Here is a 110,860-nt window from a genome sequence, read left to right as displayed (position 1 = left end):
AAGCAATATCGTACAAAATTCAGCTATTGTTACACCTCTTATGACCTAGCATATTTACGTCCCACCTCTGTTCACTCACGATTGGACAGTTGCAAAACCAGGGCAGATCTTTGATTTGTCACGGCGCGGATTCATTTCAAGACCTTTATCCAAATATGTAAACTCTTGCAATCTGATGTCTTGATGCAGGCAGAACATACACAGACGACAAACAGCACACTGTAGTACTATGCAGCTCCATCGGGAATGTTTAAGAATGACATCCAGTTTTCAGCCTCTACCCCCCTCATCATCAACCTTTATCATTCGCTAGACAGCACTGAAAGTGGATATGATTTATGGAATTGTTTTGTTAGTTACAGTCACTTTATAAACTCCCCTGGTCATCTTTTATCCCAAAAGAGCTCTGATCAAGAACATTCACTTTATTTCCTAATTTTGCATGTGTTTTGGTCTGGTGCAAAGTTAGATTTTTGTTGTTTAATGTTTATGGCCTTCCCAGGTCTTTTTTTGCACATTTCATTAGGATTGATATTGTGTCTCAACAGTCACCAGATGGTATTGTTTGTACAGTGGGAGGTATCATGAATGATGCACATCGCTGTATATAGAAATTGCTTTTGTACGAGTGTATAAATACTCCAGGCTTTTTCTAGCAAGATCCAATTTTAACAGGATTCATCAGAGTTTTAATAAGCTGTATTAACTGTTGTTAACATTTAGCAACATGCGAGAACCTTATTAGCAGCCATAGAGATAGTATTTTGCCTATATGACCTTGTAAGGTGTCTGCAGTGGATTTAGCAAACCTTTTCTCAATACTGTTGAATGTTGTCTTAAAGTGTTATAGAACACCCTGCAGTGTTTACAAGACATCAGTTCACTTTTGCTTTCTCCCATGTTTATCAGATTGCAGAATTTTATATGTATTTATTATGTTAATGATTTAGGTTAAGTTAATCAACCCTTGTTGTTGTCCTTAATTCTGGACTATCTTGATTGTATGAGTGGTCAGCACACCATGTGCCTTGTGTCTTTATCAGGTGGGCCACTCAATGATCTGCACAGTGATATCTTTTTTAACTATAATTCCCATTGTTTTGGTATACAGTATTAGTATCCAGTTCATACCCCTTCCTAGGCAGAATAAATGTGTAGTGTGGTAAGATAAACTGTGTTGTAGTATCTGATACACTAATATCGTTATCCTGGCTCTGCAGTAATAGCGTTGTATTCCCCTGGTGAATTATAAATAAAATATCAAACCAATCTGGACTATGTTTAAAAAAACAATACAGACAACATAGGACACATCAAAGCAAGTAATGTGTTTCTGTACCCAAAGTTTCCTGTAACACTGTAGAAAGCTTGACTTGACCTAAGCAAAAAACGTAAACTATAATTAGCAACAAGTATAATCTAGATTCAGGGAGACTCCTGGATTCTGGCATAGAGCCAGATTTATTTTATTTTTGCTGAAGACCCAAGACTGATCAATTCCATTGCAAAGTACAACTGTTACATATTAACCTGGCTGTTTGTCACAGTTGTCCTTGATTACTTCAGTCCGGTCAGATAATGATAGATACAGAGAACGCTCTGTACTCTAGAGGTCTGGTACAGTAAAGCAGAGCACAGTACAATCTGGAGGATTCATATAGGGGTAACTTGTACTGTACGCTGACATTCTGTAGGCAGCATGCACTTTAAACAGCTAGCATATACTGTAAGAAAGGCTAGACAATAAACATCTGGATAGATTTCTTACAAAAAACAGACTTTCTCCAGTAACAATTTCTTAAAAATTGCACATTAATTTAGCAAAATATATGCAGATTATTTTTAAATTCATTTAAGTCATTTAGCTAACAAAATGGTTCTGTACATTTTCTTCCCCAAAAGGTCTAAAATGTGGAGTTTTGAAAGAAACACATGTTTAAGCAAACATATTTTCAATTTTAAACACGATGGTACTACTCCAGGCTAAAGAAATATCTGTTTGCTATAACGTGTTTCTTTATAAGCTGCACATTTGAGACCTACCATATTCCTTCAAAAATAGTGTTTTCAAGTACAGTACAGTGATGCATGTATTAAAATCGCCAACTAAAGACGTAACTATCCGATTACACAAACAACAACGTGACTTACTGCTGAGAAAACATGAACCAAAACATTACTGCCCGATTTCTAATCATCCATGTTATACAGGCAGCCATTTAGAAAGAAGCCTCATTAGCATCCTGAGGAATACCAAGAGAAGCTTTTACAATTTCAGCATTTCTAATAAACATTACCAGTTTGGACAGATCAGAAATGCTGACCAGACCCCCGTATTTTTTGACATGCCAAGCAATACTAGAGTTCACAGATTGGGAGAAAAACAGGTTCTGACTGTTTACAATGCTGTTGTGGTTGCTTGGTTACATGTTCTGTGATGTCATGCTTGCTGTTGCCGGGATGCGTGAGGCCGTAAGTGAGTGGTGGTATGTGTACAAACAGACACCATCTTAATTATCATACAGTAGGCAGCACAATAAATGAGCTCTGTGCTTAATCTACAACAACACTGCTTCGTATCAGATTTGTTCTATGCAATGGCGTACATAAATACATATCTACTTGATTTATTTTGATTTATTTATTCCTCAAATTGAGGCTGGTAAATTTGAGCTGCATCTTAAATTCGAGGCTGTCTTAAATTCTAAGGAATACGATAATGTTAGCTATAATTACTTTAAGTTGTATTATTATTAAATAGATTATTTAAATAATAATTCAAAACAATGTGCATAACTTTTTGCCTCGGTATGGATTCTGCAATATATTCTGCATCTCTCTATTTCAAGTTTTAGTCACAGTAGATCTGATAGACAGCGAGCTGATAGTAAGCATAGACTTTTATCAATGGAGGCTGACTTTGAAGGAATGAGACACAGCCTGCAAAACATTGACTGGAATAAGACCCTGGGAGGCAAATATTTCTGTCTGGCTGATATACAGAACTAGAACAGACTAGTATTAGAAAGTCCTTGGTGTTGGATAGATATCGCTGCTGATAGCAACCATGTGGAAGCAACTTAAAAAGGCAAACAGAACGTTGGTTATATAATAATAATAATAATAATAATAATAATAATAATAATAATAATAATAATAATAACATTCTTTATTTAGTAAGACCGTATGAGCGTCAGGTAGCTCGTTTTCAAAGGTGTCCCAGTACAGCAGCAGGTTAAGTTTTCAAAAAGAAAAATAATCAAAACACATAACGACAAGACAATACACAAAGTACACAAAGTCTGTAGCAGCAGAAAAAAAAATTCTTCCTACAGCACATTTTACACATGGTATATTGAAGTATTGCCACAGACATTACAATAGGCTGATTAACAGGTAAACACGCTGTTTAAATAAGCTGGTAATTTGTTATGTACCCCTTTTTAAAATAACCAGATTCCAATGATAACCTTCTGTTAGCAGGTGATAGCAAATTTAATCTAGAATACAAGATGTTCTAGTGGAGCACATGGAAATACAAACCTACAAATCCTATTATACATTGTATCGATCTTCAGTGATTCCTTACTAGCAGTCCTATAATCTAGAGTAGGGAACAAAAGTTGTTGGGCTAATTTAAACTTTACCGTAAAGCTTAAACAGAGGCGCTGTCCATACAATACTCCAAGCTTCCTACCAATTTTACTGCATACATCTTTAATGTGTTTTTCAAATTTGTCAATGTAAATCCTTAGAAATTTAAGTGTCAACTCGCACCAATGTTGTAGTATTATCAGCATACATATGTAAAGAATTTTTTTTGCAGTTATTAGGTATTTCCATATATAAAGACAACAGCTTGAGAATGTTCTGATAAATCAGATCTAAACCACGACAATGTAATATCCGTAAAGCCACTTAATTTGTTGAGAAGTATTGTATGGTCAGCCAGATCAAAAGCTTTAGAAAAGCCAATAAAAAATGGCTCCAGTGAGGTTCTTTTTCCCTATAGCCTGATGTATATATCATTTGTTAGTTTTAGTAATGCAGTTGTGGTTGAATGAGCTTTTCGAAAACCTGATTGATAATCAGTAAATAAATTATTTGTTGTTAGATAATTAGTCAATCGGGTTTGCACAATTTTTTCAACAGTCTTTGATAATACTGGTAAAACAGATACAGACCTGTAATTATCAGTGTCCGTGGCATCACCACTTTTAAAGATGGGAGATACTATAGTTTGATTTAACTGGTGAGGCATTTCACGGGACATAAGAGACATATTAATTAATATAGTGAGTGGTCTTTTCAAGGGGAAGGCAGCAGCTTTAAGGAGTTCTATCTCACCCGCACCTTCTTTTTTGGAAACATCAATTTGCATTAAGTGTTTATACACTTCACCTTCATTTACCATTTTAAATTTAAAGCAAGATTCAGATTTGAACTTTGAAGATGATGGCATTTGCTGGGACACTATTGGGACAACATAAATCTGGCTTCCAGGAATCCTAATCATCAAATAATTCACTGGAAAGTTTCTCATATAATATCTTTAGCCCCTCGCAGACACTTTCAAGAAACTTCTCCCCAACCCTTTGTGCATGGTCTAACTTCTGGGTCTGAGTATCCTCATCCTTGTCCACTACTCTTAATACGAATATTCTGGGTTCTCATCAGGTCCTTCTGCTGAACGATGACTCTACTCTTGACCTCTCACAGAGGCAGAAGTGGCTGGCCTCACCGCAGCTAAAAAGATACTGGGGGTCCACTGGGAGCCTCCCCATTCCCTCCCCTGGCAGCATTGGATCCTCAATAGTAATCATATGGACCTCTCTACTGCTCGGATGCATGGTGCTGGGTGGGGCTGTGGAGATATAGGGTGCACCTGCAACCACTGTCAGGTTATTATTGTAAGGTCCTGTCGGGTGAAGTACAAAGGGGAAAGGGGATACCAACAGGGGGTTGTTTGGGTTGGTTTGTTTTGAGGTTTTATGTTACTGTGTGTTATGTACTTCTGTACTTTTCTTTTTTTCTAAATAAATAAATTAAAAAATTGTTAAAAAAAAAAAAGTAATAATAATCTGGGGCCTTACTCATTAATAATCTCTTATATCAGTGTATGAATTCCTCAGCGCCAAGATCTGTAACTGTGATTTTTTTATTACAGCTTTATGAGTGCGAAGCTCCAGCATGCCAGTGGTCACACTGATGCATGTTCACAGCATGCAAGCACACAAGGGCAAGTTACAACACTTCCTGCAACACTCTGCCCCTAGGGGATGCAAGAAATACATCAGTAAGAAATACCACACGGAACAAATGTAATATTTCTTAAATCCACTGGGGGCAGAATGTTTCAGAGTGACAGTTAATAGCTGCAGTCTGGTGTACCGCCTATGACAGAAGACATGTAGACAGCTCTTTATCACTGAAACACTATACAAAGAAATGCATTTAACATGCCTTCCTTAAGATAACTGAGATTGATTTTATGATGAATTATTTCATTTATTTTAATTATCACTTATTTAAATTATTTTTACTAGGTGCGAAAATGGTTTTACTTTAAATCTCTATGGATTTTTAAATAAAGCTAAATATTACACATGACATATTCCTAGGAGTGTCTCTTATAAAAGTTTACCATAGTAAAAGCATGGTAAAGCATAGGTAAGCATTGTAAAGAATGGCTGGGTGTGGTGAAACACATTAATAAACATGGCATGCCAGGGTGAACTATGGTAAATGTATAGTATAGTAAAATACTGTACAAAAATACCATGGTAAACTTTTATAAGTTTCAGTTTGTATTTTGTTTGTTAATTGTATGTAGGCAATATTGATTTTTGTTTATTAGTTTCATAATTATATTGGTACAAATGAAAACACTGTATTTGCTGCAGATAATTATCATTCTTGAATCTTACTGTTTATAAATGTTTACTGTGGTATACTTAGTAAAAGCATAGCAAAGGGAACCCCCCTAAATAAAAATGGTATTTGCCAACAACTAGGCTATGTAAATGGGAAAATAATATCAACAGAGAGATATTTGGGGGTTTTTTTTATTATTATTTTAAAAAAGTCCTTCTAAATACTTGTACAAAATGTTGCAAATTCCAATAGGGAATCTATCCTAGAGTATGAGGTGTATTTGTTAACTGATTATGGGGATCTGAAGATGGTTTAAAGCACAGAAGAAACTAGATCTTGAGAATGTGCTTGTGTTGCCATCTTGGACTCCAAATGCTGCATATTTAATACACAATTCTGACTTTCAATTGGAGCCACAAAGGTGCTGAACAAACCAATTTCACATTCTCCTCACGGAATGGCTTTCCCCAGGTCAAATACAGTGTTGGTATCGTATAAGATGCATTATAAATGATAAGAACTAAAAAAAAAAAAAAAAAAAAAACTGAATTAAACATCCAGAAAAGATTACAAGAGCATATTAAAATGGTTAATAAAGCAAATACCTTTACTTACAAGAAAGTATATTTTATTAAACAGATATAAAATGTGAATTATATAGAAGCTATTCAACAGTTAACAAGAGGGTAAACAAACAGCACTGATGCTCAGCTGAACTTGTCCAACTCAACCACCCCCAGACACAAGAACAAGGAATTGATAAGCTGGGGTACATTTGACTTTGTTTATGTTCTGTGTCTGGAACAACATAAGTATATGTAGAATACAAATACAGTATACAACTTTACAACTGTAAAAAGAGGAGGAATGTATGAATCAAAGTAAAACAAAGGCAGCAAAACAAATTGTACCACGTCAACCAATACAAACTATATGTATCCAACGAACAGTAATTACCCTATATACTACTTTTTTGGCACCATGTGGGTCCTGTTCGTCTAGCTGGGGCTCCTGGTAAAATGGGACCTGAAAACGGACTGTTACTGAATAAGATATCTAAGACTTGCAAACTCTGAACGTTTCATCTTGGGACCTTACTGAGGATAAGCAAGGCGGTAAGACTACAGCAGCCACATTTATCACACTGCAGCTGTATGACATGTTTATGCAGTATCATGCATAAATTTACTTGACTATAAAGACAAAATAGACTTAAAGCATGATCCGTTTAAACATCGTTTGTCGGGAAAACAAAGAAACAGAAGGTTTTTTTTGGAGATGGAGCTGGCCTGTTCGGGTCAGGTATGTCAATATGGAATGATTATGTTATAAGTAGAATTCAAAGTAGCCAAGCAAGGACACAGACCATGCTTGGTAAGGTTGAGGGTTCCACATAGGCAATGATAGGTGCTTTAGCTAAAAAGGAATTGCAAGCTTTGGACAAACTGTTAGGTCAAATTGTGAATTTAACTGCAAAAGTAAATAGAGACGCGGTGTGTGCAATTTATAGTGCAGCAATTGCAGGCATTAATTGATAGGAGAATGCCGAACTGAAACTTAGGAAATATCCCCCCTAAATCTAACTCTTACTCCATCAGAATGTAAGATATTATAAGAATGATAGGGAGTAGCTATATAACATAAAATGTGAATTCTATAAACGTACAACTGGTTTCATATGCCCTGATTAGTACTAATCTTGGATTACCTTATCAAAAATGACATTAGGTACTCCAAGATGAGGGCTAATTTACAGTAGGCCTGTGAAAGAAGTCATAACTCTCGGTACATTCAATAGTTAAGTAGTAGAGGTTGCAGTCCAGGTGTTATTAGTAATTTATGAGGCTATCGAATCAACACAGGTTTGATTTGTTAGCCAATTGTATGACTGGTTTATTTTTTTGCCCAATCCTCAAGTTCCTAAAATCTTTTAATGAGTCACAAGCATGATAACTTACTAGCTTATAATAAACGAATAAACCCTGTCCCCACCGCAGATTTGTTCACATATGCAGTTTGCAGTTGATTAACCTCTTCAAAGCCGTTGTAGCTGAAGGGAGGCAGGTGTGGCGCACACACCTCTTTATTATAGCATGCCATGCGGTTGTTCTCACAGCTGTCAGTGGGCAGTTCAGGGTGAAGGTAGACCGAGTCAGGGGAGTCAATGGAAGGGTCCTCAGAGAAGTAGTTGTGTGGTCTGAGGAAGAAGCCTCCCCCATTGCCGACCGTGACCGTGTTGGGGATGTCCTCGGCGTGTGGGATGTGGAGGAAACCAGTCGTTACCCAGGCAACAAGATCCTGTGGAGAAGTGCCCATAAAAAAACATATGAAATTGAACCTTTATATCAGAAAAATAATTAAATGAGTGCTAATCAAAGCTTTCAGCTCCATCTATTGTTTCCATCAGAAATATTCTCAGTGGTCCCCCCTTTTCTTCTTCTTTTGAAAATATCACTACTGTTGAAACGTTGCTGCTACTGATAAGGTGCACAGTGACACCTAATCTCTGCTTGTGTTGTAGTTCAAACTCACTGCAATGGTCTTGCTGCAATCAGACCATATGACCTACAGTACAGGTACCAGGATGCAGTAGTTATCTATGGCATGCACTAGCAATAATTGCATATTCTTAAGTTAAACAGGAGCACCTGTAATAATGTTAACAAGTAATAATGTGAAAAAAAAACAAATGTAAAATGTAAGCATGCAAGTTTGACAGACAATCTCTATACCGCACACCAACCCTGGTCTAAGGAAACCAACCTCATACAGTACTAAGGCGATGAGAAAGCGGTTCAGTGCTAAAGCCCATCAAATCCTGTGTTTTACAAATTTCAATAACGCAGTATTTTAAGGCAGCCTCCTAAGCATGCTTTTAATCAACAAACCTCATTTTCAATGGATTCATCATCTTCAATATATTCACTGAAATTGACTACTGGGGACCATATATCATTCTGGCTGTACAGGCTACTGCTCGTTTCTTCTTCTTCTTTATGTTTGGTAATTGCCACCTTGTACCTAAAAATAAAACCCTTTGTTAGTCAAGTAGTTGAAACACTTGCCTTGGTTTATTAGAAACAAGGAATTAGGTACTTTAGTTGAGGTTTTTACAACTTTTTTTTTTTAAATCCTCTATTTTCTAAAGATATTTTTTACCTGAAATTAGTCCCACTCAGGCATCTAAAAAAACAATGACTTTACATATGTAGATAACGAATACGTTTTAGTGATGAATTAGTAATTAATTAATTCCTTAAGAAATACATATGCATAGTAACAATATAGCAACAGTAGAAAACGTTAGGTTACTTACCGTAACCCTGTTTCCCTGAAAGAGAAGATGACCACCAATGACATTACGTATGGAATACAACCGCATCTGATAGCCCTAGGGCTAACCAGCGGTTCCTTTCAGGGGCCAGACCGATAATCGGAACCTGCCCAGTTCCGGGTGCCAAAGAGATTCTTTCGCCTGACTGACAAGATCCATGCGCTGTGGGATCTCCCAGGGCTGGCCTTGCAACAGCTGGCACAGGGTCGAAAACCAGGTTCTCCTGGGCCACTTGGGGGCCACTAGGAGAACTGACACTTCCTCTAACCTGACCTTTTCGAGAAAGGCCAGGAGCTGCGGTACAGACAGGAAAGCGTACAAAAACGCTTTGGGCCATTCGTGTGCTAGGGCATCTACGCCAAGTGGACCGCCTAAGCGGTGGAGGAAGTACCTTAGGGGGGGAATGCATCATCGTTGCCAAGGCGAAGAGATCGGCCTGCGCCTTCCCGAACCGTTCCCAAATGCGCTCCACTATCTGAGGGTGGAGTCGTCACTCTGATGGATGCGGACACTTCCTGGAGAGGAGGTCTGCTGCCCAGTTCACCACTCCAGGATTGTGCATGGCCCGTAGGGACAACAAGTTCCTCTGAGCCCATGTCAATAGCCTGAAGGCTGTGCGATGCAACCCTGGGGACCGTAGTGCAGGGATGTCCAGCGGTCCGGCCAGGATCTGTATACTCCTCTGCCTTCCAAGACCTCCTCCCAACCCAAGTTGGAGGTGACTGTCGTCACCACTTCACGGTTCAACACTATCCCATTCGCATATCTTCGCGCAGGTGATCAGCGTAGGGCTGTCGAGCATGCATGAGACACAGTCAGCTGACGGTGTTTGTCCCGTTTGGTGTTGAGGTGGAACACATTGAGCCATGCTTGTAGCGGGCGCATGCAAAGCAGACCCAGCTGAATGGCCAATATGGCTACGGCCATCAGACCCTATAGTTTCTGGCATAATAGGTGGGTGACTCTGTTGTCAGGCAGGTATGCGCGCACAGTACTGGAGTCCAACTGGAGCTCCAAGTACGTTGTGAACTGCACCAGTGTAAGCCAACTCTTTGCATCCTTGATGGTGAGGCCAGCCTTGCCAGATGCTCTTTCACGAATGCTGTGTAGGCCACTGCTCCCTCTTGCGAATGGGAACAGATAAACTGTTATTAACTAAGCACGTTACAAAAATGTAATTATTAATCGATTATCCAGTATTTATATCGATGTATATAATGAGGAACGGAATCAACTGAAAAATCGATTTTCAATTTAAAGGTAGCAGCCCTACATAGTCATATTAACCTACTGTAGTTTTTCAAGTATTAAAAAAAAAAAAAAACTTGAGCAAGCTCACCTCGCCCATGACATGGCTTTCTCTTCAGGGATGTCTTCAGGGAGGGGGTCTCCATTGAAGCTGACTACCTGAATCCTGTAGGAGCGATGGTGCCCCCACTTGTTGGTTTCGTTACTGGCGACATGGAGATATCGGGGAATCTTCTCGTCAAATCGGAGCGCTGCTTGTTTTTCAGTCTTCAGCTGTTTCTCAACAAGTTTGGGGATTTTGACCCTTTCCTCAGGTTTCCAGGGGACTTGTTGAGTATCAAATGTCATGTCTTTCGTCAAAAATATATTTTTTACTCCTTGAAAAAAGAAAGGGTGACATAGTTACATTTCATATGAATTACAACAAATGCAGTTTTGTTAGGTTAGGTTAGCTCTCATTTGCAATGTTTTGCTGTTGGCCTTTTTGCTTTTAGATTTGTATTTGGGTGAATCAAATACATTCACATTCCCCTTCTGTGCTGGGAGAGGAAATATAATTTGTGGCAGTGAAAATCTGAGTCAAAGTAAAAACTGCATCGCAACTGAAAAATGTATATTCGGAAAACACCCCCGGGGGCGGGACGGCATCTTTCACGTCAAATTGATGCAACCACGACGTAGACTTTTTTTATACTGTAGTAGGCCGAATGCCAGTGTTAAATATGAAGAGACTGCAAGGTGCAGCTGAGCAGAAACAAAAAGAAAAACACGCAAACGATAAAGGTTTGCTTAGTAAAATACCCAAATTATCGAAATTCTGGTTTACGTCATTGCAGGATGAAGACGATGCAGCAAAGACAGCAACAGTGGATCTAGCCAGTTTGACTGTCTGCACTGACAACGACGTTGCTAAAAAAGAACTAGGCCTGGGTGCAGAAAGTAAACAAGACTCATCTCCAAGACCACCATCTAGTCCCGCTCATGACCCTGATCCTGCTGTGCGGAGAGAAAATGCGAGCACAGTCAAACTCGACACATTTCAAAAAGCATTTTTAAACTAATGCTGCAGAATGGGGGGATTGCTGCTCGTTAGTGGTTGCTGTATTCACTGTCAAAAGGGTGTGTATTTTGCTTTGTGTGCAACTTATTTTCATCAAAGAAAAGTTCTGATTCAGTATTTGATGATTGGACACACGCTGCTATGCGTGTTTATCCTTAGTTATAAATATTGCAAGAGAGCAGGTCGGTTGTTACTGAGGATTACAAGATGTCAGAAAGTAATGGCTGAAGGGTGGTTTTATGGTTAGCAGTGGTGTAGTTCACCTTAATGGTAATGCGGGCGGGCGGCTTTTTTATTATTGTTTTTTTTTTTGCTGTGTCTGGCTTGTAATGTTGTTTTCGTTTAAATATTTTATTTAATAAAGGAACGAGCACATTTGAAATCATTCTCATCTATTTATCATACTGACTACCTGTTCTTAATGGACTTCACTCATCTAAGCAAATATTTACTGTAAGTTTTAACTGCTCTGAGTCAAACTCGCTCTTACTTATACCTTGCTGTGTTCTTTATTTTGCTCTTACTTGAATTTAATCTTATTGTACTTTCATAACTACTCTTATCTGTATTATGATATTCTGTAATGTGATATTTTGTAGCAATTGTAAGTCATCCTGGATAAGGGTGTCTGCTAAGAAAGAAAGAAAGAAAGAAAGAAAGAAAGAAAGAAAGAAATAATAAATATAAGGGTTAACAGTTATCTGTATAAGTTTAAGTGCCTGCATCTATCTTTATTTATAACACAAGAACTAGCACAACGAATTACATTTGTTAACATGCAGAATAGAAAATGTAATGTAATCTACAATTGTTAACATGTGACAAACTTGAATCTATAAACACGCAAGGGATATATATAATATAAATATATCATATATATATATATATATATATCTATATATATATATATATTATATATATTATATTTACACTGTCTGAACTTTAAGTGTTGGTACCTGACTGCTCCACAGTTAAAATGAAAAAGCATACGGTAGAGAGGATGTTATTCCATACTTACCCAAGATATCCAAATCTACCTTGAAGTTTAAGAAATGGGTGTGGATGGCTCCCAGTGTTTTCTCTGCTACCTGGTGCCCATACTGCAGCCCACCTTCAGTCATGTATGCAGTTAAGATGTAACCTGTAGCATAGACCTTAGTCTCCACCGCCCCGTTCTGATAAAACATAAAGTCCCACACATAGTCATAGTTAACAATGGCTGTTATGGTTCTGAGGACTAACGCACTGTTTGCCATGCCTCCATAGCTGTTCTCTGTGAAGTCTGTGAAGTGGCGTCTTAGTGGACGCCCTGTGTTATGCTCAAAAATACAGATGGAGTTCCGGAACCTTTGGGTTGAGTTGGTGTCGATGTAACGGTACGTGTCCACAAAAGTAGCCAGGTAAGGGCAGTCCACCCCCCGGACTAGCTCGTGAGCAAACCTCCCGATTCCAAAGCTTGAGTCCAGAAATTTAGTGAGCATGGCAGTAGCGGTGTTGCAACCATAGACAGACGTGGCCTCTTGGACACTGAGCTCATAAATAATCCTTTCTCCTTTGAATCGCACGTCGAAAACCCGCAATCCAGTGAGAGAGCTGAGACCAAACGCGAAGCTCCAATCTAAATACAGGACTTGGTTATTTTGAATGCTGTACCTTTTGCCGTGCACTTCGTACTGTAAAGGAGCAATGCCTGAAGGCTTTTTCCGAGGTTTCAAAGAAGCATAATCTAGGTTCTCTTTATAAATAGATTTTTTTATTTTGTCTTTCTCATATTCGTCATTGAGATGCTCCATGCTGTCAAAGTACTGTCCATTATACAGCACCTTTTTGACACTCCAGTTTGAACTGTTGCTACTGCTGTGATCAACCAGGACCTCTAACCCCACTGGGTGGAGATAATAACCACTCACGCTGCGGAAAAAGGCAATCCAACTTTGCCTATCCCCAGATTTGAAACCTCTGGGCATTCCTTCAAAGGGTGTTAATGTTTTCCCATCAGAGCCAAAACTTTCTTCTAGAACCTTGGTTGCCTTTTTGAATTCATGGTTGTAAATGAAATTGAAAAGTAATACATATTCGCCAAGAGTGACAGGGCGGGCAGTAATCAGAGGATATTTCTTATATTTTTTCAAAGTAACGTCTTCATGGTGATTCGGATTTGGAAGCAGTCCAACCAAAAACTCCTTTATTTTGCCCTCTGATCCAAAGAAGACAACCACCTTAGCCTGTCTTTCTGGCTTTTTACCTTTGCCGCTTAGGTACTGTAGCACATCCTTCTTTTTAGGCAACTGCAGCTCTATCAAGAAAATGAAGTTCTCCGAAGGAGTTGCATATTCAGAATGGGAAAGATTCATTGAAGTTTGTTTTCTCATGTACTCCTGGACTTGGAAATATTCTTCTTTGGTAAGATCAGCAAAAACCAGGCTTGTATTATCATGCCTCTTGTCTTCCATTTTTTGGTGGGATTCTTCTGCACAGTTGGGCATCTCTGGAGTCCTGCGCACCATCATACATATGGAGATGATGTTGAACAACACAGAGGCAAAGATAAAAAGACCCAACACAAATGTTGCTATAAAATTCATTTTAAGATCCCAGCTCAGACAACGGGAAAACAAATTGCTGCAGCTGTGGAGCTGATTGAAGCTGAAATGAAACCTTAAAAAAAATCCTCAGGCTTCTCAGGAAGCCAATAGCATGCAAGAGGGGGAGGGGGGTGGTAAACTGATGCCTTTTCTAGACGTCAGGCTGATTTTCAGAAGTTGACTCTCAGAAGTTTGGATTGTGTAAAAGGCTTTTTAAAGATTGTAGACTAGTACTTGTAAATCGCTTACGACAGTTTTAATCATGTGGTAATTCATTAATCTCTTGGAGGCCTAGTTTCTGTTTCCATTTCCTCTTGTTGTGCCTGCTAGGACAATGCCTGGTTGTACAAATGCCATTGATATTTTTAGAATATGGACTTATAAGTTCTTATATAATTATGAAAAAATATGTTTTTATCGAGAAGCACTACTGTGGTAAAAAGTCAGATTCCCAAGGAAGTGGCCGACACTTTAGAACATCTGGAAATCATATAACATTTGAGCCAGAGGCCCCTGAGTTCAGAAAGGGGGAAGATCTCATGTCATTCTTGTACTGAAAAACTGCCTCGGTACTGGAATGTTAGTTTCATCTTAGAAAGGGGAACGAAACAAAAGACAAATGCAGGCACAGAAAATATTGGTAATCTTACCGAATGGATTTGTCTTGTACAGAATTTTAGTTTTGATCATGACATAGTGGTGACTTTGTAAAACTCGAAAGTTTGAAGTACCCTGCCCCTTTGTATAAACGTGCACTATATTATTTGTATTGTTTTTCATTCTAATTATGGCTGTTATGTTTTGATAATATAACTGTATTGGCTTTATTATTGTGATTTGTTGTTATTATTGTTATGATTTATTATTGTCTGGTTTGCAATTGTGTACTTTTAAAATATGCATTATTGCTTCTAATGATTTGTATTTGTGTGTGCAGACGAGTGAAAGTCATCTCTCATTTTATGTTTCTTTCGGCAAGGAGAGGGTTAACTCCCTACATGTGTGGAATGCAGATGGGTGGGAGATAAAAGATTTCCAATTGGGTAATTAACTCCTCGCTACCTGCTATATAAGAACCCAGCTCCACATGGGTAAGGGAGAAGCCGGAAGAGTAGGTTCTCATATCATTTTATTTATTTGTTCATGTGTTATGTTTTGAAACCCTTTTGTTTGGCCCTTGTGCCATTTTGTTTTGTATTTGAAAAGTATTTTGTTTGTGTTAATTTGATTAATTTAATAAATACATTAATTTAAGGTATACTTCTGATTATTAGTTTTTTCTGGCTCTTACACTTTATAAAGACACTTTGAAGCCCATGTTACATTTGTCTGTGGCAGGCAACTAGAACTGAAGACCAGCCCCTGAACTCCTGAGGAAAAAACACACACACAATATACTTGACATTACTTAAGTGTCCCCAGGCAATGCCCCTGCACAGTTCTCAGTACCATGGAACCAGGTTTGAGTACAACTGCATTAAAATGCAAATGTAAATACAAATACACTTGCACTTGAACCCAGCGCTGACTGGACATTCCCCCTTGAAGTGGGGAAAGGGGGGGGGGGGGGGGGGGGGGGGGGGGGGGGGGGGGGGGGGGGGGGGGGGAGGCATCTTCAGATCATGACTACTCTAGGAAGGGCTTTGGACAAGTGATTTGTTTCTGAATAAAAAAATTAAAAAAAACATCAAAATGTTTAAAACAAACAACGTTAGTATACAATGTTGTCACATTTTATTTAAAATATACTAATATATCAAGTATGTTTACTGTATAGTACAGTGGAGGCTCCCTAAGGAGGAAAATAGATAAAGAAGTCTCTCTACACTACTTTTAATAGTGTTTTATGCAAAATATGTTTGCGAAGTGGTCTTGAAATTGAAATGCTATATTCATGTTGTATACAGTGCATTTTTAAACTAATAATAATAATAATAATAATAATAATAATATAATAATAATAATAATAATAATAATAATAATAATAATAAATAATATGAAAAGTGTTGTCAGTCACAATATTGTAATAATAATATGATTCTACTGCTGTCCAGTGCTTAAGGGGACTCCAATCCCTCTACCTTTTTTGGACACCAGCCGGCAATGGTATAGTTAAAATTGTTACAGTATGGGATCATTTATCACATTTACATAATCGCCCAAGGCTCAAAATAAAAGTAAAGGAAAACAAAACTGAGGCTAAGTTTCGCAGAGGACAAAGGAAATTTGCAAAGGATTGCAGGAAATGGCTCTCTAGAGATGAAGAAGCTGTACTGTGCTTTTACTTGCAAGTAAAAATTGAAACGATAAGATACTAGCAGCGAGTTTACATGGTTACTGTGTTATTATCACTTATCATCCAAATAAAATCCAATGTACAAATCGACTATAAAAAACTTTGTACTAAAATGATGAATCCACTACCAATGCTGAACGGAAGGAGGAAGTCAGTTCGGTCCAGACACAGTAAGGGTCTTCAGAAAAGCTCAAGCAAACTCAAACCCAGGTAACAGGAGATCTGTAGAAACTCACAGTTGAAGCAATATAATCTAGAGACACTCATAACGACTTGCTTCCCTTCCCACAGAGTAAGCTTCATAAATCTAGCCTGTAGAATTCCAAAAGAGAACACTGATATAAAACATATTCCACAGATCCTGCTTGTATATCACAGGAATCACAGTCATGGTTCGGACAGTTACTTCGCTACCTGCCAAATAATGATAATAGTCCTGTGTTGATTATTCCTTTATGTGAGAAATTGGTTTGCTTAAAATACTTGTTTCAGCTCTCAATGCTCTTCAATGGGTTGGTTGTGAGGGCATGTTGGTGTATGTAATTTACATCGCCCCTGAAACACTGTTGCAGATCCCAGAACCTACCATTTACAATACACATAAATACGATATTTAATTTGCACTATAACTCTGATTCCCATTTAATAAGTGCCAAACTTATCCCACGTGAAAAAAAACGTTACAGATTTCCTAAATTCTGAAAAAGGTTTGCAGAGATATTCATGTACTGCATAATCCTTTACATTATTTTCACTGACTCGGTTTTCTTTCCACTACAGGACGTGGTAAAGCAAAATTGTGCCAGTAGACAGAGTTATAGTGTATGTTAATACTGTAGCGATTTGGTCCATCTGTGTTATGTGTTACATTCTTTTGTGTTGTTGTTCTGTAAATTTCCTGAGTGCCTATGCATGTGAGCGAGTGCACAGGGGATGGGGAGGGCGTGATCGAGCCGTGGTCCCAGTGTGATTGTAAATGTTGTTTTCTGTCTAAATGTTCCAGGTTTTGGTGTATAAAGTGCAGCTTGTGGGCTGTGTTGTGATGTGCTGACCTTCTCAGTAAAACTTGAATGAGATCTTGCTGTGGTCGTCTGCCTCACTTTGCACCCCGGAACGCTACAATATTAATGCCTCCCTGACCAACTGCAGCTCTAGTTACACAAGATTGTACTAATGTGATTAATAGTATTTGTAGTGTTGTACAGCCACTACTGCGTTAACTACTATAATAATAAATGTGTTTATTATTTTATTATTTTTCCTTCGAATCCACTTTGTTACTATTTCCAAAATATATTTCAACACATTTTAAAGAGACAGCAAACAACGGGGCTGCATTTTTTGGAACATGATTCTTGTCGTTGGTATGTACAACAAGGTTCTTGGCTCAGCAAATTGTTTTCATGGTATCACACTGACTCTGCAAATTAATTCCGTTACTTGTATTTTAACATTCAATTCTTAAACTCAGTGAACATGTTAAAACTTCAATATAAAGCCATACAGATAAATAAAATAAGGAAATGCATTAATAAGTTATAAAACAGTTTGTTTAATATTATATGCACCGTTTGTACCAGTTGCCTTCGACGACGTTTCCCTCGTGTTAGATTTGTAGCTGGACTGGGGTGTTTACGCTTCAAACTGTGCAACTTCGATTTTTTTATTTTTATAGTGATTGGCTGCAAAGACAACAAGGCTAGTCAGAGACTAGATAATGTTTGTTTTTTTTTTTGTGTGTGTGTGTGTGTACAGTTTCCTAGTAACTGAAGACATTGTATTCTGGGAGATGTAGTTGCTAGTGGAAGTTTTAGGGGGAGGCAGACAAGCTGTGTAGCAAAATTGCTGTGCGTATTTTTACGCGTTAAAGTTAAGTGTGTATTTCGATTTTGTAATGCGTAAAAACAGCAGGGTACGCAACTTATCTGGACCGCTGATCACAGTATTACAACAAATCAGGGCAGATTACTGACAGCTTCCAGCTGTTGAGAGATGGATGGCAGGCAGTGATGTCAATAACAATCTCTTTGAGACCTCTGTGAGTGTGTAATAGGCATTCAGGGTTCTCACCCGGAATCTCGATTAGACTGACTGATGTCGATTTGATGCCTTCATGGGTTCAAGCATGATGTCAAAGGACATGCTATTAAATATTTGAATAAATATGAAAATGATTGTTACTGTATTTCAGTACTTTGAATATAGGCCCAGTAGTATTAGGCTATAGGAATCTACAATGGTATTATAAGCTACTATAGAATTATATAGTATATATTATACAATACTACTGTACAAATGCAATACTATACAAATCCTATAGGTTCTTATAGGGATACTAAATAACTATGTAGTGTCTGATTTCTCTTTACAAACCAACTTGGGAATTAAAAATAAAACTATTTTGCACCCTCTTTTTTTTTGCCAAATGTTGAAGATTTTGACGCTGTAGCACTGCAGTTAGCTTACAAAATTGATGGCAAGATAAAAAAAAAAAAAAACTGCTATTTTGGAGTTACAATCAGCTTGACCTACAGCAGGTAGTATGTTGTGGTAAATAAATCTGTTTATTTGTATTATTATTATTATGATGAGGTTTTAGGCTGGGATTTCCACATTGTGTGTTTCACAGATAGTGAAGGATAAGTGGTATTTTGGTATATATAAGGTAGAATTTTGAATGCTTGAATTAGACTGAATAAATGTAATTATTTTAGGCTGTTGCATATGACATGCCTTTTAAATTCGGGATAATTCTGGTTGGTCTTCTTTACACTCTTTCTAGAGCAGCAATCTACTTTCTGTAGCGAGGTGACTAGAACTGAACACAATATTCAAGATGAGGTCTTACTAATGCATTGTAAAGTTTTAACATTACTTCCCTTGATTTGTTGTACATTATGGATTGTACCTGAATTCTGATTTTGTCTTGTGGTCATAATTCTACTGACATCTAAAATATAATTTTAGTTCCCTGCAGTTTTTTTTTTTTTTTTTTATCTTTTTCTAATAATTAGAATGCACTAAACCGCAGCATAATGTGTGCACAGTTTTGTTTTATTTGTTTCCTTTTGTTTTGTGTTCACTGATTTAGTGTCTGGGCAGGCAAATCCGATCACTTAGTCCTCTGAAGGTCATAGGAAGTATGTCCCTTGATGCGCAAAAAGGTCATGGAAATTAAAAAAAAATGATCATGGAAACCCAGGGAAAAGTCATAGAATTCCATATTCCCTAAAGTGTACGAACCCTGAAATCCCCCACTAGTATGGCTTCTCCTTTGCTACACACATTTCTAATGTCATTGTATAACAGATTATTTTGCTTGGTGTCTGGATTTGGCAGTCGATAGCATGCCCCTATTATTATGCCCTTTGAATTTTTGTCCTTTATTGTGAGCCATGTTGAGTCTGCGTTGTTTTTGTCTTCCAGATTTAACACCCGGGCTTCAAGACGCGCTACCCCTCCACCTCTTCTGTCCTGCCTGTCTTTCCTATACAGTGTATACCCACTAATATATGTTTCCATCATTCTCTGATAACCAAGTTTTTGAGATTTCTAGCATCTAGATAAACACATTTAATGGCTATCTTACCTGAGTTGTTGCCCTTATTTTGATGTAGACTCCTTTCTGTCATTTTTTGTTGATTTCAGATGCAGCAACATTACTTATAACATACTTCAGACAGACAATCTCCCTGAGGTTAAGTATGCAAAGTTTAACTTCAATTGGCAAAATGGTTTCAGAGAAGATGTTTCAATATTTTTGACAAATCCAGTAAGGCCACCAATGCAGTTGGATAGTGCCCGTATGGTTTCCTGTATATGTTCCTGTGACAAATGGTTTGCAGTGGACATGTGCAGTTGGTGCAGTACTCAGGAGTAACACCCATAAGACAGTGAAAGTTCAATAAAACAGCTCCTCTGTTTGTCTGGGTTGTGTGTCAACAACACTTAAATAATAAGCACGGGCGGTACACAGCAATGTGTATCCCTCTGTGCAAAACCAGGGTTTCAGTCCCGAAACAATAAGACACCAATAAGTAACACAGAACACAGACACAGTCACCTCTCCCGATAGTGAGTGCCCTTGTGCAGGTGTGGTGAAAGACAACCGTTCATGAAACAGTAGTGCGCAGTGGTGTAGTCCGGGTTTGGTGCTGGCTTGTAGCGACAGTTCCCGGTTAGTGTTTAGCCATCTAACAATGAAATGACAAAACAGTTAGACCAAGAAAACAAACAAAACACGAAACACTCACGATAATAAATTACTTCCGTCTCTTACACGGGTCATTTCAGTAACCCCATCCCCTCTTATAACTTCAGTCACATCTCGTATAAAAAGGTCCATTATAATATTTGATGATAAATTCGAACGCGCTGGCAAAAATAAGAGATTGAAAGATTTAACGGTAGCAGCAGCAAACACGGATCTATCAATACCTGAAAATAATTGTAATACAAGTAGCCGTTGGAAATATAGCATTAGGCTTTGGACGCACCATCGCTGGCTTATTTTGAAAACCCCATCTATCTATCAATCACTATGCAACAGTCTTAGTTATAAGTGAACTTATAACTCAGAAAGAAGACATGTAAAGCAAGGTGACAGCAAAACAATTTTACCCCATTTAAAGTTTTATTTGGTTTCCTTTTATAAAATAACCAGATGATTTTGGTTAAAGGCATTAACACACTTGAAACAATAATAGATTTGATATTTGGATGTTTCTTATAAACCAAATTAGACCATTTTTAATTTAAACTTTTTAACATTACAGAGCAATTTAAATCACAGCACTCTACATCATAAACATAAGAAAAGGAGACCGCTAAAATAAACAAACACTCAATGGGGTATTTCACATCGTTGGAATATACATTAAAAACACACTGCAGAGGACTAAATCAGCACAATCTGACCCTAAAGTGTTTGCACACCATGTACTTTCTCTCACAGCATTCTTTCAATGTTACTGCCATCTGTGTACTAAAGAATATTGCAATGTAAAAAAAAAAAAAAAAAAAAAAAAAAAACACAGTACATTTTTTTCCCCTCATATTCCTAGGTCATTTAAGCTCTTCCCTTTGGATTTCAGTATCATTTATGGGGTCATCCTCCATTTTGACAAAGTGGATATATTCTCTGAAACCAGAACCAGCTGTAGTGAAATAAATGTAACATACAACATCAGTATTAAATGATCCATAGCACTGTCAGTTTGATGGTTCCACTTTGTGTCCTTTGTTTCAGGTAATAGGACACCAGCATAAAAACAAAAGTTCTAGGCACAGGTGGGTTATTCCCTCAGTGTGGTGACAAACAAGCTTAGAGAAAAATCCTGGAACACAAAAACAGCAGCAAATGATTAAGAGACCTATTGAACAGTTAATGGGACATCCCTAAATACTTGATAGTCAGTGGTTAAGTGGAGTGTTACACTGAACTCCAAATTCCTTTGTTCAAAATCTCCAATAGAGTACAACGTTAGTTAGACCAACAGAGTTGACATCCTTGCGAACAGCTTATACAGCAATCAGCCTTGTTTGACCCAGGAACTAAATGTCTTCTTTTTAGTTTAAATCTTCTACACTAGAAAGACACACACACATAAAGTTCAAGCTTTTGAAACAAAAAGCAGGACTGCAAGAGCATAGAACTACAAACTGAACACAACAGCTAGAGCTGAAAAACAGTGGAAATATAGCCAGTATTAGATAAATTAATTTCAAAGTGAAAGTAGGTTAGGCACAAATAACTGCATGGGGGAGTTTGGAAAATTAGGCTAAAAGAATCCACTCTATACCACTGCAGACCATGGACGGGAGTTCCCAGAGGGTAGCGCACAACTGGTCAAACATTGGACATTCCAAAATTGGGAGAAATTGGAAAATGTATAAAAAAATAGTAAAAAAAAAAAAAAAAAAAAAAAAAAAAAAAAAACACAAAAAAAAACACACTTGTGAAAGCAGATCCTGCATTTATGGTCACCTGAACTAGGCACTGGTCTTGCTGGTCAGTGCAGGTCACTATGAATAAGCAGTCACAAATCTTTTCATTATATAGCAGAGTTCATAAGCCCCCAATTAAAGTTTTGTTCACTCCATTTCTTCCAAATGTAACCAATATAGCTTAATTTCAACAATAAAGAGGTCAAACTTTGAATTGCAGTCTTTAAAAAACAAAACAACTTTGTTACCAGTCATAATACTGCAATGGAAAGTGGAAGACCAAGCAATCTCAAAAAACGATAACAAATCTAAAGTAACAATCGTAGGTACATTTATAAATCCATTCTTGCAGCAAAATTAAAAGTACTGGATTGAATCACAATATCGTGTTAAAAAGTAAATAATACTATTAAAAATAAATCTTTGCTTGTCACTGGGTCATGAAATTGACGCCACATTTAAAAAAAAAAAAAAAAAAAAAAAAAAAAAAAAACACCCCATGCAAAACAAGATAGCTTCAATAGGATACTTTTTCAGTTTTACAATACATTAGAGTGGTTCAGAGTTCTGTTGCACCAAATTTAAAAGGCCCTAAAAATTAGGATGTCAAAATCTGATAAATTGAGCAAAATTAAAAACTGCAGGTGAAACCTTACATCTTCAGTTCTAAATGGAAGTGAATTTTCAGTGTTGTGGCAGGGTAAATGGATTTGACCCAAATGAACATTTTTTATTTGTATGTTTCTCTCAATACAGCGATTGAAAACTCAATATCAAAAATAGAAGAACGAACCAGATAAAAACCTAACTGAAATGTTAAAATAAAATAAAAGAACTGGGAGGGGTCAGTCAAACTTAAGTGTACAGTACTGTGTTACTTTTCTGACTGCATCTATAGACTTTCCAGCAAAAAAAAAAGAAAAAGATGCAGTTATCTGCATTGTTAGAAAACAATGTTGCCTGCAAAACTATAACAAATATTTTGATAAGTTAAAAATAATGCAAAGGGGTGGCACCCCATTTTAAATGTGCTGTACACAATTTATTAGTTACACAATACTAAAACGTTTTGTAAAACTACACAATGTAAATGCATATGTAACAAGTGTTACACAGCTAATTATTTTCCTTCGACACAAACCTTTTCTCTCTGGAACAAAGTCTTTTGAGATAAATAAAATTGCAACAGCACTAAAACCAAGTAAAGGTATTGCAATATCATTTTTCAAAATATGCTTTTTTTTTTAAAGCAGGATTTTAAAGAAATCTAAAAGTAATGAAATAATTTGAAAGAGTTTGAAAAATTGGTCCACTTCAGGACACAATTAGTCCCAATCTCTAAATTACAAGTACTATAACAAAGTGTAATTGTAACTCAAGACCTTTTACAGAGAGAGAGAGAGAGAGAGTGATAGTGAGAGAGCGAGAGACAGTCTTTACTTAACATGCAGCACACTAATGGTTCTTATCTTGTTTTGCAGAAGACATTCTTTATGAAGTAAGCACTTTCAAGAAAGCATACCTGAGGTTTAAAATTGCAACACATCACAAAAACATAACAAAAGATGTTTATTTTTTTAATACTAACATAAAAGCTTGAAGTATCGTGTGCTTTACAATTCCAGCCAGTTATTCCCATCTTGACAGTCCATTTGCTCGGACACAAACCCAAGGCAACCATGGTCTTTAGCTACGATAACAGTACTGGGATTTCTTAATAATTATTTCCTAATAAAGGGTCTCTGCGTTGCTGTTTCTGGGTCTCTTGATCTTTTCAATATTTTTGAGAATCATGTCATGCAATGTTACCTGTATAAAAAAAAAAAGCAAAAATAATAATAATAAAAAAACGTTAGACCATTTTTGCATGTTGCACAAAATCTCAAGATAGCCATGAAAATTATATTTCAAGGCAAGACTACAAAAAGAATCTGACAAAGGTTTCAGCTAATGCTTTCATTAACACTTAATCATTTGGCACTCAACAAATAGTTCTAACATACTGTTTTCTGTATGCGCAGAATAATGTTACTGATCGGACATAACAAATTTGAAGTAATATATGCCTCACCACTCCTTACATTTTATTTCTGAGGTTATATTGATGTTAAGTCTGCACCAGTAACCCACTCACCTTCAAGAAATAAATCTAGTCAACCTCTAAATTTAGCAATAAACCAATAATCCTAGTGCAAAAACTTTTAAGAATCCCATGCAGCAACAAAATCCAAATTAAAACAATGCCACTCACATATTGATTCCTCAGCTCAGACACTATAATTTTCAGGCTGATGTACTCTTTCTCATCAATTTCTGTCACTGTGCGCCGGTAGTCCTCCTGTATGGGAGATCACAGGTATTTTTCATTAAGGCTCTGTTACTGTTCATAGACAAATCAAAGCATGCCATACTTAAACAGGTGTTTAAAGTGTCTGCAGTACAATTCAATGATGATCATATTGAGCAGGTAATACAAATAATAACACTGTCAGACACACCCACTAAATACAAGCAAAGCAATGACACAGTATTTGCAGGGAGCACCATGGCAGACAGGGGTTTAGAGTCTGAACTGTGAACTTGCCAGCCACTAGTGAATTCTAGGAAGAAGTAACTGCTAACTTGGGGGAAAGGTGCAATTGAGAGCTAAACATTTAACATAAAATCAGGATCATCAGTATATTTTTTTTGCCAACAAATCGATAGTTGAAAATTGTATTATGGTACAACAGCCCCCCTAGATTCTCCGTCATTCACCAATTTACGTCTGCATTTGGCAGTTTCATGGTGTTCTTCCTGATTTATGTAGACATTTCACAGAAGAAAACCAATCTTAAATATAAACTTACCACGTGTGGATATTTAGCTATTTTGGACACTAGTTTTGCTCTTGTGATGTAGTATCTGGGGGAAAAGAAATACATATATAAATACAAATAAACAAATACATACATAATTAAAATGATGAGAAACAATGTATATTTTAATAATAAAACAAAAAAAACAATCATTATTACATGGATCGATAAACAATTCGTTTAGCATTACTGGCAGATTGCGCTGGGGCACACAGTGACAAAGCATAGCCTTCAAGTAAGCTGGACCCAAGCCATGTAAATACTGAAAAGTAAGCAGCACAATCTTGTAATCAACTGTGTATTTAACTGGTAACCAGTTTAGAGATGCTAAGACTGGTGATGTACGGTTGTGCTTTCTTGTTTTTTTTTAGCACCCGTGCAGCACTATTTTGTACATATTGCAGCCTTTGAATTGTTTTAGAAACTCCAGTAAGCAAAGAATTGCAATAGTCCGATCTAGATGAGATAAAGGCAAGTATTCGCTTCTCTGCATCAGACAATGATAAGGATGATCTCAGACGAGCAATGTTTCGCAAATGTAAAAAAGGACACTTTGCAAGTACTCCTGATGTGAGCCTCAAAAGACAGTGTTGAGTCTAACCTCACACCAAAGTTTGTCACTTCAGGGGTTGGACTGATCTCACGTCCATCAATAAACAACCTGAAATTATCAACTATACTAACCAGGTGAAAAGTACCCACTGATATGACCTCTGCCCAGCTTCAGTTTAATTGCAAGAAATTTTTCTGCATCCACATTTTTATATCTGTCAAACAAATAAAGCACAGAAACAGCAGTACATGGAAGAGATTATTAAGAAAAAGGTTTGGAGAGACACCGCAGCAAACTTTAAATCTGGGTGATCAAATACTTGGTACCAACAGGCACTGTAACATTTGTTCAAGTTTATCTTTTATGAAAAGCTGTTTTATTGAGGTTAATGTTTAACATTTGGTACGTTACACCCACATTATTTTTAACAAAGTATATTTAAAAATCTTCACAATGTCATGAAAAAAAGGTATTTGGTCACATGTACCTTAAATTAAGAAACTCCTTTGTTATTTACATTTTCAATGTGTTATTTTACAAAAAAATGAAATATGCTTTTAAAATATGTGGTTGATGGTATGTTTCTTGCATGCTGGAGCTTCAGATCATCAAAATACAGGTTTCACACATCACGTGGTGTCAACAATTACACAACCAAAAAAAATGTAATTTATTTAGAATGCAGTGCGTATTGAAATTATTTTATATAATGTGTATTATAGAGCTCTCATTAAATATATTAATATCCAAAAAAACATTTCAATTACCATAAAAATCTTTTTATTGGTTCAATATTAGACACACCGGTGCATACATCATAGCGATGTATTAGTCGCTCGCCCCTTTTAAGGGCCCCGCACGGACCTGACAAGCGCTGAATACATGGGCCGCTAAGGGTTAAAGCATCAGGAGTAAATTTAAGTTGAGCGAGAGAAAATGTTTTGCATCAGAGCCTTCGACTCTAAGGAAAGCCCAGTTCTTTTTCCACCCAGACTTGTACTGCAGGGGCCTTGATGATCCTAAAGTAAATTTCTTCTTGTTGCTCTTGACTTGCTGTGAGCAGTGCTGAAATAAAGCTCCTTCATTTCACTAATGGAGTACTCTGTCAGAAACTACAAGCAGACCACTACTAGTCTAACGCATGCAAAAATGTGCCTCTATGACATGGGTGCCCCCTATTACCTTGAATGTAGCAACACTTTCTTTCGTAAATAAACAAGAGTACCTTGAAATCTGGTCCAGGTAGGAAGCCGCCTCCCCCTCAACTGTTCGGAGCTCCGCTACAGTCTCTTCCTGTTGATTAGATTGCACTGTATATTATAAATGCTGAACTTCTGTACTGATGCTGAATTTTAACTCAGATTTAAAAAAAATAATAAAATTACCTGAATAGATACACCAAAGTTGTTGCCATCTTCTATTCTTGGAATTAACAGCTGAACCCACATTTTAACCTGAAAGAAAGTTAATTTGCTTTACAAAATTACACCAGTATCACTACAAAGTAAATCCCTACATTCAACATCCACCATCTGCATGTGAAAGTTTCTACATGTGCAGACAGAGGCCTCAATATACCCCCAGATTCTTGTGCTATAGGAAGTTTAATCGCAACTAGATAAGCGGTTCTCTAGAAAGGGGTAAGTTATTGTCATTTAAAAACACACACATTCAGTGTTCGCGCTAGGCTACGCCATTGCACCAATGCCCCCTGAAATAAAAGATGTCCCGCTGAATTTCTCTTAACGCACCCGTGTGCCCCCCTTCCCAGACCAGACGCAATACCAATAAGCAGTAAATTAATGCATGTTGTATTAACAATGCATGTCTGACGACAGGCTAATCTTTTTCACTTGTTTGTTTACACTTGTGTTTTAATAATTAAACTCTTGTGCCGCATTATTCTCCAGTCCAGTAGGATGCGCTCACAACCTCCCTGGTTACAGTCAGTTTCACAGTAAAGCCTGGACGACAACATCAGACTTGTTAACAACAAGCAAATATAACCTTGTATCCCTGTTGCACCTGACCTTTACTAATGGAAGATTAAGTAATCCGCTTCGACAGTGACTGTTGAAACATAGGCTATTATATTTGTGCTTAACCATGCTGTTAAATTCATCCACTATAAACTTATTTATTTGCTAGACTAAATATCTGATGATATGGGAGAAATGTGTACTATACAAAGTGCAGTAGATTTGTGAACGAAAACCGCATTGTTGATTTAAACCTTTGCCGTCCATTTATTCAGCGCCTGTCAGGTGCGGCAGGGGGTCCAATTTATTTTCACACGCGCTGTCCCATTTTCCCTTTCCAGTCCAATGTCTTTTAAATGTAAAAGAGGTAAAGGACAGGTCTCTAGTCGTTTTTTTCTACCGAGTGTCCTTTTGCGATTCAATGCCTTTTAAACCTCTTTTACTCAAAAAAATGTAAACAATGCGTGTAAAATAAACAGCGCGTGTGAAAATAAATTGGACCTAGCGCCTGACAAGCGCTGAATAAACGGACTGCAAAGGGTTAAAAGGCATTTATTGTAACTTAAGTACTACTGGTTCATTTTAAAATACAGAATGTATGGCCAATCAGAAACCAAAATATTGCCATGCGGTCTTATTTGACAAGCCATTATGTCTGGTATGAGAGTAAAAGTTTTTATCTTTCAATCCGGTGAAAAAAAATAGGGAGTGCTGCCTCAAAACTAGTACATTACTAGCAAAGGGCGATCAAGATGAAATACTGTCAGATGAAAAACACCAAAAATGTCACTAAACTCTGTTGGCATATTTAAAACAAACAAAAACAAGAAATGGTGGTCGGTTCTGAATCAAACATATTGACCCCCTCACTGAAGAAATTGTCCCCCTAAAATTTTGAGAGGGGGGGCCACACTGACCCTCAGTCTGTAGGAGCAAACACTGCACATTTGACAATCTTCAAAGCAATGACTTACTGTATTGCATTTTTCTATAAGGGTCCTGATCTCTGGCTTCACTTTTTCTATAAGGTCCACCAGCTGCTTGTTACTCCTCATCATCCCATTGGGCATCACAAATACCTTGGTACCTGCCACTGAGCAGAGAAAGCCATTAGTAAGATACACAACAATAGAAAAGTACACCTTTCAAAGCAGAAATCTATGTCAGCAACATCTCTCACAAAGGCTATGTTGTTGAAGCTGACACCCTGGGATCCTTCAAGAAGCTGCTTGATGAGATTTTGGGATCAATAAGCTACTAACAACCAAACGAGCAAGATGGGCCGAATGGCCTCCTCTCGTTTGTAAACTTTCTTATGTTCTTATGTTCTTATAAGTTCAGCATGCCTGAGAGTTTCACCAGTGAAGTGGTCTACATGGATAGTACATTCCCTAACTTCTTGTAACAAATGTCAATGTAAAGTGAGTTCAAATTCAAGTGTACAATACCCAAGATACTGCCTTCATTAGTGTAACCAAATCACAAGCTTTGAGTATGATGAGCTATATCTTGAAACTCTCAAGGTTTTGTGGTACATACCAACTTGCATCACAATAAGGCTTGTAAAACATTTACTACAACTCAAGTCTATTACCTAAAATCAAAAAGGAAGGAATTTCTACTACTTTCTAATTTGGCTTGATTTTATCAGATTTAACACCTTCTGAGTAAGTGGATCTGTACGGGCTATAGAAGAACGAAAGAAAGGCCTGACAAGCCCTCCGATACCAACTCCGACCTAGCATGCATCTAGTAGTGAATCACTGCTTCTAACCTGATACAACGGCATGCAGATGAGGAGGTGCAATCTTATTTCCAAGCACATTAAGCAATTAAATTCATTAGCCCAGTCCTGGTTGTGATGTGTTGACAATTTGTGAAGCCATAAGCCAGAATATTATCATTAATATTAACACAGTTGCATACTTTATTGCTTTTGCAGGTGTGCCAATCAACCTAGCACTTATTGACATTGACCAATTAGCTAGTTTCAAGTTCCTTCTATATTGAGAAGACATTAGTCAGCACATACAAATCTAATTGGGGGGGGGGCTTACCTTGACAATTTTCCTCACCTGCATCATCATTCAGCTTTCTCTTTTTTGCATTTTGCTGCAATATTAAATGACAGATGTTTAAAAATAAATCTTAATGTTCTAGAATGCAGTACTTGCTTTGAAACTATTACACAGTTTAACAGCTCTGTGGCCCTAATTAACTAGTCTAGTACATATCATCAATTCAGTGCTATATACTGTATTCCTTTGAATTTAAGACACACTTTAAAACCATTTTTTTCTACTAAAAAATTGCCTGTATTTGTAAATTCAAGTATAGTGATCAGGGTTTTCAAAATAAGCCGGAGATCGGCACAGTCCATCTCAATACTATATTTGTACCAGCTACTTTATTAAAAAAAATATGATTATTCCCGGGTATTATCAATTATTATTATTATATAAAATGTTTCTAAAAATACTCTTAAATTTGAACAAAAATGCTTCAAGCTTAGTACACATTTGTAAAACTGCATTTGTAAAATATACCAATGCTAACTTAAATCTCAGTGCACAACTACAATCTTATTCTGCTAGACAAATATTATTACTAACCTGATTAAATAAATAGTCATGTGTTTTGGCCATAAGTGTATTTAATTTAAGAATTGTTATGTTATGTATATTTTTAAAAAATATATTTATTTTCTACTGTTACACTTTCTACTTGTTACTGTGTGTGACTGAGGGTTTGTGAATTAAAAGGATATGTGTACTCTGCATATATTTTTGTTTAGATGTTTAGCGTTACGCATCCCCCCCCCATTTTCATTTTTATGTGCGAAATTTCCACAGTTTAGAGTTTTCAGGACCTTGTGTGACTGCCTAGAAATCTATGGTAGTTTTTCTAACAACAGAACATTGTGACAAAAGAAGAAAAAAAGTACTTGTCCGATGGGCAAAGCAACGGTAAAACTTGTTGTCCCTCATGCAAATCTTGTTTATTTTGCAGAAACGGCTTCTGAGATGTGTTGGGCATCTGCCCTCTTCACAGACTGCACAGTCACCAGCCCTTTCTGGCAGAATCACACATATACTAGCTCCTCTTCTATGACAGTGCTGTCGGTTGAACCATCTGACATCACTGACAGGAACGTTGCACCTTTTATTTTCTCTTGCAGCTGCCTTCTTTCTACCTCAGCAATGTAGTGCATAAATACTCTTGCTTGTTTGTCATTCCTAGATTTAGCCCAGTCTATTCAACTAGTGGATGTGTTATGCTAATTTTAAAAATAATAATAAAATCTTGTAGAACAGTAATAATAACAATGTGTTGGACCTGGGGCACTTTGCGTAACTGTAATGCTCTGTGTGAGAGCAGACAGCCGCAAATTGCCTCCATATGTGTAACCGAGATTGTAGCTTTGTAAATGCACCTTTGAGGTTTTATTTTTTCCTGAAATTGAGGGTAGGAAATTTGGTCTGCGCCTTAAATTCAAAGGAATGCGGTACCTGTTCTTATCTTATACTTTATAAACAAATGTTAATTTAAAAAACGAAGCAGGTTTCCCACCAAACTGTTTTTAGTTCCTGCAGGAGTCATGGAATATAGAATCGTGCACGAGTCATTAAATCACAGTCATAAGAAACCAAGTTATACTTTTTACTTTAGGGTCTATATGGATGTGTCATTGAGACAGATATTGTTTGTTGCTTGCAAAGGGTGCTGGGAGATGGAGTTCTTCCCCTCTGAATTAAGTGATTACAAAACTCCCATAAATTCCTGCAGACAATACTACAATCTAAAGGCAGTTCCATGTAAACAAATACTGCTGCACTCAAGAGTTTTCTTAAGAAGTGTGATTCTTTAAGATTTGAGACAAACATAACATTTCACCAGATCTAGTCTAAATGCCCCCCAATTACTTCTAGTATACAAAAGTGCATTAATTAAAACTTACAGGTTCCAATGCATCATGACTGTTTGTGAGGAAGATTGGGTCTGGCACCGTCAAGTTTATTTCTGAATGGATATCTTTTAATTCCACAATATTTAAGATAGGCTCCTACAACAGGAAGACACAGAAATATTAATAAATACTGTGAACAAATGCATGCAAACCTTAGTTAATACTCTTAGTGTGTAAAGCCTGGCAATGCAGGCCAATCCATTATAGACTGCTGCTGAACTTTAAAACTGCAAAAACAACAAGTGATTAAAGTAAATATCCTGTTTAATGCTGCTGAGGATTGAATTTAAAATACAGTACATCCTAAAGTGTTGTAAATATCTGTCAGTTATACTAAAGATCCCAATATCACAGCCTTTAAAACTACATTAATCTCACTGGCGTATTTAATGAATCATAGAAGTATACCAACAGCTTGAAACTTTCACTAGCCCCGCATCCAGTCCTGGGTTTCAGAACTTCACCTGTTAAGTATATTATTGAAATTACCAGGTGCAAGTTTGAATAAATATGCCCCAGGTAAATGTGTTCTGAACTGTTCACACTTATCACAGCATGAATAAGTCACACCTGAGTTTATAGGTCTACTAGCATGAGTTGCTGAATTGACACATTTAATATGAAATGCCTACCTCCTGATCACTTACATAATACTACTGATTGAAGGTAGTTCAATCCTCTAAGCATTTAAAAAGTGTTTAAGAATGTGGCTTTTATAACACTGGGCTATTTTTAACACCATGCTTCAGCAAGGCATGAATTACTGAATGTAGTCAAATGAGCTTCAACTTTTTTTAAAAATCACATTTATTGTAATTACTGTACACCCACTTCTTTCTTTACACTTAATTACAATTCATTTCGTAATGCAAGTCCCTTAAACTGAGAAGCTCAAAAGGAAAGAGAAGAATCTAGGCTAGGGCTTCTCTCTCAGTCCTGGGGACCCCCTGTGGCTGCTGGTTTTCATTCCAACCGAGCTCTCAATTACTTAACTAGACCCTTTATTGAACTGATAATTTGCATAGACATTTGTACTTGTTTTCAGCTCTTAAACAGTTGCATTTCAAGTTACTTATAAAATGTTCTGAAAACAAGTAAAAAGGTCTAATTAAGCAAATTATCAGTTCAATTAAGGGTCTAGTTAAATAACTGAGAGCTCGGTTGGAATGAAAACCAGCAGACACAGGGGTCCCCAGAACACGTGACACATCAACAAGCAGCGAGAAACTAAAACACACCTAATCATCGGTTTTAATTCAAATGGCCAGCAAGTCTAAATCAATTGACAACCTCCTACCCAAAAAAATAGAAACTTAAAAACAGGGAGTATGATTAATTCTAAACAGAATAAAAAATAAATAAATGATTAAATAAATAAATAGGGACTGATACTAACCTTTAGAAAATGATCTAGTTCCAATAATTTATTTGGAAAGAAATTTGCAACCAAGTCCTCTGCCTAACAAAAATGAAAACACAGATTAGTAAAAGATGCAAGAACTTGTTCATGTTCAAGGGGAAACTGTTTGAGTATTAGCCTCCTTTTTGATTGCATCTTTCAGATGCTGATTAAGGCTGCCCGTTTCAAATGTACTGACTGGTTTGTTTCGTCTGAAACATTGGGCCAATTTGCTTGCTGTTCACACTTATCTGTCAGCAAAGGGCCAGAGTTCATGTGGATGTGAGCAAAAGTTAGTTTATTTTCATTTGTGTTCACAATGCAGTTTGCAAGTGCACTCGGTTCGTTTGCATGGCCTGTGAACCAGAGGGTTTCAATATCCTGCTTCTAAACAGTAAAAGTCATCTTGGTATCTTGAAATATGGCAGCTATTAGAACATAAGAAGAAAGAACAAAAGAAAGTTTATAAATGAGGAGGCCATTCAGCCCATCTTGCTCGTTTGGTTGTTAGTAGCTTGTTGATCCCAGAATCTCATCAAGCAGCTTCTTGAAGGATCCCAGGGTGTCAGCTTCAACAACTTTACTGGGGAGCTGGTTCCAGTTTCCCACGATTTGCTGTGTAGAAAAGTGTCTACTATTTTCTGTTCTGAATGCCCCTTTATCTAACCTCCACTTGTGACCCCTGGTCCTTGTTAATTTTTTAATGTCGAGAAAGTCACTTGGGTCAACATTGTCAAAATACCTTTTAGAATTTTGAATGCTTGAATCAGATCACTGCGTAGTCTTCTTTGTTCAAGACTGAATAGATTGAATTATTTTAGCATATGAGCATATGCTTTTTAAACCAGGAATAATTCTGGTTGCTCTTTTCTGCACTCTTTCTAGAGCAGCAGTATCCTTTTTGTAGCAAGGTGACCAGATTACATTTTTTTGCCAGGGAAAGTTTGTCTTGAAATGCTTCTAAACAGTAAACTTCTGTTTTTTTGTTGTTTTTTTAAAAAAAACAACAAGTACACACTTGACCACACTTAACCAGAACACTGTTTTTCTAATCCGCCAATACCTTAACGACTGGTGTGTTTTTTTTTTTGGTAACTTTACTAGATTGCTGCATTTAAATGTTCATGCATTTAGAAAGCAGTATCACTTTTTTGCTAATTTACAAACATGTAAATACCTTACATTTAAAAGATTTGTCTGTGCTTTGCCAGAGCCTCTCTTGGCACACATTTCTGGGTTTCTGTAACCAATAGAAGATCAGCTTCTTCCACAGCTATCCAATCAGTAGCGTTAGGGGTGGGAAAAACATTTTTTTTAATATTTGTGTGTGTGTACTAAGACTGCCGCAATTCAGTTTCCTGAAACTTGCGTGGCTCTCTACAAATATACCCCAAGCGTTTTTCTAGCAACAGAACAAAACATAGGAGAAGTAAATAAATCAAAACTACTTGTCCAAAAGGCAAAGTAGAACGGCAAAATGCACTGTCCCTCACACAAATGTTGTTGTCCCAGGCGTCAGGTGATATGAATTGCACACCCCTGAGAGTGCAAGCACACTTTCTTTTACTGCAACTTCTTTCACAGAAAAAAAAAAAAATAAAATCTACTAAAATTTTACTATTTACACATTTATAAGTTGTAATTGAGCTACACGAATGGCTTAACAGGTATCAGCTGAATTCTTGAAAGGGGCGTGAAACACTAGCAAAACACTAAAAATCAGAAGCCCGAATTATACTTTTGCAACATATTAGGGGTGGGGGCTGGGGAGGAATCTAAAGTAAATATGACATTGAATAAAATTAACACTTATAAGTTTGAAATGGAGGGGAGAAGTACAAACTGTAGATTGCAATTACGCAGCAAATAAATAAACTAGCTGATTGAGGGAATTTTACATTTAAAATACTGTAGTTATAATTGGAGAACTTTTAATGGAACAAATATACAGAACGATATAACGCATTTAACCAAATACCCACCTCCCAATAACAGTAAAAATGGCCCCCAAGTCTCTTCATGCAGTGTTTTATAAAGAAAAAAGTTTGTCTAACTTTTGTGCGACGAGCAAGTTCAGCTCGTCATTAGCCAATAGTTCATGTGTTAATTACTTATTATTTAGATCAGTTGATTGGAGATACTATACAGACACCTTGATGTATAAGAATTAATTACAGGTTTCACATTTCAAACTAGCATATCACACTTGCATTTTTAGCTGCCAACATTGCTGCACAGGCATAGAAAAGTTTAACTGCACGATAATGGACCATTAGCTGTTTGTAAAAGCATATAAACTGAAGTTGAATTATGTTAAACTTAAAAACATGCCTAACAAGTTTATTTTAAAGTTTTCAGATGTACTCGTCATTTCAGGGGAGAATGCAGCTGTCTCTGCAAAACACTGTAAGCAGTAAATGCTTCGGACGAGAAAGCGTACTAAGGTAGTCTTATCATTCACAGAACTAAGTTAATCCACTTGAAGAGGATCATCACGAATCTGATTTGGTACGCTGCGATCAGGATCTTGTTTAGTCTGGTATACCAGATGATCCACCTGTGATGATCAACTTCTGGTAAACTGCAATCGGGGTTAGCAGGTGTACTAACTTTAATTCAATCAAGAGGCCTAGACCTGCTTAATAGTTAGACACATTATGTGGATTAAATGTGGTACGCTGTAATTGACCCTAAATGTTTTCCTAGTCACAACTCAAAACATCGTCATTCGTGTGACACGGTACCTGTCCAATCTTAAAGCGACACACATACATGTAGTAATGGAGAATAAATAGACCTATGCGAAAAACTAATAAATAAAAATGAATTTCTTTCACTTTAATTTAGCAGAATAGTTTACAACAATTTGGTTTTCAAAAGTTGTCGAAATATTTAACATTTATATTTTGCTTAATATACGTTCAAATATTTTACACTGTAGTTCTTAGCGTAACTAAAAACAGGAGGTATAACCTCAGCGTGAATTCAAGCATTTTTTACTGCAAAGATAGAAGGGTGTGCAAACCAAGACCAGACTGAGATATCTAGACTAAAGAGAAGACGTAAAACCAAAACAAACCGCACTGCATGCTTTCATTTCAATGAACACACGAGGCAGTCAATCACAACCATGGATGAAAAACGAAAAACAAATCCTCCCGTCCAGAGGAACCGCCAGACAGGTATTTATTTAACGAAAACGGTGAAGCTGTTGCAATGGCTATACCTTGCTGCACATAGAGGAGTTGGTAGCGCCTTGCAAGTTCACTATTTTGCTTGGTCTCAGCAATCTCTGGTAGGATCCCGGCCAAGTTGTCAAGCTTTGCACATCTGGGTGTAGTAAAGCGGGAGAGTACAGACTGACATTCCACTGTAGAGCCAGTCAGGGGAGGTGTTAACATACATTTTCTGCAAAAAAATACATACTATTGTAAATCAGCATCATCTTGCCTTTACTCTAATTCTCTAACATTGGAAAATGGTGCTCTTATTTAATTCATGGCATGTGTATGACTGCTTCCCCGCCATAGTTATCATGTCATTTCAGTCTGTACTGGACATATTTACTACAGAGATTACCAGTTGGCATGTGCAAAGATTGACATACAAATCAAAAAATTGTGAATTCGCTAGATGCTGCCGACCAATGTGCAGGTATAGCTGGGAACCAGCTTAGTGTGAGAGTTGTGTGCAACTATTCAGCAACAATGTGGAAAAACTGACTAATCCAAGTGACTGAACAAGGGGCATGATAGTGGGTTCCCATGAAATTGTCCCTGGAGGCAGTGTCTCCTGGTCTACCTGGAATGTCAACTCTTGCAAAAAACCAGTAACTACCCGTCATGATGGTTCAAACCAAGTGATGCACACAATCCATTATGACAAGCAAGTGGCCCGTATCACATGAAGTCTTCAGTACTGGATACGACACACTAATTTAACAGTATAGTGCACTATTGAAGCCATTCTTTAAAAAAAAAAAATAATAATAAAATCTACATTTTCTTCTACTTACTTCACCAGTAATTCGTTCTCTAAAAGCATCGACCTGTAAAAAAATAAACGGCAGGTTAATAATCAGCTTTTTAAATGGTAGAAACTAGCACAACAAACCAACCACAAACATAGACTTAGTGTAGTAAAGTTTTAAAATTCACTTATTACTCCAGTAATCAGGCCCTGTGTCCTTACCTCCTGGTTTAGTTAATTTTACTTACAAACAGCTTAGAAAGTCAGATCCCAACCCTTTCCATTTATGCATTTCCAAGGAGAATAAAATACATTAGAAATGAAAAGATCAAATGTAAATGTAGCACTGAAAACAGTACTGGATTTAAAGGATGCTACCCATCAGAAGCACACATACTGTTAAAATGCATACATTTATTAAAATACGCTTTCAAGAACTACGATTTTGAACAATTGATTTCACAATTTTCAGACGTTCGTTTCTGTTGCTTTTTCTGTAAACATTAAATCAACTTCTACAGCAAGTTGTATTATTTCTTTCGTTTTTAATATTTTTTCAATTCTGTTAACTGTTCCTTCATTAAAATAAATACAAATAATAATAATAATACATAAGTCCAGTACATAAATATCAAGGCATATTTATATGAAAGCATCTGTTCCCTTTCCTATAAAGCACTTTATAGTATTACATTTAAAAAGTGGTCAGAAAGTGGTACGCATACCAAAATGTGTGTAATGTCAGTAAATGGTACCATGTCCGATTTTGGTAGTTGTGCAATCAATTGAGACCTGATGGTGTTTCGCTAATGTGAAAAGGAGGTACATTTCTGATGAGTGCTTTTGAGCTGTGCATAAGTGGTACATGCTTATTTAACCCTTTCAGGACCAAACATTTCAGTGGGATGCTCCCCCAGGACCAGGAACTTTCTAGCTGTAGCTGACTTTCTTCCTATAAAATTACACTAAAAAAGGCATTGTGTTTACAGTGGTATCTTGGAAATGGTGTCCTTTTTTCAGAACACTGGGGAGCATTATAAAAGTACTTCAGAATTGCCTTTTCCCACAAAACATCTCTATTTTTTTATTTTTATGTAAAGTATTTATTATATACTCTGCTTAGAGATACATGGGTAAAAATGTGTTATTCTATGACCCAATGGACGTTACAATAATTCCTGAAAGTTTTGTTGAAAAATACTGATGTTTGGGCAGATTATAAAACACTGTTTAACCTGAGTGATTGCAACGACATAATACACGTTAAAAGGTGCATCCACACTCGACGCAGAGAATAATTAAAAAGTCACTGCATTCAGACGGGAGTATCCACACCTGAAGCGAGCGACGCGAATGATATGAAATATTAAAATATGAAAAAGACCATAATGTAACAGATTTCAATGGGCGCTTCAGTGTTTTCAAAGCGGACGTTGTTTAGGCATGCAAGAGCAAGCGCAGTGAACTGCGTACCTGAAAATAACACTACATCTGTAGAAAAATATGACAGGCATCAAAGTTTGCTACCTTGTCAAAATCCGACACCTGTACAAAGATGTCACATATAGCTATAAACGTTTTTAACGAAATATAATTCCAAAGGAACGTAAATGTGTCTTCCATTGTGTGATTTTTCTTTTTTAAAGATAGCAGAGAAAAACGTAAATACGTGTTCAGACGATTTATCGTTCCACATCATAATACAGACCTATGGTAAACACATATCACAATACATACACGCTTTCCTACCAATAATAATAATAATAATACCTTTACAAAACAATTTTACAAAAGGGTTACCTAGTGTCAAGAAAACTCTACGATTCAAGGTTAAAAAAAAGTTCAGAAAAATTGCAGTACGCAAAGTATTTACATTTGAAAGGCACCAAAAGTTGATAGGAGACCGGTATCGCAGCCTAATGCCCACCCCTCCTGAATTTGATGCTGTCTTAATTCTCACCCCAGTCTATTATAGCCTGGGCTGATTCTCAGCCATGTGCATTTCAGCCTGGTCTACATCTCACCCCGTAATTTACCGGGGAAGCGCATTCTGCACCGACACCGGCTAGCAACGGCGAATTGCAACAAAATAAATAAAAATAAACAAAATAATGCAAAAACATAACGTCCCTCTCAAAAACATGAACGAGCTCGCAACTGGCTGGAAAACATTATTAATCCTACGGCGGGAAAGCTCTAAACGTATTCCATTTACCAGCACTCAGGCCTTGTTTTTGTCAGCAGCTAATTCATATTAAGCTGAAACTAATTGCAGGTGGGCCGTGCATATTTCTTGCTTACCTTTGTCTTGATTGCATTGTCCACCTTGAGAAGATAAGACATTCTAATTGCAGACAAAAAGGTAGAGTCTGTGAAACGGTTACAAACAAAATGTCAGCACTATGCACCCCTACACTTAGCTGTTACTCACAGCCACACGCTACCAATGTGGAAACAAGAAATGACGTTTGAAGCTGCGACTGCTTGACAGGACGCTCAGTCAATCACGTGGATTCCCCATGTTAAGTGTTTTGGTTTTCAACCTTATATTACTGACACCATTATAAAACGCATTACAAAATGTGCTATTTTATATATTTACATTTCTTTAGGTCTTATTTACTTCTCTTAAGATGAATCAATTTGATTATTAACTCGATTTAGTTCATATTGAAACATGTAACAGCTTCAAATTAGTCACAAATTAATCATAGGTATTAATTGGATTTTTAAATTAATGTTATCAAATACAAAATTAGAAGGAAAACGTTTCTTTTTTGTGAACACACAACTGTTATTTGTTGACAGTTGTACAATAACAAAACATCAAAATAAAATAGACAATCTGTATTGAAGTAAATAAATAAAAATACATTTTAAAAAAATCAATCATAAAAATCTATGCTTAAATAAATAGCAGAATCAAAATAGTAATAATATTGAGATTTAAAATAAATAGCAAAATGTCAGTAATAAGAGAATTAAAAAGTCGGGGGTTAATAGGAAAACGTTTCTATAAAAAAATACATGTTTGCATTTCCAAATTTAGCACATAGTACAAGAACATTACAATCTGTTCAGGTACAAGTTGTTGTTTTTTTTTTTCTTTTTCTTTTTTAAGACACCGGTAAAAGATTTTATTTTAATTTAGTTCAACCGAGTTAGGAATATTCAATCCAGTGCACTACTTTTATGCGGAGCGAAAAGACTGAGACAGCCAGATTACATTTTGTTTTCAATAAATTAAGTGAACACAGGCAGTAGAATTAGCACAGATTTGAAAGCAGTGCATTTACGTGAATTCTAGATGTAGATTTTTTTTTTTTTTTTAAATAATGCTGGCTAAAAAAAAGAAGTCAGTAATTTTGACAAGACAAACGTGCCTTCATAATGTGTAAATTATTTTGTTACTACAGTATTTGTTTCACATCAAAAAGCTGTTTCAGTTAATGGCGGTTTTGAAGGCGATGCTTGGTATTGCATTAAAGAGAGCTGCAATACATACTAATTTACAAACACACCCGTAATAAAACAAAAAAAGATAAAGGGCGAACATGCAGACTACGTACATATCTTATAATGATATACTGCATGGTTAAAGCTGTTTGTTGTTGTTGTTCTGGATTAGTAGTGGCTATGTATTAATGGGGTTTTGCAAGAACTGCGCAACCGGATTTTGGTTGTTCACTGTGCGTCTAAAATGTAAAACTATTTTTTTTTTTTATGTTTCATAATTTTCTTTATATATAAAAAAAAGACAAAAAACAAGACAAAAACATAAGTGTACCCCTTGACGACAAGCTGCATAATCAAATTGTTCCCTGGCATCCCTGCACAGCACAAGGATGCTCTCATTAGCATGTTTAATGACAGGATCACGTGGGGCAGTTTCCTGTCACGTGGGGCGTGTAGATGTAAACAGAAAGGAAAAGAAGGTTTAGACTTGGTTTAAGGGGACAACAGAAAAGGCTTTTTAACTGCACCAGGCTTACAAATAGACACGTTTTACAAAATAATAAAACCGGGAACACGATTTAAATGAGTTTTTATTTTAACAAATGACGACAGCCATGGATTTCCCGATCAATCTGAAGGTGAATTTCAAAGAAAAGGCAGAGAGTTTCCTCGTTTCGGATTCGGAGAGAACAACCTGGGACTACGTGGAAGCCATGGTGAGTTTTTCTGCTGTGGCAATTTTAGTCAGGATGGTTTCTGAACCAAATAATTGGTAAAAAAAAAAAAAAAAAAAAAAAAACCACATACAATCCGTTTTAACTAAGTATATCAAATAGCTCATTTATGTGTCGATATTACACTGCAGTTCAATTTTTTTTTTTTTTTATTGCTCGACATCATCTTGCACTTGGAATAATTTAAATGCGCTACATCAGTGTCGGTCGAACTGGGGCCCTTTCCATAAAAGCGATTTGCGACGATTCGCAATCGTAAGCACCTCGCAAAACAATAATGATAAAAAAGGGCTTCAGAAAACTTTAGCACACCTGAGAAAGCCCCGATTTTTAACAGAAACTTGCGGCTGTCATCGCAGACCCTGTTTTAGGACATACCACGGCGATCATACTAGCTCGCTGTGGAACTGTACACTTTTGTGAACGAATTTCTCAGGTAAAACATTCTGACAATATGAACTTGTCTCTTTATCTTGTAACCCCTTCCCCCTCCCCACGCAGTTCTTTTAGAAATTGGGCCTAACATTGAATGGAGCTGTTGGTTACACAAACGATAAAGAATAATGCAGTAGGCGAGCCAACATCATTCCATCTGTTAAATAAAAATGAGTCTTGGTATGTTACAATAACACCTGTCATGTCAGGGCAGTACAACTAAAAATACTGATATTGTTTGAAAACGAACTATATCTTTGCTTCTGTCTGTTTATATAACGATACATTTTTCAATAATTAGACAAAATTGAAGTCGCATTATTTGGGATACACTTGCTAGAATATCAGTTTATTAATACTTTTCCTGAAGCCGAACTGCTTGTCTATTAGAAACTTGATTATACACTACATTTGGTTATTTATATACCTTATTCTAGTTTGGTAATATCACTACACATGTTAACAGAGCCATTTAGAAAAACAATGTCTTCAGTGCCTCTGTAGATAGTTGTATAGTGTTTATTAATTCATAATTCATGTTTATAAGTCATAGTTGAAAGTGAAGACATTTGAAGATATAGTTGAATTATAATTCGGGCTCTAGTTTTCGGTTTTTAATTTCCATCTCTCTCCCTCCCTTTAAACCTTAATTAATAGTTGTTAAACCTTGGCGATTGGAGCCAGAACAAAATGCAGGTTCAAATAGAATCAGGTGAGATTAACGCACGTCGTTTGTTAACTCAATCAAGATATAAGGATAAAAATAAACAACTTACTTTGGTATTTAGTGTTTGATTAAGAAAGTGAATCGGCTCAAAATATGTTTAAAGAGACATCAAGTGATCAAAAATAAAACCTGAAAACCAGAGTCCCTAATTATAATGTTATTAACGCAGTATCTTCCAATCCTTATAATGGAAATTTAAACAAAAGTTTCCAGTTTTTAACTTTCTCAGGAATGCACCTTGTTCACAGGCCCAAAATCTGCAGGGATATAAACTTCCTTAACTCTGAAAACCTGCTTGCCCTTTGTCATTTACTTATTCAGAAACCACACAGTGACATTAATGCTACTGATTAATTATAACTAATTATATTAGGGAATATAAAACTGTAGGTGAATTACAGTACACCTTTTAAGATTTTTTTAATATTTTCTAAAGGCTTAATTTTCGTCTGCATCTGTAGAGAGATAGGGAACTTCAGTTAGGGATGGACATAAGACTCCTGTTGCGTAGCAGTTTGAGGCATTACAGGTTTTCTTGAAGAGCTTAAAGGGTACATCAGCAGTACATGAAAAATAAAACATAAACTATCCCACCTTGCTGTTCCGAATGTATTTGGTCATTGTGTAATAATCCGTATGCACACCAAACAGATGCATAGAAAAAATATATTTAATTATACAGAGCAATGGTTGCTTTCTATAAATGTACACTGCTTTAAAAACTGAAATACTGTATGTTTGGTTTTCAGGTGAAATTTTATTTTGGTTTGAACAATATGCAGGTGAAATATTTGGATGAGGAAAATGAGGAGGTGAGTTAAATGGATTTGAGTTCTATTCTGACAGTGTATTAATTATGTACTTTTGCCATTATTTTACTTTTTGTAATATTTCATATTTTGCAGATTTTGTAGTCAAAGTGAGGGCCATTATAGTCATCCCCTTAATTACTTATTTGAAACTGTTGAATCAGTTAATGATTTGATGAGGAAGAGCCCTTGAGGATCGGATTGGTTTACCCCTGTTATTGCAGAATTTTTCAAAATGAATTTCATTATTAGGCCTAGATCAGATGGTGTGCCATATAAAAATAGGACAGTGTGTTTGATCATGGAAATAATAATAATAACAATAATTAATTTATATGTTAATATTTGTTGCTGACCACTGTCTAAAGTAAACAAATCAAAGTATACTTTTGTGTCTATTAAAATAACACGCACTGTTTAATGCGACTAGAAGGCTATGTTTTACCATATGCAGGTTTGCCCAAAAATATATGTAATGCTAAGTAACCTGGTGCCAAGGTGATTAAAAAAAATAAAATAAAAAAAATTCCCCCTTTTTCTGTTATTTTACAGGTTTCAATTAACAGTCAAGGTATGTTATCTGAAAACATAAAACAACTGTGTTGTGTGTTGCTAATTATTCAGATGTATAAACATTGCATTACAGATTGCATTAACATACTAATTTAGGTTTAGCAAAGAAACTCAATGTGGAGTACAGTGCTTTATTATATGTACCATGCTTCCTGTAACTTGCCAGTGAAGGCTTCTGAATACTCCCACTTTAAAACATTAATGTACAGCTATGGCCAAAGGTTTTGCATCACCACTTTGTAGTTTTCCACATATTTAATGAAAAACTGAAATTGAAAAATGTAACACTTCAAAATCTAACATGAAATACTGTACAACTATTATGGCTTCCAGTGTGTAGTTTATTTGATTACATGATGTTAAATAAAATATCTAAACTATGTTCATTTTTATTATTATTATTTTTTTTTTTAATTGTCTCAATCCTAAAGTTGTAGGTGATGCAAAACGTTTGTCCATAGCTCTGTTGTGCTATTCAGTTCAATATGCATCTCTTTGAAGGACCTACGCCTCTTGTGAAAACATGTGGTTGATTTTTAAAAGTAATGTTTAAGAACATTTTTTAGCCTGCAGCTAGAACCTTGTAATCATGACCCTCTTAACATGTGCCCTTCTGTGTATTGATTTGATTGACTAGCGTTTATGTTTAATTACCTGGGTCATAATGTTTTGTTTTATATTTGTTTGTGTTACTGAACAGTCTGTAGGGTTTACAACATGAGTAATACTATATTGCTGTTACTTGCATTAAATACTTCTAACTTTTATCTATATATTTATTTTCTTTTATAGAGGAATATGAAGAAGCAATAAAGGTAATCATATGGGCTTAAATAAAGTAACACAAATGCAGCATCAATTAATAAAGTAAAACAAATGCAGCATTTCCAGTCAAACTAAATTCTGAATTGTGACCAGCTTTTTTGTACAGGATATATCTTCAATTGGATACTAACATTTCCTGATAACAGGAATCATTCACAGGATAATTCTGTGCTATAGCAGTGGTTCCCAACCTGTGGTCTGAGAGTGTGTCTTTTTCCCCTTTATCTGTTATCTTTTATTAAGTGTGCGTTTATAAATTAATTATGACAGGAAGGTAAAGGTTGCAATGTTCTTTCCATTATAAGCCCCTATTTTGTGCAGCTCCAAAAGTGGGGTTAAGTTCAATCAATCTGCCTGCAATTTTGGATTTCAGGTTTGATTGGTAGGCTACATTTTTTTCTACAAGTTTTGTGCTATTCTGTTCCGGTAATTTTTGAGCTACAGCACTTTTAAAAAAAACGGGTGGTTTTTCATGCAAGTTTAGTGCCGGGAGAGCGTGTTTTATTATTCACCTGGGTAAAAAATAAAAACAACTGCTGGGCAGTTACTGCTCCCATTAGTCTTTTCGTGCCTTCTGTGGGTGGGGAGGTTTAAAAATGTGTAGTTGTACGATTTGGTAACATTTTTTTGTGTAGTTCTGACTAGACCTGTAACAATATAATCGCTTAGGGCCGCGCTCCAGTTTGAACTACAGCTCCCAGAATGCACACCAAACGGCTGATCGCAGCTAACATTTCAAGCTTTTTACAAGCATTACAAAGCATCATACCATGTATCTACACATGATTTAGAATGTGAAAATAGAAACTGGAACTTTTCTATCAGCAACTTTCAATGTGCAAAATGCTTCCTTGATGAACTGGTAGTGAAGATTCAAGTCCAGGAATCTTACTAAGTTAGGTACTTTATATAAATACTTTACTTTCTACATATATACACATATAAATGAGTTTAAAAATGCTGTTGTGAAAAAATACATGGCAAGTGGTTCGTGGGAAAAATCCAAGCATCAAGGTGGTCCCTACATTGAAAAAGGTTGGGAACCACTGTGGTATAGGTAACAGGATGATGCAATTAACAGTATTTAAATACAGTACTTTTAATAATTGTGTAAAATGCTGCAGTTGTTGAAATGTATGAAGGTATTGCACATGCCTGTAATTTTGTATTTCTGTTTAGTGCAAGAAAAACAATGGTATGTGCTTTATTATTATTATTATTATTATTATTATTATTATTATTATCACCATCATCATCATCATCATCATTGTTAATTTATTAGAAGAAATAGATTATGCTTTGCTAGAAAGAAGATACATAATGCTTGGAATGCTTGGTGTTGCTCCAGCTGTCTCATATTTTGAGAACTTAAAGATCCTTATGGCTAAATACATACAGTCAATTCTCGTTTATACGAATTTCAAGGGACCAGCAAAAAAAATTTCTCGTCAGTAATTTGCATTATCTGGAATCTAAGCCAAATGCATACTGTCAGTTTTTAATTTTTTTTTATTGAAGTTAAGGTAACACTGACATCAAGTTTCAATTACAGTACAGTGAAAAGTATTATGTAAAAGTACTGTGTATTTTATTGAAAATATGGCTGTAAATGAACTTTTAAATAGTATACAGTGAACTGCATTTGAAACCTAAATGCCCTGTTTTGATCACAGCTTTTTTTAAACCACAAAAGCAGACATCCTCAACATCAGGTTGTTGAGCAAATCAGAAACACTCTCAACTTTGCTACACTATCCAGTTTTCTGTCCATAAGCCTGTATTATTGTATTCTGTCTTTTTTAAATGGTTGACAAAGTGTTTGTGGGAATCTGTAGTAACATCTTTTTCTTGTACGGTGGTGCATTATCTACCGCTTTCAACACCTCAATTTTTGTCTGCAGGGATAGTGCATGTTTTTGCAAGAGCACTATGGCAACACGAAATGCATCATAGGATCTGTAGTACCCAAACAGCACTAAAATACAGTACAGGCGCTAATGTGGATGCAGCTTAATACATTTCCCAATATCCTTTACACTCAGATGTTCAAACTAGGGCATTTTTTATTTATTTTTTCCCCCGGGAGGGCTCCAAAATTGTTTGCATTAACAGAAAATTTGTGTGAAGTGAATTTGTACTACAAGAAGTAATTTACAAAAACCAATGCTGGAACCTTGTAGAAAATTTGTACTTTCAAGAAATATGTCTAATCTGAGTTTATTTTGACGAGAATTCACTGTATTAGAGTCCAGTATCTGTCCAGTATCAAAAAAAGGGCAGTCATGGTAACGTTTTTAGGACTGCTGATCTTGGCATGTTTTTTGTTCAAAACAACACAAACAACTGTGTGAACACCTATTTGTCCTTCAACAATACAACATATTACCTTATTTTACATTTTCAGAGTGCAGTTAAACAAGGGAATCAACTCCATCTGAATGCATATGAGGTAAAGGGACCTGTGGCAAGACAAGTGTGTGAGAGTGGGACAGTGAAAAGAGACTTTGAAGTGTTCAAGACTGGGAAGAAGCCAATCCAGCACCACTCGTTGCTGGCAGAGGTTGATGGCCAACAAGTGACGCCTACCCAAGACAAGGAAATGGTAACAAACCCCCTCTGATATATTTACAGTAAAGTATTTGATTAAGCTTCCTGGTAGCGAATTTTCTTCGCATACTTTCTATATCAAAACCGTCTGAGATTTAGGGCCCTATTCACAAAGCTTTTTTTTTAAATTCAATTATATAGTTATTTTTCCTTCAGGTTTTTATTGTCCTTCTGTATCGCTCAGTGGCTGCTATGTTACCTGTACGCAGGTATGAACTTCTTGGTCTTGAGAAATCATGTGATATTGTGAAGAGCCAACAATACAATTTTTCTCAAGACCTGGAAATAAATAAGTGGTAATTTGGCAGGAAGCATTTGGTATAAACATTGAATTATGTGATACTCTTTTAGTCATATTCGATTATGGGTGTTGTGCAAAAAAAAAAAAAAAAAGTACCTTATCCCTGCAGTCATTTGAGAAAAATACACTTGCCGCATTTCCAACACGAGTAATATCTAGTTTAAACTGACTATATTGGATATAGTTGTAGTTTGGGAATCCACAATAAAGAATTTTGAAGTTCATTCTCATCTACTTCTACATATAAATTATCATTTAGATTTGTACATTCAGATTAATATGTAACAATGTCACAGTTTAATTGGCTTACGTGTTGCTCTTGCTCATTTCATTTTTTGACAGACGATGAAAAATGATGTCCAGTTGAACAAAGACGATCAACAGAAGCCTCCACTGTGGTTTACTACTTATATGGAAACAGTATGTACACCAGGTTACAATGTATTCTTATTTTCAAATGAGTTAATACTAATGAAAAAACAGCATGTGATTACAGAACATATTGGTAATTGTTCCTGTGTAAATAGTGATTTTTTTTCTGTATTATAATGGCCACATTTGAATTATTGGCTTCAGTCAGAAGTATATTCTGGAATTCTCTGGGTCAAGTTCTTTGGTATTGTGCAAGAAAAATGAACCTCTTTGTAGCAGTAATTTTAAAGCTGTTTTACAACAATCATATAACAGTTATCCAGACCACACATTCTGAGACGATGTCTTCACATTCGGTACACAGTCTCAATCAACTTTTTTTCAGAGCGATCCACAATACAGTAATACTTTTTCCACTTCACAAGCATGATTCATTTTTTGATACATCAGTTTTTGTTTAAGTTATTGTTTGTGTTTTTACTATCTGAATAAAAATTTGCAAATGAAGAAACAATTCAAGTATGTTGAAATGAGAATTCTACTGGTGACCATGAATTAATCTTTACAATTCCTTTTTTAAATATATTCAGTTCAAACACCAGGTAGTAAAGGAAGCTGTAGAGAAGATCTGTCATGAATTGTCAGAGAGGTTCAGCATTCAGCCTCTGCCACAGGGTTCCGGTAATGAATCTGCAGGGGTGGGAATCCAAGTTCCGGAAAGCAGCTCCACATTGGCCAACACCAACAACTGGCTCAGTTGTGTTAGTCTAGTCTGTAGCAGCTGCCAGAACAGGATTACAGGAATTTGCTACCAATGCAGGTCAGTTGTTGTTGCTCACTTTAGCAAAATCAACATACGCCCACCAAAATGCAGCAATGATTTAGATTGTTGTTCTCAAAAATAGTTTTTAATACTAATTTACCATTACCAGTGTGCGTGTATATACACACATCTCCATATTATCAATATTTTTTTTTGTCTTTATTGTTTATAGTACTGACAAATTGTGATTGATCATATTATTGTCAAATTGTGTTTCTGACAGAATCATCATAAGGTTGTAGAAACTGTTAGAATTTATTAGAAAGCCAGGAAGAATTTCAGTTGGTGCCAAAGTTAAAAAGCATAAGCATCACTGCTGCTGAGATATTTTGTAACTCTCTCTTCCTGTGCACAAACTACTTATCCCTAATTTGTCAATAAAGAGATTCTGGGAAGATGTTAAATAAGTGCAGAATAATTAAATTGTACCAGGGAAACTGACTTTATTCCAGACTTCCCAATATTGTGGAAGAGAGCTGTGTGTTACGTTAGGCCAGTCCTAAGGATCTTAACTAGCCTCGTGACTAGTGGAATGGATCAAGCAAAAAAAGGAATGTGCTTGAGAAAGAACAACAAACTAAATTTGCAATTATTGGCAGTTTAAACGTGATTAAAAAAATGATCGTGTTCAATGTGATAACCTGTACATGGTAATTGATTACTATAAATGTGATTAATGTCATTATTGTCCATCCCTGTCAGTTTTCAATCTCACTTTTTTTTTTTTTAATGGTGTTGACAGAAAGTGTAATGGTTTTGTTCTAGATATGTGGTCAGATTTGCTAATTTAAACATATCCAACACCAGCAGCCTGATACAAACACACATCAGCCACTAGTGGACATAAAACAAAACCCAGCAACCTTGCTGTCAAATATAAAATACATCATGCGATAGCCCTTTCAAAAGTTCTGGCCGCAAACCATGGAGTGACTTCTTTCTAACAACAACACTGGAACCTGAATAAACCGGTCACTAAGGACGCTGGACATTGCTGTTTCTTTCATTCACTTGTAGTGGGTTTCACTGGCTGTTACAGTATTTGATACTTCTGATCATTTTAGCCTCTGACTACATTTCATGCAGTGTGTTTTTCCAATACACAAACATTTTGTCCCAACTCGGTATACTTGCAGTTTCCTTTTTCTTGTCTTTTTTTAAAGCTTAGCAGCAATTGCTCACGAGATGCATACAAAATTGCAACCTGCTTTGATTTTGTTTATGCTTGACTGCTGATTTGGTTTATGCTTGACTGTTCATTTGTTTCCTAACAGTGTGTGCCCGTTCTACACTTTATGTGAATTGTGTGAGTCGTATAACTGTGAACATGATCCTGCCCATTCCTTAATAAAGTTGAGGACTCTGTTCCGGACACCAGGACCAAACCATTTGTCTGGAAACAAACTAGCAGCTGCTGGAGACCATGCAAGGTAAAAGGTTTTTTTTCAGGTGATAAAATAAGAAATATGTAATGAATTGCCTATGTTAGTTTAATGATAGTTTGCCAATTATAATCTAAAGTACAATTTAGAAAAGGTTATCTTTATAAAATATCAGATATAGATTTGTGATCCAAAATGGGTTGGTCTCTTCAACTTGCTTATTCGCAATAATAGCAGTTTTCCACAATTTAAATATTTGTGGTGAATCAGGGTTAACACAAAAGACCATTTCTGTCAACTGAGTTTAATGGTATTGGCAATAATTTGCAGAAACTCCTATTTAAGTAAGTGTGAATGTTGAGTAATGCATCTGGTGGAATGGGAACAGAGCTGTTCATAGTTACTTTTGCATTTTGCCCAAAATTGATAGGTTTTCATTATAAATAAAAATAAACCCATTGCTGACATGCAAGACTGATAAAATTGTCTGAGTGCTGTGTCTCTGCATCATGGTTTCTTTGTACATTGTTTAGGTTGATACTAGCCCTGCCTTTGTAATTATGTTTTGTAAAACTGTGGTTGACAGTATCCCTTGATATGTAAACAGGATATTGACATCTAGCTGATGGAATACTTGTTTAACCCCTTAACTGCTATAAAGACGTACCAGGTACGCCCTTAAGAACTTTTTTTTTTTTTTTTTAATGAACGGTCCATTGCTTTATTTCAGTCATCGAGAAACTCTTACAGATAATGAGAGTCTGTGTCAGATTACTGGCAGTGAATATGAGCTAAGTGACACGCTTCCTCCAGTGACGACATCAGCAGAGGTCAGCAAGAGGAGCCAAACCAATTTGCATGCTCAATAATATCTGGCACAGAATTGGGAACAACCTGAGGCCACATTCTAGGGTGTACAAGTGGGTTCCCACATATATTAGTGAAATTAAAAAGTTCTGGGGCTTATCTCTTCTAATGGGAATAGGGGAAAACCAGGAATTTATTTTTTTTTGGTACACCAAACCATTCCTTGTTGTCCCACTTTTCCCCTCCACAAAGAACCGGGACAGATTCCGGTTAATAAGGTTTTTACATTACAGCGACAATGCTAAGGCACTCCAGAGCGACCATCCTCAGTTTGACAGGCTCTTCAAATTATGTCCACTTCTAGACCTTCTGAAGCATAAATTTAAAGAGATATATGCACCTGGCTAAAATCTATCTGTGGGTGAGTCCCTCCTGTAGTTCAAGTGGAGGATTCTCTTTAAGCAGTACATTCCTATGAAGTGTGCCCATTATGGGATTAAAATGTACAAACTATGCGAATTCCACTGGGTAAACTCATCGGTTCAGAGTGTACACGGGGAAGGACTGTCAGGTTGAGTCGCTTGGCTGCACTCAATACTTGCAGACCACTGATAAAATTGTGTGGGATCTTGTTTTTCCTCTCTTAAATCTTGGCTACCATATATATGTAGATAACTTCTACACAGGGATCCCTCTATAGGACCTTGTACACATCAGATGCAATGGCCTGTGGTACAATAAGACCCAACAGGAAGGGATTTCTATGTTAGTTGGTAGACAACAAACAGAGGCGTGATGAAACGAGCGTTCTGCGCTGTGAGGAACTGCTGGATAGCGGTGTGTCCCTCACCACTATCCATGACGAGGCTGCCTTAGCAGTTCTTGTGTGAGGTCAGGTGAGGAGGTCTGAATGTGCCCTTCAGCTTCCACCCATGGCCTCTGTTAAATTATGAAGAATTAGTGCTTTTCAGACATCTTATGATTCACCAACGCGTATTGGTAAATGCAAGTATATAATCGAATAGTGTGTTATTCCTGCAGCATTTTTTGTTGGAACAGTTTTTATTGCACATATGTCGTTTGAACCCCTGCCCACCAGAAAATTTCCCTGTCATGTTGGCAACTACAGAAATGCGCGAAAGCGATTAGAAAGACGTTTGGTCATCAGCCAAAGGCACTTGGTTATTCTTTTGCTTTTCCGGTAAATGTCTGAATTAAAGGGTTATTGTATTTATGTAGAGCATTTACCGCTTTACTTGGTAAGTGTCGACATTTACCACTAAATCTTAAGATTTGCCAATACTTTTACTTATACATAAAACATAGGAAATTTATGAATGAGATGAGGCTATTCTGCTCATCAGTGCTCATCCAGTGATACAGATCATTGTTAAATATGATTCACTCATTTAGTGCAGTTTCTTATCTTGCCCAGAGTATTCTTGTAATTTGTAGTATATACATTCTGATTTTCCTTTCTCTTTTTTTTTTTTAGGTTGCAGAAACGGATAGACAAGAGTTTTAAGAAAGCCGAAAAGCAAAGACTTAAAGCAGAAAAGAGACAGCTCAAGACTGAGGTGAAAGAGATAAAGAAGCAACTGAAAATGGATCGAAGGGGTCTTCACTGGAAAGAGTCGAATGATGCCGTTTCAGATACTACAGTACTCAAGCCGAGGGGAACCAAGTCAAGTACTATAATGTAAGAATAGAAATACATAACCCTTGGGGTGTGTTATGTTACGAAACAGTGTTTCGTAGAAATGAAGTCTTCTGAATGATTGCACCTTATCCTTGTGACCTGTCCTGTTAAAACCCAGCCAAAGTAAAGCTACCAGTGGGTTGTGAAAACTGCCTTGTTGACTAGTGTCACTAAAGTGACAGAAGTTATTATGTGAGTTATCTAGTCTGCAGTAACTCCCATCTGGGTCTGTAGGTTTTTATATTATTGTTTAAATGATGCAGGAAAAAAGAGAGGTACTATGGAAGGGTTAGTATGAGCCTGCATGCTGGCACCTGATAATTTACTAACATATTTCAGAGTAGTTCTGCAAACCTAGACTGGGAGTAGAGTCCCTTTACTCACAACTTTAGCTGGGTCACTTAATCAAAGCAATGTGTGTAGGCTGAATTCTGACAGCCTGCTTTCCTAATTGCAGCTCTTTTCATTTTGTTATTCTGATTATAGAACAGTCTATTTCAGATCATTCCAGGTGGCAGATGAACGTGAATATGTGGAGATAGATATACATGTGTATAACCCATACAAATAAGCAAAGAGTACAATAACCTCAAGAAACCCTTCTGAGTTAAATAATGAAAAAGTTTGAATACAGCGTCCCTCTGGTCTGGAACACCAGGTTTGAATAATATGTAAGAGAGGTGAACGGAACCTGTATCAACGCTGCTTTAAGGTGTCAGCGTTTTACAATTAGCGTTTTATTATTTTTAGACCTATCCATATATCAGAAATCAAGTAGATTAAATAAGCTCAACGTTTATTTAAAAGATAAAATGCAATCGCAGCAAACAAATAAAGGGTACCGGTGGCCTTACACAAATCATTTTTTGCAAACAGATGCACTTCTGTTTCAAAACCTCGTGTCTTATTCACTGTCAAGTGGCTGCAATAGCACAGTGAGACAAGCTAATTGTGGACCAAACCATTCAAAATGGAGGGGGACAGGGAGTGTTACACATAGGATTAATAATAATAATAATAATAATAATGATGATGACAGCATTTTAATCGTGTGTATTAGTGTATGAAACTGGTTATGAAAATGTTTCTTTTTATTTATGCATTTATCTTTTAAATGGCTTGCATATACTTTTGCTTTACAACATTACCTGATTGTCTGAATCTGTAATAAATTGGTACACTTTTTTAGCCCTTTCAAATACAGTAACTACTGTAGAGTAATAAACTGCATTTCTGTTGCGTGGGGAAATGGGAACGGTGGTGGGGCTGTAGATAATGGCGACCCCCTCACTGCACCACTGCTAGGTATGATGCAAATGTGTGTTTCAACTGGTTGCTTCCCCCCCAATTCAATTTAAAATGGTTCTAGCTCAAGAGCACACACTCAAAGTACATTTAACGAAAGGACTGTGTTATTATTTTTAGGAGTCCGAAGCTGGCCTGTAACTCCATCGTTCCCACCATGAATGCTGTGTTTCTGGATGAGAATCTACCTGACGGGACTCTCCTTCAGCCCGGTACTAAATTTATCAAGCACTGGACAATGAAGAACACTGGCAATGTGAACTGGACGACTGAAACAAAGGTACTACTTTGGAATTAATCTTTTTTTATAGTAGTGATGCAACTTTGCATAAATACTTGTTATGCCAACTTACTACATATATTGTAGGACAAGTCCTGGTTCTGTGCTTTGCTTCTAATGTCTACTTGTTCCCAGTATTCTGCAACATTTTGAACTAGCGGCAAACTATTCAGTGAGGCATCTGTTATCACTTTGTTAATCCGCCCCATAAAACAGGGAAAAAATACAGATGCCTCCACCCCCTTAGAATATTAAAAACATCAGGATGGAAGTTCTGGAATTGTCTTGGTAATTATCTTCCCAATATTATTACATTGCAGCTGAAATTTATGTGGGGTAATCTGGCCCTGGCCTCCAGTGAAAAGAAGGAAGTATCAGTGCCATATCTTCACCCCGGGCAGGTAGGGGTGGTGTCTGTGGAGTTTGTAGCCTCGCCCATGGAAGGCACCTACACTTCGCATTGGCGTCTAGCCCACAAGGGGGAGCAGTTTGGGCCTAGAGTGTGGTGCAGCATTGTGGTGGATCCCCTGCCAGTCCTGGAGTGTCCTGAGGGGGGTGCAAACACTCTCTTCAGCTCCGCCAATGTGGCCAAATCTCCTAACAACAAACAGGAGGCAAGTGCTATCACTAAAAGGTTTACTTATATATTCTATATAAGTTCTCCGACGCCAACAGAAAGAAAAGAAAAAATACAGTAAAATTATGCCTTATTGGTTAATAACTTCTGGGTAAAAAGTTTCAAATGCAGCTGTCTGTGAGTAGCTGACGGTAGACAGTTAAGAAATTTAGAGGTCACAGCTATTCCCAGTAAAGAACTGCAAATCCGGCCTCTTGTAGTGACACCACGGTTTTTGAAAATGTGCCCTGCCACTAGATTACTAACAGCATTTCATATGCTGCAGAATTGAGATGGATGACCCAACCTTTTGTTTATATCTGACGAGGCGAGAACAGGATTTTAATTAGAATTTCAAGCTTGGTTTTCTTCTAACTAATTTCTTGCAATGTGAAAAAAACAAACATGAATACATTGTGTAGATGTGTGCTGTGACCTTGCTCATTCCTGGCTTTTTCATGGGACAGCTATGCAGAAAATGAACACATTTTAATTACAGTTAATTAACCATGCAACAAAACTGTCTGGTTTAATGAAGTGTCTGGAGAAGCTGGCGTCTGATCCAATTAGAATCAACATCTCTCAACATTTAACTGTGACAGTGCGGGTTTGTGTTGCTTTCTTACACGTGGTCAGTGGAATAATATGATGTAGCTGATTTTGAAGTGAATTTGTTTTTTAACTTTTTTAGGAGACCAAATTTTGTGTCAATGTGGAGAAAGAAATTGCTTCAGAAAAGGAGGAGAGGCACTGTTCTTCAGCAGTGGCTCCTATGCATGTAGTAACAAAGTTTGAGTCCTTGGACCATGAGAGGGAGTATTATATCCCTTCGGTGGATCTGCTAACAGCTCAGGTAATGCTGTAATGCATCTCATTTGACAAAAATAACCTGTAGGTAAAATACTGTAGGTGTGAGACTAAAAACATCCCCATTCATAACACTCAATACGGTATAAGGTCAATAGGGTGCATGTGACGGGCGTTTAAAATGTTCTGGAAGGCTATACATAGTTCCAGTAAATCTGATCTAATATATATTACCAGCACTTTGTAGAGACCATATTGTCCTGTATGAAAGATTGAACGTGTATTTGCTTTTTAATGGTATGTTTTTTATGTTTTTTCAGAGCATTTGAAGCAGTAAAACTGGCAACGCCTCTTGCACACATTTTTCATTTAACAACTGATACTTTTTAGATAATAAAAAAGTTTCTATGGAGTCAACACTTTAGAGGCTTGGATACAGAAGCACCTGTTACCCAAGCACCAACTTATATGTCCTGCCAAAGTCTGTTAGATCAGCTGACTTGCCCGGCATGACTGTAATTGACACAGAGGGACATATGATTTACACAATCATGTGCGTGCCAGTGTATCTGTTTTTATTTTTTATTGCAGCGTAATAACAGGAAAGTATTACAGAACTCTACATTGTGAAGCTTTAATACTCAATACTACCTTCAGCAAACTCTGCTACATCCTTTATGTTTTACGCTGAGAGTAATGCAGCTGCATTATGGGAAATCTTGATATTGGTGTTGAAGAGGTTCTATTTTTTTCTGCTTTTTGTTTCAGGACCTGCTGTCTTTTGAACTGCTGGATATTAACATTGTGCAGGAGTTGGAGCGAGTACCACATAACACACCTGTCGGTAAGCTCAGCACACCCAGAACTGAAGAAATGACTGGTTTGTTTTTTTTGGTCTTGATAAATTAGTTTAGTGGAATTTTATAAAGCTAGATTGTTTAGATTTCTAATGATGGCAGTATTTGTGTGTGTGTGTGTGTGTGTGTGTGTGTGTGTGTGTGTGTGTGTGTGTTATATATATATATATATATATATATATATATATATATATATATATATATATATATATATATATATATATAAAGTATATGTATGATAATTCATTGACCGAGGAGGAGCCCTGGAGGATAGCAACTACATTTTTCCCATTATGTAAAAAAGAATACCTGCAAATGCACTTAAAGAATTAAAGAATTATACTCATTTTCCAAAATTCGTGTACCTATGTTGTTGCTGTTGTTGTAGACATGACACCCTGCATGTCCCCCGTGCACCATGAAGGACCCCTTTTGGAGAAACCAGGACTGGGCGAGATTGAGGAGGAGACTGAGGGAACTGGATTCAAGACACTTCTTGGTAAGTTTGTTAATAAAAATAGATTAAATAGATATTTATTGCGCTTGTAACAACGCAGGCTGGTTAATAACGTGCAGCTTCACCAGAACATTAATTCTTGGCATCTTGTGGATTATAATAGCTAGGGATTCTTGAGGGATGTTGTTCATTGATTGCTGCTTATTTTTATTTGTGGAGATTGCTTTGCATTTAACGTTTTTCAGATCTATTTGTGATCCAACAGCAAATTTAAATATAGCCACATATACAAAGTAGTGTACCTTGTTAGTACCAAAGTCTAATAAACAGTGCATGTGAATATCCTCAGTGTATTTCTGTATTTAAAAAAAAAAAAAAAAAAAAAAAAAACAAGATGGTACAATTGAGCATTATGTTAACGTTATTTTTTTTTGGCAGAATGTGGAAGACTGGTTAATGCTTAACTATCACCATCTTATCAGATTTGAATGTGAACCGTTTCAGACAGTTTTCTTATACTAAAGATGCTGGTTATATTGAGCCACAAATCATGTTAATAATTGCTATATAGCATTTCAAAACAAATTCACAATTTTGTAGATGTAGATAATTCATACAGGATAAAGCATGTGCCATAAACCATGTTTTTGTATTTGGCCTTTTTATTTCTTTGTACAATTTTTCTTTAAAACACACTGTAAAACTCCAGTTTTAGAGTTAATTGGTATTTGTTCTGTTTGGTGAAGTATTACTGGAAGAAAGAAAAACTCACAATTTGTTTTAAATGTAATATTTTTTGTAAATTAATGAATACGTGGTAGGCAAAGGGTTGACTACTTCGTAAGTTCGAGACATTTCAAATCAGAATTCTAAGGCAAAACTAAGTCAGGTCGACAAATGTTTCGGCCAGTGCACTATTGAGTATATACCGTAGAGGTACAAGCCTAAAAGTTTGTCTTCTTGACTTAGTTTCTTATAGTTTTACCTTTTTAAATGGTTGAATTAATTGGGAGCCACTGAATTGTAATGGACCTGTTGTTAACAGATGTTACACTGGGGAAGAAAAATGCGGAGAGCCCACATACCCTGGAGGAGGGTGAAGACGACATCAGCGGGACCCAGTTTGTTTGTGAGACAGTAATCCGCTCCCTTACATTAGAAGAGGCTCCTGATCACAAACCACCGAGGTGGAGCAGACCTGGATCTCCAAAGAGTGAGTGGAGAACCTCAATTACACCTTGCTTTCCCAATTTTAGTTTGGCAATGTGTTCCCTGTGTTCAATAGACAAATCCTACTACTTATTGCATAGCACAACCTAATAGTCACATGCCGAGAAATTATTAAATGTTATTATTGCAATTTGGCTATACAAGTGTAAAGGATGTGCAATTTAGTTTGACATATCTATAAAAGGAACAGAGGTGGTTGGTGGTATTTTTTATCAGATTTTGTGCATTTCCCAGTCTCTTTGCAGGGACAGCAAGAAGTCTTTTTTTCGAGTGACAGAAACGGAGATGAAACCAGTGGAAAAACAAGCCTGCCGTCTACAGATCTGGAAAGAAAGAAACCTGACAAGCAGTCGCAGCCAGGTATGTGAAACTAAATTCAAGATTCTGGTTCTTGAGCCACAAACCATTACTTGCTTAATAACCTGTTTTAAATCCTCTCTGTCATTTTCTGTTGTTTTTGTTTAGACCATAATTTGCCATGCTTACTAACTATCTCAGAATAATTGCTTCTAACTCTCCAAGGATGATTCTGGGGGAAGTTTATTAACACTGGGCTGTTCAAAGGCGAAGCATTGTGCAACACTGAAATGCTTCCCCACAACCAGGCTTCAGTGCAGTTTCATAAAATATTTTTGCAGCATGATAAATTATAATCTAAACTAACACAACAATGAAGAAGCATAAAGAACACCCAACAGGTTACTAAAATATTTGGGAAATATATTAACTGTAAGAAAAAAGGTAGATGACAAATATCAAACACTTTAAGCAAAGCAGCCAGAGGACACTAAAATGGAAGAGACAGACAGGGTAGAAGACACTTTGGTGAGGGTCTAGAATAGGTTACCTAGCCACGTTGTTGATGCTGAGTCATCGGGATCCTATATGACCCAACTTACCAGTTTTGGGATCAATCAATTACTAGAAACTGAACAAGCCTATGACCTCTTGTTCATAAATTTTCCTATCTGCCTTTAACCTACTGCACCTCCTAACTGATCTGCCTCTCCCTTTTTCCATTCAGAGGACAGTGTGGAGTCAGACTTTGAGAGTTTCTCTGTGCACCAGGTCCTTGATAGGGATGATGAGGGGCAGAAGCAGCAGGATGATGAAAAAGATGAGGTCCAGAGTCAGGGCTCATCCACAGAGGATTACATCATCATCCTGCCAGACTGCTTTGACACCAGCCGGCCCCTGGGGGAGTCAATGTACAGCTCAGCTCTGTCTCAGCCTGAGAAGGACGCTGGCATAGAGACTGACTCGGAGCCAGAGGAGCTGGAGCCCGAGGGAGAAGAGCTGGCATCCAGGCACAGCGTCAATGACATGCTATGCACCTCCCAAACACTGGACGCTGTGCCATTGACACCAGAGGTGGTGTCCTCCCCAACACCACCTCAAACACAAAGGTATATACTGGCAGTTCAATCACTTAGGGGGCATCCAGCAGCTATCGGGGGCTGTGAAACCAGCAGTACATGTTTTAATTTCAAAATCTTTTTTGTGAGCTACAATATCCTTGCTCTTAGCCAGTGATATGTGCTTTCCATTCACTTTTCTGAACAACGTATTTTAGGAAGGATCCTAATAACTGTTGAACAATACTTCAAAGTACTGGCAGGAAAAATGGACTTCAGATTAAAAACAAAGCATGGTTTTTGACAGGGCAGCTAAGTGGTGACGTCAGGCCAGATGCAGGAACAAAACACAGAGGCAAGGTACGGTGGTGCAAAAGGCACTGCGGCACCGTTTATTTTTAAACAAAAAAAATAAAATGTTTAAAGAAAAACACTGCTTACAAGCCAAAAATAAAATAGGTAAATGAAAACTCTCAATAGCCTTCACAGACACTTTATATTTGAGTTTCTTTTTTGCTTTTCTCGCTCCTGTTTCCATACACTGCATACTCCCACCCGGAACAGGGAAAACGGCAGGGTTTTTATGTTGGTGACCATCTCTCAATTAGCAACAATTAATCAGTTAATTAAATTGGAAGATGGCCACCTTGTACACAAGTTTCTGTGTGGATGAGGCTTCCCCATCCATGCTGCCAAACAAAACAAAAACACATACTGTATTTATACATAACTAAGTAATACAAAACACAAACACAAAATAATAAGCTGCACAGTGGCGGAGGGGTACCCCGTTTTAAAAGACGCAATACAAAATAACAACAAAGCAATACATTTAATGGCAGGGCTTTTGCCCTGTCCCCTTTTCATGTATAGGGCTCATGGCCCTGTTATTCTGAAGAAAGAAAAAAAAAATACAGGTAAGAAACGCCATGGTTATTATCCATTAAATATGCCCCTTAGTAGGGGTTTCATCCCAGTTTCTTTACCATTGCTTCAACCCACAGCTAATTTCTTTCAACAGTTACAGAAGAGTAAGAAGCATAGAGATACTATTCTGGTAAAAGAGGATTCAAAACTATAATTTGTTTCACAAACTCAAATATTTGATGTATTAACGCTCCTTTTATGTTAAGGTGCACTGGTTATTGGAGAACTCATGATGATTTCTGCTTTTTGGTCACAATTAGTTTCTTGTGATAAATGATAAACTTACAAGCATTTGACATGTTTTTTTTCCATATGGGGATAAACTCTAAACACCAACTTTGTGCTGTTTTTAGATATGGTTGGGAACCACTGCACTGAGCCCTGAGATCCACACTAACAGTTTTGTTTTTCAGAGAAGACAACCGTTCTCAGAATCAAGTTCCAGATGAGACAGAGCATGCAGTAGGAGAAATGCCTAGAAGTGAAGTTCATCAACCATGTGAGAATAGTATTGAAGGTATGTCGTACTGACAGAAATCATTTCAATGTGTAACAATATCTATTACAGTAAATAATTTTTTTTGTAACTACTATACTAAATTTGTTTCTTAAAGGAAAGAGACTAATTTTTTTTTTTTATATATTTCAAATATAGCAGTATAGATACACTTTTTTTATGCTAAAGACATATTACTAAGTTTACTTTTAATTTACAAGTAGTGTTCAGTGGGACAGTTTAGGATAATTTTGGGATAGAGATAACATTTAGTCTAGTTTCTCTTATAGCTGTCCATATTCATTATTACAGTAAAAGTTGAATAAAAAGGTGAAGTTCTGAGACATTCTTCTTCAGATGGAGAACATCTGCAAATAAATAGGACGTGTAACCTCTTATAATAGATGTGCTCGAAACCCTTGCGGTGTCTTGCGGTTTAATTATAGAATAGGGGGTCCGTGGCTCCAGGTTATGTATGGTGTATATACATGAAATACGAAGACAGCTACTTGAATTCCGATTTTATTTATACTGGAAGTAGAGATATACTTCAACCGCAGTGTGTAATTTGTGCACAAGTACTGTCCAATGAATGTTTGAAACCCTCCAATTTAGAGCCATTTAATTACCAAGCATGAAATATATAAACAAACAATATTCATTTTTTGAGCAAAAGGCTAAGGAACTGCTTGGTACTAAAGCCGAAATGAAATCCACAAGTACCATGGAATAAAAGCTTGTAATGTTATTGGATGTATTTATTCAGCAGAAATCAGCTGGACTAATTGCACTGGGGTCTGCACTGATGGAGCCGCAGCAATGACCGGAAAGCATTCTGGTGTTCTGCAAAAGATAAAAGCCGTTGCACCTAGTGCTATTTGGACACTTTGCTTTTACACTGAGAGGTGCTTACTGGGAAATATATATATTTAATCACAATGTGATTAAATAAATAGCCAAGGTACAGTACAGGGGTAATCGCTCAGTAAAAAGGTGCAAACACATGATTGATTTTGATTGGTGGATTAGTAAGAGTGATTCCTACAGTAATAAACAGTGGGTTTGTTATTTAAGTCTATGTGAATGGCATATAAGATCCAAGCAGCTGAGTTTGCCCAAATTATACAGCGCGCTTAACACAGTATAAACGATGCCTTTGTTATTGAAATCAATGGGAATGGAAAACGGCAAACACTATTTGTCCGTGTGACAGAAAGACAATGATTCTTGGTGGTAAATCTACCTCACGACCTGTGAGGGCGCTAAGCAACGGGAACAGAGTACTCTGGACTACTTGGCCTGACACTTCTTTCCGAGGGTTAAAAGGAAGTCGGTCATGTAGAAAAGAGATGGAGCTTCGGTACACTAACACTGTGGCAGCCGCGGATTGGAGGAGCAGCTGCAATCGTTTACCAAGGGGACATGAGTGATAAATAGAGGTTGAAGCAATTTCCATGCAAAGCTTTAAAAAAAAAAATACAAAACAAACATTAAATGTATAGTAACTTGCAACTGATGGCTTCTTTCTTAACTCTTTCTTAAAGTCTTCTGCCTCCTTAGTTCTGCTTTCTTAATATCTCTGTCATGGTACTTTGTGCTCTTTCTTGATATTGCCAACAGTCGATAAGCAGCTCGGTTATATTCTTTCGGCTATTTTAAACAAACAGCCGGTAAGCATTATGTTTATGAAGCTTGCTTTGTTTAATTTAAATGCATTTAAAAGCTACAACAACATGCTGCCAATATCTGCAACCGTGCGCTCCATCATATAAACACATTGCACAAAAAAAAAAGCGTAAAACTGAAAGCTTTCTCAACTGGTGTATTGAAACGTCACCCACGCACAGAGGCTGTCCCTCTCAGAGGGGAACACACCAAAAGGCTGATTGCTATAACGCTTGCTTTCTGTTTCCATCGCGGAAGCTGCATTTGCTGCCAAAGCCATTACTCTTGTAGCCTACTTTTAATATGTGTGTGTTTATATAGAGAGGCTGTTAATTGATCAGGGTGGTTATGTGACAGTCAGATATGCAACGTCCTCGTTCAGTTAAACTCTTGGAAAACTGTTGATTGTGAAACAAGTTCACTTAAACTACATTGAGACGATAGCTGTGTTTTAATTTAATAATGTTAAAAAAAGGCAGCTCCTTATTTAATTTGTATTTAATTCAATCATAATTAAATTTAATCATAATTAAGATGAAACTATATGCAAAACAGTTTATAACATTTTTGCAACGAGTCATTAAGATTTTATATCCAGGAAAAGCAATTTAACATGAACTCGCTTTTTGTGTTCGGTTTGAATTAAAAATAAGGAGTTGCCCTTTTTTTTATATATATACATTGTCAGTGAAACAGAATCAAAGTCTCATTCAAGTTACGGGAGAAAGAACAAAAGTGATTTTGTTCCTAGGAATGCACCATAATCCAAGTTTTTGGGAAACGTACAGTGCCTACAGAAAGTCTACACCCCCTTGAACATTTTTCACATTTTGTTGTATCAGTGCCTCAGAGTTTCATGCATTTAAATGAGGATTTTTTTCCACTTATCTACACACCACACTCCACACTGTTAAGGGGAAAAAAGTTATATATTAAAAATACAAAACTGAAAGATCATAATTGGATAAGTCTCCACCCCCCTGAGTTAGTACTTGGTGGAAGCACCTTTTGGCAGCAATTACAGCTGTGAGTGTGTTGGGATAGGTCTCTACCAACTTTGCACACCTAGATTTGGCAATATTTGACCATTCTTTACAAAACTGTAAAAGCTCTGTCAAGTTCCTTGGGGAGCATTGATGGACAGCAATCTTCAAGTCATGCCACAAATTTTCGATTGGATTCAGGTCACGGCTCTGACTGGGCCACTCAAGGACATTTACCTTTTTGTTCCTTAGCCACTCCAGTTTAGTTTTGGCTGTGTGCTTTGGGTTGTTTTCATGCTAAAAGCTGAAACTGGGACGGAAGTTCACCTTTCTGGCAGAGGGCAGCACGTTTTCCTCAAGGACTTTTCTATACTTTGCTCCATTCATTTTACCTTCTATCCTGACAAGTGTCCCTGCCGATGGGAAACATCCCCATAACATGATGCTGCCACCACCATGCTTCACAGTAAGGAATGGTGTTCTTTGGGTGATGTGCTATGTTGGGTTTGTGACAAACACAACGCTTTGAATTTAGGCCAAAAAGTTCAGTTTGGTTTCGTCAGACACAAAACTTTTTGCCACATGGATACAGAATCTCCTGAGTGTTTTTTTGCATACTTCAAATGGGATTCAATGTGGTCTTTCTCGAGTAATGCCACCTTACCATACAGGGTAATCTTCCTTCTTGCCACCCTTCCCTACAGGCCAGATTTGTGGAGTGCTTGGGATATTGTTGTCACATGCACACTTTGACCAGTCTTGGCCATAAAAGCCTGTAGCTCTTGCAAAGTAGATAAATGAAAAAAAAATATATATATTTTAATACATTTTAATTCCAGGCTATAAGGCAACAAAAGGTCAACATTTTTTAAAGGGGGGTGTACTTTCTATAGGCACTGTACACAATTTACTGCTAGCCCCCTCCCCCCGCAGCAGAAATGTCAAAATACAGAACCATTACTTTACCTTTACAAGAAAGGAGAGCTTGATCTTTGCCATAACCCACTATTTATTTTATGACGTTTCAACCTGTGTCACCCTATCTGAGAGTAGGGTTCCCAACAGGCTCCAGAATCTCAGGACACTTTAAGGAAAGTCAGAATTTGTAACTCACCTCTCTAAACCTCAATGTATTCAGTAAAGTGAACAACACACGCCTGCCTGCGAGGATCGTTTCCATCAGTCAGACCTATACAGCAGCTGATTGGCTTTCTGAGTGTGATTTTTTTTTTTTAATATATGTAGCTTTTAAGTTCGGGGGAATAAAAGCAATGAATAGAGAACAATGGGTAATGGGGAAATCTGCAACTTTCAGCATTAGATGAGCCAATCAAATTGTGTGACTTTGTGTGTGTGTGTAAATATATATATATATAAGATGAAACTGTATATATTTATACAATGTGTGTGATAGATAAACCCTATTGTAACTGCTGAAACTACTATAAGAGAATGGAAACAATCTGGTAAGCTAACCAGGTCTGTTTTTTTAGTGGACATAATAACGGTAAACTATGGAAGTGTACTATGGAAGTGTTCTTTTGGGTTGATTGATTGTGGTTTAGGGACACTGTAGCTTTTAAAGTGGGTCACCATCTCACTTTACAGTCTAAAGGGAGATGCTAATTTGTTTATACTTTCTGTTGTAGTGTCCAGGTCTGTGCAGCATCAGTCAGTGGAACCCTCTGCGGTTATGAATTTAAGACAAGAGTGTAATCAAGATAACAGGTACTACCCTTTTTATTATTATTCTCCTCCCCACTCCAGATTACATCAACATACCACCATAATCAACACCGTTTAAAAAATGTGTTGTGTTCAGTGTCATGATAGGAAAAACACGTGCGATAAAGCAAAGTGGTTTTCAGAATCGAAGCAGTAGCTGTGGTTGAGAATTTGAGACTTCTGCTTTCAGCACAGCTGTCTGATTATTCATGTTCTAACAGTCATGTTTTGTCTTGAGCTAAAAAATACAATGCAAAATGAAACGCTTATATCTTTGGAGCAATTTTTTTTAATATTGACTTGAACGTTTAACAGTTACACTTTTAAGGTCTTTAATAATATGAATCATGTAAAACATTGATTTCAGACTGATTTGTCAGTTTTTAACTTTCACAGCTTTGAACAGCATGTACTTTTAATGTGTGATGCAAGTTTGTTCTAATTTAAGTTTGCTTTTCCGATGTAAGCTTGTGTTCAATTGAAGCATCTTTTCTGTGTTTCCAGGCACCATGGAGGTATAGCAGGGGAGCTGGTGAAAGGAGCACTGTCTGTAGCTGCCTCTGCCTACAAGGCACTCTTCACTGGCCAGCCAGTACAGCCACAGGTGAGATTTTCTGCTGCACTTCGCAACCTACATAACTAGGGATGGGACGGTATAAAATTTGCATGGCATGATAACCGTTAAAAAAAAAAAAAAAAAAAAAAAAAAAAAAATACTGTGGTAACCTTAATATCATGGTATACAGTACAGCATGCAAGTTCTAAAATAAAGGCTTAAATTAAGAAAGACTAATGTAAATCACTTAAATTACTGTAATCCACAAAAATAAAACCAACAAAACACACTTCCTTTGTCAGCAAAGGCGAACAGCATTTTATCATTATACAGTGAAGCTGTGAACGGCCTTGTCAATGCTATATTAAATAAATAAATCAATTATTTAAACCATGTAATGTACTAAATACATTACAATAAAGCTATGGATTGTGTTAGTCGTCTAAAAAACATACAGTTTTTACTTGACAAACAAAGACAACACAGGGTCTCACAGATTTATCACAGGGTCTCCTTTTAGGTTGTTCTAACTGTTTACAAAAGAACAGATTACTTTCACTACGACCCCTATTTATACCCTCCCTCATGACCCCTTGGTTAACGAGTGCATCCACTCCTCCAATCCGCAGATGCCACGCCATTTCCCGTCCAGGTAATTGAGTTTGGGTACCGTAGCTCCACCCCTTTTCTAGATGGCTGACTTCCACCTAACCATGGGAATAAATTGTCATGCCATTTAGTCCAGGGTACTCTGTTCCCTTTACACAGCGCCCTCACAGGTTGGGAGGGAGATCTAACGCCAAGAATCATTCGATCTCTGTCACACTAGCCAAAAACAAAAATAATAACTTGGCCAATGATGTCTGAACCTTCAGGGATAGACCAAAGATTCCATCAACATGATGGTACTTACGATTTAATACAATGGGAAACTTGTCAACATAGAATCAATAGTGATTCTAATGAACACTCTTCATCTAGCAAATATGTTTTGCATTATGAGAAAAGCAGTGTCTTTTTGATGTTATGAAATAGGTGGAAAGCACCATAAAGAATTTAATTTTATGTCTAACGTCAATGGTGCCTTAGAGTTAAGAGTAATTGTTACCAGGTGAAAAAAAAAGACAACGTAAAATCATGACTGCCAATTGTTAAATGGAGCCTTTTCTACCCTTTTTTATATGTGCATAATTTATTTGAACTGTATTTTATGAAAGCAATAAGACCTCACTATAGTGGACTGCCCGAGGGCGTATTGAGGCCCAACCCCTGGAAGGTCCAGTATTGCCCAATACCGCCCACCCTGAAGGGTCTTATTGCGCTTCGCAAAATGGGCAACTGTTACGAATTAAAAGACAGAGGCAAGTTTAGTTATTTAAATGTGAACATTAGGTGGGTCAAGGATATCTGTCCAGGTGAAAAGGCACTTATGCTGGTACTTTTTATTTCCTGGTCATCTATTGAAAGTGATTGAAACCCATCTGCCAAGGGTATTCGCCAGTGAGAAGTGAGGAAATAAAAGGCTAATTTTCTAAATGTGTTTTATACACTTTTCAGCTGTTTAAAATAAATGATTCCATCTACACCATGAAACCATTCTCTACACCTCAGTCTCATCTGGTTCCGATAGCAAACTGGGGCAGCACCAGTTTCTATCTGCAGTCTGCAACCCATTCTGTACACAAATGTATAATTGCTATTTATAAATTAGTTGATTTTGTATAATATATTCACAGCACTTGTTTTGCCTACATCCAGTCAGAGAACCCACCTCTTGCATCTTTCACATTGGACAGTGTGACATGGTGGAAGCCATGCACTGGTAAATAGTGTATTTTGGAGTTAATTCCACCCCTGTCAAATTCACATGTGGAATATGGCTGGGTCTTGATTGAATAATTGATCATCAGTCAAGACCCAGCCACATGATATAAAAAGGGAGCTGAATCCTTTGTTCTGGAAGGAGAGAGATGAAAAGGTCAGGTATTGCAGGTACGTAATGTCAGAAAACCCCTAAATGTTTTTTTTGTTTTGTTTTGTTTGTTTTTTCCAGCAACCTATAGACTCTGTGAATCAGAACGCAAACATGATGGATGTCTTGGTGGAGATGGGGTTTGGCGACAGACAGCTAAACCAGCGACTGCTGAAGAAACACAACTTCAACATGATAGATGTGGTGAATGAACTGGTGCAGATGAGCGACAATGACTGGTATTCGACCCGTTACTGATTCCACGCGGCTTTGAAACCACATTTTGGGGGGGGGGGGGGGGGGGGGGGAGAGAACGCAATAGAGAACACTGTTCACTTCCAGTTTCATTTGGGATGATTTTCTTGGTTGTGCAGACTTGTTGGGGACCCTGAATCTGCAAGTGTTTTGAGCACTTGACAGGGAACATCATAAATAGTTAGAACTTACATAAAAAAATACCTAAAGTACATTTGTAGCACACAGCACTCGGTGGTGTGAAACCTCTGTATAAACACTTGCAAAAAAAGGTGTCCCTAGTAAATGCCTGCAGTGAGAAGAAGTGCTATATACAATGAAGTATCTAATACAGAGTGCAGTAAAGGGTTGTATTTTTGTAATTGCTTTACCTTATTTGTAGGCTGTTTATTTCTGTATTAATCCACTACAAAGGAAAAATATTCCACCCTCATGTTACTCTTGTTTTGCCCTAGTAAGCTCTTTTATTTATATATTTTTTTCCCTATTTTAAGGCAGAACTGTAACCTTAGGCATACAGCCACTGAACTTCGCTTTGATGTGTTCGGAATTTTCAGTTCCAGCAAAATACGTAGATGAGTGTTTTTCTTTTGTATATCACAAATCTTAGAATTCAGTAGTTTTTACCATCCACCCTATTACTAAAAGCCAATCCTGATTCTAAGGGTAGCTAATATTACATGCAAATCTTATATATTGGATGAACTGATACTTTGTTTCAAAAGTATGCTTGAATATTTATATAGTAATTGAAACCTGCTACTTTGACTTTTGCTTACAGCTAGTTATCAGATTTAAATATATAACGGACCGCCCAAGGGTGTGATGAGGCCCGACGGCGCAGCCCCTGGGTGATCCAGTATTTCCCAATACTGCCATAACGAAAGGCACATTTTTAATAGTAGAATTTTCATCCCGAAAGGTTCCAGAGTGTTTGAAAATCAGCTTGTGGTTTTTCTGCTTTCTGGTTGCATGTGTTCCATAGCATTTGTAAATTCCACAGTCAGTGACATCATCAACAGCTGTCCATCATACAGCTACAAATACAGCGTCTTTTTTCCATCCAGCTGAAAAAGGACTTGTAGTCAAATGTCCTGATATAATTGATTTTTTAAAATGTAATTATTCACATTTTTGTGACCCTACATTTACCTTTTCTTTCGTTTTTGATTTTGCTCCTTTTGGTATACCAGTTTTACTCAAAAAAAAAAAAATAAATAAAAAGAAGTAAAAAATTATTTTACATTTATGCTGGTGCAGGAAGTGAGAATAAATATTTGTATAGACAACATACATCTTATTGAAAAGCATTAGGCTACATTTCATACAGCAACACTGTTCAATCCCAGTGATTAAATACAGTACTTTGCAGTCCCCAGTTAGCTTTCCTGTAAATCTGTATAAATTTGCTTTCCAGGCGTTAACAGAGCTGGTTGTGTAATGTATAACCTCCTACTGCTGCAAGCATAGCAAGGTCATACCAACTGAACTCAAAAGTGGTGATGGGGTTCCAACAGTAAAACATATCGAGATCTGGTTTCTGGTAAAGTGTGCAAAAAGCTAAACCATGGAAGAATGTAATAAACAGTAGACACCAAGGGATTCTATTATATTTTCGTGTACAATTGAGGTTGATCTTGGTACATTTAAAAAATAAATAAATAAATACATTTCTAGCTCGCTTAAAAACCCAGCTAAGTTTTGTAGAGACGTCTCTTTCTCTTGCTATTGAAATTCAACACAGGAATAGTAATGAAAAAGTGAGCAAAGATTTATTTTTAGAGGCTCAGTATGTGGAAATTATGTGAAATGTATTTATCTTTTGGAGGTGAGGTAAATGTAGTCTTTTACATTGTTTTTAAAGTAAGACCTGAATGGTATAATCATGTTCTTCTTTAATCACAAATTGCAAGACTACAACCAAACTAGGATCATACAGACCTTATTACAGAATAAGCTGGTCTGATAACGATCTTTTTAAATTGTATTTGTTTGGTCAGTATCTGAACAGAATATTTCTCAAAAATAAGAGTATGTAACATTAACTGTTTGTGGAGATAGATCAGGCCCAAACCTACTCATTAATTTGCAAAATGTTTATTTGCTTATTAAACTGTAGTCAATCACAAGTTCCTTTCAAGTATGAAATGTAACCCTTAACTAATAGGTGTTTACCTCTGAAAGACCAGATACCTGAATAAATATATCAAAGCTTATTAGCAGCTTAAGGAAATGCCAGTTAACAAAACAAACAAAAACTGCTGCTTTTTGTGACCCTGGGTTAGTCACGTCGCCTCCTTCTTCGCCATCCTTCGGATGACACTTAAAACCGAGGTCCTGTTGTAAGTGACTGAGCAGGAGTTCACCCCCTAGTCTCTTAAGTCGCTTTGGATAAAAGCATCTGCTAAATGACTTAATAATAATAATAATAATAATAATAATAATTACTTGTTTGTTGCTAGAAGGTAGTGGCGCCAGCATTTTCATCATAAAGGCACTTCAAGTAACTTACATACTCATGTTTTCCCAACTATTTAAAATAAACGTGATTGATACTTTCTCATCAAGTCCATCACAAATCTGTACAATGGTCAACAATCAAGCTATTATTGGTTAACTTTGTAGCTGAGAAAACTGTCCAAAGCATTAATAAGTACTTGGAATTATTTATTACTTTCTTAATAATAAAGACTGACATAGAGGCTTTGTGAGTTGACTTGTAATGCCAAGAGGTAAATTCTACACATGCAGACAGTTTTAGGATGGCTTTACTTGAAATGAGTACACACTAACTTACTCATAGCACCAGAGAATGCTTGGGATGGATCTGTTTGTTTCTTTCATACATCTTTGTTTGCATGGTATAATCAGGATACTGTATAGGACAAATTGCATTATGCTCTTTATATGTTATCTAGTATAAGCACTTTACAGATCTATAAACGTGATGTAAAAAATGTGTTGCCTGAATGATTTAATAAAATGTTATTGCAGTATTTCTGTGTAGTGCCCTAATTCACAGTCAATGCTGGGAACAAGTCTTGCTGTGACAAAGGGATGCTCTGCTTTCTTGTTAACAACAACAAAGAAAAGGTTTTATGGGATAAACGCGGAAATGTTCCAGTGAATTCAATTAAACATTTGTGCGTGGCATTGGTATTTCATTATTTCTGGCCCCTGTCAGCCTGGACCATACCAAAAACAACAGTCTTGCACACAGCAGCTCGTCTGAGCTATCAGCTGTCAGCTCTGTCAGTGTTGATGTGGGCTTTCATGTCCCCGCCTATCCGGACGTCAGTCAATCCCAGCTGAGACAAGCTTACCGCTTCCCTGCTTAGAAACACACACACAGGGTCCATAGACCAGTTGTGTAACAGTATAAATCTTGGGTCATTACAATGTGTACAGTGTAATAGAAACTGCTATTCCACCAGTGTAAAGTTTACAACACTTAAATTGTAAATTTTTATAATAAATGTTGTAAACTGTAAATAATGAACATGGAATCCAAGAACGTTTCTACACACTCGTATTGTTTCGTACTTGTTTTGTAACATTAACAGACAGTTTGTTTTTAACTCTAGAGAAAAGATAGAGTGCAAGCACGGGAGCTTTCCAAGTACTATATGTCCCAGTTTCAATTTAAATGGGTTTATGTGCGGTAATGTAAAACAAGAATAAAACCCAACGTTTGTGAGTCAATTTGCATTATTGAAGAAATGGGAGTCCCGTCCTTCCCATGTTATAAGCGATTCCGCACTATAGTGGGTGGTGTTATAGCGGGGTAGCACCGTGTAATGATCAAGTGTCTTTGTTTAGTAAGTGGCAACACCATCTAGAGCACAGCAGAACTGCTTTAAACTGTTCTTGCCAGCTGCAGAAATCCACATTTTAAATTTCCTTCAGCCTCCCGCATTGTACACGTTTACCTTTACCTGTCTCCCCGGAGGTAGAGGGCGTGGAGCATTTGGTATTGTACATTAGCAGGAAGCTGTTGGCGTGAGAGACTCAGGCCAGGTATGCTGCAATTGAGAAATAAATGCATAGCCTTCAGAACAAAATGAACCAAAAGGAAGCTTCTGTGCGTCTCTCTTCCTGTGTGTGTGGGCCTGTCTGCCAGCATGCAGTTTTTGTAAAATGTTCCAATCAAACAGCAACCTCGCGAGGGCCCTACGCTATAGTGTAACTTGCATATAGGTTCATCTGGCCCTGAGAGCATGTGTACTGAAATCTATACTACACTTGCTTTAAAATAAGTCCCTGTACAGAGAACCGGCAGAATTTCAGGTTCACAAAAACGTCCAAAAAGTATTGGTAATACCTGACTTCCTGACGAAAATCACTTCATGCTGTGTCCACTAGGTAATGCACCCATCTAGTGAGAGGCCAGGGGAGTGCATACCAGCACTGTGTACAGCAGGATAACCCATCTAATAGTTTGCCACTCCTTGTTGACCTTGGCATTGCTTCTTTACATGCTCACAAAACACCATAAAGTTTTTTAAACAACCAGAATTAAAGAGCTAAACTTACGTCAGAAAGACATTTCAGCCTTTATTGTTCAGGAAGAGTTCAGAGGTTACAGTGAATGCAAGCTCTACATTCTGTGTTCACACAGGTCAATGAAGGAAGGAAAGAACTGTGTCCTGGGGACTGGAATCCTGCACGAGAATTCTCTCAAGCCAAGCACACTCCTGTCACCTATTTGGCTATGGAATTACTAATTTGCAGAGATACCAATGCCAGAAATTCCTAATGAGTGACATATGAAAAAAATTAGGAATGAGAAATTCCATTAAAATGCATTGTCATTACCTTTCTTTTGGGAACAACACTGCAAAAATTGACACCAAAAATGTTCCTAAAACGAGCGTGCCTCACTTGATGTTTAGTCTTTACCAACTTTCAATGGTGCTGAAAACCTGGAATTGAATTGATCATAAGTTGCTTTCTAATGTTGGCCAAGTTACTTGGATTGTCTACAGGTCAGTGACCCTCAAGTTAAACATTAACTTAATGAGCAGATATTTGAATTACTGGCATTTTCTTTGTTGTTTGTACAATGTAGCATTTCCAGCAAACACCAGAAGGTGGCAGTAAAAATAACTTTAAAGTAACAGTCAGCTGATCAAATGGAAATTGAACAGAGGAAGTACAGCGTTTACCACTGTGTACTGGTTTTGCACAAAATATCGCGCACATTCTTAACTTTCAATTCATCACTGGCTACAAAAACGCATTGCTCGCTGTCCTGATAATTCGAATACATTTGGACCAGTGGGTTCCTGCTCAGATTTGCTAAAAAAAAAAAAAAAAAAAAAAAAAAAAAGCATCCATTCTGAAATGAGAGCTGATGTCGCAATGATTTAAAAAGGTAAGTCGCAACTTATTTGATCAGCCGTCTACGAATTGGTACAGCAAAGGTAGAAAATGAAATGCTTTACGTTGCTTTAGAATGGCAAAAATGGCATGAACATTTTACTCTGGTGCACAAAGTGCACTCTTCAAACTTTGTCAAAGGTTGTTCAGTAACAAATATTTTAACTAAAATAGACATATGGAAGAATAACAATTATTAGATAAGGTCTACGTTGAAAACAACGTAGACCTAGGAATATGGTTATCATAACTGATTATGAAACCACAATATGCGAGGTAAAATAAGTGCAATTATTACAGTAATGTGTTTATTGTGGGAGACACAAGATAAGCATTTAAATACATAGATTATGGGACGTTATTCAGCATGCCGTGAATGAAGGCCGACCCAGTATCTTGAGAGCCAAATGCTATAGCTCAGTACACTTAATTACTGAAGATACTTAATAACCCATGTTGAAGGTGTCAGCTTTTCACTGTTGGTGTTTAATGTAAATGTTACAACACCATTTTGAGAAAAAAAAAAGTGATTTTTTTTTGCACCTTCTGTGTGATAGTGTGTGTATGTACATCTGCGTTACATTATTTATTTTAAGACATAGAGTGCTTAACCAGCTATGATGTAACTTGTTACTGTAAGGATATTCATCAGCGCACGTTATTGTCATAATGTGGAGGCTATCTGCCTATATCGGAGATGTGACATTTTTTAACCAAAAAACCTGTCCAAAAATCTACTTGTCCTTCTTAAATACTTGTCCACTCCCCGTCGCACAAAACAAATACAAAAAAGATTTTGGTTTTATTTAACAAGGCGGGTCTAGCCTTGTAGCTTGTGGTTCACTAAATTCTTCAAGATACACAAAAGGTTCCCTGTGTCCCCACCTCACCCCAACAAATGTATAACATACTTTAAGGAAATGCGTCTTTCAGTGCCGCTTTGAACACATTTACTAGTACATATAAATACATACTACAAGTACAACTATAACAAGTAATACAAATACAAAAGTAGCTTTTTCTTGTTCGTTTTTGTCCCCCCCCACTCTTTCTCTACAAGTTGAATCCAACTCCTGGTGTACAGGTGTTTTAGCTTGTTGTATCGCAGATTAAAAAAAAAATAAAAATTGCCAGCTATTACTGCTGATTTGTGGAATTCAGATTTTTCTTGACGTTTTCGAATTTCTAACTGCTGAACCGCAAATTTTCAAAAGGGCTTGTAAAGTTTCTCTGCATATTTTTACTTTTTTTTTTTTTTTTTACCAAAATTCACGTAGTATTAAATCAATCAAATTCTGCAGACAAATTAGTTTTTTTTCCGTTTGTTTATTTGTTATATCCTTTTTTTAAAAAACCGCATTTTACAGCAATTTTTCCTCATCTAAACATCTTGTCACATGATGGCTAACAAACACTGCTACAACAGGCTATTCAGTTTTCACACATACCGTGGCAGATTATTTATTTATTTATTTATTTATTTTTTATACACTGAAAAATTAAATACAGAGATTAATACATAAACACATTGCCATGATTTACAATACACACTCTCTCATATACAAGCAGCATTTCATTTCGTCATATATTTCTATATATATATATATAGCGTTTAAATCCAACAAAAAAATATGTAAATATCAAACTAGGTTAGCTACACTAAAAGTGAAAGAAAAAAAAAAAAAAAAAAAAAAAAAAACATTTTTTTCCAGAAAGTTCGTTTTTTTGTTTGTTTGTTTGTTTGTTTTTTACTAGATTGCAGCATTTAAATGTCAGGTTCGTGCATCAAGAAAGCAGTAGCACTTATTTGCTAATTTACAAAGAAAAAAAACACAAATAAACTCCTTCAATTTAAAATGGTAGTCTATGTGTTGACAGGTCATCTCTTGTCAGCCATTTCTTAGGTTCTTTGTAACCAATAGGAAATCAGCTACTTCCCAGCTAGCCAATCAGAAGTGATAGGGGTGGGTCGAAAACCCTTATTAAAATATGTGTGTTTTGGCAAAGGACATCCGCAATTCAGTTTTTCAGAAACTTGCGTGGCTCTAAAAATACCCAGTGTTTTTTTTTATAGTAACAGAACGAAATAGCAAAAAAACCAAACACATAACCCCCCCCCCCCCCCCCAAAAACAAAACAAAACAAACCTTTTTTTTTTTTTTTTTAAACGGACAAAGTGTAAAGGCAAAACTTGTCGGTCACACAAGTCTTGTTGCACCTGGCGTCTGGCGATCCTAATTGCACATTCCTGCTGTATAATGTAGAATATTGTTCAGTTGTTATGAAACTTGGTTCACATATTTTTATTAAAAGTATTAGAATCTGAGTGTATGTGGAGTGTATTAATCTTTATACATTATGTCAAGCTTTTTACATACACATGACTGGATGTAGGTGATGGTGATTTCCTTTTTCAACATCCTCAGTTTGTTTTAGAAGCTTTAAAAGCGATGGAAATAAGACTCCCATTGTATAGCAGTTTTATCCATTCCTGGTATTACTATGAGTTTAATAAGACACACCTGAGGTTGTTACCTGTACACTGGGGCTAAACAAGATTGTATTAAAATCAGGAATGGGTGAAACTGCTATGCCATAGGAGTGTTATTTCCATCCATTAGGATAGTGCTTTTACTGTGTAACAAGCTGTTTTTTAGTAGTTCATCAAACTTTCAGAATAAAATAATTTATTATCACCTGTTGGGGGTTCCTGGCGGCTGTAGGTTCTCCCTTAGCTTTTTTGCAATATATAAAAATATTTTAATGAAACACATATAATTATACTTATTTGTATCTATCTATCTATCTATCTATCTATCTATCTATCTATCTATCTATCTATATTACATTCTTTTATGATGTAAGGGAGTTTCTGTCTGTTCAGACACTGTGGTCTCAGATCATGACACTGATACATTCAGCGGCTGGCTGTGAGTGCAGTGTCGGTCTTATCCTCATCCTTCCTCAAGTTAGAGATGTGTTAGGAGATCTTTGTAAAGTGCTGCTGTATTATATTAGTGTAATTTGAGCAGTGTATTAGTATAGTGTATATGCCTGCAGTGCTTTTTTTCTTGCAAAGTCTGTAATGCTTGTTTAAAGCTTCCTCAATCATTTACACTATTCCTAGGTAGCTGTAGCTGGCTGTGTGCTGTAGTAGTTCCCCGTTGAAAGAAAAGTGATATTTTGTGCTGTTATTTTGGGCTTTCTTTTGGAAGATTATAATTTTAGTCTTGTTTAAATGAAATTGAATTAACATTTTGCAGTATTGGTCTAACAGGCTTAAGCTCTGTTGTAAGCCCCCTTCTGTTGGTGATAGAAGAAGTAAGTCGTCAGCATAAAGCAGCCAGCATTTCCACTGCCAGGCTTGCCCAGGCTGGAGGAGCCAGCATTTCAGGAACCAGCCTGTGCACTGTCAGCGTTTCCACTGACAGCATCGTTGTTGTCAGCATTTCCGCTGCCAGCATTATCAGTGTCAGCCAGTAAGCTGTCAGCATTTCCGTGGACAGCATTGACACTGACAATACCTCCATTCCTGGCCCAGACTTTGGGGCCTTTAAGGTCATGTGTGCTGCACACAAGGAGGTAGATATGTGGCGGGGTGCCCCGACCCTGTGATTTTTGTGTTGTATGTGATTGTTACAGAAATACAATACAATTTATTTATATATATTTTTATTGTAAAAATTTAGTCGCTGCCAATAATTTTTTTATTTTCTCCCATTTTGAAATGGCTGCTGTCCTCCGAAGCGTGTGCCGTCAGCCGCCCGTTTCTTTACACACTGCGGATTCACCATGCAGCCGCCCAGGAGCTACAGCGTGGAAGGACAACACAGTCCTTAACAGAAAAAAAATAAAATTAAAAATTAAAGATACATATATTGGAAATGTGCAAAGTATCTGAAAATCACATTCAATGTGGTCATTTAAAAAAAAAAAAAATCACATTTTAAACATTGCATGTATAAAAACAAGTTTTAAAAGAAATATCTTTAAATATGTTACGTTTAGATTTTGTTTTTAATAGGCCTACTTTAAATCAATTTTTCTGAAGCGTTTACTGACATTTTTAAAATACTATCTGTAACTAAGTTATTAGTAGTAGTAGTTAATCTAACTTTAATAATATGAAATTATTTGGTTTGTATTTGCATTCAGCAACATGTGAAAAGCAAATACAAACAAGACTTTTTTTTCACAACACTGTTTCGCGCTGAAGTTTAGTCCCATATTTCTCAGTTCCTGTGTAATCTTCTGGTGGACTTTATCATTTCAGACAGTATGACCTTGTGGTCCATTCTCAAAACAAATCCACACCACTCCTCTGTGTGCCCCTGTGTCTACTGAATTTGACGTCATGTTCCACAGTGGAGCTTTTACTTTGAACAGTACTGTAAACACCCAAGCCACAGTGGAGCTTCTACTTTGAACAGTACTTCAAACACCCAAGCCTTGCTGGCTGGCCCGACTTGGTTCCAGCTTGGCTCGGGTGTGCAAGTGTGAAAAGGCTAAGTAACAAGTAACATTTGGCATGGAAAACAAATATGGCAAACTACTTTATACAGTAGCTCAAAATATTATTTTAATAAAATATAGTCTATTTCTTACTAAGGAATTATGTGTGTGGAGGTCTCTCATTTTTGGTATGGCTAAATGTATCGCAGCAACATTAATCGGATTGATCGCTTCACCAGTTCCCAAGAAGAAGATATTGAAAGGTTTTTAAAAAAAATGCGTTGCCATCTAGGTTGACGAGGGAGCGCAGTTTTTTTGGTATTTGAATTGTATTCTACCTGGGATAATAAATGTCAAGTTTGACATTGATTGGTTACGTGATGTTCGAGCATAAGTGTTTAAACAGCAGTCGCTGTATTAAAATTAAAACTTCACTTTCAGTGAGGTTAAAATGCTCTCAGCTCTATCGACTTCATATAGCAGAGATAAACAGTGAGCAGCTTATCCACAAACAACCGCTCATCCATTTTGATGTTGTAATAACCATAGCGACGAGTTCAAAGTTCAATTGATTTGCACTGTCAGTGACTGCAGTTTGAGCAGGGCGATTGTCGGTAAAAAGTATAAATTGCACGGCGACATGACACAACATGATCGGTCGCTTGCTCTTCAACGACAGTTGAGCGATGGAGTATAAACTGTCCTCAAGTGTACAAAAATGTACCCGCCACTGTGCGTGGGAAAGAGTTTAAAAAAAACAAAACAAAACAAAAAAGTTAAATGAAACACAAAACAGCAGAGCGTTTACTATACTGCTGTCTCTACACATACAAATCACCAGCACCAACCAAAAACCCTCCACCACACAAAGGATTTCTCCTTCCTTATATGCCATGTGGCTGCAGCCTAATCAATCATCAGTTAATCAATTACCTACTTCAGGCTCCAGCCACATTCTCACGTGCATTTTGGCAGGGAGGAATTTAACTCCTTCCCTGCCAACCCAATATTCCCCACACACACATTAATTACAACGGCAGGGCTACTGCCCTGCCACATACCTCCCCCCTTGTTTTCAGCACACATGGCGGCAGTGGTCCACCTCCCCCCTTAACCCTTTGAGTAGTACGAACGTATCAGTACATTCACTGCTCTCTGGTCACCAGCGAGTACGAACGTACCGGTACGTTCTGCAAGTTTAAATTTGAATTACTGAGCCTACAAAACTTCTGATAACAAGACATTGTAACACTAGGTTTCTGTAACACCTTTTATTGGTCTCTTGCGCCCAATTACATATAATAAACCATCACAAAAGTGTCAGCAATGTCTGTAAACTGGCGAAAATGGCTCGGTAAGAATTCAGATTCCGATTTAAATTCAAATACATACAATTCTTCCGCAGAGTCAGATGTCAGCGAGTGTGTCAGTGAAGAACTAAACGTAACTAAACCCTTAATTGAACTGATAATTAGCTTAATTAGGCCTTTTTAATTGTTTTCTGTGTTTTCAGGCCACTCTCAAAAACTCTTATTCGTGCTTCTTGTAGGATATCTTTCTTTGATTTTGCTAGGGGCGAAAAAAAGAATACATATCCGGTAAAATGTTGCTAAAAACTGGTTTCCTTCATGTGCCTACAGTAGGAAAATAAATATTGTGTGACTGTCTCTGGTCACGTAATTACTGTAGGGACGTGCCATGGGGGGCTCCATCGCTACTCTAGCCAAATCTGAGGACCTGGAGCCAGGGGAACAGGATGACAAGTCAGCTGTGTTGCCACCAAAGAAGAAGAGCTCAGGGACCAACTACCAGAGCATCAATGGAACAGTGTCAAGCTCCTACCTAGACAAAGTGGGGCGGAGCAACATGAACTGTCCGTCCTGCCAGGGAACAGGCCGGATCCCCAGGGGTAAGTACAGAGGGGAGTAGGTAGTATACATATACATATCAACCCTCTTTATACTGCCAGGTAAGGGCCATGGGCAAAACGGGCAATAAAGCGAGGGTGGCATTATAGCCAGGGTCAAAAAAATAAAAATAAACACACACAAAACCTTCTGTGTTTGCAATAAATTCAAATGTTTTTTTGTTCTCCAGGCCTTTTTAATAAAACATTAATTTATTAGTTTTATTAAAACAGTTTTCTCTGGATTCGTAGCACAAACTGTGGATTCGTTAATCAACAATATATCTGCCCCGCAGGCCTCTTCAAGCCATACAGACACTTTTAGTTAAGATTAATAGAATTAATCAAAAGATCAAAGGGGGACGTCACAGAAATGTGTTAAGAGCAGCTATGTGCCCTAGTACTGTACTTGCAGGAAGTTTGTGACAATTTATGGTAGATCTTCCTACATCATCTTCTTCCCTCAGATCAAGAGGAACATCTGGTGGCTTTGATCCCATACAGTGACCAGAGGCTTAAACCTAGTCGCACGTAAGATTTTGTCATTTATTTGTACTTTTTGACACAACTTACAGTGGAATTTTACAATGCAGTATGTGGAAATCTGTTAAACGGATTGTTAATGCATTGGTCCTAATAACAGATCCCTGTGCTCTTATGTTTTTTACAGTACCAGAGCCCTGATTGTTTGTATTACTTTTGTTTCACAGGAAGCTGTATGTGTGTGTCTCTGTGATTATCTGTCTGCTGGCCTCAGCTCTGGTTATCTTCTTTGTGTTTCCCCGGACTATCACAGTGACAGCAGTGGGCATTAAGTCAGTCTTTGTTTGGTACCCACAAGATGCCGTCAGCATGAATATTACAGTGAGTATCAGTTTGACTGGACTGTCAGCTTTCAGCGAAATTTGTCAGAAATCTAAGCAGCTCAGAGAAAAAAAAAAAATGTGATGTCATGACCATCAACAACTTTTAAAATTTTGATCTGTGCTTTATTTTTATATGTTACAATGTGGGAATTGTGATTATGTAAGGGGCCTGTTAAATTAATACATTCCCCGGACAATTGAAATATATATATATATATATAATATATATATATATATATATATATATATATATATATATATATATATATATTTATTTTTTTTTTTTTTTTTTTTTTTTTTTTTTTACCAAATATTTTGTCTAATTTTATTTCTGAATTTGAATTTGAATTTTCTGAATTTTATTCCAGAACATTGTGGAAATCACCAACGATAACTTCTACAGCATTCATGTCTCCAGTCTCAGTCTGCAGGTTATGTGGTATGAAACCATGGTTGGGAAAGTGAAAAGTGAAAATATTACTGTCGTCAAACCTCTCAGCAAGAGCCAGGTAATGTGATGGGGGGATGCAACTGAAACACAGATTGGGCAGGGCTTGAGTTTCCAGAACTGTCCATTTAGCTTGACTGTTGCTGTTGTTACAGCTCCAGCCCTCTAGTGGAGGTTAACCCTTTAGTCTACATTTAAAACGGACCAGAGTCTCAGATTGTGGAATTCCCTCTCCCTCTCAGTCTGGGAGCAAACAAAATCTAACAAAAGAATCCCCTAAATCGTTTGCACTTTCATTAGATACATATGTCTCAAATGTGCAGTTTTCAAAGAAGCATGGGTTATAGCATGGGTTATAGCAGTGGTGAGCAGTGGGGGGGGGGGGGGGGGGAGCGGAGTCAGTTCAGGCAGTCAGTCATAAGGGGGGGGATACACATTTGAACAAAATGGGCTTCATTTACAGCCATTTATAAAGTCTAAGTGCCAGCACAAAAACACAGATACTGCTTTTCAAAATATGCAGTGCACTTACCGCATTGTCCATCTTTGCTGCATCAGAATCTTGTTTGGTAAAATTTGTAGTAATTCCAAACACTGCTTTGCTGTCCTGAACTCTAATTGCAATGTGTATTGGGGTAGCAATGAATTTCTTACAAAAACGAGTGACTTATAGTACCAGTGCAGACAGACAGCCTGGCACCGTGAGCTGTCAAGGCTGATTGATGTGCTGTCAGAGGCTCATGAAATAATAGCAATGTCAACAGACAGCTCAGAATGGGGACTGATAGAATCAAACTTCAATATGGCTGCAGTTCCCAACTGATAAACACAAATAATACCGCAACATTTAATTGTTATAATATGTAATCGGTCAATTTGACCGCGCCTGGTCGGAATAGGCATGACAGTTTTTGTCTGGCTAATTTTTGCAGCTACCCGATTCCTTCTTTGTCAGGGTAACTGGTACATATATTCAGGAAAGGTCAGTCAAGAAAATCGTAAACACACACAGCAATTTAAATTTAAATTCCAAAAATGATAATCTTGGCCGTGCTAGTGTTAAATTCGAGTACAGTGTAGGGTTGCGTGTATTAATGTGACTATCTGAGGACACAAACAGCAACAGGACTAACTGCCGAGTAAAGACAACAAAGACATCTGCCAGAGTTATCCATGTCATACAGGCAGCCATTTACAAAGAAGCCTCATTAGCATCCTGAGGAATACCAAGAGAAATTTTTACAATTTCAGCATTTCTAACAAAACAGTAATAAATGTTTAATTCATGTTTCAGATATTGAATTCATACAGCTGCTATCAGAAAGCATTTCAGTAAATTGTGTGGCTTAGTTTTATATGTTAGTTTGGACTGCCTGGGTCTGGATTAGCAAGAATCTGCTGTGCTGTAGTTCCACATTATAACAGTTTTTTTTTTTAAATTTTATTTCTGTTTTGTGTTTACAGTTTAATTACACAGTTGGAATCCAAGTAAATGATCCTGGAATTCAGTAAGCACTTACTGTTCTTGTTTTTTTTCTTCTTTATAAAACATGCATGTAAAACTGTGGTGGTTTTCTGCAAAAGCTCTTAATGTTTTCAACTAAAAGCTTTACCTCTTTGTACATAATGTGTACCCTGTTTGCCATTCTCTGTCATTAGATGCCAAATAAAATTGCTCACATGTGTAATATAAACTGATGCATGAACCTCTAAAATTCCCCCCTGTAGGCGACTAAAATAATATTTACAGTGGTCAAAAGTAACTCACACGCCCTCAGAACGTCTGTGCTGTCTGTGGGTCTCTCGCTATATCCCGACCCTCGATATATAGCAGATTTATATTGGCCCCCGACACCCGCGAGTGGGTGGTGTATAGGGAAATAAAACTAATACAAAATGTCATTATCTTTTCCTGTTCGACCAATAAAAAATATAAGAACAAAAGAAAATGTATGAGAGGAGGCCATTCGGCTCGTCAGTGCTGGTCTGGTTCCTAGTAGCCGACTGATCTCTAAACCTTATCAAGTCGGGTCTTAAAAGATACTAGTGCCAACAATGTGCCTAGGGAACCTGGTCATTGTGTACAGAAGTGTCCCCTTCCCCCATGTATTGGTTAAGGTTAACTATGGCAACTCCTTTTAAGATTTTAATCAAGTGCCCACTAATTTCTTTGTTCTCTGCTAAATGGCTTCAGTTCATCCAGCCTTTCTTTGTAGCTCATTCCTTTAAGCCCTGGGGTTAGTCTGTGCTCTTTTTTGGACTCCAGGGCCACCATATCCCTTTGGTACTGTGGTGACCAGAATTGGACACAGTACATTAAGTGCAGTCTCACCAGCGCATTATACAAACTCATCCTTTGATTTGTATTCGACACTTTTGGCTATAAAGCTAAGCATGTTGTTTACCTCTAAAGTGTTGAATCAGTCACTTTATATGATCATGCCGCAGGTATAAAACTTTAATCATTAACATAACCATTCTTTCTAAAAGGAAAATGTAACAGGCGTCACAGCCCAAGATGTTACTGGCAGGAATTAGAGAGACAGAAGCTGCAGTGAAGCACTGTATAGTTACAAAACATGAAAAATATTGGTAACGCTTTATATTGCTTGGCATAAATTTAATATTAAATAGATATGAAATTGCATATTAATGTTAAATTAATATAATAGATATGCAATTGATAGTACATTTACGTTCAAGTATTCATTGTTACTTTACATTAACATTTAAGTCAGATAAACTGTATTTTCAATTAAACATGTAAATAATGGGAAACATATTTTCAAAGGTAACAAAACTTAATATAAATGGACGTGATATGCAATTACATTTTCATTCGACATTTGGCAATAAACCAGCTATTGCATATTTATTAAATATTAATTTAACATTAGTGTAATATGCAATTGCATATGTATTTAATATTAATTTATGCCACACAATATAAAGCATTACTGAAATATCTTCAGAATTTCATTCAAGGACTGTTAATTATTTTTAAGTTGTAGTTTTTGTAACATTAAAGGGTGTCCTCTTTTCAGAAAGAAAATGGTGCTAGTAGAGTAAAAGGCTTTGTGAACTTCCCTTTGTTTATTAATCGTGAAAGAGTACCCCCTTCTGGTGAACTTTTAAACCAGGATCTCTGACACAGTTTGTCATGTAGCCTCGTGTAGTTTGACACATTGTGTACAAGAAAAATAAGGCTGATACCAAAAGTACACAAAGTCAGATTGTTAATGCATTTTAATAGTCTCTTACCAGGCTAGTGCCATTTCACATATTCTATGTATATACTGTGTATAGATACAATATTATAAACTGCTCACTGTTAATTCCCTTGTACAGATTTGTTTTATTTATTTTTAGAATAAAACTTTTTTGGTGGCTAATTGCATGTTACAGTAGCAATAGCTGTGGCAGTTTCATGTTCTCAAAGTGTGTGAATGATCTTAGCATTTAATAATTTGCTACACACTTTTGTGTTTTTACAGCAAATACTGCACGATGTCTTCAATCAAGATTCACACGATGTTTTTTCATATTCAGTAAGTGTCCAATAGAGTGTATTACAAAAGTATTACATAGCTGGACTTCTGTGAAGAAGCCAGTCAAAGTACAACACAGTTGATTTTGTATTAAACTTATGTCTTAAAAGTACGTAATTGTAGCAGACTGAGCAGATTTTTAAACAATGTCTGAACTTAGGTTTTTTCTCTGTCTTGCACAGGGGGTCGGTCAATGTTTTATATATGGCCCGCACAGAACAGCTGTCCCTTGATGCCTATGAGTTTGTAGACTGTGGAGCCAACACCACGACCCCATACAGCTTCAACCGTCCTGGCAGTGAGCAGTGATGAGCAGCAGTCTCATTAACCCACAACAAGACCGCTACTGTCACAATAGCTGAAGTACTCCAGCTAATGTTGGCTATTAACCCTACTGTGATCATTTTGGAATAAAGGGACTTCAAGAGAATTTGAATATTAATTTATAGTTACACAAGGAATTAGCAAAACTATTATACAATTAGTTTTTAAGATATAAAACATTTTGTATTACTTTAGTAGTACAGTGTAATCGATACATATACTAATTATATAATTGTTTTATTAATGCAATACTGTATCTTACTCGCTCACATTTTATTTTTATTTTTTTACTTTTTGTGGTTGTCTTTGACTTTACTGCATTTGGAGGCTACAGTAGCAAAACAAAACAGTCCTTAACAGTCTTTATGTGAACGTGGCTCACAGTAACCAAGACAAGATTATTCATTTTGTTTTATAATAAGGATTATAATGTTCCAATGTCCTCTGCATTTAGTGGATATTTATACATACTGGCCTTCTAATTGTCAGCTAATTTGAGAAAAAAAATGTAATGAACATCAAACTTAATTACTCAAAACAATCTTTAAAAAAAAGTCCTGCGAAGCATTCCTTAAAACAGCTGATGCATGAAACCTAGACCCAAGAAACTTTATTGAACACAAACCAGTGAACCAATTATTTGAATGCTTCTACAGTTTTTTCCCTTTACTTTTGCCCTGTTTTATTTTACAGATAAACCAATAGCTACTGCAAAAGTAACTAGAACATTACTTTTATAGTTCAAAATATTTGTATCATTGTGAAGAGTCTCTGTCTGGTAAATGTCCCACGAAGTGTGTTCTGAACAGATAGAGCATGGGGTGTGACAATTGAGTCATGCCTTCTCTCCACTCTCCATTCTTCCGTGCCCGCTCCTTCTCTTCCATAGCCCCTCTGTGGTGGAACCAGCTACCGCAGAACTTTGCCTCCTCAAGACCCCACTGTTTAGACTGCACTTGTAGATCTCTTGATCTACCCCTCCTACCATGCCCTGCACTTGCCTGACCTACACTGAATCCTCAGCTGATGCACTATCCTTGCGCAATTGCACTACTAATATGTCTTTGTAGATATACCTTGCTGTAATCCTTGTTGCATCCTAGTTCATATTGTACTTTAGTAGTATTATTTGCACTTACTGTAAATTGTACTTTAATAGTAATCTTGCATTGTAATACTTACTGCCCTGTAACACCTATAAATTGCCTTGGATTAGGTGTCTCCCAAATAAATAAACAAATTATGCATTGCCCATTTGTGAGATGGCAGTTGCAGTATCATGACAGTCCACAAGATGTCGCTCCTAGCACTTACATTGTTCTTTGCTTAAATGGCAGTGCAAGAAATCTGCCCACAGCCTTAAATGGATAATCTTGCAGAGAATCCTAATGAGAGATGTGAGATTCCCCCCCCCCCAGGGTGATGACAGTCAGCTGCAGTTTGCTGTGCTGTTGGTTCTGCCTGTATTGACATCTACAGTGGTAGCCAAAACCAGGAGGTAATGTGGACCAAAATACTAAGGGTTAAGGAAAGAGGCTTTCAAGAACACTAAACTACATGTGTAAGCAGGTAATATTCAACATATATATTTGACACAGATTTGATTTTTTTTTTTTTTTGCTTCTATTGGGATCACGTCAAAGTGAATAGATGTTTTGATAGTACCCTACTCTTTTTAATGTCACCTTACTGTACAGTAAATTCCAAGTGTACAGCATGCACATTTCAGAGCGTGCCAACTGTCCGCAGTGTAATAATGATAAATTGGAAGCAATATTTTTATGTACTTTTTAAATGTTTTATTTGCATTGGCATGTATTATTTATTAATGATCCTTGGGGGGGTGTTTGTACAATTACACATCAGAATATTATAATATTATATTAAAAAGACAGAGTTATGTGCTTGAGCCAGTAAATTAATGTAATACTTCGCACAGTGTACTTCTCTTTCCTTCCTCCAGCACTGTTGTAGCACCTAGTCGCTATTAAAGAATGTGTACAACTTAGACACGCTGTAAATTTATAGCCAGGCTACATCACTCTAGAGCAGGGGTAAACTAATGTGATCCTCTTTATCTCCATCCATTCGCGTTGCTTTCTATCTGATGTAGACAGCTGAAGTGTAATGCTGGCTCCAGGGATCAGCTTATTTTGCCTCCCCAGCGCATCAGCACACACACCACAGTGCGGTCTCCTCAGCGCATCAGCATGACAACCGTCTGGATTGAGCTAAGTAGGGTACATCTGTGGGGTCTTCAAGTGGGCACCTTCCATCCTCTGTTTCGTCGACTAGCCCATGACACCCCAAGAGGGATCGATAGCGATTCTGGCATCCCAGCATCACCCCCTCAACTCAGCCCAGCTTACTTACCTGTACATCAGTGTTGCTTTCTTCCTGTTGTGCTTGAGCTCCTCAGCCAGAATCTTTCCATCTCAACCACAGCCAGTTGCTGCTCCTTTCTGCTGCTTGAGATAAGTTCTTCACTATGCTACAAATCTTGGCCACTGAACCCAACAGCTCTGAGAAACCGGTTGTAGAGTGTGCCACAAATCCTTGACAACCCACCTCCACTGGGTAAACCCAGACTCTCCATCCTTGCTGTTTGCTTCAGCAGCTAGTTGAGAAGTTTCTTCCTCTCATATGCCTCATCCACAGCATCTTCCCATGGCACTGTTAACTCTACCAGATGAACAAGGCGTGCTGATCCAGACCACAAGACAATATCTGGTCAAAGATTAGTTGTGGCAATCTCAGGTAGAAAAATAAGCAGTTGACCAACATCTGCCAGCTTCTTCCAGCCTCTAGCAGCTTCCAGTTGTCCTGGGCGAGGCTTGGTTTTAACACCTTTTCTTGGTGGTTGCTCTCCTGTATGGAGGAATATTGTCTTTTGTTTGTGATGCTTTGATGGAACTGGCGGCAACTTATTGGTCAGGTTACGCTTGTCTTCCAATGCTAAGGCCAAACATCGCAGCACCTGGTCATGGCGCCAAGTAAACCGCCCGTGGCTAAGACCCACCTTACACCCCGTCAATTTGCCTTAATGTTGCAGGTGATGAACACAAAGACATGCCTCCCTTACGCATCTGTCCCGTGAATCTACTAATGTCATTTCCAGTTGGACCTTGGTGCACTTAAACTCCTCGGTTAGAGTTGAGACTGGCAGCTGCAGTATTCCTTTACCATCAAGTCCCACTCTGCTGAGGCAGTGTGGAACTTCCAACAATCTCCTGACTTATGAACTGATTAAAGCTTCCAGCTTCCCAACTTGTCAAGGAAACCTGGTACATTCCAGTCGCACGAGGAAAACATAATACAAAACAGGGGGTGCCTTCACGGAGATCACTCTGTGCAGATTCTGACGAATTTAGCCAATACTGATCTCCGTGAACACACCCATTGGCTAAATTGGTCAGACGCATCCAAGTTCCATTTTAACGACGTGACGTTTTCTCAAAGCGATGTCTCTCGCATCGCTTGCAGCTGGTGTGGAGATAGTCCAGTGTAGATGCAGATTTACCGTTCGGGGCAAACTTCTCCCCTGTGCAAAAGTCAATGTCTGAAGAAAAAAAAAAAAAAACACAAAACAAAACAAAAAGGTGCAAAACATTCTCTAGCATCCAGCAGTACATTTAAAACAAAGCCAAGCAAGGAATATTTTAACTGTTGAATGTATTATAAATGTTGTACATGTTATTGTTTGTGCTTGTTTAGCCCTGCCCTTTAATCAGCTGCATGTTGGAATGATAGGTGCTGTACAGCGTTGTGCGGCTCTGTGGGTTTACTACTGAAAAAGATTGAACAGTAAAAATGTGGTTTACCAGAGCTTCTTTGCAAAAATAAATAAATACATGTTCGCCTCACATGACTTCTCTACATTTTACACCCCAGCACCCACTATGGTACAGTTAGGCGCCACTGGATGTGTGCATGGTATTTTAAAAACTAATTGCACCGTAGCCCTCAAAATAAAAAGGAAGTGGCTGCAGAAAAAGTCGAGCGAACCCGAATAAACCCGAAACCCACAAAAACAGGAAATTAACGATAAACACAGGAAATACATTCTGCCACTTCGTCATACTGCGTACAAATTATAACTGTACAAACTAAATGTTTTTAGAGTTAATAACAGTCATGTGTTAAACAACACTGCAGTTTCGCAAAAAAATAAAGAAATAAAAAATGAGAGAGAACAATGACGTCATGTGAGGTCAGGGGTCCCATGGGCACCAAGATGGCTTTTGTTGGTGGAGGATGTTTTGATTTTGAAGCGTGTTAATCTCGGGATCAAGATTCGTGTCTTGCATAGCAAAACGTTATTTTAAAAGACGCGTTCAATAATATTTGGTGTTTTTTGGCTAGTAAAGAGCACGCAAACGACGACTAGTACTAATTATTTAAGTTGTTTGTGGTACAGTTTTTTGCAGATTGAATCTGTAAGAAACCTCTAATAAATGGCCGAAGGTGGAGCTGACGAGCTGCAGAAGCTCGAATATCTTTCCTTGGTTTCCAAGGTTTGTACTGAATTGGATAACCATCTCGGGATCAGCGACAAAGATTTGGGTACGAGTCTTACATTTTGACTTTGAGTTACGGGACCCACTGTGCTTGCTGAAATTCATTCCAGCTGAGCTCAATTGCTTAACTAGACCCTTAATTGAACTGATAATCTGTTCAATTAGATATTTCTGATTGATTTCAGCTCTTAAACAGTTGCAGAGGTCAAGTTACTTATACAATGTTATAGCTAACTTGAACTCTGCAAGAGCTGAAAACAGGTAAAAAGGTCTAATTAAGCAAAAGTATCAGTTCAATGAAAGTTTTAATTAATTGAGAACTCAGTTGGATTGAACCAGCACAGTGGGTCAGACCAGGATTGGGAAACCCTGTCGTAGTGTATTTTGTTTATATATGTAATATGGCATTTAATGTAAATGTTAATGATCCATTTGCACTTGTTTCTAGCTGAATTTGTGATAAACCTGGCTGAAAAGAACCCCACATTTGATTCCTTCAAAGGAGTACTGATTAAAAATGGAGCAGAATTCACAGTAAGGCTTTGAGATCTGACTGTAGAGATTCATTCCTAATTTGATGGATTACTTTTATTGCTTCCACAGACTCTGATTTAGCACTAATCTTGGACTACATTGCGTTAGTTAAGGTAGTCAAAGATTAGTCTTGTGCTTTATGAAACCAACCAGTAGCTTAAGTTAATATTGTTCCCTGCATTTTCAATAACATAGTAGGTTTTTATATGGTTTGTATTTGTTGTAAATGTTACACACCATTCATTTACAGTGGTTAAGTTAAATGTTAAAATTGTTTAGGGGGGAAAAAAAATAGCATAGTCTCATAGCAGGACATTTCCATTGCTCTTTTAGCTGTTCTGTTTTCATTTAGTGTTTAAACTTTTGCAGCCTTATTTTTTTTATTTAATAGTTTTTCATATGCATCTGACATTTATGTTATAAATACATTTTCAACCTTTGAAAATAATATAAGATTGAAAGACTTTTACCAAAATTATTTACCTTATTTTGAATCCAGTTTCTTATCTAAATCCTTTTTTTTTTTTTTTTTTTTTTTAGGATTCTCTTATTAGCAATTTGTTGCGTCTCATACAAACAATGCGACCTCCAGCAAAGCCGTCTGCAAGTCAAGGTACACTTCTACAGTGCTGCTGTCTAAATAATGTTGCTTTTAAATTCTGTGATTGATGTGTTAGTGCCTTATTTCTGTCTTCATCAAATCATGCTTTTCAGGGAAGGAACCAGTGCTTAAATCAAAGTCTGAAAAGGAGAAGCTGAAAGAGCTCTTCCCTGCCCTGTGCCGGCCAGATAATCCACATACGAGAGTGAGTTCAAATAAATTAATACAACATTCTTAGAATTCAGTATTAAACGACATACAGTTTAGGTTAGGTCTATACAGAGGATGCTTTTTAACCATTTAAAAAAAAAAAGTTATTGGATTGTGGAACTTAATGCAGTGTGTTTGCCATGTTTTATATCAAAGTAAATAACAGGATGTTTTTAAATAAGATTCATATCAGGAGCTGTTTGCATGCCCCATGCTTGGTTTCAGGAATGTGAAGATTGTTTAATGTGACTTGTCTGCTGGGAGACAGTTCCCAATAAATAAAATATATACCTTTGCAAGGAACAAGCACACTGTCAGCTATGATTCCAGTAATCCAAACATTTTAAAAGCTCTTAAATTAAACTATAAAATATTTTCATGAGATGAGAAGAATGAGACCAGTATGGCAATTTCTCGCTGCTGTAGACCCTTACAAATAGCCTCTGATATAACATTGTGTTACACGGCTGCACTATACACTTGTCAGGAACCTAGCTAATACACAGGACAGCTAGGCTGTTTACCTGTTATAAAACAAAACACACACAGTACCTTTCAGTTGGCAGCAGGGTTATATAATTGAACATTAATTGAACATCCTTATATGTCTGTGCAATTTTAAGGACTTTTGCAATCCATATTCTTGAGCAGACCTGTTATTTATTTCTCTTTGAGACTTGTAGTTTACAAAAATGGCCATTAAAATTCTAGTACTTTTTAGGGACTATTTAGTACATTTTTAGAGCACTGATGCAATGATGGCTCCTGAACTATTATACAAAACACTACATGTTAGAAGTTCAGTGCAGTTCAGTGTATGCAGCAAGTATCAAGAAGATATGTACTTTTGAAAGATCTGATCTCTCAAACAAGGCCCCATTTCATTGCTAATTTTCATCTGTCCTGGACACACCCCATTATAGGCCCGTACCTTTGCAATATCAAAGGCGAGGTGGGGACATAGTTGATGTGGAATGACCCAGTTATTTTTATTGAGTATAACTTTTCCAGATTACACTTGATGATGATGTGAAAGTAGCAGCCGATGCCATGAAAGAACTTGAAGCGTTCATGCCCAGCATCAGTGAAGAAAAACCAAGGAGCAGTAGACATCGGTAAGCAAAATTAAATTACTGCCATATTGTTATGGGTCATGGTTAACAACATTACATTAACATGTTAATGTTTAGGAAATTAAACAGAATCTTACACCTGGTGTTACTGGTTATTTTATAGCAGTTCAGACATTCAAGGCCATTGTTTTTCCAGTTCTTCTGATGGTGGAAAGAGAAAGAAGCGGAGCAGAAGCAGAGACAGAGACAGAGATAGAGATAGAGAGAGGGACAAGCACCGTGACAGGAAGATTCTTCACCGCTCCCGCTCCCGCTCCCGGGACAGAGGGAAGGGGAAATCCCGCTGGCGATCCCGGAGCAGGAGCCTCAGCCCCAGCAGAGAACGCTGGGACAAAGACAAGGGAGCCGACCGTTGGAAAGACAAGCATGTGGACCGGCCGCCTCCCGAGGAACCCACAGTGGGAGACATCTACAATGGCAAAGTCACTAGTATCATGCAATTTGGCTGCTTCGTGCAGCTGGAGGGACTGAGGTATGACATTGAATATTTAAAGGACAAGGTATATTAATAACTTTTAATTTTCCCTTTATTGTTTTGTATAAATGTCCATTCAGAGTATTTTCTTGAAAACAAGATATCTATTATCAAAATGGCAAAGTACAGTACACTAGAAATGATTGCTGTTACCAGTTGCAGAGAGACTTATTTTTATTTTATCATTTGTCTAATATCTACAAAGTCTAATGCATACAAACACCTGTCTATCATGCAGGAAACGATGGGAAGGATTGGTTCACATCTCAGAACTCAGAAGAGAGGGGAGAGTCGCCAATGTTGCAGATGTGGTTAGCAAAGGTCAAAGGGTAAAGGTCAAGGTGCTGTCTTTTACCGGATCTAAAACCAGCTTAAGTATGAAGGTAGGTGTTATTCAGATTAGTGTGTTAATTTCATTTATCACCAAACTCCTCAATAATGCGATCCAAGTCATTATTTTATTACTATAACATCTCAAAAAGCTCTGCAAATGTCTGTGATATTCTTTGAGCGCTGGATGTGGAAGCAGCAACCTCCTTTGTTTGTGTCTGCTTGTCTCTGTGTGGTGCAGCTGCTAGGGCTAGTGCTCACATGCCCCTTTTTTTTCGGTTTCATTCGGCCATTGAATGTTTTTCTCAGCTTTTTCTGTAAAAAAAACGACTAGAAACCTGTGCTTTACGTCTTTTCGATGATGTCGGACCCTGTCCGACATCAGGCTGGAAAGGGAAAAATGTAATGTCGGACCTGGTCTGACATTGGACTGCAAAGGGTTAAATATTGTTAATCGCTCCCTTTTATCAGGTATTGATCCTAACTCTATCAAGACTGCAATAGTAAACCACTGCTCAAGAAATCTACCTGAGATCACAATGTTCTTTATCACTACAGGCCGATTTCAAATCTTCCATTTCTGTTTAAAGTTTTAGAAAGAGTACTTGAGCAACATAACAAATTGTTTCATGAGAAATTTCAGTCTGGATTTCAGCCTTAATTATAGCACAGAGACGGCACTTATTAGAGTGGTTAATGATGTGTTGCTACATATGCCATACTATATAGACCATTCCAATTTACAGCCTCGCACTAATCTAGCCATGTTCATGCAGGATGTGGACCAGGACACTGGTGAGGACCTGAACCCCAACAGGCGTCGGAACATGGGTGGAGAAGGCAGCGAGGAGACGACCATGCGGAACCCAGACAGACCCAGTCACATGTCCCTGGTTAGCATGCCTGAGGTGGAGGACGACACTCTGGAGCGCAAACGGCTCACCAAGATCTCGGACCCAGAGAAATGGGAGATCAAACAGGTGGGTGCTGTATGAACACCTAGGCTGGGATGCAATGAGGACAATGCAGAGCTTTACCTTGCAAGCAGTGTACAGCATTTCTTTTAAAAAGTGTTGTTGGCCTGTTCATGTGTAGCGCAAGCTGATTGCTAATCCTGGCAAAACCTGGGACCTTGCTTTTATCGTTGATTCTGCTGTACTGAAAGTAGTCCAACACGGAATATTTGCGTTTTTGTCCACTGCTTGTTGGTGTGGAAGGCAAACTCATTGTAAAACAGACTATGTTTATATGTATAACTCAACACATTATCATGCAGAATGCAGCCAACTACTTCCAAGTGAACTTGAGCCATAGGCCTGTCATACTATGGACAGTTTTTAAAAATGGGTTTGTAAATTTGTTTTTTTTCATCTTTTTGGCTCACTGACCCATTTTCCTGCGTTCGTGAAACGGAAGCCATGTGCACTGTACTATATTCGTTATCCAGTTAAAAACTGTTACCGGCCCAGATGGGCCTGTGGTGCTTCATAACTGCCGGCCAAACTGCGATCTCTGCCGGGCCATGGTTAATGTCGAACCCTGCCATTTCAGATGATTGCAGCCAACGTTCTCTCTAAGGAAGAGTTTCCAGACTTTGATGAAGAGACTGGTATTCTCCCTAAAGTCGACGATGAAGAAGGTAAGGCCATTTCGAAACTCTTACTAAAGCAATGTCTTTATTTAAGGTGGAAATCATGTTGCATAGCAGTTTCACCCATTCAGGATATTACTATAAGGTTGATTGACCACAGTGTATAGGTAACAAGCTCAGGTGTGTCTTATTAAACTTGTAGTGAAAACAGGAACAGTTCAGTATGCTGTGCAGTGGGAGTCTTGTTTCCATCCCTGCATTAAACCCTGGAAAGACCTTTCATTTAAAACCTACAGCATTTTCAGTTTTTTGAGTCATAAGTAATTATTCTTCTACTAAAGGTAACCCCTTGTAAACTTATGGACATAATTTCTTACCTTGTATGATGAACTCGCACAACATGAACTCCCGGTCTCCATGTTGCTTGGTTCAGGAGAAAGAACCAGATCTCTTTCTCAGAGATCATTGTTATAGTCCTCATTAGCGCCAAGTATGTGCTCCTCCTGCATAAAACCCCCACATAACCAAGCCCAGTTGTCCAAATTTCTCCTGCGTATGCTTGGGTAAGGACTAATTTGCGTTTCGATTACCACTTTGATTTCAAATGTTACCCTCTCAGAATTTTTATCTTGCCTCAGCCACCTGTTCTGGTCTCTCCCTGTCCTCTATTAAGGTGCATGTTACTGCAATTTCCAGTATTCTACATGGTTGGGATAATCACCCTGTGGGCTCCCATCTGTTGGTTACCAGATTTGTTAAAGGAGTGAACCATTTAAAACCCCCAAGGAAACGTTATTTCACAATGGAGTCCCAGTCTGGTACGTTTGAGCCCATGGCAACTTGTGACCTGAAGTGCCTGACCTGGAAAACGGCTTTTTTGTTAACGGTGACATCGGCAAGAAGGGTAGCAGACCATCGGGGGGGCAACTTCTCATTTCCTTCAACTCACCAGCTAACAGGAAACCTGTCTTTTAAAAAGACAATTTCTCGCTGGATAGCATCATTCATTGAGTTCTGTTACAGTCTTGACAGCAAAAGAGTTCCAAGACCAATCAAAGGCCACTTGGTAAGGGGACTGGCTACTACATGGGCAAAGTTAAAATCTGTTTTTATTCAGGACATCTGCAGGGCCCCTGCTTGGGCATCTTTCAATACTTTTATCAAACATTATATACTTCAATTTTATCTTGCTTTCAACCTGCTTGTTCAGTTTTTTCTGTGGTTTCTTCTACTAACATCTAACCCTACCACACTTTATTCTACTTACTATTGGTATAGTTCACATTGTGTGGAGTTTGTCATACGAGGTAAGAAGACGAGGCTACCTGTAAAATTTTTCATAGGTTGATGAAATCCACACACCTATATCCCACCCTCCCCTGTTCCCCCTCTCTCCATTACTGTTTTTTTTTTCAAATTTGGACAACTGGGCATGGTTATGTGGGGGTGTTATGGAGGAGAAGCACCTGTTTGGCACCAATGAGGATTATAACAATAATTTCTGGGAAAGAGATCTGGTTCTTTCTCCTGGCCCAAGCGACACGTAGACCGCGAGTTCACGCTATGTGGAGTTCATCATCCTATGAAGAAACCATATTACAGGTAATCTTTGTCTTATTTGTAAAATAAGCGGAGGGAGTTGCCTTGGAAACAGACTGGCTCACTTTTTGGAGTGATGCTGGTATATTGCCATTCTCAAAACAAAAACACAATATTAAGTGTAAAACAGTGACAGCAGGTGACTAGAATGAAGCGTCTCATCTATATAGGCTTCTTTGTGCTATCAGCCCTAGTGAAATGTTTGCATTCCAGATGAGGACCTGGAGATTGAGCTTGTGGAGGAAGAGCCACCATTCCTGAGGGGACACACCAAGCAGAGCATGGATATGAGTCCTGTGAAAATTGTGAAGGTGAGGACTTTACCACGTACCTGTTGTGATTCCATTAGGAAGTAATCTCCTAATCCAAAATGTTTCTTTGTTCTGTTCTTTGGACAGTTCTTTTTAAAGGAGGGCTAACCAAGGTTTTAAGAGCCATTTTCATACCTCCAATATTATCACTGGTCCTGCTTTTTTGTGTGTTGAAGATCTTTTGGTTCATGGCATGTTTTTTAAAAAAAATGTTATTCTTCCATTTGGAATATGCAGAAATCTCAGATCAGTTAAACTGTCTGCTTCTTCCAGCTGTCTAATCACTGTGTTTGTTGTAGTCAAGTTGCATTCAGACCTAGGTACCATAATGCTGCAGTTTATCTATAGCAGGGGTTTCCAACCCTGCTTCAAGAGAACAACTGTGGCTGCTGGTTTTCATTTCAACCAATCTCTCTTACTTAACTGAACCAATTGTTGGTTTAATTAGTCCAGATTAACATGTGTTCCAGATCTTTAGCCACTGATTATGTAGACACCTATAAAACCTGCTGGATAGGGGCTCTCCAGGACCAGGGTTGGAGACCTGTGATCTATAGCATTGATTAGCTCTGCTTTAAACATAGCTTTACTGATTTTAGCCACATTTCTGCTCTTATTTTTTGTTACTGTTTTCTTTTTGCAGAATCCCGATGGCTCCCTGTCCCAGGCTGCTATGATGCAGAGTGCGTTGGCAAAAGAGAGAAGGGAGGTGAAACAGGCCCAGCGTGAGGCGGAGATGGACTCCATTCCAATGGGGCTCAATAAGCACTGGGTAGATCCCTTACCTGATGGTATGTTGGCAAATAAAATACATTAATTCCTTAACCTCCTCTTTGTTGCTTACATTCTAGGGTAGAAATGCAAATCTACTGGTAAAATCACATTTACTAGATTAACAGGGTCAAGTATTGTCTGTTTTCAAAAACAAGTAAGTGATGTGTCGCATTAAAATAATGCAAATTGTTATCCAGAAACGGATTCAAAAACTTCAAAATGTGCCTTTTGGAATGCAAAAATAAGAATTTCTTTCATTTATTGTTTTATTGCTATACTGCTTTATAGAAAGGAAGCCTGATAGCTTGTCAGGTAGCAGTTGTCACAAGAAAAGGTATACATATATACATAACATTACATAAGATGTATACCGATAAAGATAAACGTCTTCCTTTTTTTTATTATAACACAGTATAACTATTTACATTGTGCCAGCAAAATTGAGAGAAGAGAACATTATCAAAATAAATATGTTTCTGGGTTATTATGGTATAAAATTAGACCTCAAAGCAGATACGAAATCAGTCCAAGTGGCCCAATATCTCATGAATTTTTCTGATTGCAGTCTCAGAGAGAAGGTTAACATTTCTATTGCATAGATTTTCTTTACTATATCAATCCATTGATCATATGTTGGAGGTTCCTGAACAAGCCAATTTCTTTTAATAGGTCTCTTACTGGCTACTAAGAGAATACCCAAAATGTATCTATCTTTACTTTCGATTAACTCGAAAGGGAGATTTCCCAAATACATTGATGGAAATTCCAGTGGTACTTCAGCATGTACCAGCTTCTTAAAAGCTAAACCCAAAAATCTGTGTATGAGTCACCACCTTTTCCCCACAGAGCCTCCAACCCTGTCATGTACCCCTTCTCAGTTCAAATCTGTCTGAAAGATAACCATTCATTTTAATTTTTGCATGTGGGTTTGAAGTATATTGTTTGAATTCCTTTAATAAGTTTGTCATTAAAACCAATTTTTTTTTTAAGGCTTGATATAAGAATTCCCAGCTATCTCGATTTGAAAGCCTTTTTTTGCGTCCAAGCTAACCAGTACTGCACAGTTTTTTCCGTTTTGGATATGATTAATTGTGTAGTGTACGCCTGATATTATGTAGAATTTCTTCTAATCTCTTGACCACAATTGAAGCATAAATCTTATTGTCACGCAGAGGACGGAAACTGGATGAAAAGATCTGCATTTAGTCTGGTCTTTTTCTTCCTTTGGAATGACAGGAATAGTAGCTTCCTTCCAGGAAGGCAGAAGCTCTCCCCTTCCCCATAACCAGTTGCGAGTGGACAGCAGCATCGGGGCTACTTGATTTCTAAACCTGTAAAATTCGCTGGGGAAGCCCCAAGAGATTTATTACATTTAACATTTGATATAGCATTATTAACTTCCTTAATAGTTATTGCTCTTGTCAAATTGCTGTTTTGGTCCACGTTTAAATTAAGCACATGTAGATAATTTAATAAAGAAGCAGCATCTTGCCCATTTTTGTTTCTCAGGCTGTGTATATAGAGTTTTGTAATATTCCACAAAGGATGTTTGGATTTCCTCCAGTTTGCAGCATATCTGCTTGGTTTTTGGGTCTTGTATTTTATGAATTGTAGCCCTGGCCTGTTTACGTAATCATCTTGCTAGTATTCTCATTGATTTTGGTTCCAGAGTCATAATATTTTTGTTTTATAAACTTAATTTTTTTTTCCCACCTTAAGTTTGTAGATTTTATTTATTTTTACTAAAATTTTCAACAACTTCTCCCTTATGAGAGGAGCAAGTTCCTTTTGTTCTAAAAGTTTTAATTCAGTTTGTAATTCAATGTACGAGTTAATCGCTATAAGCTTTCTTCTGAGCACCGCTTTAACTATATCCCACAGTATTACTGGGGATTACGTTTCCTGTATCATTATTTTGTAGAACTATTTAGATTTCTCATTTGATTTGTTCTTTGACCTTATTGTCATTCTCCCTAGAGAGTTTAGATCATCGTTGTTTCATCTGATAGCTCCTTTATCGCATCGTCTGCTAACGAGTACAGTTGCGTGTGCTTTAAGATTTGGTCGGTTTTATTGGGTGTTTTATAATCGGACCGAGAGAGCCGTAGTTTTAGGCAGCCAGTAGTTCGACGTCCAGGAAGTCCCCGACTATTACATTTTAAGGATTTTTTTTCTTTCAAAGCTAACTGCTCATTGTTCTGTGTATGCATGAATGCAGGTGAACTGTGTTAACGTGTCACTGTCTTGCTCTATCAGCCGATGGCAGGCAGATTGCAGCCAACATGCGAGGTATTGGGATGATGCCCAACGATATCCCAGAGTGGAAGAAACATGCGTTCGGAGGCAACAAAGCATCTTATGGCAAAAAGACGCAGCTGTCAATCCTGGAGCAGAGAGAGAGCCTGCCAATCTACAAGCTGAAAGAGCAGCTCATTCAGGTGTCTGATTAGAATTGTGACTCCATGTGATAATTGTTTTGCTGCTCGGTCTCGCCTTCCTAGTACTTGCAGTCTTAGCCAGGCAAGAAGGCAGTTTGACTGCCAACCTCCCTGGTAAGGCTGAAAATTAGGTGGGTGCTTGGTAGGGAAGGTAAACTCGAAGCACAACACTTACTGTAAATGAAGGGTTACGTTTACCTGGTTTAAATACTATTGCTTGCTGCCACTGATTTGAAGGTTGAGCTAAGGGTGGGTGACACTTCCTTAGTCCAATGTCTGCTTTACTTTTTTTTCTGTTGTTGCAAGTATTTTCCTGTCACTCCATTGATCATATTTGCTCTAAACTTTGCATAACTTTACAGTTGTTTGCACAAGCAGAGATGGAAATGGCTCATACTGCATAGCAGTTTTACCCATTCCAGGTTTTAGTATGTGCTTGATTAGCCCCTCTGTAGCGGTAACACTCAGGTGTGTAAAGTCACAGTGAAACCAGGAATGGATTAAACTGCTATGAAATGGGAGTCTTATTTTCATCCCTGACAAGTTGAGTATTGGAATACTTTTTTTTTTTAATTTGCAGCTGCTTGAATACTTTTAACATTTAATCTAGAACTATGCTAAAATATTTAATAGTTAATTTAATCTAATGCATTTTACATTGCGTCCTGTTGCAGGCAGTCCACGATAACCAGATTCTGATTGTAATTGGAGAGACTGGGTCAGGTAAGACCACCCAGATCACACAGTACCTGGCGGAGGCAGGCTACACCACCAGGGGAAAGATCGGCTGTACCCAGCCTCGACGTGTGGCTGCCATGTCTGTCGCCAAGCGAGTGTCCGAGGAGTACGGTTGCTGTTTGGGCCAGGAGGTTGGTGCCATTGAATCCTTTAGCACCGACACCCAAAATGCGCAGTAAACTACAGTGTTCTTCAATTGGAGGCCCTCAGGCCAAATCCAACCTGCGAGAGCCTTCCTTCTGGCCCGTTGGGTGTCCGCTGCAGTGCTGCCAACTTTATTTAAACTGTTATTATCAGAACATATAGCCAGATGATCATTTTGATGCGAACTGTAAGCAGTCGAGTACATTCTGTTTTGGCCGTTTCGACAATGTCTATATATGTGAAACTGTGGTGTGTGCACAGTCTAGAATATGTGAGTCTTGCAATATGAATTTGCCTTTGGCCATTTTCTCTACATTTTGTATAGGCAGACCTAACTAGCAGTATGTTATTTATTACAGATCCATAAGTGGCTTAAACTAAGTTAGCTGCATTTTCAATAAATGTATGTATTTTGATCAGACGTTACTAGTGAGAAGGACTATAAAATGTATATTGTAAAATAATTTTAAATTTTATAGGGTTTTAATGTGAAACGACTAAATGTTATTTTAAATCGTCCAAGTATTTACTTTCTCGTTAAATACAGAACGAAGAACGCTAAAACGAGAGTTCAACATTTTAATAAGTGTCTAGTCTGAATTTCATGTTAGTACATTTACATACATACATACATAGTGTGTCCTGCATTCATTCTTATTTAAATTATAGATGAATCGCTTATTTAAATGTTGCACCCTTGTTTGCACGCAGTAAAACACGTACATTAAACCAATTTTCTGAATCGAATCAAACTATTTGATAACTCTTTTCATGGCAGAGCCGTCGCAAGACGCTTAACAGAAAACAACAGTTCAAAACTTCAACAATAAAACTGCAAAAACCATAAAAACAGTGTGTGTGTGTGTGTGTGTGTATATATATATATATATATATATATATATATATATATATATATATATATATATATATATATATATATATAATAAATAATTATAATTAATTCAGGGTCTACCTAAATTGTGATTCCGCGGAAATCGTGAAATTGAGGGGTGACCGCGAAATTCACCTCTTTTTTTAGGGACCAATGCATTCTGGACAAGTGCGGAGCTAGAAAAAAAAAAGAAACCATGTTTAAATGAACTGCTGCACAACACAAATGAGGCAAACTACGTATCTGCCTTTTTTTTTTTTTTTTTTTTGTGCATTGTACTAAGGCAAAAAAAAAAAAAAAAAAACCTCCTTAGACAAATAACATTTCCAAAAAAATTCTCCAAAGCAATTAACGTTCTTGTTTACTGTTTAGGTGACAGTGATGTTTTAATCAGGCTTTCAGTGCCTCTATACAGGCTTATCTCTGACTACAGGGGGTGGGGATGTGTATTCATCGATCAGTGCGGAACATGTAGTCTCAATGTATGAGCAAGCCAACTGTGGGGGGATGCTGCATGCTTGCCTTTAACAAAGTTAGGACAATTTGAACTTGAATTAGCTGATTTGCAGGACAAGGATTTATGGAATTCCAAATTCAAAGACATGGTGACTGAACTTAAGAATCTGGAAAGGCAGAAATCTACCCTGGCACTACAACACAAGTGGTCCCAAATGGACGAGCTTAAAAAACAAGACCAAATTGTGTTTGAAGTTTGGAATTGCTTACCCTACACCTACAGTCAGTTGAAGACATACCCATTTGGACTTTTATGAATTTCGTAAAAAGCAAACTTAGGAGCCAACTGAACGATTTGTATTGCTTAGCAGTTTGCATTAAGTTTTCTCCAGGCTTTAAGATGATAACTTTCACCTTCGTAACATGACCAGGATATGCAAGGTTTCTTTTTTTATTTTTTTTTAAGACAATTTGATTTTTGCCTCAGTAAAAATCTATTCTTAGCAACGCCCCCCTGTAATATATTATTATTATTATTATTATCAAGTTATATGTTAGAAAAGCCCCACCTGAGTAATGTAAGTGCCCCCCCCAAGATTTGGACATTGCCTTATCTGGCCCTCCAGGGAATGTAGTTGAATACCACTGCTCTACAGTATCTTTTCCTGGAACATTTCTGAAATAAATCTTTATGCTGTACCTGAACTCTCTTCATTTTCTTCCAGGTGGGTTACACTATTCGATTTGAAGACTGTACGAGTCCCGAGACTGTCATTAAGTACATGACAGACGGTATGTTGCTCAGAGAGTGCCTGATTGACCCCGACCTTGGCCAGTATGCCATCATCATGTTGGACGAGGCCCACGAGAGGACCATCCACACTGATGTGCTCTTTGGGCTGCTTAAAAAGGTACACTGCTATTGAAGCACTTCATAGAGTACAAACTACAAATACACATCCCTTGTAAAATGGATATAGTGGAGGCATAATACAGTAGGAGTTTACATGTATCAAGGGAACCTATTTGCTAATGACTTCTTTAGCACATTACTGAAACACAATCTGGGAGTGTGTGACACTTACATTTTTACATGTGCCCCTTATTGGCTCAGTCAGATATGGGGGACCTTATGTCATACCAACCGGTTAAGCCTGTAGCTCTAGGTGTGGCCCCTGAATGGCTACATTTCAGCTGTCATGGTCTGTCCAATAGGGTTATTGACACCTGTGCCTGTGCACTTGTGTTGGTGTCGGGAGGGGGTTAGGTTGCTCCCTGTCAAAACACCTGGGCATGTGAATTGATTAAATGATTTAATTAAGGCTCCAACCACAGTTGTATAAATAAGGTGATCACAGGTGTTAGATTGGATAGGATAGGATTGATGTTGGTGTTAGAGGTGGAGGTGCGTGTTCTGGGTTCCGTGTTGTCTTGTCTTGTCTTATGTCTGTGTTTTGTTAGACCCTTTTTGTTTTGACTTTTGTCCTTGTTTTATTTGTTAATGTGTTTTTGTTCAGGTCTGTTTTAGTGTTTTGTTTATTTAGAATTATTAAACGTGTGCTTCATGTGCCTTCTGTGATTGAGCCTCTCTTCTTGGTAAACAACAGTCGTTCTGCAATATTGCCCTCACCCATTAGGTAATGGTTACATTTCATACTAGGTTAGGTTATTATCGTAGTCCTGGTTCCCTAAAATGTAACCATTAACGTTCAAGGTCATTGTGTTCATGATTGCAGCAGGCTTGAAAGGAAAATAATGCTGAGGTCTGTGAGCGCTGTCATGAGCGTCACAAGCTCAGCTGAGCAGCTTTGGTATAGAATATTCAGGTGTTAGGAGGTAAACGCCCATTAGGTAATGGTTACATTTCCCAGAGAACCAGGGTTATGTTAATAACCTAATGTTTTCATATGATTTTTTGTTGGGGTGTAGCAAGTGTTCAGGGAAATACTTTAAAGGGATAGCCCTAGTGTTCTTCCTAAAAATGTGAAGTCTGTATGGAAAATTATTTTGATTTACGGTACAAATGGTTGCTTGGCATACTATAAACTTGTATTTGTAAACTGACGCACTTTTTTTTTCAATTTGAAGATAGATCTGATGCAGCACACATTTGTAATATTAAAGGTGCTATGTGCTAACATGCCTCTTGTGCAACTTTGCAGACTGTGCAGAAGCGCACTGACATGAAACTAATTGTGACGTCGGCCACGCTGGATGCTGTGAAGTTCTCGCAGTATTTCTATGAAGCTCCCATTTTCACGATCCCTGGAAGAACATACCCTGTGGAGATTCTGTACACCAAGGAGCCAGAGACAGACTATCTGGATGCCAGCCTCATCACTGTGATGCAGATTCATCTGACTGAGCCTCCAGGTACGAGTACAAAAAAATACATACGATAATCTCTAGCAAGGAAGCTTCGCTGCAGTGACCGGCTTATCATTCTGCACAAAGTACAATTTATATCGAAACATTCTAGTTGTAAAACAATATGAACGTAAGAATTTGCTAGAAACATTTTTATGTTGCTGTTTTAAATTTGAGCTTTGTGTTGAAATGTCTCCATCAACAAAAACTCCAATGCCCATCTGTGGCTACAGTCTACAGACATTGCATGTAGAATAGTTCCACTTCATGATTTTATTCCCGTCTACCAACCTTACTTAGAACTGGTGCAGTCGTTGTGTAGCTGAAAGGTATCCCACTGACCATGCTTAGAGTACTACTGTCCTTTTTAGAATAAGCCAAACTGGTAATAATTGTATTTGTAATACATACATGTTAATGCCCACCCCCTGTCTTGATTTGCTGTGTAGGTGATGTTTTGGTTTTCCTGACTGGTCAGGAGGAGATTGACACTGCCTGCGAGATCCTGTATGAGAGAATGAAGTCCCTGGGACCGGATGTCCCAGAGTTGATCATCCTCCCTGTCTACTCTGCTCTGCCCAGTGAGATGCAAACTAGGATATTCGATCCAGCTCCGCCTGGCAGCAGAAAAGTAACTGCTTTGAACTCTCTTTAGATTTATTTGACTTGCCATTGCTGGGCTTAGAGATGACCTCTGTGACTTATTACTAAGCGCATGCTCCTATCCAACAACATGTAGTTGTCCAGTGAAGTAAGCCAAGTGTGGAACAAGTTGCTTTAGACACCAGCAATAGCAGGGTAGATCTTATCTCTAATCTTTAACAGATATACTTCAGATTTCTTGAGTTTTTGCAACTCGTTTTAATTGATCCAGAGTATTGAATTTTAAACAGGAGATAAGGACATATGCAATTTTTCAGCATTTTATAGGATTGCTATTTGAGAGCCTGAGAAATTGAAATTGTTAGCTTCATCATTTTGTTTTGTTTTTTTGTTTCAAAGGTAGTTATTGCTACAAACATTGCAGAGACATCATTAACAATTGATGGGATTTACTATGTGGTGGATCCGGGATTTGTAAAACAAAAAGTGTACAATTCAAAGACTGGAATCGATCAGCTGGTGGTGACTCCAATTTCACAGGTTTGTTTTCTGTTGCAAATAATTTTCAATCGAATTTGACTTTAGCGCTTTTAGTGAATTAACAGAGATTTTATAGTCTGAGATTGATATAACCATTTCAAGATGTATGATAGAACTACAGATTTATAAAGAATATGTTCTTGAGCTGTGCAACCTCTTAATAACTAAATGCACAACTATATATAAAAAAAGGAAAATTTGCAAATATTGCATCTCGTTTGTCTGCAATGCAGATCTTTGAGAAACAGGCCCCCTTGTTTACAAGTTGTGTAGCTCCCAGTCCTCAGCTGTACAATTGTTCCATGTTTTTCAACTATTTCTTTATCTAATCCGTGAATGCTTTTTTGTCTCTCCTAAGGCCCAGGCTAAGCAGAGAGCTGGCAGAGCTGGCAGAACAGGCCCTGGGAAGTGTTACAGGCTATACACAGAACGTGCCTACAGAGATGAAATGCTGACTACGAACGTGCCAGAAATCCAGAGAACTAACCTGGCCAGCACTGTGCTGTCACTGAAGGTATCCTTTTTAAATTGCAATCAATATGGTGAAATGTGAAGTGCTAAAATGCAGGTGCTGGAATGTTACCTGGGCAAAATTCTGATTTTGATTGTAACATTATGCATCACTGTGACAAAGTGGCCGAGTGGATGCAGGTGCAGGAGTGATGCAGCATGTGAAAGAAGCAGAAACAATAATTCCCTGGCAATACACACCAATGTGTACTGCACGGGGTAAATAACACAAGAAAAGACTGTCCCAAATAATAAACAATATCCGCCCCACAATAACACGAACACGGTCAGCAATCCTGGGTGTGTGCAGTAGTGCTTGTGGTGGGTGCAAGTTTATATTTGTGACAGTGGTGAAGTGCTGTCTGGTTTAGTGCTGGCCCTTGGCGACAGCTCTGGAACTGTGTTAGCTGTCTAGTTACATACAATTTCAAACAAACAAAACACAGCACCCAGTATACAGTTTCTGGTTTATTTCGTTTAGTCCTTCTCGGTTTTATCCACAACAAACCAATCCGAAGGAACAGATTACGATTCTCCATCCCCTTTTATGCTGTCACACATGACCCTTGGTAAACATGAACTCGAGGTATAAAATTAAACTGAACGACCGATATTGTAGACACAACGCTTGGGCAAATACAGTTAGTGGGCACTTGAATGGGAGGGGGTGGATACTGAAGAAATGGACTGAAGATGACATTTATTTTTATGTTTGTATATATTTATATACGTATAAGACATTTATACTGCAAGTGCATTTATTTACTCAGATATGGTATGATAGTAAGGACCCCAAAGGTGCCTTTCATAGTGCCATTTAATGTCCCAGCCATACTGTTCGTAAATTAACCAATTAATTATTTCCTGAACAGCGCCTCATATACATCCTCACCTCTCTGTGTTTCTTGTTTCCTGCTAAGAAAGTAAAGCTTACAAATGAGGAGGTGGCCATTCGGCACATCATGCTTGCTGATAGATCCTGTAGCTTGTTAGTCATAGTACTGTATTTCAAAATGCGGTATATAACTGAGGGATCATCACAGACACATTTTGTTGTTTTTCAGTAGGGAATTCAGATGGTACACCCCTTATCGGAGCACTGTTATGAGTAGTTTGTTTTTGGATTCATGCAATGGGTTGTTTCTTTTTCCTGTCACCAGGCTATGGGGATCAATGACCTGCTGTCCTTCGATTTCATGGATGCCCCCCCAATGGAGACTCTGATCACAGCGATGGAGCAGCTGTACACCCTCGGCGCTCTGGATGATGAGGGGCTGCTCACACGCCTGGGGCGCAGGGTAAGAACGCACTTTTAACATCGTTTTTATTATAAGGGTTGTAACTGATGGAATGCACTTTGTTGGTTAATAAAAGCAAAGGCGGCATTTGAGGGGTGTACAGAATTTCACATGGCTTAGGTGAGATCCAAAAATTCCCTGTCCTGGATGAATCACAGACTGTATATTGTGCGCAGATTTAAAAACACTTAAGTATACATGATTAGCAGTGACATGACGGGTTCAAGTGCAGATACAAATAGATTTTTGAAAACTACATTGTGTTTTCATAGTTTTGCTGCTGGGATGGAGATCTGGTTTCGGAGTAGAAATTGTGAACAGATTTTAACCCGGTTTCTGTGAATCCTCCGCATAGGTAAATTAATGGTATTATTGACCAGTCTATCTTCCTTTTCTCAGATGGCTGAATTTCCTCTGGAGCCCATGCTGTGTAAAATGCTAATCATGTCCGTCCATCTGGGCTGCAGTGAGGAAATGCTGACCATCGTCTCCATGCTTTCAGTGCAGAACGTCTTCTATAGACCAAAGGTAAGCTCAGCCAACCAAGTTTCAAAGATAATATATTAATTAGTTATACTGCAAGGTAGAATGTGGTTAAATCTGAAAATAGAGCCATTACAATATTTGTCCACAAGTGGGCACCATGGTCTATGTAGTGTTTATGAAGAAAAGTGGTTTTCCCTTTAGCATTCACCGACCCAGCTGGTTTTGTATAAATCCAGGCACAGATTTATAGCAATTCAATTAAGTTATTGTAGATTACATTTGACTTTTAGAATTTAGATGAACTAACAAATTGTGGCTCATTCTACTCTGTTTTTTTTTGTGTGTGTTAGGACAAGCAAGCCCTTGCTGACCAGAAAAAGGCCAAGTTCCACCAGCCTGAGGGAGACCACCTCACCCTGCTGGCTGTCTACAACTCCTGGAAGAACAACAAGTTCTCCAACCCCTGGTGTTACGAGAACTTCATCCAGGCTCGCTCCCTGCGCCGGGCACAGGACATCCGTAAGCAGATGTTAGGCATCATGGACAGGTAAGGACACCTCTGGATTCTAAGAAGTTGGGTTCAAGCATACTAGATAATAACTATAGGTAAAATTACCATTTGGTCTAAAGAAAAAATACCCTCCCACCCCCCATGATGGGAACACTAAAGCTGTGGTTCCATCTGCCACTGGGATTGACTTGAAATAAATTTGAAATCAGAGTCCTTCATTCCCATAAGCAACAGGTAAAGATTAAATCAACTTAAATTGGGACTGTCAGCCTTAGATAAAATTGCAGGCTGGCAGAACCCAATATACCCTATTTGCACTGATGAGGGTCTAATGTGAAGGTTTGAAATCTCCGGCTGCAGAACATGAAGGCTGTGAATATATTATACTGTCAGAGAAATAGTGGCTGGCGAATTCATTCATAAATAGCATGACAAGAAGACCTAATTCGTGATCTTCAACTTTTGTGTATCTCCGGGTTGCAGATTGGATTGTAGACTTCAGATGGAACCATCTGCAGCTTCTGTTTGTGTTGGAAGATGATTTGAGTTACAAACTGGTTTTCTGGTGCAGATGGAAATGTGGCATTAGTGGGCCTTGTTCATGAAAAAACAAACATTTCTTAAGCCTTTATCTTGCATAAACAATGCAACAATTGTCAGATTGTGTAGTGTTTTAAACTATGGAATTTTAAATTGATTGGCTATTGTTTAATTTATTTTTTTTATTCTAAAAGGCATAAACTGGACGTGGTATCTTGTGGCAAAGCTACAGTCAGAGTGCAGAAAGCAATCTGCAGCGGTTTCTTCAGAAATGCAGCTAAAAAGGACCCTCAAGAAGGCTACCGGACCCTTATTGATTCACAAGTAGTCTATATTCACCCATCTAGTGCACTTTTTAATAGACAACCAGAGTGGTAAGTAGTAGATTCTCAAAATGTCTATTGATGTACATTTTGAAAGTTGCCAAAGTTGGTTCTAAATGTGTATATTAAATGTATTGCTTTCCAGTGCACACGAAAGCTAAGTTGTAACTGTGGGAGGAAATGTCCCTCTCAGTCTGCCATGGCTGTTCCTGACTATATTCTGATATATGTGGAATAAATTGTCACGTGTTTGGCTGAGCAATTGTTAACTATGTTTTGGGAATCACTCTCCCGAACTATTCTGCCTGTTATGGACTTGGATCAAGATGACCTACTTTTTTTCATGTTCAAGACACAAATATCAGTACGTATCTTTTTGTACAATAGGAATCCAGGTGTCCCATTTTAAAATGTTCTCAAGCTTTCAATATATTCATCTGCCTCCTCTCCCTTGTTATCCAGGGTGGTATACCATGAGCTGGTACTGACAACAAAGGAATACATGCGAGAGGTGACCACCATAGACCCTCGCTGGCTGGTGGAGTTTTCTCCAGCCTTCTTCAAAGTGTCTGATCCAACCAAACTCAGCAAGCAGAAGAAACAGCAGAGACTGGAGCCTCTGTACAACCGCTACGAGGAGCCCAATGCCTGGAGAATCTCTAGGGCCTTCAGACGCCGCTAGAGGCCTTGTCACGAGGAGGCTCAGAGGCGAGGCATGAAGAACTGTACAATGCAGTCCGTGCTGGGATTATATTTTGCTTTCAGATCATTAATCCACATGAAGATTGGCAGACAAAAGCAGAGGCTGTATTTAAGAATATGTATATTTTCCCTCATTTTCAAAGGAACACGATCAGAACTTTCATTTTGTTGCTTGGCAGTGGTTGTGGATTAATTTGTTCTGCGCTGCCATATAGTGGCAAAAAATGCCCCCCCCCCCATTCAGAGCAATTGTCTTTTATAGAACCTGTTACATTTCTCATTAAACGTACTACTTGGATAGAGTAAGATTTGCATTGAATTCAGATTGTCATGAACACTGTAATCAAATGGTTAAATACAGTAGCTCTGAAAACCATGTTTTTCAAACTCATTGTTAATCATCATACCCCTGAATCTACAGAATTAAGTGGAACAGTCCTGCAGTGAAATATTGTGTACTGTACTGATTTATTCAATGCAGCCAGTTACCAACTTACCAGCAGCATTACAAAAACTTTATGCAACTAGCAACAAACAACCTGGGCTAACTTTTGATTGTGTATTACCCACATTAGTGTGCGCTACAGTGCTTCCAACTTTTGATATAGTACAACCAGAATGGAAATTGGAACCATGTTAGTTGAGCTGTGGACAAAAGGAAGTCCCTTCCCAGCTTTCAAACATTAATTGACTTGGGACAAATTCAGTAATTGTTCTTGTACAGCACTAGTTCGTTTTTAAAAAATAAATAAATAAAAAAAAAAATGTTTCATATATGCAACCGAAAACAATACAAAAGTAGCTGGCACCTTTTCTGTTCGTGTGATGCAAAGTTATGTTTGTATCACAATATCAGGTATTAAGAGTAACGGAGTTGAACAACTCCATGACTCATAATAACAATCTCTTTTTATACAGCGCCTTTCATAGTGAACCACCATCACAAATCGCTTTACAAGATACGAGACTAGAGTGTGTGAACTATGCATCAGCTGCAGAGTCTCTTACAACAACGTCTCACCCCAAACACAGAGCACAAGAAGGTTAGGTGACTTGCTCAGGGTCACACAATGAGTCAGTGGCTGAGCTGGGATTTGAAACAGGGACCTGCTGGTTACAACCGGTTTCTTTAACCACTGGACCTAATCATAGGCAGTAACCCAATTCCCTTTTCACTAGGAAAGGGTTAGAGAGACCCTGAGGGGTAAAA

General features: G+C 37.6%; 5 protein-coding genes across 7 annotated transcripts; 3 read left to right on the top strand and 2 right to left on the bottom strand.

Annotated features, from left to right (window-relative positions):
• Positions 1-6,474: 6,474 nt before the first annotated feature.
• Positions 6,475-14,850, bottom strand: aoc2 (amine oxidase copper containing 2). The gene is made up of 4 exons (XM_041231616.1): positions 12,535-14,850; positions 10,548-10,833; positions 8,763-8,895; positions 6,475-8,172 (listed from the first exon to the last, which is right to left on the bottom strand). The coding sequence occupies exons 1-4, from the start codon at positions 14,099-14,101 to the stop codon at positions 7,837-7,839; spliced, it is 2,322 nt and encodes a 773-aa protein (XP_041087550.1). The 5' UTR covers positions 14,102-14,850; the 3' UTR covers positions 6,475-7,836.
• A 7,618-nt stretch (positions 14,851-22,468) lies between these two features.
• On the bottom strand, positions 22,469-39,509 carry LOC121301990 (proteasome activator complex subunit 3-like). Of its 3 annotated transcripts, XM_041231752.1 has the most exons (12): positions 39,370-39,422; positions 37,115-37,147; positions 36,326-36,507; positions 33,097-33,159; positions 31,692-31,796; positions 29,791-29,845; positions 28,708-28,826; positions 27,140-27,208; positions 26,980-27,047; positions 25,193-25,247; positions 24,595-24,681; positions 22,469-24,152 (listed from the first exon to the last, which is right to left on the bottom strand). In XM_041231752.1, the coding sequence occupies exons 3-12, from the start codon at positions 36,335-36,337 to the stop codon at positions 24,072-24,074; spliced, it is 714 nt and encodes a 237-aa protein (XP_041087686.1). In that variant the 5' UTR covers positions 36,338-36,507; positions 37,115-37,147; positions 39,370-39,422; the 3' UTR covers positions 22,469-24,071. The 3 variants fall into 3 exon arrangements, with proteins under 3 accessions (XP_041087686.1, XP_041087684.1, XP_041087685.1); XM_041231750.1 differs by lacking the exon at positions 36,326-36,507 and having other exon boundaries at positions 39,370-39,509; XM_041231751.1 differs by lacking the exon at positions 36,326-36,507 and having other exon boundaries at positions 29,809-29,845; positions 39,370-39,509.
• A 1,452-nt stretch (positions 39,510-40,961) lies between these two features.
• nbr1b (NBR1 autophagy cargo receptor b) lies at positions 40,962-71,100 on the top strand. The gene is made up of 21 exons (XM_041231629.1): positions 40,962-41,240; positions 43,170-43,232; positions 43,782-43,800; positions 44,595-44,617; positions 47,032-47,229; positions 47,878-47,955; positions 48,498-48,727; positions 50,005-50,160; positions 52,415-52,618; positions 54,044-54,203; positions 54,524-54,817; positions 55,511-55,672; positions 56,395-56,470; positions 56,872-56,982; positions 57,986-58,153; positions 58,405-58,530; positions 59,195-59,576; positions 60,866-60,969; positions 65,246-65,324; positions 65,826-65,925; positions 67,931-71,100. The coding sequence occupies exons 1-21, from the start codon at positions 41,127-41,129 to the stop codon at positions 68,105-68,107; spliced, it is 3,024 nt and encodes a 1,007-aa protein (XP_041087563.1). The 5' UTR covers positions 40,962-41,126; the 3' UTR covers positions 68,108-71,100.
• Positions 71,101-73,227: 2,127 nt separating this feature from the next.
• Positions 73,228-86,277, top strand: LOC121301913 (transmembrane protein 106B-like). The gene is made up of 8 exons (XM_041231631.1): positions 73,228-73,478; positions 79,625-79,844; positions 80,309-80,372; positions 80,552-80,705; positions 81,076-81,216; positions 82,620-82,663; positions 84,650-84,703; positions 84,886-86,277. Exons 2-8 carry the CDS (start codon positions 79,634-79,636, stop codon positions 85,010-85,012), a joined length of 795 nt encoding a protein of 264 aa, XP_041087565.1. The 5' UTR covers positions 73,228-73,478; positions 79,625-79,633; the 3' UTR covers positions 85,013-86,277.
• A 2,382-nt stretch (positions 86,278-88,659) lies between these two features.
• Positions 88,660-110,026, top strand: LOC121301840 (ATP-dependent RNA helicase DHX8). The gene is made up of 23 exons (XM_041231474.1): positions 88,660-89,590; positions 89,993-90,078; positions 90,619-90,691; positions 90,793-90,884; positions 91,901-92,004; positions 92,159-92,494; positions 92,736-92,880; positions 93,604-93,807; positions 94,379-94,466; positions 96,231-96,328; positions 96,972-97,119; positions 99,359-99,540; positions 100,215-100,409; positions 102,496-102,681; positions 103,933-104,143; positions 104,587-104,768; positions 105,140-105,280; positions 105,639-105,794; positions 106,951-107,088; positions 107,488-107,616; positions 107,925-108,121; positions 108,820-108,999; positions 109,411-110,026. The coding sequence occupies exons 1-23, from the start codon at positions 89,482-89,484 to the stop codon at positions 109,628-109,630; spliced, it is 3,600 nt and encodes a 1,199-aa protein (XP_041087408.1). The 5' UTR covers positions 88,660-89,481; the 3' UTR covers positions 109,631-110,026.
• The last annotated feature ends 834 nt before the right edge of the window (positions 110,027-110,860 follow it).

The sequence above is a fragment of the Polyodon spathula genome, chromosome 28 (assembly GCF_017654505.1).
Source record: "Polyodon spathula isolate WHYD16114869_AA chromosome 28, ASM1765450v1, whole genome shotgun sequence".
Lineage (NCBI taxonomy): Eukaryota > Metazoa > Chordata > Actinopteri > Acipenseriformes > Polyodontidae > Polyodon > Polyodon spathula.
The sequence above is the reverse complement of the archived record's forward strand: the minus strand, read 5'-3'. Positions and strand labels throughout refer to the sequence as shown.

Excerpts from the sequence above, each read along its gene's own strand:
- LOC121301840 (XM_041231474.1), top strand. The coding sequence starts at position 89,482 with ATGGCCGAAGGTGGAGCTGACGAGCTGCAGAAGCTCGAATATCTTTCC. Across the intron at positions 99,541-100,214 it reads TGAAAGAGCAGCTCATTCAG|GCAGTCCACGATAACCAGAT; the intron begins GTGTCTGATTAG and ends GTCCTGTTGCAG. Across the intron at positions 107,089-107,487 it reads TCACACGCCTGGGGCGCAGG|ATGGCTGAATTTCCTCTGGA; the intron begins GTAAGAACGCAC and ends TCCTTTTCTCAG.
- LOC121301913 (XM_041231631.1), top strand. The coding sequence starts at position 79,634 with ATGGGGGGCTCCATCGCTACTCTAGCCAAATCTGAGGACCTGGAGCCA. Across the intron at positions 81,217-82,619 it reads AACCTCTCAGCAAGAGCCAG|TTTAATTACACAGTTGGAAT; the intron begins GTAATGTGATGG and ends TTGTGTTTACAG. Across the intron at positions 82,664-84,649 it reads GTAAATGATCCTGGAATTCA|CAAATACTGCACGATGTCTT; the intron begins GTAAGCACTTAC and ends GTGTTTTTACAG.
- nbr1b (XM_041231629.1), top strand. The coding sequence starts at position 41,127 with ATGACGACAGCCATGGATTTCCCGATCAATCTGAAGGTGAATTTCAAA. Across the intron at positions 47,956-48,497 it reads TTACTACTTATATGGAAACA|TTCAAACACCAGGTAGTAAA; the intron begins GTATGTACACCA and ends AAATATATTCAG. Across the intron at positions 56,983-57,985 it reads TGGATTCAAGACACTTCTTG|ATGTTACACTGGGGAAGAAA; the intron begins GTAAGTTTGTTA and ends TGTTGTTAACAG.
- LOC121301990 (XM_041231750.1), bottom strand. The coding sequence starts at position 39,411 with ATGTCTTATCTTCTCAAGGTGGACAATGCAATCAAGACAAAG. Across the intron at positions 27,209-28,707 it reads TTATAGAAAAATGCAATACA|GTTAAAATGTGGGTTCAGCT; the intron begins GTAAGTCATTGC and ends ACTTTCTTTCAG. Across the intron at positions 27,048-27,139 it reads ACTTTGGTGTATCTATTCAG|GAAGAGACTGTAGCGGAGCT; the intron begins GTAATTTTATTA and ends TCTAATCAACAG.
- aoc2 (XM_041231616.1), bottom strand. The coding sequence starts at position 14,101 with ATGAATTTTATAGCAACATTTGTGTTGGGTCTTTTTATCTTTGCCTCT. Across the intron at positions 10,834-12,534 it reads GGTAGATTTGGATATCTTGG|GAGTAAAAAATATATTTTTG; the intron begins GTAAGTATGGAA and ends TCTTTTTTCAAG. Across the intron at positions 8,173-8,762 it reads ATGAATCCATTGAAAATGAG|GATCTTGTTGCCTGGGTAAC; the intron begins GTTTGTTGATTA and ends ACTTCTCCACAG.